This window comes from Schistocerca serialis, chromosome 11 (genome assembly GCF_023864345.2).
Source record: "Schistocerca serialis cubense isolate TAMUIC-IGC-003099 chromosome 11, iqSchSeri2.2, whole genome shotgun sequence".
Classification (NCBI taxonomy): Eukaryota; Metazoa; Arthropoda; class Insecta; order Orthoptera; family Acrididae; genus Schistocerca; species Schistocerca serialis.
The window spans coordinates 125292828-125437006 of NC_064648.1; the positions used below are offsets into that span (position 1 = coordinate 125292828).

The following is a 144179-nucleotide window of genomic DNA, read 5'->3' on the forward strand; positions in this document are numbered from 1 at the left end:
CCTGCATTACCCCTATTTGATTTTGTGTTTATAACCCTGTAGTCACCTGACCAGAAGTCTTGTTCCTCCTGCCACCGAACTTCACTAATTCCCACTATATCTAACTTCAACCTATCCATTTCCCTTTTTAAATTTTCTAACCTACCTGCCCGATTAAGGGATCTGACATTCCACGCTCCGATCCGTAGAACGCCAGTTATCTTTTTCCTGATAACGACGTCCTCCTGAGTAGTCCCCGCCTGGAGATCCAAATGGGGGACTATTTTACCTCCGGAATATTTTACCCAAGAGGACGCCATCATCATTTAACCATACATTAAATCTGCATGCCCTCGGGAAAAATTACGGCTGTAGTTTCCCCTTGCTTTCAGCCGTTCGCAGTACCACAACAGCAAGGCCGTTTTGGTTAGTGTTACAAGGCCAGATCAGTCAATCATCCAGACTGTTGCCCCTGCAACTACTGAAAAGGCTGCTGCCCCTCTTCAGGAATCACATGTTTGTCTGGCCTCTCAAGAGATACCCCTCCGTTGGGGTTGAACCTACAGTACGGCTATCTGTATCGTTGAGACACGCAAGCCTCCCCACCAACGGCAAGGTCCATGGTCCTTATAGTGTTGTTATTTATTATAGTGCTATTACTTATTAATGTAAAAATCATTGTAATTGTTTTATAAATTTTTGACATGTCTCCTGTACGCAAACCAAATGGATTGCAAATGTACATCATGAGATGAATAAAATACAATTCACAACTCACACTGTAAGCTGTGTGACATGTTGCAGTTATTACACTAACATGCCATGAAACATGCTAATGTTACCTTCTGAGAGGATTTAAAAGTTCGACCATGCACGTGTTTAATGGAAAAGGGTATTGGACTATAATTTCAAATTTTGCTAAGCTAACAGAAAAACCAAACTTCCTTTAAACTCGGGAGTTAACAGAAGTGGTAAAATCATAAATGAATGAAAAAAAAAAAAATAAACCGTTGCCAGCCTAATTAGGCACAGTAATTTGGAAATATATATTTGAGAAAATTGGATATTAGTTGTTGAAGTTACTTTAGTTGAGATTTCCCTTTGAATAGCAAACAGGATACAAACTGACACAGTGCACTTTGTACTGTGTGTAGCAGCAGTTACCAGTAACTCACGCTCACCAGTAAATTATGGGGAGAAAAATTGCACTGAGCTCATACTAATGACAGCCACACTCAAGAGCATTACTTTATCAAATACTGAAGCATCAGTGCATGAAGTGAAGAACTAATTTTGGATATGAGGGGCTTCTATGTTGATTGACATGAAAAACACTAATAAAGATGAATTATATCTTACGTACACTGTTTAAGCTCGTCTGCATATAGCAGTTTTCCTTAATAACATCAATATTTCAATTTTTTCTTAATAGGTGGAGAGTATGATGGGGATCCACAAACTTGTATAGTTTCAGTAGCCAACGATCTTTGATTATTGCAATAGTAAAAACTAAGTCTAAAAGCTGATCATTCACTTAAATTATTTTGCAAGGTAATAAAATACAACACTGGGCTTAATTAACTTAAAAAGGAACCACTCATGATGGATACCAAAACTACGCCATCCTTGAAAATGTGTATAACTTCACTTCTAACAGTACTACCGGAAATCTGTTCGTTATATGTACTTGAACTTTACTCGCCTGTGAAGCAGGTATTCTTGGCAACAATATTTACACAATCTTGCACTGTAATCCTACAAAACTATGTTTTATAATAAACTAAGGATATTTTAGCAAAAGCGTATCCAACATCACTTTTGTGGTTTTAGCTTTTAAATAATTAAGGTTTTCACTTTCCTATTAATTGATCTTTGAATTTATGCACTTAAACTTCCTACCTTAACAATTTCACTTGGAGTAGCTCATTAATAAAGCATCAAAATGTTACTTTTACTTTAACTTTTGCTACTCCTTTTACTTTAGACAAAAAATCACTTTTAAACACATTAGATGAGGACCCTGTGTAGGCTCGTGATCAGGACTGAAGTTACGATTTTGAATGCAAATTGACGTTTTATGTGACATTAAAGTGCGACCCATCTTTCTGCCATAGAACCAGCACCCAGCATTATGCTACTACCAGTAATGACGTAACTTCCCAGATCCTCCCGAAACCATCTGAAGATGAACCTGAAAAGGTTCGAAAACCGGTTCATGGAATAAAACATTATTATAAAAAAAATGTGTGGTTGCAGTTGTGTATAACTTATTTACATACTAACTGTCATAGTACCTGCACAGGATTCTGATACAGTTCGGAATTCCTGTGTAATGGTCTGGAGAGATGTCTGCCTATTACACATTATGACCTTATTCAACTGTCGGCAGTCTCTGTCAGTCAACAGACGAGGTCGGCCTGTACGCTTTTGTGCTGTACGTGTCCCTTCACGTTTCCACTTCGCTATCACATCAGAAACAGGGGAGCTAGGGATGTTTACGAGCGTGGACATCTCCCATACAGACATGTGACACAAGTGACATCCAATCTCCTGACCATGTTTGAAGTCCGTTAGTTCTGCAGAGCACCCCATTCCACTCTCACACTATGTCTAATGTCTATTGAGGTTGTTGATATGGAGTACCTGGCAGCACAACGTATGGTTTTGGTGGTGTCCAGATACTGTTGATCACATAGTGTATCTCCACTCCACAGTTTACTCATCATCTATGGCCCTTGGTGCACCACTGTTGCTTTGGCACTAGTTTTGGATACTGCTGTTTTGCCCTGCACAGTATACTTTAATCACAGCAGCATTCAAACTAGTTTGCATTTCAGAAATCCTTACACATTTGGCCCAAAATCCAATGATCACGCTCTTTTGGTCATCAGATAAATCGCTCCATTTCCACATTACTACAACGACTGTACTGTTCTCTATGTTTTCCCGACAAACTTTACATTCCTTCCTCTTCTAGTGCTGCCACCTGCCGTCTGCAAGTGGTTATTGCATGTAGACATCAAACGTAAGTAGTGGTCACATTACTGTGAGTGAACTGTGTATATTCTACCACAGAGAGCTGATAGCCATCAGGCAGGGCATATAGAATGCTTATATACTCAAAAACAATGTAAAAGAATACCACATTACCCATGCTTCTTATAATTCATCAGAATATTTTGACTCATGGATGGAAGTTAACTCTAAATGTCTGTATTAAACAGGTTCTAACTTTGCCAGTATACAGACAGTTGCTAGTGTTCTGTGTAAAGTTACATAATTGCTAGTGTAAAGATAAAACCAGTCTCTGAGTACGGTGAGGTGAGGAGCAGTGGCTTTTTAACCCTTAATTCGTGAGGTGTGGTCTCTCAGACCGCACAAAAATTTCCGAACTTGCTCCCCGAGGCCAGCATTGGTGAATGCTTCTATAATCCCCTTACCCACCTTAATTGCCAATCCTACAATGTTTTTCTGTCGGTTGCATCATCACCTTCTGTGTTTATTGTTGACACGTGTTATTGATAGGTGTTAGAGTCTCCTAGACCGCACCTCATGAACTACGTACTGTTTTCTCCAGTACGGTACCGTATAGCTCAAAATGTGTTTGCACGAATGTCATTTTTAACTTTCCCAAGTTTGATAAAATTGTTAGTCAGTCTCTGGAGGAAGGTGTCAGTGATATAGATCAAGAAATAAGCAGAAAAGATGACGATTTTACATTAGCCAGTGATGACAGTTCTGTTTCTTCAATGAAATACTTAAAGTGTCTGTGAAAATTGAAAGTGTTCTGAGTGGTGCTAAAAGTGTAGTTCGCAGCAATGAATGTCAATTTGACAGACTTTATTTTTGTACCTATGGGGTGGAATTTTTTTGCACAAATTTAAACCCTGGAATTTAGTTTTATTTGGAAATTTATTTGCTGCAGAGATTGTATAATTTTTTGGAATGTAAAATTTAGTACTCTAAACAGTCCATTTTTGTGTATTATTTAAAAGGACCACACAAAATTGTGTGTGTTACGTGATGAATAGTAAAATGCTGCAGGCTTTGTTTAGTGCAATAAAATGAATTATAAGCATTTAAGCAGCATTTAAATAATTGTAAAAATAAATGTTATATAAAAAAGCACTCCGTCTTCAGGCCACGAGTGGCCTACCGGTACCATCTGACTGCCGTGTCATCCTCAGTGGAGGATGCAGATAGGAGGGGCGTTGGGTCAGCAAACCGCTCTCCTGGTCGTTACGATGGTTTTCTTGATTGGAGCCGCTACTATTCGGTTGAGTAGCTCCTCAGTTGGCATCACGAGGCTGAGTGCACCCTGAAAAATGGCAACAGCGCATAGCAGCTGGATGGTCACCCATCCAAGTGCCGGCCACGCCTGACAGTGCTTAACTTCGGTGATCTCACGGGAACCGGTGTATCCACTGCGTTGCCAAAATGTTATATAGCATAAATTAAAAATTTTAAATAAGTTTTGCCTTAAATCTCGGTTTTAACATAGGGGTCCCAGAGATCCCACCTTGTGGTATATGTTACAGAAATGTCATCTTGTGAGTTAAGGGTTAAAAGTAGGCGCCACCACAATGGTAAAATAAGGTTATGTAACTCTTCTTATGGGGCACAGACCTGCAGTCCAGGTACACATTGTGACCCCTGCATCACAGTATTGTGCTGAGTCTGGCCAATACAGACAACTTCATTAGCTGTCTGGATTCCCTTTATGCAATACAATATGTGGGGCAGGGGTTGCAATGTGTACCAGGACTGCAGACCTGTGCTTCAAGGGGGGAAAAAAAACATAACTTATTTTTTCAGGGTGATAATGAAAACCTTGTGACTGCCTCTTGTGTATCACCAGGCTGTCCCACTCGTCCTGGCCACCACAAGTATGTTTTGGTCCAGAAGCAAAATAAAAAGTGTATCAAGTACATGTTTAGCTACCAGGGGGACATTACCCAGTATTGCAGTGTTTCTTGTAACTCTGCTACAAAGAAATCAACAGCAGTACTTCTTTTTTTTTATAAATAGGACCCTATACAGCATGTTTATAAATGAATGGTTGTGGTTTTAAAAATCAATAATATGCTGATTTACAAATTATATGGGCAAACCTTACAGCATAGGCAGCAGCAACTGTCAAAGAAATCAACAGCAGTACTTTTTTTAAAAAAAATAGGACCCTATATAGGATGTTTATAAATGAATGGTTGTGGTTTTAAAAATCAATAATTGCTGATTTACAAATTATATGGGCAAACCTTACAGCATAGGCAGCAGCAACTGTCAAAGTTTTGATGTGCTACCTGCTGAAATGAGAACAGTGAGAGACTTAACATCAGAACTGGTGATCCCGAAATATATTAACTTAAGGAGTATTGCTATCTTAGAAGCAAAATAACCCATAACAGGTGGTATAAGGACATTAAGAGCAGACTAGCACTGGCGAAAACAGCATCCCTAGCTGAGAGAAACATGGGTGTTAACTTGAGGAAGAAATTTCTGAGAATGTACGTTTGGAGCAGTAGTGAAACATGGACTGTGAGGAAAACTGGAACAGAAGAGAATCAAAGCATTTGAGATGTGGTGCTACAGATGAATGTTGAAAATTAAGTGAACTGATAAAGTAAGATATGAGGAGGTACTCTGCAGAATAACTTCCATGGTACTAGAGAGCTGCAGAGGGTAAAAAGTGTAGAAATTGGAATATATTGTGGTGTCACCGCCAGACACCACACTTGCTAGGTGGTAGCCTTTAAATCGGCTGCGGTCCGTTAGCATACGTCGAACCCGCGTGTCGCCACTGTCAGTGATTGCAGACCGAGCGCCACCACACGGCAGGTCTAGAGAGACTTCCTAGCACTTGCCCCAGTTGTACAGCCGACTTTGCTAGCGATGCTACACTGACAAATATGCTCTCATTTGCCGAGACGATAGTTAGCATAGCCTTCAGCTACGTCATTTGCTACGACCTAGCAAGGCGCCATTACCAGTTTATATTGAGATAATTATTAATGTACCGTCAAGAGCGATGTACACCGATTATGGATTAAAGTTAAGTATTCTAGCAACAGCGTACCTTATTGGCTATATTAATTACAGTTAACTGTTCCAGACCTCACGCCAGTCTGCGTGTAATTAAACGCGTGCATTTCGGCCTCCTCTAGCTACATAGCATATATTTAGCAAATAATTGAGGATGTAGGTTGCAAGTGCTACTCTGAGATGGCGAAGGAGAAGAATTTATGACAGGTCACATTAGTCATGAGACTGATAACTCAAAAGAAGCATGCGCTCGTCACGGTTATTGCACAGGCAGTGTGTATGTTTCCAAAATGGCATCGCAACAAAGAAAGTATTGTGTGTGCTCCATTTCGGGGTGTCCAGATGTATGGTCACAGTGCAGTGTGAGTTTTGGGCACAGTTCATGAAAATGAGATGCCTTTGTAAGGTTAAGAGTCCTGATCGACCTCGTGTATTTGATGGAAATGTTCAAAAAGGCCTCATAAATCACTTAATAAAGCAAGCAGGTAACTGTTTGTGCCCACGGTTATGATGTTGGTGGTATGTAAGTGGTTGTGTTTTAAATTGGAAAAAGTAGGTGTAGTGCAGGTCCTTACACCAGCAGACAAAGTGAAAAGGCATGACTTTTTTGAAGAGTTGCAGTTAGAAATGGGGGACACTGTTTTTGTTGAAAGACTTGTCTTCTGCCATGAAGCCATTTTCCATGTAAGAGGCAAGGTAAACACACACAAGGTTTGTAACTGAGGGTGTGAAATACCATCACAGTATCAGCATGACTCTCCAAAAGTGAATGTTTTGTGTGCAGTGTCACACGAGAACTTTTTCTTTGAGGAACAAGCGGTGAAGGGTAACTCATTTCGAGACATGTTGGAAGCCTAGTTCATAACCCCAGCTGAACACCAATTATGATGATTACATTTTACAAATGGACAGTGCTCTGCCCAATTTTCACAGGAATGCACATGAGCTTCTTAACTGTGATCTTTACCACGCTGGATTGGATGTGCTGCAACACAATCTTCTCCCCTGGGCACCCCATTTGCTGGATTTAACACCGTGTGATTTCTTTCTCTGATGTTTTGTGAAAGACCAAGTTTATGTACTGCCAATGACCGCGTCCCTCGAGGAAGTGTACGATCGCATAAACGGTGCGCTTCAGACCGTCACTGAGAACGTGCTACAATGAGTATGGGACGAATTTGATTACTGTGTAGGTGTGTGTTGTGTGAGGGAGGGCGCACATATTGAAGGATTGTGATTAATGCATCAAAAAATTGGACAGTTGCCACTTCTTTAAACAACCCGTATTAGTTTTATTTGGTGATCCGCCTGCTCTTCTCAAGACCTTTCACAAACATGTCACAGTGTACAATTCATGTACGCATGATGTTTTTAATAAACATAACATAAAACTAACTCGGACTGTTCTGTGCTAGAACACAGTGCACATGCCTAGAATAAAGTAACATGTACACTTGCTGGAGATGACAGTAAACAAATGGAAAGTTATGCAAGTGACACCAAAATCCAAGAAAGGGAATAGGAGTAATCCACTGAATTATGGACCCACATCACTAATGTCAATTTGCTATAGAGATTTGGAAAATACACTGTGCTAGGATATTACCAATCACCTTGAAGAGAACAACTTATTGACAAATAACCAACATGTATTCAGAAACTATCGTTCTTGTGAAACACAGCTAGCTTTTTATTCTCACAATGTAATAGGTGCTGTTGACACGGACTTCAAATTGAGTCAATATATTTAGATTTCCAGAAGGCTTTTGACACCATTCCGCACAACTAAATTGCGTGCCTATGGAGTGTCATCTCAATTGTGTGGAAGGACTCATTATTTTCTGTCAGAAAGGTCACAGTTCGTAGCAACTGACAGAAAGTCATTGAGTAAAACAGAAGTAATATCTGGCACTCTCCAAGGGAGTGTTGTTACAGGCCCTCTGTTGTTCCTGATCTACATAAACTATTTAGGAGACAATCTGAACAGTCCTCTTAGGTTGTTTGCCTATGATGCTGTCATTTACTATCATGTAATGTCATCAGATAATCAAAACTAATTGCAAAAAGATTTAGACAACATGTCTGTATGGTACAGAAAGTGGCAGTTTACTCTAAATTATGAAAAGTTGAAATCATTCACATAAAGTGAAGACATGAGAAGAGATACTGGTGGATGTAAAGCTGTGAGCGCAGGTTGTGAACCTTGCTCGAATAGCTTACTTGCACTTGCCTGCGAAAGGCAAATGCCGCCGGTTTGAGCGCTATCCCGGCACACAGTTTCAATCTGCCAGGAAGTTTCATGTTTCTCGTGTGAGACAAATTCGCAATTTAGTAAATTTATCAGTGACATATAAGCCTAACATTCATGTAATTTCAAGAAATGAGTTTCACAAATATGTGAAATACATAAAACGCGAAATTCTAGCGTCTCGCATGTGGTCCATATGAGATGATTTTTTTAACCGTCAAAATCGCTTACTATATGGGACGGTTGTCAACCAGATATCACACTGAAAGTCATTCAACAAACATTTTCACATTCAATTACCCTATAAAAAAGCAGCCAAAGATCTTGGCACAATCTTGGACCAACATCTAAATTGGGAAGAACAAACTGTTTTGGCATGCAGGAAATTTCTCTCTTGTATGCATATAGCCCAAAAAAATTAAAAAATATTTCCATCTCAAATTAAAGAAACATTAGTCTGTCTTTACTCCCATCACATATTTACTATTATGATGTCCAACGCGACTCGAAGGAAACTCCAGATGACTAGAAGTAGCCATCATTATCTGTCTACTGTATGTGATTAACATTCGGTTCTTTGACCACGTCAGCGTTTCCGGTGCTGATTTCGGGTGGATGCTATCACACGATTGGTTTTCTTCATCAGTTCCTAGTGACTGGGGTCCTCAAAATCTCCCTTCAATTATCAAACACCTGTTCTCATTCCATAATTGCAATCGCTTGTGTCCACCATTTTGGCTGTGCCTTTGCTTAACACTAACTATATCTCTGTCTGCCTCTCCATTCCGGCACTACAACTGTTAACAAACTACCCTACAACCTGCATCTTGTCCAAAGCCACTCTGTATTAAGAGAGCTTCATCTGTTGGCATCATCGTAGTTTCTCTCTTGGGACACACTACGATTTTTCCTTTCTGCCAACAGTGAATCAGTGACTGTCACAGTGTCAACACTATCCATACTTTTCTCGTCCCTTTGTATTTCTATTTTCTTTCTTCCTTCTCGTCTGCTAAACTTATACTGTAATTTCTCGCTCTTCCTCTGACCAGTCACCTAATTACAGTTACACGATAAATCACACAATTCTAAAGGTTGTAAATTCAACTATATACTTAAGGATTACAATTACAAATAACTTCAATTGCAACGATCACATAGATAATGTAGTGAGGAAAGCGAACCAATGACTGTGATTTAGTGGCAGAATATTTAGAAGATGCAACAGGTCTACTGAAGAGACTGCTTACACTATGCTTGTCTGCCCTCTTGTGGAGTATTGCTGTGTGTGGCATCTGCATCAGATAGGACTGCTTGTTTTGTACTGTATCGAAATAGAGGAGAGATTGCCACAGATGTGATATGTCATACGGGATAGCAATTATTAAAACAAAGGGATTTTTCATTGCGGCGGGACTCTCTCATGAAATTTCAATCACCAACTTTCTCCACCAAGTGTGAAAATATTTTGTTGGTGCTCACCTACATATGAAAAAACAATCATCGTATTGAAATAAGAGAAATCAGAGCTTGCATGGAAAGACTTAACTGCTCATTTTTCCCAGTCGCTGTTTGAGAGCGGAACTGTAAAGAAGTAGCTTAAAGGTAGTTTGATCAACACTCCGCCAGGCACTTAATTGTGAATTGTGGAGTAATCATGTAGATGTAGAAAATGTACACCAGACAATCAGTCAACCATCTTCAGTTGAAGATTTGTGCGAGTAAAGGTGAAAAGAAGGTAGAAATGCTACTCCCCTATGGAGAATGTAATTTTGCATTTCCCTAATGTTTCCACTTGTTTAATTTCAACTTCAGCAAGTGGAGAAGTTAACGTTAGCCCAAATATATGTACTGTGTGCTAGTGCAGCAGAGTCAAAGTAAATTTTGTGTTGTTTTTAATAACATCATGTTTGTAAATGAGGTCTATACAATTAGTAAGGTGACTTTTCAAATTGCACAGGCAAAGTATATTTGATTATTGATCTTTTTTTTTTTTTGTTATGTTGGTTCACATGTCCCGAACATATCTTCACAGGTTCAAGTGTACAGCATACTTTGTTTGCTTTTGACAGATAGAAAGATTAGATGTGTTTCAGTGTGCTCAGCAATTTTCAATCCTTATAAAAAAATGGAGCAAAGAATTTGCATCAAATTTTGTGTGAAAAATGGAATCAAGTGCTCTAAAACACTTGAAATGTTGAGAGTGGCATAAGGTGAGTCTGTTCTAAGTAAAGAAAATGTTTACAAGTGGTACAAGCTCTTCCAAGATGGCAGAGAAGATACCAACAATGTACCTCGGTCTAGAGGCCCCAGCACATCAACAACAGATGATAACTTTGAAGCTGTGAAGAAAATTATTTTGGTAAATCATCAAATTACCGTAAGAGAAGTTGCAGAGGATGTTGGATTATCAGTCGACTTGTGTCATGCAATTTTTTCACGTTTTGGGCACGAGATGTGTTTCAGCGAAGTTTGTTCCAAAACTTCTCAAGTTTGATCAGAAGAACCATGTATGAGCATCGTTCAGGAGCTCTTGAATGATGTCAAAGATGATCCTGATTTGCTCAAAAGGGTCATAACTGGCGATGAAACGTGGGTTTACAGTTATGATGTCAAAATGAAAGCCCAATCGTCCCAATGGAAGCAACCCGGAGAGCCAAGGCTGGAAAAAGCACGTCAAGTTCGATCAAATGTCAAAGTTCTGCTCACTGTTCTTTTCAATTACCGTGGCGTAGCGTACCGTGAATTTTTGCCTCAATGTCATAAGGTCAATAAGGCATATTACCTTGACGTTATGGGCCATTTACAAGAAGCAACACGCAAAAAAGTCCAGAATTGTGGAAAAACAATTCATGGCTTTTGCATCACGACAATGCACCTGCTCATTCATCGTTGCTTGAGAGAGATTTTTTGCTCAAAAGCAACAAGACAATCATGCCTCAGCCACCATATTCACCGAATTTGGCCCCCTGCGCCTTATCCTGTTCCCAAAACTGAAAAGACCTATGAAAGGACGAAGATTTTCAGCGACTGAGGAAATAAAAACTGCATCGCTGGAAGTACTCAAGGCTGTATCAAAAAGTGCTTATGAGAACTGCTTCGAGGATTGGAAGAAGCATTGGCACAAGTGTATTGTATCTGGAGGAATTAATTTGAAGGGGAAAACATGAATATTGATGAACAAATAAATATTTTTTCGTACAAATATTAAGTCACCTTACTTTTTGAACACACCTCGTAAATGTTAGCATGATACATTTTTGAACAGATTTTGATCAGAGCACTGGGATAACAATAAAAAACGCAGGGTGCTATTTAAAAAGCTGTTCATATCTTTATAATGTAGAAAGTTAAAAGGGAGATGGTTGTGCAGGTTAATTTCACCCTGGTGGTTAAGCATGTGCTTGAAACATTTTTTAATTTTTTTTCTGGGCGAAAAGTTATTTGAGGCGGTCAGCACCTGCTGCAATTTTTTGTTAGTACAGTTTACACAATTAGCCAGCTGTGATTGTTTCTGCCTCTTAATGTATAACTTTACTGATTCCACATACAAAAAGATTCTCCTTCATGATGAGATTTATTGAATATGATATGTAAATGAATAATCACAAGATTTTCAGGCCATGGCTGTGAATTTTTCCAATGAATGGGAAAGTTCGAGGATAAAACTCTCGTATGCATATGCTGTCCAGAAACAGGAAAAAATTCTAAGCTGTTGGCACTTCTTTCAAAACTTCATTAAAAATTTACCTGAAAAGTGGTTCTAAAATTACAGCACACTTCTGGCTGTTATATTGCAGTACGTTTAAGATGTTTCACCTGCTCACTCTCAGAAATACTGTTTAGTTTTATATCAAGCTGAAGGCTTGGAAACACCTCATTTGTCCAAAACAGTTCATACCTTCTTGCAAGGCTGTTATTCCCCCAATACAAGCTAGCTGACTACACGCCTTAAACGTGAAGCTAGCAAATAAATTTCAGTCACTGTTTCCACGTGTCTCTGTCTCGCACTATCCTCTCTCTACCTGTTGAAGCCTGCAACTTTCCTCAGTCCTTTACCCCCACAGTCGATTGGTATGCCTTGTGGTCTTCGTCTTTCTCTGGACTTCGCTCTGGTATGGTCTTTGTCCATTTTCAGTTATTTTCAGCACACTGTGTTATGTCCATTTCCATTTTACAGCCTTCATCATTTCCACATCATCCTCAACTACTGCTATTGCACTTATGACTTTGTAACACCCTACCCTCCTTAATTAATTAATTAGGGTGAGATATGGATTGTTCCTGCCACTACTCTTTACTGTGTCAGACACACTAATGACAAGTTGTTCCTTATGAATTATCGTGTCTGGAGGGTTTTGATGACCAGCTCATAAAGAGAAGTTCCACCACACCTACAAGTTACTGATTCACCATTTAGGGGAGCATGTCCGACACACCAGACACCACACATAAACAGTGTGTCTGTTCTGGCTATGAGCAGTACATCTGTAAGCTTGACTGCTATATTTTCAAGGCGTGTGTACAATAGGGTCCAAATCTCTTATGGGAATGCAGGCAACTGTGCAATAATCAAATGAGAATTAGAATCAGTGATGAACCACGCACGGAAAGTCAAGGCGGTTAAGACGACTGCTCATGCAAAGCACAAAGTCCGGGATCGAGTCCCAGTCCGGTAAAGTTTTTTCATCTTTCTCTACTGAAATATTTCAATGCCCAATTGCAGCTAATGTTAGTATTTCACCTGAAATATTTAGAGCTTTACTTACATCACGTCTTGTGAAGCCGTCTCGATGACCCAAGTGTTCTTCTAATCCAAAAGTTATAGCTCTGCACAAGCTATCAATTGACTGTGAATAATGGAATGGAAAGTGCAAAAACCTCAATGCTACTTTAAATGAAAAGTATCAAGATAGTGGGATGCCCCCCGTTTCAATGAAAAAGCAAGGGGAAAAAAAAAGAAGATATTTAGATCTTTTAATGTGTTGTTGTTGTGGTCTTCAGTCCAGAGATTGGTTTGATGCAGCTCTCCATGCTACTCTATCCTGTGAAAGCTTCTTCATCTCCCAGTACCTACTGCAACCTACATCCTTCTGAATCTGCTTAGTGTATTCATCTCTTGGTCTCCCTCTACGATTTTTACCCTCCACGCTGCCCTCCAATGCTAAATTTGTGATCCCTTGATGCCTCAGAACATGTCCTCCCAACCAGTCCCTTCTTCTTGTCAAGTTGTGCCACAACCTCCTCTTCTCCCTCCAATTCTATACAATACCTCCTCATTAGTTATGTGATCAACCCATCTACAGGAGAAAGAAAACTGGCATTCTACGGATCGGAGCGTGGAATGTCAGATCCCTTAATCGGGCAGGTAGGTTAGAAAATTTGAAAAGGGAAATGGATAGGTTAAAGTTAGATATAGTGGGAATTAGTGAAGTTCGGTGGCAGCAGGAACAAGACTTTTGGTCCGGTGATTACAGGGTTATAAATACAAAATCAAATAAGGGTAATGCAGGAGTAGGTTTAATAATGAATAAAAAAATAGGAGTGCGGGTTAGCTACTACAAACAGCATAGTGAACGCATTATTGTGGCCAAGATAGACACAAAGCCCATGCCTACTACAGTAGTACAAGTTTATATGCCAACTAGCTCTGCAGATGATGAAGAAATTGATGAAATGTATGACGAGATAAAAGAAATTATTCAGGTAGTGAAGGGAGATGAAAATATAATAGTCATGGGTGACTGGAATTCGTCAGTAGGAAAAGGGAGAGAAGGAAACATAGTAGGTGAATATGGATTGGGGGGAAGAAATGAAAGAGGAAGCCGCCTTGTAGAATTTTGCACATAGCATAACTTAATCATAGCTAACACTTGGTTCAAGAATCATGAAAGAAGGTTGTATACCTGGAAGAATCCTGGAGATACTAAAAGGTATCAGATAGATTATATAATGGTAAGGCAGAGATTTAGGAACCAGGTTTTAAATTGTAAGACATTTCCAGGGGCAGATGTGGATTCTGACCACAATCTACTGGTTATGAACTGCAGATTGAAACTGAAGAAACTGCAAAAAGGTGGGAATTTAAGGAGATGGGACCTGGATAAACTGAAAGAACCAGAGGTTGTAGAGAGTTTGAGGGAGAGCATAAGGGAACAATTGACAGGAATGGGGGAAAGAAATACAGTAGAATACGAATGGGTAGCTCTGAGGGATGAAGTAGTGAAGGCAGCAGAGCATCAAGTAGGTAAAAAGACGAGGGCTAATAGAAATCCTTGGGTAACAGAAGAAATATTGAATTTAATTGATGAAAGGAGAAAATATAAAAATGCAGTAAATGAAGCAGGCAAAAAGGAATACAAACGTCTCAAAAATGAGATTGACAGGAAGTGGAAAATGGCTAAGCAGGGATGGCTAGAGGACAAATGTAAGGATGTAGAGGCTTGTCTCACTAGGGGTAAGATAGATACTGCCTACAGGAAAATTAAAGAGACCTTTGGAGAGAAAAGAACCACTTGTATGAATATCAAGAGCTCAGATGGCAACCCAGTTCTAAGCAAAGAAGGGAAGGCAGAAAGGTGGAAGGAGTATATAGAGGGTTTACACAAGGGCGATGTACTTGAGGACAATATTATGGAAACGGAAGAGGATGTAGATGAAGACGAAATGGGAGATAAGATACTGCGTGAAGAGTTTGACAGAGCACTGAAAGACCTGAGTCGAAACAAGGCCCCGGGAGTAGACAACATTGCATTAGAACTACTGATGGCCTTGGGAGAGCCAGTCATGACAAAACTCTACCATCTGGTGAGCAAGATGTATGAGACAGGCGAAATACCCTCAGACTTCAAGAAGAATATAATAATTCCAATCCCAAAGAAAGCAGGTGTTGACAGATGTGAAAATTAGCGAACTATCAGTTTAATAAGTCACAGCTGCAAAATACTAACGCGAATTCTTTACAGATGAATGGAAAAACTGGTAGAAGTGGACCTCGGGGAAGATCAGTTTGGATTCCGTAGAAATGTTGGAACACGTGAGGCAATACTAACCTTACGACTTATCTTAGAAGAAAGATTAAGAAAAGGCAAACCTACGTTTCTAGCATTTGTAGACTTAGAGAAAGCTTTTGACAACGTTAACTGGAATACTCTCTTTCAAATTATGAAGGTGGCAGGGGTGAAATACATGGAGCGAAAGGCTATTTACAATTTGTACAGAAACCAGATGGCATTTATAAGAGTAGAGGGACATGGAAGGGAAGCAGTGGTTGGGAAGGGAGTGAGACAGGGTTGTAGCCTCTCCCCGATGTTATTCAATCTGTATATTGAGCAAGCAGTAAAGGAAACAAAAGAAAAATTCGGAGTAGGTATTAAAATTCATGGAGAAGAAGTAAAAACTTTGAGGTTCGCCAATGACATTGTAATTCTGTCAGAGACAGCAAAGGACTTGGAAGAGCAGTTGAACGGAATGGACAGTGTCTTGAAAGGAGGATATAAGATGAACATCAACAAAAGCAAAACGAGGATAATGGAATGAAGTCAAATTAAATCGGGTGATGCTGAGGGGATTAGATTAGGAAATGAGACACTTAAAGTAGTAAAGGAGTTTTGCTATTTAGGGAGTAAAATAACTGATGATGGTCGAAGTAGAGAGGATATAAAATGTAGACTGGCAATGGCATGGAAATTGTTTCTGAAGAAGAGAAATTTGTTAACATTGAGTAATGATTTAAGTGTCAGGAAGTCGTTTCTGAAAGTATTTGTATGGAGTGTAGCCATGTATGGAAGTGAAACATGGACGATAACTAGTTTGGACAAGAAGAGAATAGAAGCTTTCGAAATGTGGTGCTAAAGAAGAATGCTGAAGATAAGGTGCGTAGATCACGTAACGAATGAGGAGGTATTGAATATGATTGGGGAGAAGAGAAGTTTGTGGCACAACTTGACTAGAAGAAGGGATCGGTTGGTAGGACATGTTTTGAGGCATCAAGGGATTACAAATTTAGCATTGGAGGGCACCGTGGAGGGTAAGAATCGTAGAGGGAGACCAAGAGATGAATACACTAAGCAGATTCAGAAGGATGTAGGTTGCAGTAGGTACTGGGAGATGAAGAAGCTTGCACAGGATAGAGTACCATGGAGAGCTGCATCAAACCAGTCTCAGGACTGAAGACCACAACAACAACAACAACAACATATATATATATAAAAACAAAGATGATGTGACTTACCAAATGAAAGTGCTGGCAGGTCGACAGACACACAAACAAACACAAACATACACACAAAATTCAAGCTTTCGCAACAAACTGTTGTCTCATCAGGAAAGAGGGAAGGAGAGGGAAAGACGAAAGGATGTGGGTTTTAAGGGAGAGGGTAAGGAGTCATTCCAATCCCGGGAGCGGAAAGACTTACCTTAGGGGGGAAAAAAGGAAAAAAGGATGGGTATACACTCGCACACACACACACACATATCCATCCGCACATATACAGACACAAGCAGACATATTTGGTCTTTAAATACGTCTGGTTGTGTCTGTATATGTGTGGATGGATATGTGTGTGTGTGTGTGTGTGTGTGTGTGTGTGTGTGTGTGTGTGCGCGCGAGTGTATACCCGTCCTTTTTTCCCCCCTAAGGTAAGTCTTTCCGCTCCCGGGATTGGAATGACTCCTTACCCTCTCCCTTAAAACCCACATCCTTTCGTCTTTCCCTCTCCTTCCCTCTTTCCTGATGAGGCAACAGTTTGTTGCGAAAGCTTGAATTTTGTGTGTATGTATGTGTCTGTTTGTGTTTCTATCGACCTGCCAGCGCTTTCGTATGGTAAGTCACATCATCTTTGTTTTTAAATATATTTTTCCCGCGTGGAATGTTTCCCTCTATTATATATATATCTGTGTGTGTGTGTGTGTGTGTGTGTGTGTGTGTGTGTGTGTTTGCTTTCTATTCTGGAAGGATGACTTTGTTCTAAAGCATAATATTCTTGCAAACTTTTTCATTATGCCTGTCTACAACTCAATGCCTCCTCTACGTGGATCTATCCTGTGCATACTGTTGTTATATGGCTGTGTGTGTGTGTGTGTGTGTGTGTGTGTGTGTGTGTGTGTGTGTGTGTGCGTGTGTGTGTTAGAGACAGAGAGAGAGAGAGAGAGAGAGAGAGAGAGAGAGAGAGAGAATGCATATGTGGGCGTGCATGCAACTGTATCCAAGTTTACCTGTTGCAGCATTTCATTCACTAACTTCAAAATTGGGCACAGAATTAACTATGAAAGAAATATGTGTAGTACAACAAAGCTAAGAATTATGATTATTAAGCAAGTTACACAAATAATGTAGCAAAGGATAGGGTGTTGTATAATTTTTTTTACTTTATTTTTTAAAAACAGCTGACAATTTATCACCACCCTATCATGACATATATTCTAAAACATCAATATCCTACACATATATGGACACAGAGAGCCAATTATTGTAAACTGACATACACAAAATTCAATAAATGGAACACCATCACAAATTATACTTGTATGTAGCTTTTGTGCAGATAACTTTTTTGGTTTTGCCTTTAGCTACCAGTGTTCAAGCATTTTATGGTTTTTACAATAACAGAGTTATTCCTCTGAATTAACAGTGTACACAAACACTGAAGTACACAAATACAAAGGAGATACAAATGTACACGGGACATGACGAGAAGAATACTGCTGCAAATAAATATCACATAGTAAATGCTCCATTTATATGGCACAAATTACTCGTCCCACCGACGTGCCTGGTGACGAAACTTAAAAAACTAAGAACAGAAGCCTTTGGACTAGATATCATTGGGGAGTTGTGTGTACTGACAGCTACACAGTCAAATAACAAATATTTTCCAGGTCACAGCCAAGCAACGTTTCCCTATACTGAACGCGCACTTATGATAAGTTGCCATTTTGTTCGCCTATTCACAATTTTGCATACATCAGGCATTTCACATACCAATACTGACTAGTTATCACATCAAGTGTGGCAGTTACATAACTGTTCATTACTGTAAACAGATATTAAGACTAACAGATGAGAGTGAACATTGTTAAAGACTCTGAAATAGCCTCAAATTAATCAGACTAGTTAAAATGTATATTGAAGAAACCTCGTGCTGAATAAGACATCAGTACGAGAAACTGAAATTAAAGTTGTATAGTGGGCTGAGACACCCGTATTACTTAAACCCGTCTTACAGAATACTGACAAAGAATTTGCTAAAACTGACCCCTCACCCAAGAGACTCCAACTGCTGAGGGAAAACATTATTACATTTCATATGTGTTTGGTTGGTTGTTTTGGGGAAGGAGACCAGACAGCGAGGTCATCGGTCTCATGGGATTAGGGAAGGAAGTCGGCCGTGCCCTTTGAAAGGAACCACCCCGGCATTTGCCTGGAGCGATTTAGGGAAATCACGGGAAACCTAAATCAGGACGGCCGGACGAAGGGATTGAACCGTCGTCCTCCGGAATGCGAGTCCAGTGTCTAACCACTGCACCACCTCGCTCGGTTTCATATGTGGTTGATATGGAATTAATAAAAAATAAGGACACAAATACTTAAAATGAAGTAATTATTACAAAATCTGGGAGAAAAGAGAACACTGAATATCTAGGGATAAGTGCAGCCCCACACACACTGAGTCTGCAACATGCCTGCTGAATGGCCTACGTTTGCAACACATTGCTGTCTGTGATAGTGTCAGAACACATCAAAGGAAATAATGTTTCTGCCAGCTATCCACATCATCGCCACACGGCACTAGCTTTTTTTACAATCTGAGTTGTGATTTTGTCTGCCAGGTGCCGAGTTTGTTTCACAAACTGTTTAATAAAGGAGTGGACGAGGCAGCAGACTACGGGGGTGGTGTCACTGCGGAGAAGTGCGCCCGTGGAATGTTTGGAACGAGGACTGCGAGAACAATAAGGGGAAACTAGACTGCAGAAAATTTGTGTTGTTTTAAACATCCATAGCAACTGCATTGAGAAGAAGATTCCACAACTTGTTGTACAGTACCAATAAAAAGGAGCATGGTGGAGAACCGTGAGGCACTTGACAGTGGCGTTGAGTCTGTAGACGAGCCTACACAGTTTGGATTTTCGTCCTTGCAGCTTCTGGATGGGATACGTTAACCAAAAGGTGTCGTGGACAAAGAAGTACTAAAAATTATGCTTGCACATCTTTATTTGCTTTTTATACTGTCTACTAACACTCATCCACACACACCACCATAATAAAGCATTTGATAACTTATGGGGAACAGTACGCTGGAATAAAGCAGAACAGAAAATTACTATTAAGGAAAGTAATAATGAAGTAAGGATGGGTCTGCCTTTTTGCAAGTAAACAAATTATTGTTTTGTCTTATAGCCCAAACAAGTTTCAGCACAGTTGTGGGACCTTTAGTGGTTTTTTATTACTATTTTTCTCTTATTTTACATTTTGTGTGTCCTGTGGCTGCCAACCAAAATCAGGCACAGGTCTAAATTAATACAGCATATCATAATTGTAGTATTTTGCTGGTCCTTAGCTGTGATAAGTTTTTATGTAACAAGAGTGTTTTGTATAGTCAAGTTGAATGTTTCCCATGATCGTTTGTAAATACGTCATATTGCTGTGACTTGGACACGTTTTACTGCACAAATGTATGTCTCTGATCAGAGCTACGGCAACATAATAACACAGTATTTACAAACAAACAGAAGAAAACATTCAAATCAGCTACACAAAACACATCTGGCACAGAAAAACAAATTGTCACATCTAAGTACTAGCAAAATGCTACAATGATGATATGGTGTACTAATTTAGACCTGTGGCTGATTTTGGTTGGCAGGCATAGGACACACACAATGTAAAATAAGAAGAAAATAATAATTAAAGAAAAGCACTGAGGGTGCCACAAATGTGTGAAGCATTTTTGAGTAATAAAATAAAACAATAATTTGTGTACTTGCAAAAAGTTAGACCCCTCTTTAATTCACTATTATTTTTCTGCAAGCACAGGAACTGATCTCAAAACTCCAATAAGACTACTAAGAAGTTTGTGAAGGCCTTCCAAGCCATAATGGTGAAACTAGCAGTACTCCTATTGCTAGGTTGCAGACTAGGAGCAGCAATCTGCAACTGGTTGCTGACGACACAGTAGTATAGGGCAAAGTATTGCCACCAAAGCCGAGTGGTTCTAGGCACTTCAGTCTGAAACCGCGTGACCGCTACAGTCGCAGGTTCGAATCCTACCTCGAGCATGGATGTGTGTGACACCCTTATGTTGGGTAGCCTTAAGTAGTTCTAAGTTCTAGGGGACTGATGACCTCAGATGTTAAGTCCCATAGTGCTCAGAGCCATTTGAACCAATCTATTTTGTGTTATGAATGGCAGCATGCTCTAAATGTACAAAAATGTAAGTTAATGCAAATTAGGAATCATCATCCCATAACATTCAAGCACAGTATTTGCAGTGTGCTGCTCAACACAGTTGCATCAGTTAAATAGCTAGGTGTAACATTGCAAATTGAACGAGCACATAAGGATGCTAGTAGGAAAGGTGAATGGCTTTGGATTACTGGGAGAGTTTTAGAAAAGTGCAGCTCATCTACAACGGACAGTGCACACAAAACACTTGTGCAACCCCCCTGAGTACTGCTCGAGTGTTTGGGATCCCCACCAGGTAACATTAAAGCAGACATGGGCAACCTTTGGTGACCCACGGACCTGATTCATATACTTACTTGAGTATGGGAACAGGCTCATCACATAACTCGACAGCAGTGCTCCTAGCACATAAAGTCAAAATCATTGTGACACTAATGTTTACAATGTAATGCACCAATATCAATGGCACCGCCTCCCTGACACACCACGAAAACAAATTGTGCCTCGAAACATACATTTTTGAAAGTACATTAACTTTATGTTCACCCCATCCTTGGATGTAAATTTACATATGCATCATGAAGATTGTTTCTTTACTTACGTTGCGTTCACAGTTTGGTCAGAGTACAAATAGAGAGTGACAAAATCTGCACTCTATATTTGATGATAACAATTAAAGGATGGAATATGACAACTTCACTTCAAACACGGGCACTCAAAAACTGTAGAGAATGTACTACTGCAGTGATTAGTCATGTCATGTAAAGAGTGGAAAACTTAACAATAAACTCTCAAATAATTAGTAAAACTAAATAGCTGACCAAGGAAAGCAGTGTTATGATGTTGTCAAATTACATGCAACTGGAGCAACCAACTAAATCAGTTGTCACTAAACACTGCTGCAAATTGAGCATGAAATGTAATTAGCATCAACAATGTAAGCACTGGACTTCATAATCTTGTAATGAAGAAGACAATCAAGCAGTGGTGGATAACACAGCTAAGAGAAGCATCAGCTTCAGTTTAGGATCTGGGGTTCGAATTGCTTAATATGTGAAACTTCCTGGCAGATTAAAACTGTGTGCAGACCGAGACTGTAACTCGGGACCTTTGCCTTTCACGGGCAAGTACTCTACCAACTGAGCTACCCCAGCACGACTCACGCCCCCATCCTCACAGCTTTACTTCTGCCAGTATCTCGTCTCCTACCTTCCAAACTTTACAGAAGCTCACCTGCAAGGTTTGCACTCCTGAAAGAAAGGATATTGCGGAGACATGGCTTAGCCACAGCCTGGGGAATGTTTCAAGAAAGCTGTGGGGACAAGGTGTGAGTCGTGCTTGGGTAGCTCAGTTGGTAAAGCACTTGCCCGCGAAAGACAAAGGTCCCGAGTTCAAGTCTTGGTCCGGCACACAGTTTTAATCTGCCAAGAAGTTTCATATCAGTGCACACTCTGTTGCATAGTGAAAATCTCATTCTGCTTAGTATGTGTCAGGATACATAACAAAACTCTCACTCACTCTCTCTGTGCCTGTTCATAAACAAGTGCCCATTAAGGCATCCCTTACAGTATTGACATATGCAGTTGGATAGAAAGTTTTCTGACAGACAGAGAGCAGTATGTCATCCTGAATGGGGAGACTTCAACAGAAACAAGTGTAACATCCGGTGTGCCCCGGAGCAGCGTAATAGGTCTGCGGCTTTTTACAATTTACACAAACGATCTGGTTGATGGTACTGACAGTGGCATTAGACTGTTTGCCAATAATACTGTAGTCCACAGGACAGTAGTATCATACGAAAGTTGTGAACAAATCAGTGAGGATTTGCAGAAAATAAATGCATGGTGTAATGACTGGCAGTTATCTCTCAATATTAATAAGTGTAACCTACTGGGTATAACAAAGTGAAAATACCCATTAATGTACGAGCACAAAATGAATGGCTAGTCTTTGGGAGCGGTAACATCCATCAAGAATCTGGGTGTGACTATTCGAAATGACCTCAAATGGAATGATCAGGGTACACAAGTAACGGGCAAGGCCAACTCTAGATTGCGGTTTATTGGTAGAATCCTGAAGCGCAAGGCTTATTGGTAGAATCCTGAAGCGATGCAGTCCTTCAACAAAGGAAATTGCTTACAATATGTTACTTCATCCAGTCTTAGAGTATTGTTCGTCTGTATGGGTCCCTTACCAGTTGGGTCTGATTCAAGAGATTGAGAAGGTCCAAAGAAGAGCGTCAAGATTCGTGACTGGTACATTTAGCCATCGTGAGAGTGTTACAAATATCACAGAAAGTTTGAAGTGGGACACACTTGCAGACAGATGATGCGCTAAATGGAAGGGGCTGCTCACTAAACTCCAAAATCCGATCTTCGTCAAGTACATAGAGCATATATTATTACCACCAACTTTCAAATCACGCAATGATCACCGTTCAAAGATCAGGGAAATTAGAGCTCGTACTGAGGCGTTCAGACAGTTGTTTTTCTCTCATGCGGTCTGCGCGTGGAACAGAGGGGGGGATATGACTTTGGTGCAAATAGTGCCCTCTGTCACACACCGCTTGGTGGCTAGCAGAGTACTGGGTGATCAAAAAGTCAGTATAAATTTGAAAACTTAATAAACCATGGAATAATGTAGATAGAGAGGTAAAAATTGACACACATGCTTGGAATGACACGGGGTTTTATGAGGAAGAAAAAAAAAAAAAGTTCACAAAATGATCGACAGATGGCACTGGACAGCAAAACGTCAGTGACTGCTACCGTGACGGGTGAGAGGTATGCCGATATGTTACAGAATCGCATCATCCACAGCCTGGCTGATAAACACCTGCTGGAACGTACGGTGTTTATGTAGGATGCGCTCCAATCCATATTGCTAGATGCGTGAAAGATCTCTTGTGCACGTCGTTTAGTGACGATCATGTGCTCAGCCGCCACTTTCGTCATGCTCAGCCTCCCAGGTCCCAGACTTCAGTCTGTGCGATTATTGGCTTTGGGGTTACCTGAAGTCACAAGTGTATCGTGATCGACCGACATCTCTAGGGTTGCTGAAAGACAACATCCGATGCCAATACCTCACCATAACTCCGGACATGCTTTACAGTGCTGTTCACAACGTTATTCCTCGACTACAGCTATTGTCGAGGAATGATGGTGGACATATTGAGCATTTCCTGTAAAGAACATCATCTTTGCTTTGTCTTACTTTGTTATGCTAATTATTGCTATTCTCATCAGATGAAGTGCCATCTGTCGGGCATTTTTTGAACCTTTGTATTTTTTTGTTTGTAATAAAACCCCATGTCATTCCAAGCATGTGTGTCAATTTGTACCTCTCTATCTACATTATTCTGTGATTTATTCAGTTTTCAAATTTATACTGATTTTTTGATCACCCGGTATATATGTAGATGTCGATGTTCTCATAAGAAGTTTTCCTTTGAACAGTTTGACACAGCCTTTTGTTCAGCTTTAGAATTTTACGAGACTTTTTTATTCTTCAGGGTGCCTGGAAACATTTGTTAGGATGGTGTGCAGAGTCCCATTCTGAACGGTGAGTGATGAAATCTGCATACCACACGTGACAAAGACAATTAGGGAAGCTGTTGGAAACACTGTGGAATGTGACTACAGTAATTCGGGTGTGAACCCAGATCACACGACAGTATCAAGTTTTCAGTAGTAATCAGAATAGGAAATTATGCGCACAAACTGTCAAACGATAAGGGGGAATACGAAGACGACGGAGGAGAAGAGGGGAACAGTGGTGCAGTGCCGACGCCGGGCCTCACGGGATGGAGGGGTCGTGCCGGCGGCAGCAGAGCGAGGGCGGCGCCAGCCAGTCGTAGCGGTAGGACAGCCGCAGGCGCGTCTCCTGCCCCCCGGGGCACAGCCGGTCCGAGCCCCAGCGCAACTGCTCCCACATGGCCGCCATCTCCGCGGCGCTCTTCTTGTGCGTCACCAGGTAGCTGTTGTGGCAGCCCCGCGACTTGTACTCCGTGTCGAACCGCGGGTCGTGCACGCGCCGCACGTCCTTCAGGGGGGCCAGCCACGTCCCCACCGACACGTCCTCGTTGTAGAACAGCCTGCCGACACATTTCGCTGATTGCAAATGGGTACTGTAAATGTACTCAGATATTATTCGTCTGGTCAGTTTGAAATTAAACTACATTTCGTGCGCATCTCTCTATAGCGTAAAGTGCACCGTCCAAAAAGTAGCACATTGGTGGATTCGCGAGCTTAAAGAATGAAACAGATGTGGGCACAATCTTCTCGATACCTTAAAAGTAGAGGATGGAATGGCATAACAAAACTGATATCAGATAACTACAGAAAATTTCAAAACACTTCTACAGATGGCTGGGGGACACATTTAGAAAAATTGGCCAAGTGCAATTAGGACTCGCACACTGAGTGTTCTGTACAGACTTACTTATGTTAATACAGGGTGTATATAAAGTCTGGGAACACTTTCCATTATTTATTGCACAAGAACTAAACATTGACCTAGTAGATAGTGTCGGAAGTTCCGTGCGGTTTTCGCGGATGATGCTGTTCAAATGGTTCAAATGGCTCTGAGCACTATGGGACTCAACTGCTGAGGTCATTAGTCCCCTAGAACTTAGAACTAGTTAAACCTAACTAACCTAAGGACATCACAAACATCCATGCCCGAGGCAAGATTCGAACCTGCGACAGTAGCGGTCTTGCGGTTCCAGACTGCAGCGCCTTTAACCGCACGGCCACTTCGGCCGGCAGATGATGCTGTAGTATACAGAGAAGTTGCGGCATTAGAAAAGTGCAGCAAAATGCAGGAAGGTCTGCAGCAGATAGGTACTTGGTGCAGGGAGTGGCAACTGACCCTTAACACAGACAAATGTAATGTATTGCAGATACATAGAAACAAGGATCCTTTATTGTATGATTATATGATAGCGGAACAAACACTGGTAGCGGTTACTTCTGTAAAATATCTGGGAGTATGCGTGCGGAACGATTTGAAGTGGAATGATCACATAAAATTAACTGTTGGTAAGGCGAGTGCCAGGTTGAGATTCATTGGGAGAGTCCTTAGAGAATGTAGTCCATCAACAAAGTAGGTGGCTTACAAAACACTCGTTCAACCTATACTTGAGTATTGCTCATCCGTGTGGAATGGTTTGCAGAGGAGATAGAGAAAATCCAAAAAAGAGCGGCGCGTTTCGTCACAGAGTTATTGGGTAAGCATGATAGCGTTACGGAGATGTTTAGCAAACTCAAGTGGCAGACTCTGCAAGAGAGGCGCTCTGCATCACCGTGTAGCTTGCTGTCCAGGTTTCGAGAGGGTGTGTTTCTGGATGAGGTATCGAATATATTGCTTCCCCGTACTTATACCTCCCGAGGAGATCACGAATGTAAAATTAGAGAGATTCGAGTGTGCATGGAGGCTTCCTGGCAGTCGTTCTTCCCACGAACCGTACGCGACTGGAACAGGAAAGGGAGGTAATGACAGTGACATGTGAAGTGCCCTCCACTACATGTGGCTTGCGGAGTATAAATGTAGATGTAGATTGTACAGATGTCATACATATTGCATTTTGAAGAGGAACTCTGAAAGTTTTTTTTTACGAACCACAACTGACCTGGCAGACGGCAATACAGTAATCAAATTCTTGCCACACCCATCTCAGCATGGCACCATTGACTGTGGCAGTCGCTTCCCGTATTCTCTCCCGGAGCTCTGCTACATCACGTGGTAGAGGCAGACCTTTAATGTGTCCCCACAGAAAAAAGTCACACAGAGTGAGATCTGGTGACCGGAGAGGCCATTTCGTGAAACAGCTCACTCCGCACATGAACTCGCTATGTTTGCAACTAGTGCAACTTGGCAAATCACCAAACTACACTGTGGCGATATACGTGAAAAAAACTTTCAGGGTTTCTCTTCAAAATGACATATGTATGATATCTGTACAATGTTTGGTTCTCGTACAATAAATAAATGAATGTAAGTGTTCCTGAATTTTATGTACGTCCTGTAGATAATTCCACGAGTCTGGGAATCAAGAATCTTGGCCATTTTCGCCTGTTATCGACATTGGTACTGGCAAGACACCAATCCCAGTGATTCACAGATTTCTGAGAATCTTTTAATTTCAATAATATAAATGTGACACAAAATAAAGCAGGAAGCAGGCAACCATTATTATAACGAACAGCAGTTCTGCATTCAGGCTGACTGGGTTGCAATGGCAAAAGTAAAACATGAGGCATCAGACTATTCTGCAAATATCTGTTTCACATACAACTTGAAACACAATATCTACACGCAATAATCACTCCTGGATATCTAATAATGCATAAATTCCTAAAAGAGTAATATCAGCCTGATGTTTGATTTTTACCATTGTAAACTAGTCCGCCTGAATGAAGAACTAATGATTGTTTTAATTTCAAGTTTTACATTGGATAACAAATACAATATACAATTAAAAATTAACAATTTTTGAACGTTTTCCTTTGCTTGTAATGTAATATCTTTCTTCTTGCCAACAAGAAGTACCCTATAGGTTTTGAGGAGTGGGTTTGCAAGTACCAAAATATGTTACCTAAATGGCTGTAGCTTTTGGTTGCACTGATTTAAAAGCTTACATTTATTAGATGGCCAAGGGCCTATAGAACTTGTTATGTGACATAAATTTCAACTTGATACAGCTACCCATTCCCAAGAAAAAATGTTCTTAGCAGATGGATGAACAGACAGAGTCAGATTTAAAAAAAATAATTAAAAAAAAAGTTCTCATGCAATACAGTTTTCAGGTTTTTGCCTTTGGTTGTACTGTGAAATTCTTCTTTTTGCCAAATTTCATTGTCCCCTACAGGTTTTCACGAGTGGGTTTGTGAGTATCAAAATATGTGACATAGATGGCATTGACTTAGAAACTTTTGTAGGATATGATTATTAATTTATAGTTTTCAGATTTTTTCCTTTGCTTGTAGTGTGAAACCTTCCTTTTTGACACATTTCATGAATCTAGGCCTACGGGAAGTACCCTACAGGGCTTGATAAGTGAATATGAGAGTATTAAAATATGAAATAACTGGTGGTATCTTTTGATTGCATTGACTTAGGAGCTTCAATGTTTTACACTGCCAAGAGACCACATTTATGTTACATAAATTTCTATGTGGTAAGTCCAACTTTTCCTGAGACTAAAGGTTTTTGACAGACAGACAGATTAACAAAGCGATCCTATTAATGGCTTCATTTTTACTGACTGAGGCACGAAACCCTAAAAAAGAAGACCATTTCAGACTGTCCATTTCTGCTTCCCTCTCAGTTGCAACCACAATACGCACAATTTACTTCACATTCTTCAAACAATGGACAGTGAGTTATTTAACTTCCAAGTATTGTAAGCAATCATTTGAGAACAAATACATAGGGGGTTCTTAATATTTTATGCAAAAAGTAAAACATTTCCAAAATAACTGCTTCAGCAAAGGATGCATCTTTAATTTGTTTACGTAAAGATGATTTTTTTCAGCAACGAAGTAGATGACTCATCTTTCAGCTTTCTGCTTCCCTTAAAACAAACCTAGATGTGAACACAATTCTTTGCATGGCAGGGTAAATTAGTCTGCCACAAAGTATTGGGGCACTGAGTCTGAATACTGAATCAGTGTGTGCTAAGCTTTACAAGAGGAGTCCTGTCACGAGGTATACATTTGGATCAGGTACATTTCTTTCTGTATCAGTTTCTACTATTTGTGGCCTTCTGCCATGCTCTGATCAGCCAGCCTTTGATACATAATATGCTATAAATTCAAAAACATATCCACCCTTACACATTCATACAAGCATGATTCACACAGAATCTTTACACTGGTTGTAAACATATTAATTAAACCATGATGTGTTCCCATCATGGCCACGAAATGTCACTCCCAACACCAATTACATATGGAACAGATAACAATGACAACCCCTAAGAAGTTTCCCGGCTTGTGCTGTATAAATCATTCAAGTATATGAAATTTATGATATTTAATTATCTGCCACTGTTCTCAGAATTTTATGTGTAACTCTGTGCAGTGGCCCATAAACAGATTTTCTGTTATGCCAGACAAGATCTCCAGTCATAGACACTTAGTGGTACATGTTCAGAGCCTAGGCAAGTTGATAGTATATACACTACTGGCCATTAAAATTGCTACACCATGAAGATGACGTGCTACAGACACAAAATTTACACGACAGGAAGAAGATGCTGTGATATGCAAATGATTAGCTTTTCAGAGCATTCACACAAGGTTGGCGCCGGTAGCAAAACCTACAACGTGCTGGCATGAGAAAAGTTTCCAACCGATTTCTCATACACAAACAGCAGTTGACCAGCGTTGCCTGGTGAAATGTTGTTGTGATGCCTCGTGTAAGGAGGAGAAATGCGTACCATCACGTTTCAGACTTCGATAAAGGTCGGATTGTAGCCAATTGCGATTGCGGTTTATCATATCACGTTATTGCTGCTCGCGGCGGTCGAGATCCAATGACTGTTAGCAGAATATGGAATCGGTGGGTTCAGGAGGGTAATACGGAATGCTGTGCTGGATCCCAATGGCCTCGTGTCACTAGCATTCGAGATGACAGGCATCTTATCCGCACGGCTGTAATGGATCGTGCAGCCACGTCTCGATCCCTGAGTCAACAGATGGGGACGTTTGCAAGACAACAACCATCCGCACGAACAGTTCGACGACGTTTGCAGCAGCACGGACTATCAGCTCGGAGACCGTGGCTGCGGTTACCCTTGGCGCTGCATCACAGACAGGAGCGCTTGCGATGGTGTACTCGATGACGAACCTGGGTGCACGAATAGCAAAACATCATTTTTTGGATGAATCCAGGTTCTGTTTACAGCATCGCGATGGTCGCACCCGTGTTTGGTGACATCGCGGTGAACGCACATTGGAAGCGTGTATTCGTCACCGCCATACTGGTGTATCACCTGGCGTGATGGTATGGGGTGCCACTCGTTACACGTCTCAGTCACCTCTTGTTCGCACTGACGGCACTTTGAACAGTGGATGTTACATTTCAGACGTGTTATGACTCGTGGCTCTACCCTTCATTCGATCCCTGCGAAACCCTACATTTCAGCAGGATATTGCACGACCGCATGTTGCAGGTTCTGTACGGGCCTTTCTGGATAAAGAAAATGTTTGACTGCTGCCCTGGCCAGCACATTCTCCAGATCTCTCGCCAACTGAAAACGTCTGGTCAATGGTGGCCGAGCAACTGACTCGTCACAATACGCTAGTCACTACTCTTTATGAACTCTGGTATCGTGTTGACGCTGCATTGTCAGCTGTACCTGTACACACCATCCGAGCTCTGTTTGACTCAATGCCCAGGCATATCAAGGCCTTTATTATGGCCAGAGGTGGTTGTTCGGGGTACTGACTTCTCAGGATCTACGCACCCAAATTGCGTGAAAATGTAATCACACGTCAGTTCTAGTATAATATATTTATCCAATGAATACCCATTTATCATCTGCATTTCTTCTTGGTGTAGCAATTTTAATGACCAGTAGTGTACATATATGGACAGCAACTCTGTTGAGAAAGTGAAATAGTGGTGAAATAGAGGAACTATGTCTGAGGAAAGAGGTGTGTGATAGTGGTAAACAGTGGAAATACTGGGTGGTCATAATTGAAGTGCAACTACTCACAGAGGTTCAATGTTGGCTGCAATTATCATATGGCAGCACAAAACCTGGTAATTACTCTAGTGCATTACTGCAGAACTGATTTACACTGCAAAAAAAGCTAGTTCCAATTCTGGCCACCAGGTGCAAATCTGGTGCTGTGAATGCAAGAAAGATATACAGAAAAATTTCTATACGTAATAGATTAGGAACGGGACGCGGGCAGAACACGTCAAACAAGTGAGAAAGGCATAATGCTTTATTATTAACAGCAGCTTACATAATTTGTTCAATATGAGCACTGAACATGTCAACTAGATGTTGCATCTGCAAAACAACATAATCAACAGTTGGTTGCAGCAGTTCCAGGGGATCAATGCAACATGTTCCTGCATACTGGCCTTCAGATCAGATAGAGATCAAACATGTACATGGTAAACGTGTTCTTTTAGACAGCCCCAGAAGTCACATGGATTCATATCATGTGGTCTTGCAGCCCTTGCATCTGGGACACCTCTGCAGATAACATGTTCGTGGAGGTTGCATCTTTCACTGGGTGAGCAACATGAGCTTTTGCCCATACTGGATGAAACCAGTGGTTTCTACACAGTTGTGCTCTTCCAAAGCAGGAATTACATGTCGTAAAACGAGGTCTCGTGCAAAGTCATGATAAACCCGACAGGTCCTACGGGTGTGTTCTCTTCCAGGAAGAAAGGACCGAGAACAGAGGTACTTGTGAATCCACACCATAGAGTCACATACGAGGGGGGGACCCAAAAATAACTGGAATTTCTTTCTAGAAAGCATATGCTTTATTGTTTTCAAATACAACCTTAATCTCCTTCGAAGTACTCTCCATTAGCATTAATACACTTGTCCAAACATTCATTCCAGTGTTTGGAGCACCTTTCAAATTCGTCCTCTTTGATACTAGCACTTTCATGACATTGCGTTTTACGTCTTCCACATCCACAAAATCCTTCCTTCTCAAGTCTCTTTTCATCCTCGGGAATAGGGAGAAGACCGAGGGTGCTAAATCTGGCAAATAGGGCGCGTGGGTCAAGGTCTTCTTTGAGGCCAAAAACTGGCGAACGCTGAGAGCCGTGTGCGCGGGAGCGTTGTCGTGATGCAGGAACCACACGCCAGAATCCCACAAAGCCGGACGTTTTCGTGACAAACTTCTGTGAAGCCGTTTCATAACCTCCAAATAGAACTGTTGGTTTACTGTCTGGTTTTCAGGGACAAATTCAAAGTTTACGATCCCTTTGATGTCAAAAAAACAGATCAACATCGCTTTCATATTCGATTTCACTTGTCGAGCTTTTTTTGGTCGAGGTGAGCCAGGTGACTTCCATTGTGATGACTGTTGTTTGCTTTCTGGGTCGTACCCATAGCACCGTGACTCATCACCTGTAATGATTTTGTTGAAAAATGTGGATCATCTTTGAACGCGTCCATTTCGAGACAGGCTTGAACACGACGATACCTTTGATCTCCGGTAAGAAGCTTCGGCACGAATTTTGCTGTCACTCTTCGCATCCCCAAATCGACAGTCAAGATGCGCTGAATTGAGCTCCAGGACAACCCGGACAAGTTCTCGAGTTGTTCGATTGTCCTGCATCGATCTTCACTGATGAGATCACAGATTTTGTTGATGTCGTCTTCGCTTCGAGCTGTTGAAGGTCGACCGGAACGGGGCTCATCTTCAACCACCATTTCTCCCTTTTTAAACCGAGAAAACCATTCGTACACTTGCGTTTTACTAACAGCGCGGTCTTTGTATGCTGTCTGAACCATCGCAACAGTTTATGCTGCGTTCTTGCCGAGCAAGAAACAAAACTTCACTGCCGCACGTCATTCGTAGAAACTAGCCACTTCCTCGTGTCACGTCTGCACGCACACTCAAAGAACTGCCAAAGAAACCACAATTCTCACTGTTGGGTGACGCTGCATGGCAGAATGACTCAGCAGAGCTCCTACTACAACCCACTGTCGGTGCAACCTGCTACTATAAGTACATGATGTGCAGCATTACGATTCCGGTTACTGTTGGGTCCCCCTTCGTATGGTGAATGCAATGGCTCTTTATGCACAACACGTAGCTTAACGGTAACCCAAATCTGACTGAACTGTGTATTCCCTGCACCCTGTAGTGTAAGATGTCTCTCATCATTCCACAGAATATTGCCCAGCCACATGTCATAAACTTTGATATATGCCAGAAACCAAACAGCAAGTACAGAACATTGTTGCAGATCACGAGATTTCAGCTGTTGCACTGTCTAGATCTTGCATTGGTGCCAGTGTAAAATAGACCACAGAAACTTCCTGTACTGTTGACCATGGGATGGACAACACTAGCACTACCCAGAGGACACACTGTGTGGTCAGTTACAGCAACAGCAATCTCACCAAGAACTTCCATCAGGATACACTGCCTTCCTCTTCCACGTGCCGCACCACACTCACTGAAGTTTTCGAATTTCGCTGTCATCTTCTTTAAACCATTTAATGACATCGGGCCAGGCCAGTCGTCAGAATTTTCAGTCGGCAATACTCAATGCAGCACTTTAAATGCTGCCGTTCACATGAAACAGTTTCACCTCTAGTATACACTCTCTCTTCTCAATAGCCACACTGCAGACTCACATTATGGGTTGTCAAATGACAGCACGGGTTTCATACCATCATACAAACAGTGTACAGTGTCAGCTGTGCACCTGGTGGTCACAATTGGAATTTTTTTTATTTTTCTCGGTGTACAACAGTTCTGCATTAATGCGTTAGCATATCTACCAAGGTTTGCTACCATACAATAATTCTAGCCCACACTGGACCTCTGTGAAGCAGCTAATCCAAAAATAGAGAGTCAGTTGCAATATCTTTTTCATTGCTACTACAATAATTCAAATTTTTTCGTTTGTTCATGTATAATATATTTTGGAAAAACTGACATTACATTTTGCTCAATGGAGATAATTAACAAATATTATTACTTTTGTGACACCTTTCTCCAATCAATAAAGGAAAACAATTAACTATAACTGTTTAAAAAGAACAGTATCTGCAGCACAAGGAGGTTAGAATAGGGTAACCACCTTGATGCAATGTTATAGAGTTGGTCCTCTCAGCATCTTTGGCCTGCATGGCAGCTGCAGCATTGGCCAGTCTATGTCACAGGGCTAGTCAGCAACAGTGTTCACTCGTCTCACACAAAATTAAATAAAGAAATAAATCCTTGTGAAAGAAATGATTAAATATATTAAATAATGACCCATTAAAGCAAATTGCTAGTGTCAGCAATTTCTTGACACTACACAAACTGTCTGAATGCTTTAAAATAAATCTTCACATGACCTCAACTGCCAAAGCTTTTATCTGTAAATGTAAGATGACACCTATATTAATCTGTTCCACAACATAAAAACATTGACCTCAGGAGTAGTATTTTTTGAATGATGAATTTGGGAAAAACACCTTGTCTTATAATTGGAAAAATACAGTACTTTAATAGGAAACTATTAAAGATATGAAGAGTTTTACCATAAAATTGATAGATGTCTAAAAGAAAAAGGTGTTATGAGGTAATCATAGGAAAGTTTAAGATTTTTAAGCACTCTGAATGTTGTTTGCCTGTACTATTATTAAGACAAAACTTTAAAACTATTATGAATGAAAGTAAGTTGTTATGGATGGGTAAGGCAACCTGAATCTCATACAAACAACATGCTTACAAAATTCTTTCTTGTAAACTAGGCCTTAAAAAAAACATTATTACAACTGCATTGTACTACCAAGAAGGGGCACATATAATAATGATAAAACAGTATTAATTAAAACAAGTGCAGGCACTTTAAAACAGATATATTGTAGTGGGCATCTAGGTTTGAATATTTATCATATTAAGAAAATGTTATGTGCAGAAGTAAAGACACATTCCACTAATTAAAACAGAGCCATCATTACTACCGTATTGTTGGTTAACCTGAAACAATGAAATGTTCAAACAAGAGGCACCTTATTCTCACTATTTGGTAAGTGTGGTTAACTTAATAATATCTCAGTAATTTGAGAGATTTATCAAAAGATTTTATTGGTAACACAAAAATATAGTAAAATGATAAAAGCTTGTAAATTAAGAAAAATAGCTGTATACACCATGAGATCAATTGTCTAGGTGTGGGATATGTAGTGTTAGATAAAATTCCATAGAACTGAATGAAAGTAATAAAATGTGTCGTCATAGAGGAGAGCACAAATATTGTGTGATCTGTTATTTTATTTGCATGTGGGAATCATGTTAAGGGATGATGATGCATGCCTTCAATATGGGACAACTTGGCATAAGGAAGTAGCTGTCCAGACATGAATACTGGAATTCCTGACAACATTGGCCTGCTTTGGAGAAGTACCAAGCCCTCAAAGCATATACATTTTTGACTGTTAATGAAATATAAATAATTCTTTGGCCATACTTTTATTTAGAGGTTTCATGCTGGATGTTATGCTTTGACAGAAGTTTGGTGTCATCCAGTTGATGATGTATATGTTGATGGACAATACATGGATTATAAATTCCAAAGGTTTTCGTACATTTTTCAAGGAAAGTTAAGCTGCCTGTCACAGTTTTACACAAGGTAAGGGAAAGCAGCTAAAAGATACCAAGAAAACAATTTGTTAAATTGTCATTAATTAAATCACATCCAACACAATGGAACACAATAGGAGTTAAAACATCTCGGTACCGGGACAAGTGAGGTGTTCACTTTGAAAGGAGGTAGTCCATAAGTGTGTGGAACCATTTGTCAAAAACCAAAACAGATGGACAAAGAAAAATGTTAACTCATGTAATATAAAATGGGAAAGGGTGTCAAAACCCGTGACATATGTTGCCAGCCTACATTTTATATCCTCTCTACTTCGACCATCGTCAGTTATTTTGCTCCCCAAATAGCAAAACTCCTTTACTACTTTAAGTGTCTCATTTCCTAATCTAATTCCCTCAGCATCACCCGACTTAATTAGACTACATTCCATTATCGTCGATTTGCTTTTGTTGATGTTCATCTTATATCCTCCTTTCAAGACACTGTCCATTCCGTTCAACTGCTCTTCCAAGTCCTTTGCTGTCTCTGACAGAATTACAATGTCATCGGCGAACCTCAAAGTTTTTATTTCTTCTCCATGGATTTTAATGCCTACTGCGAATTTTTCTTTTGTTTCCTTTACTGCTTGCTCAATATACAGATTGAATAACATCGGGGAGAAGCTACAACCCTGCCTCACTCCCTTCCCAACCACTGCTTCCCTTTCATGTCCCTCGACTCTTATAACTGCCTTCTGGTTTCTGTACAAATTGTAAATAGCCTTTCGCTCCCTGTATTTTACACCTGCCACCTTCAGAATTTGAAAGAGAATATTCCAGTCAACATTGTCAAAAGCTTTCTCGGAGTCTACAAATGCTAGAAACATAGGTTTGCCTAGCAGTGCAGTTCCGGACTGAAGCGCATAGAACCGCTCGGTCACAGCAGCCGGCCACACGATCTGTACAGTCCACGAATCACCAGCCCATGTTGGGGTAGCATATTGTCCCAACAGTAAAATAAGGCAAACAGGACAATGACAAAGATAAACAAACACTGTACTGTAATTTTATTAAAATCTGTCATACTGAACTGTCAATTCACATTCTCAAATCCGAGTTTGTTAGTAGTGTTCTTGACTGCGAGATGAAGAGTGGAGTACTTGTTACATGAGGATTCCTACATCGGGTTTGAAGGGTACATGACACATATTTCTGAGAATATCAGCATACTTGTTAAAGAAAAGTAGAGTTTGTTCTATATCATTGTCTTCCAGCACATACTGCATAATCAAGTGAAGAAGTCTGTAACTGCTGCATCCATGGTGAACTAAGCAATACTTATGATGGGCAGTCAAAAGAAAACAAGACAGATGGGAAAATGTAAGTATACTGTTTATTATTTCAAAAGTGATCACCATGACTGTTAATACACTGTGAGACAAGTTGGTGAATGCCTTCATGGGAAAATGTTTGCAGTTGTCTACGGGACGATGATTGTACAGAGGCGTGCACTATAACGACTCCTTTTCTTACTAGGCTAATTACTGTTTAGCTCTACAGGGCCATTATACTGAAATGTTTCCCCACACCACCTAGTATTGTCTTTCTATTTGTGTGAGTAACTGTATGTTCACTGTTGTGGGTAAATACATACAGCGTACACAGGGCAGTGTGTGAAACTGATGGCGATTACACGCTTCCGCTGTTGTAGAAATCTGCTCCAGATGCTGCAGATACCGTGTTGAGCTGAAAGTGGTAACCAAAATACGGAGAAATATTCTTCGGGGCTCTGTTGCATAGCAATCAGATTGCTTTCAGTTCTGAGAAATGTCCAGTTACTATTGTGGATTTGAATGATCCATGAAGTGACTTCTTTTCCGAAGAAAACATCGAACTATTTCACTAGAACTGAACGCTCCCGTCGGAACTGTTCTCAACTGGTGTTTATTAGTAAATCACAATAGCAGTACATCACTGGGTGTATAATAAGACGTACCTTCTTGAAATGAACAATATTTTATTGTTCTATTAACTGATTTCCTTCCATATGCACTTATATTTTACAATGTGAATCAAAAACTCGCAATGGCGTCGATTTTTTACATCACAAGCATGGCTCTCCTCCCCTAAAAAATTACTCTTAACAAGAACAAAAGAACTCTATCTCCTAAGAATAATTATGTGAGCGCTGACCGCCACAGAGTGATAAACAATATCTTTGTCTCTCTCTCGCAGTGTCACAGCATGTTACGCTGCATGATACATCATAGCACCTCTTTGTCTGAAGCAAATTGATGGCCGCAAATGTCTTTCTTTAGGGATCCAAAAATGTGGAAATCATCACAAGGAGAGAGACTGGGACTGCACAGAGGATGTATATGGATTTCCCAATGAAACTTCTGCTGCATACTTGAAACAATCTTGGCAACACATGGGTGGGCATTTTATTGGCAAATCCCTACACATTCCCTAAATTAAATTTTTTGAATGCAAACCTTTCAGAAACCCAGCGTTGTTCTCTTGTAGCCCTAATTCTTCTGCCTCAAAATATTGTTACTTCTATTATGAAAACATGTTGCGTGGTAAAATATGTGAAATATAACATTCGGGTTTTTGGAAATTTCTTGGTATTCACAATAACAAATGGCCAAAAACCAACTCATAAAAATATAACCTAACACAAAAGCCATTTAATGAATATACGGTCACTGGTTAATCAAAATAACTTCATCATAATGTGTCGAAGTATTCCTAATAGTTCCAGTCTTTTACATTGTTACTGAACACGTAATAGTTCTGCATTTTAACACCTTCCCACTCAAGTCTTGCAATAGGCACAGAGAACAGTGCCGTACTAAGTCTTTAAGTTTCCAAATACTGCTGACAATGTTAAAGTCGTGCAGAAAATTTGTGAAAACTATCGAGCAATCTGTGCGACTTGCATGTTTGCAAACTGATAGCCAGACAAATAGAAAGAAAAGCTGAAGAAATTATAAAAGGACAGGAAATGGAGGAGATGGCACCCGATTAGGCTGAAACCCAAACATCGTTGATAGTTGCCAAGAGAATGTTACACAAAGACTAACTCAAATAGGAAAGGAATACAAGTAGGGAGGAATGAGTAGCTCTGAGAAACAAATTGTTGCAGGCAGCAGAGGGGGAACTACAGGTGATTATAATTAAAGTTAAACTTTCAAAACGCTGTAGAAATAACACCACTGGCCAGAATGACATCAAACTGCAACGGAATATTATTGGAGAAGGTAGAAAACGTATGGCAGAAGAAAAAAAATACTGTGAAAATTGATCAATAGGTGGCGCTGTATGTGTCAGAATATGTAAATGAAAACACCTGTCATGCGCACGGCCCACTGAAGTTTGTTATAAACACACCGGCTACACGGCTTTTCCTCCTATTGCTTCTGCAAAGTTCGCCATGACCATCTCAATGCAGGATTGTGCTCGGCTTGCAAAGCTGTATTACAATAATGATGACAGTGCACATGTCGCTCTCAAGAAGTTCCTGACACTGAAGGGTTTGAAAAAAGGTATTGGTCCGATGACTGCCATGGATCTGAAGAAAATGATTCGAAAATACGGGTTCTTCTGGTGTGCAACCTGGTAGAGGGAGGAAACGAATTTATTCCAAGTCAGTGGAAGTAGTGGCCACAGCAATGCAGAAGACGAGTGGGGGTGGGCAAATGTGTACTGCACGGATAATTGCCCGAACATTGGACATAACAATGAGCACGGTGCGAAAAATCCTACGAAACATCCCTCTTTGCTATCCATTTAAAATTACCCATGTGCACGAGTTGCTTCCTGTTGACCTGCCAGCAAGAGAGACCTTTGCTTTAGAATTTCTTGCTCACAGGGAAGTGGACAATGATTGGCCGTGGAAGATTTTGTGGATAGACGGAGCCCACTTCCATCTGACAAGATATGTCAATACACAGACTTGTCAAACATGGGCAATGGAAAATCCGTTTGCAAATCAACCAGAACCACTTCATCCTGAAAAGGTCACTGTGTGGTGAAGGTTTACAGCATCATTTATCGTAGGGCTATATTTTTTCGAAGAGACAGGTGCTTCCGGTCCTGTTACCTGTACAGTCACTGGTAAGCGTTATGAATGTCTTTTGTGCAACCAGCTCTCCAACAGCACGGATGTGTGGATGGGATCATTTTTATGTAAGATGGCGCACCTCCATGCATTGAAAATCCAGTTAAGTAGCTGCTGAAGCACCATTTTGGAAATGCTAGAATTACCAGCCGCCACCATTTCCCTACAGCCTTGCTGTCCCGATCACCTGATCTTAATCTGTGTGGCATCTGGTGGTGGTAGTGGTTAGTGTTTAACGTCCCGTCGATAACGAAGTCATTAGAGACGGAGCGCAAGCTCGGGTTAGGATTGGGAAGGAAATCGGCCGTGCCCTTTCAAAGGAACCATCCCGGCATTTGCCTGAAACGATTTAGGGAAATCACGGAAAACCTAAATCAGGATGGCTGGAGACGGGATTGAACCGTCGTCCTCCCGAAAGCGAGTCCAGTGTGCTAACCACTGCGCCACCTCGCTCGGTGTGACATCTGGCTGTGGGGATAGCTGAAAGATGTTGTGTTCAGTGTTCTGATTGCAAGCTTGGCTGCATTGAAGTCACACATTGTGCACCACATTCTGAACGTGACCCCAGAAACACTTCGATCAGTTGTGGAACGTGCTGTTTCTCGATTTCATTTGTTGCAGAAAATGGTGGACAGCATATTGACCATGTTCTGCACCAGTCACATGGGAATCAATAATCCAATATGATTTCGATTGGTGCTTTTTATATGGTTTTTGGCCTTAGAACAATTAAAAACGGATATGATTGATGCTTTTTATGTGATTTTTGGCCTCAGGACAATTAAAAACAGGCGTGAGTAATGCTTTTTATGCCGTTTTTGGCCTCAGGACAATTAAAAACCGATTTTTCCCATCAATGTGATATGACCTTGCTGTGGTGGATGGGCTTATGTAACTAACACTATCACACCTGTACACCCATGCACACTGAGTAGTACAGTTTGTTTAATGTCAAAAGTACACCTCAGGCATTGTTGTATGAGTCATTTGTCATTTGTAGTTATTGTTATAACGTCAAGTTTAACACATACATTTCAGAATGACACAAACGTATAAGTCACAGAGTAAGTTGACAAGCAAGACACGTGTACACATTAGCATTCGAATGAGCACCGAGTCCCAGTCTAGCGGCCGCTGCTCGGCTGGCCGCTTAGGTGGCGCAGCTGCTGCATGGCTGGCAGGCAGCGCCGCACGTAGAAGACGGGTGTAATTGTGCGGCGGTGCTTTGAATGATCGGCGAGTCACTACAGTTATGATACTTACAGCATCATCTATTGGTATATTTTGTAACTATATATTTTTCTTCTGTCATACGTTTTCCCCCTTCTCCAATAATATCTCGTCACAATTTGATGTAATTCTGATCAGTGGTGCTACTTCTACAGCAGTTTGAAAGTTTCACTTTAATTATAATCATCCTGTAAGCAAAAAAGCAAGGCTCAAAAGAAAACTTCGTCTAACAAACAAGATAAATCTGCGTTATGAAAACAGAAAACAGAAAAATGTGGCAAATGAAACAGGTAGCATGGAATATAGATGCCTGTGACAAAACAGGAGTGACAAGTGAATATTTGCACAGCAGAAGCAGTGTGCATGTCTATGGAAAATACAGACACTGCTTTCAGGAAAATTATAAAATCTTTAGAGAAAAGGCAACTAGCTTATGAGCTCAAACGACAAGAAGGGAAGACAGAAGCAACATATGGAAGGGATGTATACAGGGTGTTACAAAAAGGTACGGCCAAACTTTCTGGAAACATTCCTCACACACAAAGAAAGAAAATATGTTATGTGGACATGTGTCCGGAAATGCTTACTTTCCATGTTAGAGCTCATTTTATTACTTCTCTTCAAATCACATTAATCATGGAATGGAAACAAGCAACAGAACGTACCAGCGTGACTTCAAACACTTTGTTACAGGAAATGTTCAAAATTTCCTCCGTTAGCGAGGATACGTGCATCCACCCTCCGTCGCATGGAATCCCTGATGCGCTGATGCAGCCCTGGAGAAAGGCGTACTGTATCACAGCCGTCCACAATACGAGCACTAAGAGTCTCTACATTTGGTACCAGGGTTGCGTAGACAAGAGCTTTCAAATGCCCCCATAAATGAAAGTCAAGAGGGTTGAGGTCAGGAGAGCGTGGAGGCCACGGAATTGGTCCGCCTCTACCAATCCATCGGTCACCAAATCTGTTGTCGAGAAGCGTACGAACATTTCGACTGAAATGTGCAGGAGCTTCATTGTGCATGAACTACATGTTGTGTCGTACTTGTAAAGGCACACGTTCTAGCAGCACAGGTAGAGTATCCCGTATGAAATCATGATAACGTGCTCCATTGAGCATAGGTGGAAGAACATGGGGCGCAATCGAGACATCACCAACAATGCCTGCCCAAACGTTCACAGAAAATCTGTGTCGATGACATGATTGCACAATTGCGTGCGGATTCTCGTCAGCCCACACATGTTGATTGTGAAAATTTACAATTTGATCACGCTGGAATGAAGCCTCACCCGTAAAGAGAACATTTGCACTGAAATGAGGATTGACACATTGTTGGGTGAACCATTCGCAGAAGTGTATAAATGGAGGCCAATCAGCTGCTGATAGTGCCTGCACACGCTGTACACGGTACGGAAACAACTGGTTCTCCCGTAGCACTCTCCATACAGTGACGTGGTCAACGTTACCTTGTACAGCAGCAACTTCTCTGACGCTGACATTAGGGTTATCGTCAATTGCACAAAGAATTGCCTCATCCATTGCAGGTGTCCTCATCGTTCTAGGTCTTCCCCAGTCGCGAGTCATAGGCTGGAATGTTCCGTGCTCCCTAAGATGCCAACCAATTGCTTCGAACGTCTTCCTGTCGGGACACCTTCGTTCTCGAAATCTGTCCCGATACAAACGTACCGCGCCACGGCTATTGCCCCTTGCTAATCCGTACATCAAATGGGCATCTGCCAACTCCGCATTTGTAAACATTGCACTGACTGCAAAACCACGTTCGTGATGAACACTAACCTGTTGATGCTACGTACTGATGAGCTTGGTGCTAGTACCGAAGTGAACATTACCTTCCTTCAATTGGGCCAACTGGCGGTGAATCGAGGAAGTACAGTACATACTGACGAAACTAAAATGAGCTCTAACATGGAAATTAAGCATTTCCGGGCACATGTCCACATAACATCTTTTCTATATTTGTGTGTGAGGAATGTTTCCTGAAAGTTTGGCCGTACCTTTTTGTAACACCCTGTAAAGGAAGGAAAGTAGATGACAATACAGTGGAAAGAGAAAAGGTAAGTGGATGAAAAGATGGGAGATCCGATAGTGTGACAAGAATTTAACGGAGCACTGGAAGCCAAAGTCAAAACAGGGCCACTTCAGTAGACAACATTTCATCAAAATTATTAAGATCTTTGCTAAAAATCAATAGTTAAAAAACTGTTCCATCTGGTATGTGGGATATATGATGCAAGTAGAATACCTTCTGACTTCAAAATTAATTTAGCAATCCCAGTTCCAAAGAAGGTACGTACTGACAAGTGTGAACATAACTAAACCATAAGTTTAATACATTATGGCTGCAAAATATGAGGGAGAAACAGAAAGTAACACACAGTAACTTTTCCCCTCTGGTACTGCAGCTGGAATGTTTTAATTTCACTGGTACCATTGTGGGAGAAATGGGTTAAGAATGATGGTGACTATGTATGAAAGTAGGTAAAAGATACAAGATCATTTGTGTTTTTTTTTTTGTTTTTGTTTTGTTACTTATTAAACTTTCTGGTAATAAAACTATTGTGCATTACTTTCTGACCTTCCGTCAGACTAACGTGAAATAATATGTAAAATATGGAGGAAGGAAGATTGGGGTTTAAGTTTCAAGGATGAGCAATGAAACTGGCCGTCTCCTTTCACAAGAACCATCTGTGCATTTGCCTGAGTGATTTTGGAAAATCTGGATGTCCAGATGCAGACTTGAACCATTGTCCTCCAGTAAATTATGGGAAAGGCAAACACTCACATATAGTGGACTGATGTGTGGTCCATATAAACATGCAACAGAAACAGCATTCACACCAGCCTTTGGAGCTCTTGCTCTTTCTCTGGTAAAACTTCACACATTCACTCACACACACACAAATGTACACTCTTGTCAGTGAAACTGATTACTGATTTTCAATTATTACCAGCATTTGTCTGGGTTGCTGGAGATGGGGATGGAGTAGGGAAGGATGAACAGGGAAAGGAGGGTGAAGACGGATAGTGTGAGGCACATCTTTTGATACATGACTTGATGGCTGCACAATAAGATGATAGCAGTTCAGAGGGTAGAGCATACAAGAGGTAGGGAGAGGAGGAGGAGGAGGAGGAGAGGAAGGTGGAACTGAAAAGAGGAAATTGTTGGGAAGGAGAGGGGGTGAGAGGGAGTGGGGGTGAGGGGGAGAGGGAGTGAGGGTGAGGGGGAGAGCGGATGAGGGGGAGAGGGTGGAGGGGGCGAGGGGGCGATGGGACGAGGGGGAGAGGGGGCGAGGGGGTGAGGGTGGAGGGTGTAATGGGGTGAGGGGGTGAGGGTGTGAGGGGGTGAGGGGGAGAGGGGGTGAGGGGGAGAGGGGGAGAGGGGGAGAGGGGGAGAGGTGGGTGAGAGGGAGAGGTGGGAGAGGGAGAGGTGGGAGAGGGAGAGAGGGAGAGAGGGGGAGAGGGGGATGAGGGGGAGGGGGGATGAGGGGGAGGGGGGATGAGGGGGAGAGGTGGGGGAGAGGTGGGGGAGAGGTGGGGGAGAGGTGGGTGAGAGGTGGGTGAGAGGTGGGTGAGAGGTGGGTGAGAGGTGGGTGAGAGGTGGGTGAGAGGGGGAGAGGGGGCGAGAGGGAGAGGGGGCGAGAGGGAGAGGGGGCGAGAGGGAGAGGGGGCGAGAGGGAGAGGGGGCGAGAGGGAGAGGGGGCGAGAGGGAGAGGGGGCGAGAGGGAGAGGGGGCGAGAGGGAGAGGGGGCGAGAGGGAGAGGGGGCGGGAGGGAGAGGGGGCGGGAGGGAGAGGGGGCGGGAGGGAGAGGGGGCGGGAGGGAGAGGGGGCGAGAGGGAGAGGGGGCGAGAGGGAGAGGGGGCGAGAGGGAGAGGGGGCGAGAGGGAGAGGGGGCGAGAGGGAGAGGGGGCGAGAGGGAGAGGGGGCGAGAGGGAGAGGGGGCGAGAGGGAGAGGGGGCGAGAGGGAGAGGGGGCGAGAGGGAGAGGGGGCGAGAGGGAGAGGAGGCGAGAGGGAGAGGAGGCGAGAGGGAGAGGAGGCGAGAGGGAGAGGAGGCGAGAGGGAGAGGAGGCGAGAGGGAGAGGAGGCGAGAGGGAGAGGAGGCGAGAGGGAGAGGAGGCGAGAGGGAGAGGAGGCGAGAGGGAGAGGAGGCGAGAGGGAGAGGGAGAGGGGGAGAGGGGGAGAGGGGGTGAGGGGGAGAGGGGGTGAGGGGGTGAGAGAATGCCAATATGTGGGGGGGGGGGGGTGTAAGAGGAAGAGTGGTGGAAGGAGGTAGAGCACGATCTGAATGGGGTGGGAGTAATGTTGACAGAAAAGAGAAGGGAAGATTATTTATAGAAGAACAGACTGACTGGTAGAACCTAATATGGAGAAAGATCAATTTGGGTGCTAAAGAAATGTAGAAACATATAAGGCAATACTAACACTACAATATACTTTAGAAGAAGGAAGGGAAACCTTCATTTAGAATTACAGTATTTGCATCTACAGAATGAACCTTTGACAGTGTTAACTATACTTGCTGTTATTCACACTTACTGATATTCTGAAGATAGCTGGCACAAAATTTGGAGGTGGTACGTTATCTCAAACTTGTTCGGAAATCAGACTGTAGTGATACGAGCCGATGGACGTGAAAGAGAAGCAATAGTTCAGAAGGGAGTGAGACATGGTTCTAACTGATCCCCAGCATTATTCAATCTGTACATTGAGCATGCTGTGAAGGAATCGAAGAAGAGACTTGGAAAGGTAATTGAAGTTCAAGGAGATGAAATAAAACATTGACGTTTGCCATCGATGATGTAATTCTGTCAGAGACAGCAAAGTACTTAGGTAACTAGTTGAACAAAATTGATATTGATCTGAAAACAGGTTATAAGATGATCATAAAAAGAAGTAAAGCAATGCTAATGAAGTGTAGTGGAATGTGATCTGACAATATGTAAGGGATGACATTACGATATCAGATGTTGAAAGCAGTAAATGAATTCTGGTATTTAGGCAGCAGAATAACTAGAGGTGGCAGAAACCATGAGCATATAAAGTGCCAACTGCCAATAGCAAGAAAAATATTTCTGAATAAATAAATAAACCTGAAAGTTCAAGAAGTCTTTTCTGAAAGTACGAGGGAAGATCAGAAGGAATTGCACAATATTTTTTTTGCCAAAAAGTTTAACATGTAACAAAACCAAAAAAATTACAAATTAACTTATGCCATTTACCTATTTTTCTACACAGTCACCAACATTCTCGACACATTTCTCTCATCACGGTACCATATGCCCTGCTTAGAGACATCTGTTTGGTTGGACTAAGCCATCTGCAGACTGCTGATTTCTCTTCTGCAATTGTTACAAAGAATTAGTTGGCCAGGAATTTCTTCATGGGACCAAAGAGATGAAAGTTCAACGGTGCAAAGTCTGAACTGTATGGCGGATGCTGGAGCACCTCTTGCACAAATCTGGTGATTTTCTCACGAACAGAAGCAGCAACATGGGGCATGACGATGTTTGACACTGTCATCATTAATGCTGTGTGTGTCACGAAGGGCACGACACAACTTCACCAACGTGTTAATATTGGCTGCAGCATTCACAGTGGGACCTGCGTTCAGCAGAGTCCACCAGTAACACAACATGCATGTCCCAGAGCATGGTCTCAACCACTTTCCCACCAGACTGACTCACTTTGATTTTTTTTTTTTTGATACTGGGGAAACAGCACGTTTCCACTCCATAAAGGACTGCTCAGTTTCGAGCATGTCGTGGTACACCCACAACTCATCACCGGTCACGATCCCTTTCAGAAAGTCACACCCACCTGCAGTGTTAACTGATCCAAGCTTGCTTGTCATCATTTGCTGGCCCTTGTGGTTGTCTGTCAGGTTCTTAGGCACCCAGTGAGTGCTAACTTTACAAAGTCTCAACCTGCCATGAACAGTATGAGACACTGCTCTATAGGAAATGTTGCGATAAGGTTCACAGTTGTACACCCTGGGTGTTCAAAATTGCTGCGTCAGTGGCACCAACATTCTGCAGGGTTGGAGCTGTTACAGGCTGCCCGGAGCATGGTGGTTCACCAAGTTTCACAGGGCCCTCTTGGAAGAATGCACATCACCTGGAGACATTGCTATGGTCCATACAGTCATCCCCATACATTCCATGCACGTCCCTTGACTTTTGCTCAGTTTGTGCCTTTTGGCCCACAAATATCTAACAACACTTTGCTACTTTTTACAAGTTCAGGTCAGTAACATGTGTGCCTGAACTATTGAACAGTTGATAGTTCAGCCTTCTCTCGCTACAGCTGCACATGAAAATAAAATACCCTCTGTAGCACAAACTTCAAACTACACTGAAGAGTCAAAGAAACTGGTACACCTGCATAATATCGTGTAGGGCATCTATAAGAGTGTAGAAGTGCCACAACATGATGTGGCATGGACTCGACTAATGTCAGAAGTAGTGCCAGAAGGAACTGACACCATTAATCTTGCAGGGCTGTCCATAAATCTGTAAGAGTACGAGGTGGAGATCTCTTCTGAACCACACATCGCATCCTAGATATGCTCAATAATGTTCATGCCTGGGGAGTTTGGTGGCCAGCAGAAGTGTTTATCTCAGAAGTGTTTTCCTGGAAGCCCTCTGTAGCAATTTTGGACATGTGGGGCATCACACTGTCCTGCTGGAATTGCCCAAGTTCATCAGAATGCACAATGGACACGAATGGATGCAGGTGATCAGACAGGGTGCTTACGTATGAGTCACCTGTCACAGTGATATCTAGACATATCAGCGGTCCCATATCACTCCAAGGGTCCCACATCACTCCAACTGCACATGCCCCACACAATTACACAGCCTCCACCAGCTTGAACAGTCCCCTGCTGACATGCACATTCCATGGATGCTTGAGGTTGTCTCCATACCTGTACACGTCCATCCGCTCGATACAACTTGAAACAAGACTCGTCCAACCAGGCAACATGCTTTCAGTCATCAACAGTCCAATGTCAGTGTTGATGGGCCCAGGCGAGGCATAAAGCTTTATGTCATACACTCATCATGAGTACACAAGTCGGCCTTCAGCTCCCAAAACCCATATCGAAGATGTTTCTATGAATTGTTAATATGCTTACACTTTTGGTGGCTCACACCGAAATCTGCAACAATTTGTGGAAGGGATGCATTTCTGTCACACTGAATGTATCTTTTCAATCGTTGTTGGTTCTTTCCTTGCAGGATCTTTTTCTGGCCGCAGCGATGTCGGAGATTCGATGTTTTACCGGATTCCTGATATTCACGGTACACTTATGAGATGGTCATACAGAAAAAATCCCCACTTCATTGCTACTTCGGAGATGCTGTATCCCATCACTCGTGCGCTGACTATAACACCATGGTCAGACTCACTTAAATCTTGATAACCTGCCATTTGAGCATAAGTAACCAATCTAAAAACTGTGCCGCACATTTGTTGTCTTGTATAGGTGCCATATTCTGCCTGTTTACGTGTCTCTGTATTTGAATATGCATGCCTATACCAGTATCTTTAGTGCTTCAGAGTATTTTCTCACAGAATTTCAACATTCCAGCTGCAATACCAGGGGAGAAAAAAATTACTGTGTGTTACTTTTTGATCCTCCCTCGCACACACGTGGGATAGAAAAACAATTAAAATCACTCAAACGAGGAAAGGCCATTGGACCTGATGGGATACCATTTCGATCTTACACAGAGTACGCGAAGGAACTTGCCCACCCTTCTCGCAGCGGTGTACCGTAGGTCTCTAGAAGAGCGTAGCGTTCCAAAGGATTGGAAGGGGGCACAGGTCATTCCCATTTTTAAGAAGGGACGTCGAACAGATGTGCAGAACTATAGACCTATATATCTAATGTTGATTAGTTGTAGAATTTTGGAACACGTATTTTGTTCAAGTATAATGACTTTTCAGGAGACTAGAAATCTACTCTGTAAGAATCAGCACAGGTTTCGAAAAAGACGATCGTGTGAACCCAGGTCGGCTATTCGTCCACAAGACTCAGAGGGCTATAGACACAGGTTCCCAGGTAGATGCCATGTTTCTTGACTTCCGCAAGGCGTTTGATACAGTTCCTCCCAGTCGTTTCATGAACAAAGTAAGAGCATATGGACTATCAGACCAATTGTGTGATTGGATTGAAGAGTTCCTAGATAACAGAACCCAGCATGTCATTCTCAATGGAGAGAAGTCTTCCGAAGTAAGAGTGATTTCAAGTGTGCCGCAGGGGAGTGTCATAGGACCGTTGCTATTCACAATATACACAAATGACCTTGTGGATAACGTCGGAAGTTCACTGAGGCTTTTTGCAGATGATGATGTGGTATATCGAGAGGTTGTAACAATGGAAAATTTTACTGAAATGCAGGAGGACCTGCAATGAATTGACGTATGGTGCAGGGAATGGCAATTGAATCTCAATGTAGATAAGTGTAATGTGCTGCGAATACATAGAAAGAAAGATCCTTTATCATTTAGCTACAATATAGCAGGTCAGCAACTAGAAGCAGTAAATTCCATAAATTATCTGGGAGTGGGCATTAGGAGTGATTTAAAATGGAATGATCATATAAAGTTGATCGTCAGTAAAGCAGATGCCAGATTGAGATTCATTGGAAGAATCCTAAGGAAATGCAATATGAAAACAAAGAAGTAGGTTACAGTACGCTTGTTCACCCACTGCTTGAATACTGCTCAGCAGTGTGGGATCCGTACCAGATAGGGTTGATGGAGAGATAGAGAAGACCCAACAGAGAGCAGCACACTTCATTGAGGATCATTTAGTAATTGCGAAAGCATTACGGAGATGATAGATAAACTCCAGTGGAAGACTCTGCAGGAGAGACGCTCAGTAGCTCGGTACGGGCTTTTGTTGAAGTTTGGAGAACATACCTTCACCGAAGAGTCAAGCAGTATATCGCTCCCTCCTACGTATATCTCGCGAAGAGACCACGAGGATAAAATCAGAGAGATTAGAGCCCACACAGAGGCATACCGACAATCTTTCTTTCCATGAACAACAGGAGACTGGAAGAGAACCGATAGAGGTACTCAAAGTACCCTCCGCCACACACCGTCAGGTGGCTTGCAGAGTATGGATGTAGATGTAGATAACATGGAAGTGAAACTTTCATGAGAGACAGTTCAGTTGTGAAGATAACAGAAACGTTCCAAATATGATGCTATAGAAGAATTCAGAGGGTTGGTGGGGTAGATAGTGCAGCTCATAAAGAGGTGCTGGATCAAACTGGGAAGAAAAGAGCTTTACAGCACAATTTGTCTAAAATAAGAGAGGAGTTGGTAAGGCAAATCCTAAGGAATCATCAATTTGATAATGTAGGGAAGTGTGGGTGGTAAAAGTTGTAGAGGGAGACCAAGGCTCAAATAGAGTAAGCAGGTGCAAATGGGTGTGGCCTACAGGTGCGGTGTAATGAGATACCACACAAGACGAGTTTGCAAAAGTTGCTACCAGAAGCACCACGGATGCCCACCCGCAGCAGGAACATCACTGTGTGCAGACCAATCATACTGAACACAAGAATCACGCCCCGTGGAGTGACAGCGCTATCAGCAAGAGAGACGCACACTTAAGTAACCGTGTACGAGCAGGAGTGGCAAGTTGTAGTCAGTCTGAGCCCTGCTGGGGAGTTCCTGTAGAATGTTCATCATGTCTTCAAGCCGTCAAGAAAGATAGAGACAGTGGTTGATAGGCAGACAGTGGCCAGTCTTCAGTAGAAACGGAACAGAGAATAGTATTATTGTGTACGGACAGAGACTGCCTACCTAGAGATTTTAAACTGAGTACTGTTAGTTTGGATCTGTTCTTCAAGTAGTATGTCAAGACAGAACATTGGCTTTCTTCTGACTTCAGTTCAGAGAACGTTTTTTAGTTTGTGTTTGTGGAACTGTAGTCAATACAGGACAGATGCACTAAACAGCATTCTACAATTGCTGTAACTAGCATTACCAAAGTTACCGTATTAACTGAAATCTAAGCCGCACTCGAATCTAAGCAGCACCTGAAAAATGAGACTCGAAATCGAGGAAAAAAAAAAATTCCCGAATCTAAGCCGCTCCTGAAATTTGAGACTCGAAATTCAAGGTGAGAGAAAAGTTTTCGACCGCCCCTCCAAATTGAAGCAAAGTCGGTCCGTTGTAACATCGAACACAACTGCGGTCGAATGGATGAAGACACAGCTACCACGACGACCGGCTGCAAGCCCGAAATCTTTTTGAATACAGCTACAGTAGTTTGGTTTGAGTTGTAAGCTTAACAGTTAAGCTTTATCAAGTAGTCATTGCCATGTGTCAGGTGCTCCGTCCGTATCTATACGGGTACCCTTCCTTTTTCACGTGCTTCATCTGGTTTGAATCGATTGCTTATTTTGCTATGATCTGATAAGTGCCATTCTCTTTGTTATAGGTGTTTACGACACTCTAAGCTGAAAATGCATTATTGTACTGTGTCGTGCATTGTTTGTCGCATTCTGATACTGAGTGTTCACGACCTGTCGCCGCTAGCGGCATGGCTTGCTTTTGTGCATGATACCGTGGCTTACAATAAAAAAAAGGGAGCAATTGTCTCATAAGCGAAACAATGGCAAAAGACTGCTACTTGCTGTTACTTACACTGTTGCTTTCTTTAATAATGATCAACAAGAACCGAATAATAGACTGTAGAAGATGTTCTGAACGAGAGTTTAGCGAAAATTTATCTCTGTTTCAAAATATTTGCAGACGCTTCTTTAGCACATTACATTCTGCACAGAAATTAGAGTCATCTTAAATTTAAAAATCTTGTCAGTTGCCATGCTTCATTTCTGAATGTATCACTATTCATCATAAGAATAATACGGATATAAACATGACATGATACGAGGGTCGGTCAAAAAGTAATGCCTCCCATTTTTTTTCTACTTAAAGAAATTAAGTTAAGTGAAAAATTTGAATTTGGCGCCATTCCTCAAACCTTCTTCTGATATCCACTGCAGTAGTAACTTTCTGTGTCAACAGGTGGCAGCACAGCAGAAGTTTGTAAGATGGCCGACATCGATGTTCGTTTGAGACAGCGTTGTGTGATTGAATTCTTGAATGCAGAAGGTGAAACGCCCATACGCATTCATGAAAGACTGAAGAAGGTGTATGGTGTTGTGACAGTGGATGTCAGCACTGTTAGACGATGGGTTCGTCGTTGTAAGGAAGCTGAAGGGCAAACACCGTTGACTGACGAAAAGCGGAGCGGCAGGCCGGTGAGTGCAGTGACTCCACACAACATTCAGCAAGTTGATGACATCATTCGTGGTGACCGTCGGGTGACTGCATATGAAGTGTGTCGCATTATTTCTCTTAGTAAAGGCAGTGTGATCACGATTATTAAACAATTGGGGTACTCAAAAGTTTGTGCACGGTGGGTTCCAAGAATGTTAACCGATCAGAATAAAGAGGCAAGGAAAACAATAGCCTCCCAACACTTGCAGCGCTTCCGTTTGGAGGGAGATGAGTTTCTGAAAAAAATTGTGACCGGGGACGAAACATGGGTGCATTTTTTTGAACCCGAATCAAAGAGGCAGTCAATGGAGTGGCGTCACACAAGCTCGCCGAGGAAGAAAAAATTCAAAACTGTGCGATCGGCAGGGAAAGTTATGGCAACAGTTTTCTGGGATACAGAGGGTGTGATTCTGGTTGATTTTTTGGAGCAGGGATGCACAATAAATTCTGTTCAATACGTCACAACCCTCAACAAACTTAAAGCACGTCTTCAGCGAGTTCGCCCAACAAAATCAATGGCAGATGTTCTTCTTTTGCATGACAATGCAAGACCACACACCAGTCGTCACACCTCTGACGAGATTGTCAAAATTGGATGGGAAGTTTTGCCTCATCCCCCATACAGCCCTGACCTGGCACCATCAGACTTCCATCTGTTCGGGCCACTAAAAGAAGCTCATCGTGGGATTCATTTTGAAGATGAGGAGGCCGTCAAAACATCCGTGCGTCAATGGCTTAGGAAGCAGAGCTGTGATTTTTACCGTGCTGGGATACATGCCCTTGTTCAAAGATGGACCAAAACTGTAGAGATGGGCGGAGATTACATTGAAAAATGACAAAATGATCCTCAATGTTGTGGTTTTCAACCTATGTAATTGCATTTAAATTTCCTGACAATTAACCGTAGAAAAAAAAATAGGAGGCATTACTTTTTGACTGACCCTCGTATTTATATTCTTCTGCATTTGCTGTTGTCTCACTCTAGTTTCGTAGTTTATTAGGCAGACAAGATTTGAATGAGATAGCAGCAAACACGAAAGAATACATGGCATAATGTTTACATTTTTCTCTATTTTTTTTTTAAATTTATTTACTGATGCAGAGGTTTTGGTGCCAGTATTTATCTTTGTGCCTGCAAAGTACGCCTACATATATTCAATGGCAGAAGTTAGTTGTGGCTGCACCTACCAACATTTTTCAGAATTTCTCCTTACTTTGTACTCGATTCTAAGCTGCAGGCGGTTTTTTGGATTACAAAAACCAGAAAAAAAGTGTGGCTTAGATTCAAGTAAATACGGTATTCACTATTCTGTGTCACTGTGTGCCTGCTGCCCCAGATCCCGTGCATCCTTCCTACCAGGACACCTTTATTGGTCTTTTTCAGCATCAGCGAGATTTTCATCAAAGTTGACACCCCCAGACCACAACGTGGAAGGTCAGCAGAGGTGAAGAGGCTGGTGCATGATAGAGTAGCATAGAAAGCTGCATCAAATCAGACTTCACACTTCTGACTACAACAAAAACACAATACGTGTTTTCACATGCTATAAAAACAGGTGTTGTTTTCCTTCTCTGTAGAGATTTAAATCTAAAACTTGAACTGCACAATCGTTGGTGACTTAAAAGAAATGGGAAATCCCACAATCAGGCCCTGCACACTGGTCACTTTAGTAATGTCTTTATTGAGTTTGCTTTCCTAGTACACTTTACATTTCATTTGAAAAAGTGTGTGCAATGTGGTAATCCCATATAAATTTTACAGTTACTATACAGTGCACTTTGGATGGAAAAAGCAAAATAATAATTGTCAACAAATGGAATTTTGACCAAAGCTGTGATGCAAGGACTGAATCTGAACACAATGTGCTTTTCTGTGCTTCAAAATTTACCATAGGCACTAATGAAGCAGTAAAAGATCTGTACTTCGAGAGGATACAAATGTATGACCTCTGTAAAAATGTCAATATGCTTGCAAATGATCCAATAACAATAGGAATATCTTTAAAAGTATGAGGGTTACTCAAAGTTTTCACTATCACATAAAAAATAAAGTTATGTAATTAACTTTTTTGGCTATATACTGGGCAAACACGGCATAAAGACAAATTACAAACTTGCGAAGAAAATCAAAGAGTGTCTCAGATCAGCAAAGGAGAAAAGACCCACTTTCAATGTTGGGAATATATTGCATTCCGTGTACAACTGGAAAAGTCTATGTCGGAAAGAGTGAACAATCAATCAACACCAGGAACACTGAACATGAGGAGCATCGCAGGTTGGGGCAGGTGGAGAAATCACCCATGGTGGAGGACATGCTGTGTGAGACAGACCACATAGCGAAATTTGCTGACAGAAGTTCTTGATGTAGAGAACAGCTATGACACCCACTTGTTCAGGGACACTATAGAAATATGAGGGTTACCCAGAAAGTAATGCAATGCATTTTTTTTTCTTCAACAATTCTTCACTAAACATAATTAGAATTACATGTACAATAGGACAGTGTTTTATCAACACATCCTACACATCATATATTAGTAGTAGCTGAGGTTCTAGTTAAACTGAAAAGAACCTGGAAAGGACAGAAGAGAGAACACATTAACTTTGAGAAACTGAAAGACAAAGGCAATTGTGAAAAATTAGAGAATGCATATTGTGAAATCATGATGCAATGACAGGAAGCGGAATGCACAGAAGGAAGATGGGATCGTTTAAAAAATGGGATCAAAAAGGCAGCTAAGAAGACGCTTGGAGTCAAGGAGAGGAAATAAGGAAAGAAAGAATGGGCAACACCAGATATGATAACCAAGATGGATGATCGCAGGAAATGGAAAACCGTAAACACAGAAGAAGGGAAGTGCAACTACAGGAGGTTGGATAATGAATTAAGAAGAGAGACAGAAAAAGCAAAGGAGAAATGGCTGACAGAAAAGTGTGAATAGATAGAGAATTAGAGAAAGAAGGAAAATATCATTTGGTGTACAAAGAAGCAATGGATTTGACATTCAGGGAAAAGAGAAACAACAATGGACTAAAGGAAGTAGAGGCAGCAGATGGTGAAATGGTGAATGAACACCAAGAAATGAGAAGATGAGAAGAATGTATAGAATGGCTATACGCTGCAGACAGCCGACCTTGGGATAGAAGAAGAAGATAAAGTTGCAGATGGTGACAAAGGAAATGCAATACTAACTAGTGAGATTGAAGAATCTATGAAGGAGATGAAAAATTGAAAGGCCATGGGAATTGATGAGATTCCTGCAGAACTGTTTAAGTCACTGGAGAAAGAAGGGAAAAGGGAGTTGATTGAACTGTTTAATCAAATATACATGACAAGAAAATGGCCAAAGGACTTTACAGAAAGTATCTTAATACCTACAGAAAAGAAAAAGAACAGCAAAAAGTGTGAGGAACATAGAACAGTGAGCCAGATATCACATGCAGCCACGGTCCTGCTGAGGACGCTCAACAGAAGGCTATGTGGAAAGCTGAACTGTGTAATAGGAGATGAACAATTTAATATATTGAAAAATCCGCCTAAGTTGCGAAAATTTTCTGGACTTTACCCAGGTTTTGGCTAGAATAATCTAACCTTCTTCAGAAGCATAAAATGTAGTTGCCACTGCCAACTGACCACGTGGTGAAGTGATGCTGGGGCTGGACTTCAGTTAAGTAGTTTTCAATTCGACATGATACCACGGTACTACAGGTTTAAATCTTTAATGCTGAATGTGCCTTAAGCTGGCATGTTATAGTAATTTTATGCTTCTGAAGAAGGCTAATTCATTCTAGCCGAAACCTGGGTAAAGACCAGAAAATTTTCGCAACTGAGGTGGGTTTTTCAATATATTAGTCTATCACAGTTGCTGATGGGGCTGCAATATGCTAAAAATTCTTAGATTTATGAACAATTTGGTCTCAGGCAAGGAGTGGGAACTAGAGATGCCATTGGGCTACTGAGAGTGATAGGGAAGAGGTACATGGAGAAGAAAAGGAAGGTGCATGTTGTGTTCAATGATCCTGAAAAGGCTTTTGACTGTGTCAGATGGGACAAACTGATGGAAATCGTAAGGAAACATGGAGTTGACTGGAGGGATAGACGGCTAATTAGAAAGTTATGTTTGAACCAGAGAGCAAGAGTAAGAATAAACAAAGATCTGAGGAAAAAACTTGCCAAATGTTACATCTGGAGTGTTGCACTATATGGTGCGGAGACCTGGACATTGAGGAAGGAAGATGAAAGAAGATTGGAGGCACTAGAGATGTGGTATGGAGAAGAATGGAAAAAGCGAAATGGGAAGTGAGTAAGGACTGAAGAATTATTAAGAAGAGTTGCAGAAGAAAGAAACATGCTGAAAGTTATCGGAAAGAGAAAACGGAACTGGATTGGACACTGTTTGAGGAGGGACTGTTTATTGAAGGAAGGAATAGAAAGGATGGTGTAGGGAAAAAGGAGAAGAGGAAAAGGAAGATATCAAATGCTGGACAATATAAAAGGAGACAGATTTCCAGAAATGAAAAGACTGGCTATGGACAAACAAAAGTGGAAGAGGCTTAACCCATGACAAGACCTGCCATAAGACAGTATACCATACTATTACTACCTATTTTCCCACACAATCCCCATCCCGTTCTGTGGTCTTCCTCCAGCGCGAAATGAGGGCGTGTGTACCCTGTCAGTACCAATACTTGTCCGGTGGCGGAGCCAGTGCTTCACTGTGTGAATCAGCTCCTCATTGTACTCAAAGTGTCTTCCACGAATGGCATCCATTAAATGACAAAAGTGGAAGTCCAAGGGGGTTAGGTCAGCGCTGTAGGGTGGATGGGGTAACACTGTCCAACCCCGTTTTGCGATGTGTTCAGCAGTCCTCAGACTTGTGTGAGGCCGGGTGTTATCGTGTCGCAGCAAAACATCTCTCGGGTTGCTGTGGCGCGAAGTCACCAGAAGCGCGTCTCGAGTTTTGTTAATGTGTTGACATATGCTTCTGAACTAATGGTACCACTTCTCAGGATCACGTCAATGAGAATCACACCTCCACAGTCCCAGAACACGGTGATCATGTCCTTACTGGCAGAAGCAGTTGCTTTGAATTTTTTCTTCCGTGAGGAGTGGGAATGGCGCCATTCAATCGACTGTTATTTTGTTTCTCACTCAAAATGGTGAACCCAGGTTTCATCACAATCCGGGACAAGAAGGCCTCCCCCTCAGTTTCAAAACATTGCAGCAAATCGAGACAAACGTTTTTTCTGTGCAATTTGTGATCCACCATTAGACACTGCGAGACCCATCTTCCACACACTTCTGAATATCCGAGAGTGCACATAAATGCATCCACACTTTCTCTGCCAATTGACAGATGCAGTGCCAACTGCTGAGTTGTAATGCGTTGGCGCTCACGAATGACAACATCAGCTCGCTGCAACGTGTCAGGTGTAACAGCTGTGGATGGTCTCCCCAAACACTACAAGTCGTGGAGCTCTGCTGAACTGCTTTCTGATGACCTCACCCTCTGTGCCCAGTGCCTAACTGTACTTCTGTTGACAGCAGATCCTCCACAGACTTTGCACAAGCATTTGTGAATATTCCCCACAGTTTCTTTCTCTGCAGTGAGAAATTCAATGACGGCATTTTGCTTGTAATGTACATAACCTAGAGACACCATTTTGAAACTGTCCTGCAGCTACATTATCTGTCGGAAGTGACAGAAACTTGGTGCACTCACTCAGGAGACTTCCAATAATACATACATAATGTTTCGATTCATAACATTGTTTTCAGCAGAAAAAAAATGTGGTGCATTACTTTCTGAGCATCACGACAGTAGCTTGAACAGGAAAAGAGATTGGCTCCAGGTGAACGGATTCTGGACTTATATGCTGCAGCAAACAACTGTTACAGGTAGCAAGGGGAGAACCACACTGGAAATGAGCACACAAAAAAGACCTCGGATGTTAGCGTGCCAGTACATATAATCTGTGGCCCCTAGCTCGACTATAGTCCACAACCAGCAATGGATGAGTAAACTTTGACAGTTTATTTGTGCTGGCAAAGGATCGGAAAAACTGTCAAACAAACGTTGGACAAAGAACCTGTGACAGAAGCCAACAGGTAATTTGTCAAGTAACTTTTTGTTTGTTTGTTTGCTTGCAGGTACAGGTCTGCAGTCCTCATACACACTGAATTTCCTGCACCACAGAACTGTGGCAAATTACTAGAAGAGGCAAAACAAAATGATAATATGATGTACTGTGCAGCAATTCTTTTCTGCAATTGAAGGGAAAGGATGGTGTAACAGTCCCTACAAAGTCTGTGGAAGTGTAAGGCAGTGGTGCAGCATTGAGTGACACAGTGGTAAGGTGTAGCAGACATTTCATTTTAAGTGTTGTCATGCAAGTGCCACAGGGGATTTTTATGGGACCATTGCTTTTCACAATATATATAAATGACCTAGTAGACAGTGTCGGAAGTTCCGTGCAGATTTTCGCAGATGATGCTGTAGTATATAGGGAAGTTGCAGCATTAGAAAATTGTAGCAAAATGCAGGAAGATCTGCAGCGGATAGGCACTTGGTGCAGGGAGTGGCAACTGACCATTAACGTAGACAAATGTAATGTATTGCGAATACATAGAAAGAAGGATCCTTTATTGTACGATTATACGATAGCGGAACAAACACTGGTAGCAGTTACTTCTGTAAAATATCTGGGAGTATGCGTGCGGAGCGATTTGAGGTGGAATGATCATATAGAATTAATTGTTGGTAGAGCGGGTACCAGGTTGAGATTCATTGGGAGAGTCCTTAGAAAATGTAGTCGATCAACAAAGGTGGTGGCTTACAAAACACTCGTTTGACCTATGCTTGAGTATTGCTCATCAGTGTGGGAACCGTACCAGATCAGGTTGACGGAGGAGATAGAGAAGATCCAAAGAAGAGCGGCGCATTTCGTCACAGGGTTATTTGGTAACTGTGATAGCGTTACGGAGATGCTTAGCAAACTCAAGTGGCAGACTCTGCAAGAGAGGTGCTCTGCATCGCGGTGTAGCTTGCTCGCCAGGTTTCGAGAGGGTGTGTTTCTGGATGAGGTATCGAATATATTGCTTCCCCCTACTTATACTAAATTAGAGAGATTCAAGCACTCACGGAGGCTTTCAGACAGTCGTTCTTCCCGCGAACCGTACGCAACTGGAACAGGAAAGGGAGGTAATGACAGTGTCACATAAAGTGCCCTCCACCACACACTGTTGGGTGGCTTGTGGAGTATAAATGTAGATGTAGATGTAGATGTAGAAGTCTTAATGAGCAATAACGAAATAGCAGACAATCTCTCTGTGAAGAACTGGAAATTGCAAGATAATTGCTGGCCCTGTTGCTTAAAGACTGGCATTTCACAATCGAGGCAACAGTGGTAAAGGTAAAAATCAGCTACAGATCAGTTTAAACATCTTGCACAATATTTTCAAGATGACAAAGGCTGTTTTCTGGCTTCTGCAACAGCTTGTCCCCGTTCAGAAAGCCATCCAAACTGAGGCAGCTGCGGAAAGTTACAGCTCTGTCATGCCAAACCAGATGACCTGCCTAGCCATCTAATCGCTGTGGATGAGTGCTACTTATACCACTATCATCCTGGAGCAAAGTAGCAAAGCAAGCAGTGGAAACACATTGATTAACACTGCCTAAAATGCACAAGATACAACCACCTTCAGGCAAGGAGGTGCTAAGTGTTTTTCTTGCAATTGCCAGTGTGTGATGCCAATACATTATGTCTGTAAGAGACAAACTGTAACAAGAGCATACTACTATAACAGTGCATTACATTGGACATGAATATTTCTCACTTGTCAGGATGTGCTCGAGTCTTCTGGGAGAGTCATAGGCTCGGTGGATGACTTGATGGGTGTAGGGAGGCTGCAGACAAACGAGCATGATCATATAACAGTTCTCTATACACTGACGAGCCAAAGAAATTGGTACACCTGCCTACTATCGTGCACAACCCACAAGTAGGCAGAAGTGCTACAACATGACATGGCACAGACTTGACTAATGTCTGAAGTAGAGCTGGAAGGAATTGACACCGTGAATCCTGCAGGGCTATCCATAAATTGGTAAAAGTATGAGTGGGTGGAGATCTCTTCTGAATAGCATGTTGCAAGGCACCCCAGATATGCTCAATATCTTCATGTCTGGGAATTTTGGTGACCAGCGGAAGTGTTTAAACTCAGAAGTGTGTTCCTGGAGCCACTCTGTAGTAATTCTGGATATGTGGGGTGTCACACTGTCCTAGCCTGTCAGAATGCACGATGGACACGAATGGATGCAGGTGATCTGGCAGGATGCTTATGTATGTGTCACCTGTCAGAGTTGTATCTAGACTTACCAGGGGTCCCGTATCACTCCAACCGCACACGCCCCACTTCATTACAGAGTCTTCACCAGCTCGAACAGTCTCCTCCTGACATGCAGCGTCCATGGATTCATGAGGTTGTCTCCATACCCATACACGTCCATCTGCTCGATATAATTTGAAATGAGACTCATCAGACCAGGCAACATGTTTCCAGTCATCAAAAGTCCAATGTTGGTGTTGACAGGCCCAGGTGAGGTGTAAGGTTTGTGTCGTGCAGTCATCAAGGGTACACAAGAGGGCCTTCAGCTGCCCACATCGATGATGTTTTGTTGAATGGTTTAGATGCTGACACTTGTTGATGGCCCAGCATTGATATCTGTAGCAATTTGCGGAAGGATTGCACTTCTGTCACACTGAACAATTCTCTTCTACATCTACATCTACATACAGACTCCACAATCCACCATACGGTACGTGGCGGAGGGTACCTCATACCACAACTAGCATCTTCTCTCCCTGTTCCACTCCGAAACAGAATGAGGGAAAAATGACTGCCTATATGCCTCTGTACGAGCCCTAATCTCTCTTACCTTATCTTTGTGGTCTTTCAGCGAAATATAAGTTGGCGGCAGTAAAATTGTACTGCAGTCAGCCCCAAATGCTGGTTCTCTAAATTTCCTCAGTAGCGATTCACGAAAAAAACGCCTCCTTTCCTCCAGAGACTTCCACCCAAGTTCCTGAAACATTTCCGTAACACTCGCGTGATGATCAAACCTACCAGTAACAAATCTAGCAGCCTGCCCCTGAATTGCTTCTATGTCCTCCCTCAATCTGACCTGATAGGGATCCTAAACACTCGAGCAGTACTCAAGAATAGGTCGTATTAGTGTTTTATAAGTGGTCTCCTTTACAGATGAACCACATCTTCTCAAAATTCTACCAATGAACCGAAGAGGACTATCCGCCTTCCCCACAACTGCCATTACATGCTTGCCCCACTTCATATGGCTCTGCAATGTTACGCCCAAATATTTAATTGATGTGACTGTGTCGAGCGCTACACTACTAATGGAGTATTCAAACATTATGGGATTCTTTTTCTTATTCATCTGCATTAATTTACAATTATCTATATATAGAGTTAGCTGCCATTCTTTACACCAATCACAAATACTGTCCAAGTCATCTCGTATCCTGCTACAGTCACTCATCGACGACACCTTCCCGTACACCACACCATCATCAGCAAACAGCCGCACATTGCTATCCACCCTATCCAAAACATCATTTATGTAGACAGAAAACAACAGCGGACCTACCACACTTCCCTGGGGCACTCCAGATGATACCCTCACCTCCTATGAACACTCACCACCGAGGACAACGTACTGGGTTCTATTGCTAAGAAGTCGTCATTGGTCCCATTCTAGCAGGTTCTTTTTCCAGCCACAGCAATGTCAGAGATTTGAAATTTTACCAGATTCCTGATATTCATGGTACACTCATGAAATGGTCGTTCAGGAAAATTCCCACTTCATTGCTACCTCGGAGACGCTGCGTCCCATCACTCGTGTGCTGACTAAAGTGTGCGTCATTTACAACGGTGGCCGAGTTTAGGTTCATTCTGTGCATCTGACGTCACAAAACACAGTCAGCCAATGAACAGAGAACGACGTTGCCAGAGCTCAACTGAAGTGTCTTCAGTTTTAGAAACGTTCAGTCATAAATAAAGTAACTGAACAAAAGCAATGTCTTGATAGCAGACTTTCTTGTATAGAAAGTTTGGAAAAAGCATTCTTTATACCAATTGCTTCATATTCTATTAACTAATTAAATCAAACAAGCAATAAGCCTCCTAATTCAGGCGATAGCAAGCAAAGGTGTTTGTATCATTCTCACTAACAGCTTTTTCGCAATAAGGAACAGCGGTAATTATTTATTTCCTATTGTACTTCGATGAAAGGTGAGCAATACATTGTCATACGAACAGTGTTTGTCAGTATTTTGTGTGATGTTTTAAAGTCCTCCAGGAAGTCTGTTGAATGACGAGCTGCGTTAGCGTAATGGTTAAAGAGTTTGGCTGCTAAGTGTAAAGTTCTGAGTTCAAACCTTATTCATGAATTTTATTTGTTTGAATAAAATTTTTGGAAATTTGTAGTACCAACTAAAATCGACCACACGGAAAGTATATGCTATGGACTTCTAACTCTGCAAACTCTTCAAAATTTCGTGCAATGGTTTACTACATTTAATGCTGCACAATAACTGTGTTGAACATCGAAACAAAATTAAGTTATTTATGGAGGGAAGGTATCAGTCATGAAGACATGTAAAAATCAAATTTTTGTGCCAAATAGTTTTTGTAAAATTGAATGATAAATGTGTGAAAGCAGTCGGAACACCACATGTCTGTACAGGCGAGCAGTGCAGTGATGACAAAAGCGCAGAATGCGGGGAGCACGTCTCCGTAGCAGCGAAAGGGTTAATGCGGCCGTGGTGGCTTTACTTCATAAACTGCGCGCTCCCCCCTAAACGTAAGTTTGCAAACTATACTATATTATGGCGCTGCTTCTCTTGGCGCGTGCAACTGGCAACGCAGCAATCTCCCGCGTCTGGGCGGGCACGCGCGAGCCGCCTAGATAAAAGAATTGAACTATAGGACACCACGGTCAGACTGACTTAAATCTTGATAATCTGCCATTGTAGCAGCAGTAACCGAGCTAACAAGTGCACCAGACACTTGTCTTATATAGGCGTTGCCAATCGCAGCACCATATTCTGCCCGTTTGCATATCTCATGGCATTACCAGTGTTTTTGTTATCTTATATAGGCGTTGCCAACCGCAGCACCATATTCTGTCCGTCTGCATATCTGATGCCTACACCATTTTCTTTGGCGTCTTATATAGGCGTTGCCAACCGCAGCACCATATTCTGCCCATTTGCATATCTCATGGCTATACCAGTTTCTTTGGCGTCATATAGGCGTTGCCAATCACAGCACTATATTCTGCCTGTTTGCATATCTCATGGCTATACCAATTTCTTTGGCGTCTTATATAGGCGTTGCCAATTGCAGCACCATATTCTGCCCGTTTGCATATTTCATGCCTCTACCAGTTTCTTTGGCACTTCAGTGTAGATTCACTGTGCTCGGAATGTCTTCTGATTCCACTCTATTCCCTGGAAGGGCTCGGTGTTCCCTCGTAATATTCCAGCACCGCAGCAGCTGGCAACGGTGTACAGCAGATGGTGTGCTCGCACTGCTCAACAGGCAGAGTGCTAAACTGTCATCTCTAGTAAGCTGGCACTTTATGGACAGCAGTGAGCAAGCACCTTTTGTGGCCTTCTGCGGCTCAGGGCAGCGGTGGTCGATGTGGGGACATCAAGCTGTGCCATGCTACAGGGCCTACGGTTCGTCAGCCTCCTGTCGACAGCCCGGTGCGTGCAGAGACGGCCGGGCCTCGTGTTGTACTTCTGGGAAGGCAGCAAAGTGCAGGGTTGCTGAGGTACCTCACTGCTTAGGGGGCAGAAAGCAGTTCGTGTCCCGGCAGTGGTAGATGCCTCTGTGTCATCGGTGCGGTGCCGAACGGCACGTGGTCGTCGTCACGTAACTGCCCGACTGTTCGCCCGATAACGAGTTGGTTAGCGCAAGCTTCGATACTGCTTCTCCCTGCCGACTTCACAGTAATGGTAGTGTTAGTATGTCACAGAAAAATAGTCTGGAACGGATGACGACCCAGACATAATAATCGGGGGAGGCAATTCCTTGCCGAGGACTGGCCTGGCGTCAGCACGTGTGGTGTGTCGACACAGACGGCACTGCGAAGCTGGTGGGCACACAGTACAAAGGCTAGTGGGCACGCAGTACAGAGGCTAGCAGCTTTGTCGAACTGTGGCTTGATTCTGTCCTGGTGCTGCACTGCTGGCACTATGTCTCATTTATAACTTTACCCTTTACACTACTGAAACAGGGTGTATACATGGACAAGGAAAAAAAATTCCCGAATTTTTCCCAGATTTCCTGGTTGAAAATACACATTCTTCCAGGTAAAAATACACTTTTTCCATGTAAAGTGACAGTACACTTTTCCTCAGCACTGTAAAACTTATCAAATCTTTGGGAAAAATATATTTAAAAAAAGATGCTGTGACTTACCAAACGAGAAAGTGCTGGTAGATAGAAACCGAAAGCTTGAAATTTGTGTGTGTTTGTGTGTGTTTTTTATTGTGTCTATCTAACAGCGCTTTCTCGTTTGGTAAGTCACAGCATCTTTTTTTAAATATATTTTTCCAGTGTGGAATGTTTCTTTCTATTATATTCTTATCAATCCTTTGAATGTTTATGGGTTTATACACTGACATAGAATTTCCTGGCACTTTAGGAAACGAAACTCAGAGGGAAAAAAAACACGTTTTAGAAAAATCTTGGATGTGCAGCGACATGTATGCTGCATATTTTCATGTTGCGAAGGTATAAAGTCGAATTCCACCAAACACCGCACGTTACTTTCCGAAGCATTGAAATCGAGATTGCGACGCGCTTTTGTAAGCCAGTCGTAGCTCGTGTCACGTGATCTCACCAGCCGATGACAGCATAGCACACACGATGTAGTCAGCCAGTAGCAAGATCACTGTTAAGTAGTGTGAACACACAAATAACAAAAGTTAATGGTTTAAATTAATACACATAGTGTTGCTACAAGGAAAACAAGGCCTTTGCATATAATATTGGTCTAGAAGATTAATAAGCTGCAAGAGAAGCTAAGCTTCCACATATAATGTTGCTCTTTTTTGTGCGTGTTACACTTTAAGATACACCACACAAATGTGCCAGTAAAATTTTTAATAATGACGTAAATGTCTGACGATCTGGGCTCGAAATTCTTCTAGATGGTCATCCTCAAAGAGTTGATTTGTAAATGAGAGTCAAACGCTTTGCGATTTAAGAAATTCATCGTACATTCTCACACTCAGCTTGGTTAAAAGGAAATTTACTTCGAAAGTAACACTTTTCAAGCCACCATTCGCAATATTTTCCTGTGACCTGTTAGAAACTGGTTCATTTGAGCAGTTGCCAGAGAGTGCCAGATAACAGGTGTCACTGCGCTTGCGCAGCTACGATGACGGAAGCTTAAAGTGCACAATCCTGTGTCCAGATTCGGATGTAAATTTTCTTGAGTACCAGTACTGTATTTTCTCATCTTTGATTCTTTATTATGGCATAATGCCATACGAGCTAGAAGATGGAAAATGTGCACTTTAAATGCACCAAATGCACCAAACAGTTGAAACTAGCCAACAGTGTGAAATTAAGCACCTTGTTTCAAATAAAGTGACTTCCTCCGCACAAAAGATTAATAAAAGCAAAATCTCTTTAGCAAACCGACAAAAATGACTTCATTGTTCTGCAAGGTGATTAATGCTCGAGTGTCAGAAAGGTGGAAATAAAACATGAAACTAATAACATATTTTAGCCTTCTGTAATTATGCAAACGTATTTTAATTCATTTTGTAGCTCCCAGCCACAGAAATCCATTTTGTTTTCATTTAATGTGAGAGCAATAAATGAAGGGAAAAAAGCAAAATCACTAAATGCAAACACAAGTCATGTGGAGACTACCCACCTCCCCACTACAACTCAGGCTGCTCTTTGCATCAGCCCCAGATCTACGATATTTCAGAACCAGGGCAATATTAGATAGTGGTGCCCAGCCACACATCTGTAGCCAGAAGTGGGAGAAGGTACTACTCATACACGACTCAACTGCGAGTGCACAAGAGCCCACCTGCAACTGTTCAGTCGAATCTAATGCAAACAGCTGTCATGCCGTTGTATATGGCACATTTCCTTTGCGACTTAAGTTCCCCCCCCCCCCCCCCTCTCGTCCATGTTTTGTTGCTCCAGTATTATTCTGCAGAAGCGGGACACAGTAACATCCTTTGTTAGAGTTTTGGTTCTTACCAGTCAAAATGACAAAAATTAAACTGAAAACTAAAACAATGAAATATCCCCAGAATCCTAAAAAATTGTTGGGTTTTTCACAGTTTTCTCCCGGATGAAAAAATTCCTGCGTTTTTCCCAGATCTCCCGGTTAGCCCAGGTTGTATACACCCTGTGAACTATCATGATGAGGTTACGAGAGGCTGTCAAGCTAAAGCAATCGCAGAAAGTTCATCATATTCAATTCTACAGGATGATTGTGCCCCATGACCATTATGTAATTCATGACAGGAAGAAGGTCAGCACCAGTTGTAATGTCCTCTTTCTTTTTTACTGCATTGCAGATCTAGGTTTCAACTGACAGTGCAGCCATCATCAGTGTGTTATAAGCAGTCATGGAAACTGACCGTAATTATAACACCACATGTTCCAGTCTAACTCAGGAATGTACAAGCATTACTCCATGTTTTTATATGCCTGAGTTAGATTAGAATGTGTGTCATTATAATTACATTCAGTCTACATGATGATGGCCACTCTGTCAATTGAAATCTACAATTTGCAATGCAATAAGAAGAAGACAGATTACGTTACAACTGAAGCTAATCTCCTTTCTGTCCTGGATCACAGGAAGTTGTTTGAGGGGATGTTTTGCTGCATGACAATGCCCCAGCTATTTATGCACAGGACACAGTTAACTTGGTGCTTCTTTCAGCTATCAAATTATGCCTCACCTCCTATATCCTGCTGACATGGCACCCAGAGACTTCCTAGTCTTGGCTCAGATAAAGAAAACATTGCACGGCAGGCATTTCCAGAACGGTAATGTGATTTTCAACTCTGAACATTTACTGAACAGCAAAATACAGACTTGTACGACAGAGGTCTCCACTGAGTCATCCAATTTGAATAAATGTAACACAGTGAGGGGCAAACATGTAGAGCAGAACTGACACAATCATCAAATGTCTAGTTTGTAGCTTTATTTTCTCAAAACTTTATGAGAACCATTATACTTTCAATGTCTCCAAAATCACTGTAAATGTGAAACTTATAACCATACTATGCAACTTTCAATACTTGATGGTTGTAGCTCACTATATTACTGAACAACAAGATCACACTTCCTGAAAGTACACATATCTGTCAACCCGTGTAGGGGAAACACTTTTGGCAGGACATGAACCACCCTCCTGCCCCCCCCCCCTTTCCCCCCTCCTGACAGATCAGTTACAAAAGACAATGCATAACTAAAAAGTAGCAATATGGATGTATTTCACTCTCTTACTTAGTTGTCATCTTTATTTCTTCTTTATGCAACATCACGTAAGCAGATGTTACCAATTTTCATCACTAGATGGCGTGACACCTCATGTCCACATCACAGTATAACCGGCCACCTGTTTCAGTATACACAAGCAGCCCTTAGCGGCAATCTTTAATTTTTAACTAGAAATGACAGTAAAACTTTTACGTAGGATGTTTTATTATGTGACGTGGCCTTTTTGGTGTTAAAATTGTATGACGAGAGCTGTAATGCTCAACTTTTTACATATGTAAGTACATCTTTATATACAAATATTAATTATTACTGTCTTGTATTTTTCTTATTGACTAACTTTGTATCCCCCTTATTTAGGTAATATAAATTCTGATGAAGACTCCCTTAGTTTAGGAGTCGAAACCATTGTCAATTTGACTATAAAATCCATTCAACCAGTGGGCTGTCTTTACTACAAAAAATATTTTTACGGTTGCTGCACACAGCTATGTTTAAAGTTGTAACTGTAAAAGTGTTCATACTCCCAACAGAAACTGATTACACATGAATGTTAGTGGTGTATATATTGTACATAAAAATCTATAGCTCCCCCTATAGGATAATGAGAAATATCAGAAGTAATCAATACTAAGGCGGCAGTGCACGGCAAGAGAAGAAAATGCATGAGACAAGTCTTCTGAATCTCAGCCAACAGGTTTATAGATGAAGTATCATTTTCTTTGACTTCTCTCCCCATCCCTCATTAACAGTGCTCCATATTGATTTGATTTTATGTGTGTCCAGCCTTCAGCACAGCAAAACTTGAAATCATTATGATGATTCACAGAATAGTTATATACTACAGGTAACCACAACACCTTAAGGTAAAAATTGATTTCAAAAAAATCAAATAGATGGCATCAAATGGAAGTACCTACTGAGAAAATATTACATTACACAGATAATGGATACTCACTGGAGGTCATGACGGTTACGAGTAATGTAATGCAGCAGTCTGGAACCCAGGACGTAACCACCTCCGAGGGCATACGGGAGGTAATGGTCGCACAAAATCCAGTCGTTTTCCTGCCACCTGCAAGGACAAACAGTACTTTAGCTAAATAATGTTAGTGAATTTAAAGATTAATGAATTACTATATTTACTTTTAACAGCACAGTAACGAGATTTATGGAGCAGGCACATTCATCAGAGGTGTACCATAATTAATAACGACAACTGATGTGGGTGAAAGTATATAATGAGAGAAGCAATAACTTTACAGTGAACATGGATCCACAAAGTAGCTGTATTGTGAGTTATTACAAACATGTTACTGCATAACAACCAGCTCAGATTTCAGCATGAAATGTCCTTGTTAATCCAAATTTATTTGAAATGTAATCTTTTAAATCAGGCTCAAATTTCACCCATCACCCACTTTAACAAGAATTACAATACAACTGCAGCATGTTACATGTTACCTGTTAAAGTACATATTCTACATGTCATCACATATCAAGGCTATACTGCATTTCATAAAACTTGACAGAACTTTAGAATTTGCTGTTGCAGTTCAACTGTATCAATGGAAGTACTGCACACTTTTGAGATGGCCCCAGATGGAAAAATTCAGAGGACTGAGGTCAGGTTGAAGCAAACCAAGCGCTGTATCATGTGTGAGATACAGAGGCAAACGAGTGCGCCGGGACTTACCCCGGTTCACTGCTAGTAGCGTCACGTTACCTTCACGCGTCTGCATGTAGCGCACAAGTATTGCACCAAAATTTAGTATGAAATTAAAAATCAAAATTTATGTTTAAAACTTTGTTAAATTATAGTTTAGTGTAATAATGTTCCAAATACCACGTCTTGATGTTCTAAACTTAATAGTTTACGGAAAAATGCCGTTTTAAGAGAAAAATCAGAGGCACTAAATAATGACGCTAGGAAGCCAAAATTTGGTCAGAAGGTGCAGTTAGAAGTTATAAATAAGTGATGCTGGTTTCCAAAACCATAAAACAAAAATTAACGCCAGAATCCACATTTTTCGGAAAAATCAAAAGTGCTAAATAATGGACTTAGAAACTTGAAAATTTGTTTTATGCTTCAGTACACCCCAAAAATAATAACAGAGAGTCCACGTTAATCTACCTCTTATAGTTTTTGAGTAATTAAATAAAAACTAATTTTGTAACTAAAATGTACCTAAGTGTTGTAGATTAAGTACTTGAAATTTTAATGATAGAGGATTTTGGTTAAACCAGATGGTCAAATATATCAAATAATAGAGCCACACCAAGTTTAAGGCTTGTCCAGCATCAGCACGTGTGGTCTGCTGACGCAGAGGCAGTTGCTGAGCTGCTGACCTTGCAGTCCACTGGTAAGCACCGACTAACATTGTCTGAGCCTCGATTCCATCCTGGTGCTCCATTGTAGGCTCAGACTTCCATTATAGCTTTGTAACTAAAATGCAACTGATATAAGTCTTAGCAAAGGTATGGTTCAGAGGTAACAATCTACCATTAGTTCCACTAAATAAATTCTATTAAGCAAAGTTTTTGTTCTAGAGAGCTGAAACTTTCTACATGCTTTCAAACTGCTTATATGCATACAAGCATAAAATTAAGAAGTTTCTGAAGTAATTGGTAACTACATTATTAAAAATTATGTGCCCGAGATAGCAGTCGTTTGTAGACTGCCGCCATATGCAAATGGACAGAGACAACAGATGCTGTCTCGGCAGTCCGCACCGGCACCTTATAAATACAGCCCCTGAAGCAGTAGGAAGGTTCACTTCGCTCTCAGACACTGTGAGGTCCACGCCAATTAAATGTCTGGTCGCGCTCTGCCTCGGATGATGTCATAACCGAGCTGTGACAAGGGCGTATTTGGCAGTGAAAACGGAGAGTGAACTCGCGAGGACTGTACACCGTCCTGGATCGTTTAGAATTCGGTAAAATAACTGTTAGTGTGCTGTCCGTGTGGAATTCAATTTCGCGTGGCAAGTGGTGAATTTATTTCCACTTTTATGGCAAGCATTAATTTTTGAACATTTATTGTGAACTTTCAATTGAGTGATGTCAGTCAGGGCGAAAAACGATCTGGTAGGAAGTTACCGTAGAGGTCGCCTCTGAACTGCTAAAGGTGCTGTTAGATTAGAAAGACTTGTTTTCAATTGAACATAACGGAATTTTAAGCGTTGTTTGTGAGAAACTTTAATTAAATTAAATCTTGTTGGAACTTTAAACTTTTACTGAAGTCATAGTCCTGATCCCGCAAAGAAATGGGAAATAGACACTTTTCTTTCAGTGGGCTGGACTGGAATGTGGCCGTGCAGACTGGAAACTAAGGTCAGTATGTCTCCCTTCGCTTTCTGGCTGACCACCAAATTAGTTGCCAGGCTCACGTGATTAAAGACGGCATCAAAACTTTAAACCAGTGAAGTAACTTATTCGACGCCCCACAAGGTGACCTCAGAATCCCAGATACAGACCCTGCTCAACCTACTCACCTTGAACGGTATCGGCCATTTGATATTATCTTACATCAGCAGCAACATGTGGTAGTGTCCCATCATGCATGTGTCATGTTTTCCAAATACTGACCACAGCTCATATTTGTGCTCTCTCTCTCTCTCTCTCTCTCTCTCTCTCTCTCTCTCTCTCTCTCTCTCCCCCCCCCCCCCATAAAACACACACACACACACACACACACACACACACACACACACACACACACGTGCATGTATGATTGGCAACCATTATAGCTGTCAACATCGTGATTCACATGGCATACAGTAATCATTACATCTTGGTCTTCTTAGGAAAAAATAAGTATCTTAAAGTAGTGAGAAGGACATAACTTTGGAAATCAGCTTGCTCACTGCACATGCTAATCAAAAAGCCACAGTTTCTTCAATAATTAGTCACCCTTTTCATTGTGGTTTCCCATCGGTGGGGATGCCGATGTTCTCAGAGTATTATCTAACGCACGGTTTCTTAATTTGAAATAGCGCACAATTTGTCAATGCTTATGGTTCTCAAGTGTTCTGAATTTTCTACAGCAGTCACATCTATCCTGGCATCTCTAAACACTTTTTCGAAATGCAGAAATGCCCCAGACTTTAATCATGCATTGCATTCCACCATTTCCCTTCTATTTAAAACAATCACCTGACTTTACAGAATTCTGAGAGTTATGTAACCTTGTTCTCTGGCTACACTACAAATCACGGTTACCACATCATGCACAGTCAGTACTGTTTATAGCAACATTACTTTTAATGACATATTGGTTAAAAAAGCAAAATCTAAAGGTCCCATTTGAATCCTATTAAATACTATATTTAACAATATGTAGTACGACATCGCTTTATCGTACAAAACGACGTATTTTTTATTGCATTTTTGGAGAAATACACTACTGGCCACTAACATTGCTACACCACAAAGATGACGTGCTACAGACGCAAAATTTAACCGACAGGAAGAACATGCTGTGATATGCAAATGATTAGCTTTTCAGAGCATTCACACAAGGTTGGCGCCGGTGGCGACACCTACAACGTGCTGACATGAGGAAAGTTTCCAACCGATTTCTCATACACAAACAGCAGTTGACCGGCGTTGCCTGGTGAAACGTTGTAGTGATGACTCGTGTAAGGAGGAGGAATGCGTACCATCATGCTTCCGACTTTGATAAAGGTCGGATTGTAGCCTATCGCGATTCCGGTTTATCGTATCATGACACTGCTGCTCGCATCGGTCGAGATCCAATGACTGTTACCAGAATATGGAATCAGTGGGTTCAGGAGCGTAATATGGAATGCTGTGCTGGATCCCAACGGCCTCTTATCACTAGCAGTCGAGATGGCAGGCATCTTATCCGCACGGCTGTAACGGATCGAGCAGCTATGTCTCGATCCCTGAGTCAACAGATGGGGACGTTTGCAAGACAACAACCATCTGCACGAACAGTTCAACGACGTTTGCAGCACGGACTATCAGCTCAGAGACCGTGGCTGCGGTTACAACTTGACGCTGCATCACAGACAGGAGCGCCTGTGATGGTGTACTCGACAACGAACCTGGGTGCACGAATGGCAAAAAGTCATTTTTTGGACGAATCCAGGTTCTATTTACAGCATCATGATGGTTGCATCCGTGTTTGGCGACATTGCGGTGAAAGCACATTGGAAGCGTGTATTCGTCATCGCCATACTGGCTTATCACCTGGCGTGATGGTATGGGGTGCCATTTGTTACACGTCTCGGTCACCTCTTGTTCGCATTGATGGCACTTTGAACAGTGGACGTTACATTTCTGATGTGTTACGACCCGTGGCTCTACCCTTCATTCGATCCCTGCGAAACCCTACATTTCAGCAGGATAATGCATGACCGCATGTTGCAGGTCCTGTACCGGCCTTTCTGGATACAAAAAATGTTCAACTGCTGCCCTGGCCAGCACATCCTCCAGATCTCTCACCAATTGAAAACGTCTGGTCAATGGTAGCTGAGCAACTGGCTCGTCACAATACGCCAGTCACTACTCTTGATGAAATGTGGTATCGCATTGAAGCTGCCTGGGCAGCTGTACCTGTACATGCCATCCGAGCTCTGTTTGACTCAATGCCCAGGCGTATCAAGGCCGATATTATGGCCAGAGGTGGTTGTTCTGGGTACTGATTTCTCAGGATCTATGCACCCAATTTGCGTGAAAATGTAATCACATGTCAGTTCTAGTACAATATATTTGTCCAATGAATACCCGTTTATCATCTGTATTTCTTCTTGGTGTAGCAATTTTAATGGCCAGTAGTGTACATTGGCTGTAACATCTAGAATTCATTTTTGTTTGTAACATATTTGGGGATTACTAACTACAATGTAACACTTGTTTCCAAACCTTACTTTACTTTTCTGCAGATTGTTGGTTTCCAATAAGACATTAAAATGAATGCATTGTCAATTATTCTAATCGTATCCTCACAATCCCTATGTGACTGATACACAGGGGGTTGCAGTATATCCCTAGAGTAATCATTTAAAGATGGTTCTTGAAACTTTGTTAACAGACTTTCTTGGGACAGTTTACATCTGTCTTCAAGAATGTGCCAGTTCAGTTCCTTCAGTATCTCTCTGACACTCGCCTATGGCTCAAACAAACCTGTTACAATTTGTGCTGCCCTTCTCTGTATACTTTCAATATCCCCTGTTAGTCCTACTTGGTACAGGTCCCACATACTTGAGCAATATTCTAGAACTGGTCAAAGGGGTGATTTGTAAACAATCGGCTTTGCAAACTGATTGTTATTCCCAGTGTTCTACCAATAAACTGAAGTCTACCATCTGCTTTACCTATAACTGAACCTATGTGATCATTACATTTCATATCCCTACAAAGTGTTACACTGAGGTATTTGTATGAGTTGGCCGATTCCAACAGCGACTTACCGATATTATAGTCATATTTGTGTGTGTGTGTGTGTGTGTGTGTGTGTGTGTGTGTGTGTGTGTGTGTGTGTGTGAAGTGCACAATTTTACATTTCTGAACATTTAAACCAAATTGCCAATCTTTGCTCCACTTGAAATCTTATCAAGATCTGACTGAATATTTATGCAGCTTCTTTCAGGCGTGAAAGTACATCACAGATAACTGCACCATCAGCAAAAAGTGTGAGGTTACTATTGATATTGTCTGCAAGGTCATTAATATACAACACAAACAGCAAGGGTCCAAAAACGCTTCCCTGGGGCACACCCGAAGTTACTTCTACATCTGATGATGACCATCCATCCAGCTGCAATTAAGACCTCCTTTACCCCATACACACACAGACTCTGACTCATTTATTTTGCAATGATTCCTTGTCCCAAGAACCAAAGGCATTGTGGACATATAATAAGGTGTACCCCTATCTCTGTTGTACACCTCACAAATCTGAACTGTCAGATAAGCAATAATTTCTCAACTGTTAAAAGCCTCCAGGCCTGCTACAGTCTCCTTACCAAAAAGTCCTCAATCCAGTCACAAACTTCACTTGAGACCCCATATTACTGTAAACTATGTGATCAACAGTATGCGGACACCTGACTGAAAATGACTTACAAGTTTGTGGTGCCCTCCATCGATAATGCTGGAATTCAGTATGGTATTGGCCCACCCGTAGCCTTGATGACAGCTTCCACTCTCGCAGGCATACTTTCAATCATGTGCTGGAAGGTTTCTTGGGGAATGTCAGCCCATTCTTCACAGAGTGCTGCACTGAGGAGAGGTATCTATCTCGGTCGGTGAGGCCTAGCATGAAGTCAGCGTTCCAAAACATCCCAAAGGTGTTGTATAAGATTCAGCTCAGGACTATGTGCAGGTCAGTCCATTATAGGGATGTTATTGTCGTGTAACTACGCCACCACAGGCCGTGCATTATGAACAGGTGCTCGATCGTGTTTGAAGATGCAACAGGGTGTATACGTAGACAAGGAAAAAAAATTCCAGGATTATTCCCAGATATCCTGTTTAAAAAATATACTTTTTCCTGGGCAAAAACACACTTATTCGATGCTAAGCGACATTAGGTTTTCCATAGATTTTTCCTTTGGAACTGCAACACTTATCCTTTGAATGGTTAACATTTTATACACTAGCATAGAACTTCCTTTAGGGGGCGAGGGGGGGGGGGACTGAGGAAGAGAAGATTTGGAAAGACTTTTGATGAAAAACAAAAGGAGAGAAGTTTTGGAAAGACCTTTAATGCGCAGCAACATATAAGCTGCATATTTTCGTATTATGAAAGTATAAATTCGAACTGCACCAAACACAGCATGTTAGTTTCCAGGGTGTTGAAATCAAGATTGCGATGTCCTTTTGTAAGCCGGTCAGATCACATGCCACGTGATCTCGCCAGCCGATGACAGCACATATTCAGAGCACAGGACACGTGTTATAGTCAGCCAGTAGCCACATCACTGTTACGTAGTGCGAACACACAAACAGGAAAAGTTAACAGTTTACATTAATATACATAGTATAGCTACAAGAAAAGCTAAGCTTTCGCATATAATATTGATCTCTAAGATTAATAAGCTACAAGAGAAGCTAAACTTACACATGTAATATTGATCCATTTTGTGTGTGTTATACTTTAAGATACATCACACAAATGTGCCAGTAAATTTAAAATGAAGACATAAATGTCTGGTCTTTTGGGCTCGAAATTCTTGTAAGTGGCTGGTTTTCAGTGTTCAATTTTAAATGCTCTGTGATTCAAGAAGTTCATCACACTTTCTGACATGTAACATAATTCATCTGTCATAAAAAGAAATTTAATCTGAAAGTAACACTTTTTGAACCACTGCTCGCAATACTATCCTGAGACTGTTAGAAATAGATTCGATTTAGCAATTGGCAGAGAGCGGCAGAAAACAGGCATTATTGCACAGGAGCAGCTGCAGTGGTGTAGGAAGCCCGCATCTTCGTATGTCCGGTCATTAAAATTGCTACACCAAGAAGAAATGCGGATGATAAACGGGTATTCATTGGACAAATATATTATACTAGAACTGACATTTGATTACATTTTCACGCAATTTGGGTGCATACATCCTAAGAAATCAGTACCCAGAACAACCACCTCTGGCCGTAATAACGGCCTTGATACTTAATATGCCTAGGCATTGAGTCAAACAGAGCTAGGATGGTGTGTACAGATACAGTTGCCCATGCAGCTTCAACATGATACCACAGTTGATCAAGAGTAGTGACAGGCGTATGGTGACGAGCCAGTTGCTCGGCCACCATTGACCAGACGTTTTCAATTGGTGAGAGATCTGGAGAATGTGCTGGCCAGGGCAGCAGTCAAACATTTTCTGTATCCAGAAAGGCCCGTACAGGACCTGCAGCATGCTGTTGTGCATTATCCTGCTGAAATGTAGGGTTTCGCAGGGATCGTAACACATCTGAAATGTAATGTCCACTGTTGAAAGTGCCGTCAATGGGAACAAGAGGTGACCGAGATGTGTAACCGATGGCACCCCATACCATCATGCTGGGTGATATGCCAGTATGGCGATGACGAATACACGCTTCCAATGTGCGTTAATCGCAATGTCGCCAAACACAGATGCAACCATCATGATGCTATAAACAGAACCTGGATTCATCCAAAAAGCGACATATTGCCATTCGTGCACCCAGGTTTGTCGTAGAGTACACACCATTGCAGGCACTCCTGTCAGTGATGCAGCATCAACGGTAACCACAGCCATGGTCTCCTAGCTGATAGTCCATGCTGCTGCAAACATCATCGAACTGTTCGTCCAGATGGTTGTTGTCTTGCAAACGTCTCCATCTATTGACTCAGGGGTCGAGACGTGGCTGCACGATCTGTTACAGCCATGCGGATAAGATGCCTTTCATCTCGACTGCTAGTGATACGAAGCCATTGGGATCCAGCACAGTGTTCCTTATTACCCTCCTGAACCCACCGATTCCATATACTGCTAACAGTCATTGGATCTCGACCAACGCGAGCAGCAATGTCGCGATACAATAAACCACAATCGCGATAGGCTACAATCCGACCTTTATCAATGTTGGAAACGAGATGGTATGCATTTCTCCTCTTTACACGAGGCATCACAACAACGTTTCACCAGGCATCGCCGTTCAACTGCTGTTTGTGTATGAGAAATGGGTTGGAAACTTCCTCATGTCAGCACGTTGTAGGTGTCGCCACCGGCGCCAACCTTGTGTGAATGCTCTGAAAAGCTGATCATTTGCATATCATAGCATCTTCTTCCTGTTGGTTAAATTTCGTGTCTGTAGCACGTCATCTTTGTGGTGTAGCAATTTTACTGGCCAGTAGTGTATAAAGCACAAAGAGAGGTTACATTACTCCATGAACGAAGCAGGACATCAGAGGATATTCCAAAAGCATCGGAATTTCGTAAACCATACTAATATGCATACTTTGGCATGTTGGTTTTTTCCAGATTTACAACGAAGTATGTCCCATCTGATATTAATCTTTTCAGTGTGGTTTTTTGGGGTGTAAACTTTCTTGGAGTACCAGTACTGTACTCTCTCATATTTGGTTCTTTATTATGACATAATGCCATACATGGCAGAAGATGAAAAAGTGGTGCACTTGAAATTCCATGAATAGTTGGAACTAGCCAGTACTGTGGAACGAAACACTTCTTTTCAAATAAATTGATTGCTTCAGCAGAAAGATTAATAAAGCCAAATTTCTTTAGCAAATTGACAAAAAATAACTTCATTGTTCTGCTAGGCAATTAATGCTTGACTGTTAATAATTTGTAAGTAAAATAAAATCAGAAAACTGAAACTAATAATATATTTTTGCCCTCCGTAATTACGTGAATGTATTTTATTCACTTGATAGCTCCCGGCCGCAGAAATCTGTTTTGTTTTCATTTGACGTGGGAGCTGTAAACGAAGAAGAAACAGTGAAATCACTTAACTTGCGTATGGGACACATGGAGACTAACCCCTTCCCCACTACACCTCAGACAACTCTGCGCATGCGCAAATCTGGCAGCTAGGGCGCGCGAGAAAAAATTTTCTCATTAGCATCTGGCTGCTTGCTGCTGATACAACTAACAGCCACACATCAAGTAGCGGGAAGCGGGAGAAGGTACTGCTCATATGCGAGTCAACTGCACATGCGCATGAGCCCAACTGGTCAAACGAACCTAATGTAAACAGTTATGACGCTCATAGGAAACAGTTTATTGCTACTAAATATTACATGATCTTCGCCCTAAGGCCTTTGACATATTCTTGCTGTTTGCAGACTCTTGTGCATGCACGGTGTTCTGTTGCTGTAAATGGTGCATTTCCTTTGCCACTAAAGTTTTATTTTTTTTCTCATTTATATTTTATTGTTGCAGTATCATTCTCCAGTAGTAGGATGCAGTAACATTCTTTGCCACAGAATCAATTCTTACCAGTCAAAATTACAAAAATTTAACTGAAAGCTAAAACAATGAAAAATTCCCAGGTTTTTCCTGGTTTTCTCCTGGATGAAAAGATTCCCAGGTTTTTCCTGGATTTCCCGGTTGTCCCGGGTCGTATACACCATGTGCAACCGCCATCCCCGAACTTCTCTTCAACAGTGGGAAGCAAGAAGGTGCTTAGAACATCAATGTAGGCCTGTGCTGTGATAGCGCCACGCAAAACAATGGGTGCAAACCCCCTCCATGAAAAACACGACCACAGCACATCAATCCACCCTATCCACATTCCTCCGGAACCCCTTCTCTCCCTTTCGCTCCACCTGGTCCTACTCAACCCAACAAGCCACCTTCCTAGGTATTGACCTCCACCTCATTAATGGCTACAGCAGTACCTCCATCCATATAAAACCTTCTAACCAGTAGCAATACCTCCACTTGGCAGCTGCCACCCTTTCCAGACCAAGAAGTCCCTTCGATACAGCTTAGCCACCCGTGGCCGTCACATCTGTAGTGACGAGCGGCCCCTCACGAAATATTCTGAGAAACTCACTGAAGCCTTTACAGATCGTAATTATCCTCCCGACCTTGTACAAAAACAAACCTCCCCTGCCTTATCTCCCCAGTGCCAAAGTCTCACTGTCTAGCCACAGAGGAGCATTCTTCTCGTATCTTAGTAGCATCCAAGACCGGAGCAACTGAATTACATTCTCCACCTGGGTTTCCACTACCTCTCATCGTGCCCTGAAATGAGAAATGTCCTGCCCACTATCCTTCTCACCCCTTCCACAGTGGTATTTCACCGTCACTGAACGTACACAATATACTCGTCCATCCCTGCACAACCCCTGCTCCCAACCTCTTACCTCCTGACTCATACCCCTGTAATAGGGTGTATACATGGACAAGGAAAAAAAATTCCCCGATTTTCCCAGATTTTGCGGTTCAAAATACACTTTCTCCCAGGTGGAAATACACTTTTTCCATGTTAGGTGACAGTATACTCTTATTCGGCACTGTAAAACTCATCAATCCTTTGAATGTTAATGGTTTTATATACCAGAGTAGAATTTCCCAGCACTTTAGAAAACTTAACTCAGGGGGGAAAAACACGTTTTGAAAGACCTTTGATGTGCAGCAACATGTATGCTGCATATTTTCGTATTATGAAGGTGTTGTTGTTGTTGTTGTTGTTGTTGTGGTCTTCAGTCCTGAGACTGGTTTGATACAGCTCTCCATGCTACTCTATCCTGTGCAAACTTCATCTCCCAGTACCTACTATGAAGGTATAAATTTGAATTCCACCAAACATTGCATGTCACTTTCCGAAGCATTGAAATTGAGATTGGGATGCACTTTTGTAAGCCAGTCATAGTTTATGTCACGTGATCTCGCCAGCTGATGACAGCATTGGACACGTGATGTAGTCAGCCAATAGCAACATCACTCTTAAGTTGTGCGAACACACAAATAAGAAAAGTTAATGGTTTAAATTAATATATATACCATTCATCTATAATATTGGTCTCGAAGATTAATAAGCTGGAAGAGAAGTTTGTTACACTTTAAGATACATCACACAAATGTGCCAGTAAAATTTTTAATAGCGACGTAAATGTCTGATCTTCTGGGCCCGAAATTATTCTAAATGGTCATCCTCAAAGAGTTGATTTTTAAATGAGAGTCAAACACTTTGTGATTTAAGAAATTCATCGTACATTCTCACACATAGCTCATCTTACGTAAAAGGAAATCTGCTTTGAATGTAACGCTTTTCAAAGCACCATTCACAATATTTTCCCGCGACCTGTTAGAAATAGGGTCGTTTCAGCAGTTGCCAGAGAGCGCCAGATAACAAGCGTCACCGTGCTTGCGCAGCTGCGATGATGCAGGAAGCCCATATGTTCGTACGTGTAAAACATTAAAAGATCTTACATTATGTCATAAAAGAAACATGACATCAGAGGATACTTCAAGAGCCTTGGAATTTCGTGAACCATACTAAAATGCATAATTAAATGCACATTCGTATGCAAATTTTCTTGGAGTACCAGTACTGTATTATCTCATGTTTGGTTCTTTATTATGGCATAATGCCATACGTGCACTTGAAATGCAGCGAACAGTTGAAACTAGCCAATAGTGTGAAATTAAACACTTTGTTTCAAATAAATTGACTGCCTCAACAGAAAAGATTAATAAAAGCAAAATCTCTTTAGCAAACCGGCCAAAATAACTTCATTGTTCTGTAAGACGGTTAATATTTGACAGTCAGAAAGGTGGAAATAAAATCTACAACTAATAACATATTTTAGCCTTCCGTAATGACGCGAACGTATTTTAATTCATTTGATAGCTCCCAGCCACAAAAATCCATTTTGTTATCATTTAACATGAGAGCAATAAATGAAGAGGAAACAACAAAATCACTAAACGTAAACACAGGTCACGTGGAGACGACCCACCTCCCCACCATAACTCAGACTGCTCTGTGCATCAGCCACAGGCTTACTAAGTTCGAAACCGGGGCAATATGAAGTAGTGGCGTCCAGCCACACTTCTGTAACCAGAAGCAAGAGAAGGTACTACTCATATGCGACTCGACTGCGCACGCACAAGAGTCCACCTGCAACTGCTCAAATGAATCTAATTTAAACAGTTGTCACGCCATGCTCATCAGAGGCAATCTGTTGTTACAAAGCATTGCATAGTCTTCCTAAAGCCTTTGACACACTTTACAGTTGGCAAACGCTTGTATGAACACTGTTTTGTTGTTGTATATGGCGCATTTCCTTTGCAACTTAAGTTTCATTTTCTTTCTTTTTTTTTCTCCTGTTCATGTTTTGTTGCTGCAGTATTATTCTGCAGTAGCAGGATACAGTAATATCTTTTGTTAGAGTGTTGGTTCTCACCAGTCAAAATCACAAAAATTTAACTCATAACTAAAACAATGAAAAATTCCCGGAATTCTAAACAATTCCTGGGTTTTTCCCGGTTTTCTCCCGGATGAAAAAATTCCCGGGTTTTTCCTGCATCTCCCGGTTGTCCCGGGTCGTATACACCCTGTGTAATAGACCTAGATACAAGACCTGTCCCATACACTCTCCCACCACTACATACTCCAGTCCGGTCACAAGCATCACCTATCCCATTAAAGGCAGGGCTACCTGCGAAACCTGTCATGTGATCTACAAGCTAAGTTACAACCACTGTGCTGCATTCTACGTGGGCTTGACAACCGACAACTGTCTGTCCACATGAATGGGCACTAATATACTGGTAGAGTGACAAAATTGTTCATATGTATATGGAATATACTGGGTGATCAAAAAGTCAGTATAAATTTGAAAACTTAACAAACCACGGAATAATGTAGATAGAGACATAAAAATTGACACACGTGCTTGGAATGACATGGGGTTTTATTAGAACAAAAAAAAGTATTGCTAGACGCGTGAAAGATCTCTTGTGCACGTCGTTTGGTGATGATTGTGTGCTCAGCTTCCACTTTCGTCACGCTCGGCCTCCCAGGTCCCCAGACCTCAGTCCGTGCTATTATTGGCTTTGGGGTTACCTGAAGTCGCAAGTGTATCGTGATCGACCGACATCTCTAGGAATGCTGAAAGACAACATCCGACGCCAATGCCTCACTGTAACTCCATACATTCTTTACAGTGCTGTTCACAACATTATTCCTTGACTACAGCTATTGTTGAGGAATGATGGTGGACATATTGAGCATTTCCTGTAAAGATCATCATCTTTGCTTTGTCTTACTATGTTATGCTAATTATTGCTATTCTGATCAGATGAAGCGCCATCTGTCGGACATTTTTTGAACGTTTCTATTTTTTTGGTTCTAATAAAACCCTATGTCATTCCAAGCACGTGTGTCAATTTGTACCTCTCTATCTACATTATTCCGTGATTTATTCTGTTTTCAAATTTATACTGACTTTTTGATCAGCCGGTACTTCATATCATGGTGAAAGAAACACCACGAGTGAGAGAGAAAGATGGGTTTCCAGGGAAATAAATTTGATTAGTGATTTAATTAATTGTGATGATGGTTTCAACCCCGTCAATATGTTGAATCCGGCAAAGGCAATAATTAGCACTGACAGACAACTATATTACCTCAGTATTGTCAAGAATTTGTAACATAACATCCTCCACGGAGTATGTCACAGTAGTACATATCTCTGCTGTGTGGTACTTTTTTTCACTACAATTTACCGTGTATAGAAGCACATCTGGCTTGCCCTAATGGCCCCCAAGGTAGACAGAAGCACTTTACCACAAGTCTCTACAGCCAGCTCCCAAGATAGTGGAAAAGTTTGCAGCAGAAATATTAGCAGAAGTCGAAGTTTGGTTAGAGCTCGTAATGTGACAATGTGCCGTCTAGTGAATGCCAGGCATAGTCAAGGCGCAACGGTAGAGAAAGTGGACACTTACGCCATCTGTGGGCCAGAATTGAAGGCAAAGCACAAGTACTTCCACCTGGTGGCAGCTAAATTAAAGAATGCTATGCGGCTGGCTTGTGCTGCACTCTGACAGCGAAATAACAAAAGAATTAAACTAAATAATATTGTTACGTGTAGTAAAAATATAAATGTAATATAACTTAAATATATGAAAATGACTGTCATTGAATATGGACCTTGCCGTTGGTGGGGAGGCTTGCGTGCCTCAGCGATACAGATAGCCGTACTGTAGGTGCAACCACAACGGAGGGGTATCTGTTGAGAGGCCAGACAAATGCATGGTTCCTGAAGAGGGACAGCAGCCTTTTCAGTAGTTGCAGGGGCAGCAGTCTGGATAATTGACTGATCTAGCGTTGCAACATTAACCAAAACGACCTTGCTGTGCTGGTACTGCGAACGGTTGAAAGCAAGGGGAAACTACAGCCGTAATTTTTGCCGAGGGCATGCAGCTTTACTGTATGGTTAATGAAAGTGGAAGCCGCCTGGTAGAATTTTGTGCAGAGCATAACTTAATCATAGCTAACACTTGGTTCAAGAATCATGAAAGAAGGTTGTATACATGGAAGAACCCTGGAGATACTAAAAGGTATCAGATACATTATATAATGGTAAGACAGAGATTTAGGAACCAGGTTTTAAATTGTAAGACATTTCCACGGGCAGATGTGGACTCTGACCACAATCTATTGGTTATGAACTGTAGATTAAAACTGAAGAAACTGCAAAAAGATGGGAATTTAAGGAGATGGGACCTGGATAAACTGAAAGAACCAGAGGTTGTACAGAGTTTCAGGGAGAGCGTAAGGGAACAAATGGCAGGAATGGGAGAAAGAAATACAGTAGAAGAAGAATGGGTAGCTTTGAGGGATGAAGTAGTGAAGGCAGCAGAGGATCAAGTAGGTAAAAAGACGAGGGCTAGTAGAAATCCTTGGGTAACAGAAGAAATATTGAATTTAATTGATGAAAGGAGAAAATATAAAAATGCAGTAAATGAAGCACGCAAAAAGGAATACAAACGTCTCAAAAATGAGATCGACAGGGAGAGCAAAATGGCTAAGCAGGGATGGCTAGAGGATAAATGTAATGATGTAGAAGCTTATCTCACTAGGGGTAAGATAGGTACTGCCTACAGGAAAATTAAAGAGACCTTTGGAGAAAGGAGAACCACTTGCATGAATATCAAGAGCTCAGATGGAAACCCAGTTCTAAGCAAAGAAGGGAAAGCAGAAAGGTGGAAGGAGTATATAGAGGGTCTATACAACGGCGATGTACTTGAGGACAATATTATGGAAATGGAAGAGGAGGTAGATGAAGATGAAATGGGAGATATGATACTGTGTGAAGAGTTTGACAGAGCACTGAAAGACCTGAGGTGAAACAAGGCCCCGGGAGTAGACAACATTCCATTAGAACTACTGACGGCCTTGGGAGAGTCAGTCCTGACAAAACTCTACCATCTGGTGAGCAAGATGTATGAGACAGGCGAAATACCCTCAGACTTCAAGAAGAATATAATAATTCCAATCCCAAAGAAAGCAGGTGTTGACAGATGTGAAAATTACCGAACTATCAGTTTAGTAAGTCACGGCTGCAAAATACTACCGCAAATTCTTTACAGACGAATGGAAAAATTAGTAGAAGCTGACCTTGGGGAAGAACAGTTTGGATTCCGTAGAAATATTGGAACATGTGAGGCAATACTGACCCTACAGCTTATCTTAGAAGCTAGATTAAGGAAAGGCAAACGTACGTTTCTCGCATTTGTAAACTTAGAGAAAGCTGTTGACAATGTTCACTGGAATACTCTCTTTCAAATTCTGAAGGTGGCAGGGGTAAAATATAGGGAGCAAAAGGCTATTTGCAATTTGTATAGAAACTAAATGGCAGTTATAAGAGTTGAGGGGCATGAAAGGGAAGCAGTGGTTGGGAAGGGAGTGAGACAGGGTTGTAGCCTCTCCCCGATGTTATTCAATCTGTATATTGAGCAAGCACTGAAGGAAACAAAAGAAAAATTGGGAGTAGGTATTAAAATCCATGGAGAAGAAATAAAAACTTTGAGGTTCGCCGATGACATTGTAATTCTGTCAGAGACAGCAAAGGACTTTGGAAGAGCAGTTGAACAGAATGGATGGTGTCTTGAAGGGAGGATATAAGATGAACATCAACAAAAGCAAAACGAGGATAATGGAATGTAGTCGAATTAAGTCGGGTGATGCTGAGGGAATTAGATTAGGAAATGAGACACTTAAAGTAGTAAAGGAGTTTTGCTATTTGGGGAGCAAAATAACTGATGATGGTCGAAGTAGAGAGGACATAAAATGTAGACTGGCAATGGGAAGGAAAGCGTTTCTGAAGAAGAGAAATTTGTTAACATCGAGTATAGATTTAAGCGTCAGGAGGTCATTTCTGAAAGTATTTGTATGTAGTGTAGTCACGTATGGAAGTGAAACATGGACAATAAATAGTTTAGACAAGAAGAGAATAGAAGCTTTCGAAATGTGGTGCTACAGAAGAATGTTGAAGATTAGGTGGGTAGATCACGCAACTAATGAGGAGGTATTGAATAGGATTGGGGAGAAGAGAAGTTTGTGGCCCAACTTGACTAGAAGAAGGGATCGGTTGGTAGGACATGTCCTGCGGCATCAAGGGATCACAAATTTAGCATTGGAGGGAAGCGTGGAGGGTAAAAATCGTAGAGGGAGACCAAGAGATGAATACACCAAGCAGATTCAGAAGGACGTAGGTTGCAGTAGGTACTGGGAGATGAAGAAGCTTGCACAGGATAGAGTAGCATGGAGAGCTGCATCAAACCAGTCTCAGGACTGAAGACCACAACAACAACAAATGCTATGGTATGTTTAATTGTAAATAGAGAACTTGGTGTAATGTAAAATAATGTTTAGGTGTGGGAGGAAGCCGCGAGAAAGAGAACAGTGTACAGGCTGGCACGTAATATTGGCAGTAGAAGTAAGTTGGCATAGCTCTGAGGCAGAACAAGTGTTAAGTGGCATAAAAGTGACTGCCGGTGTGTGCTACAGTAACGTCGCTAACAGACCATTTAGAAGTGAGCTGAAAACAGATATGGACTTCGTTTATCATATGGCTACAAGCTAAATGGGCACTAAGGCTTGTAAGATGCGGTATTTTGACGGAGATGGGCTGTGAGCAGCAAAATAGTACGGTTTCCCGCTCTGGGGTACATGGCACTGCATGGTGCAATGCTGTGTTAATTGCGGCGAGTTGCTCGTGCCAACGGCGAGGTGTGAAGGGACCAGTGGCTGCATCCAACAGCATATTGTGATCTCAATAATTGATGAGGTCCATCGGTAGCAATGAACTACAAGTTATCTTACAAGAGTGTTATTATGAACAGCGGTTGTTATACAGACGCCATTACCAGTACATTTATATTTTGTAAATCAGTTTGTGTAATAGTCAAACCAAGTTCTCTACAGTGTGTAAAGTTTGGGGGCAATAATAATTTTGTGGTTTAAATTGCACTCCCTGAGTGTAATCAATTATTTAAAGGAAATAGCTCATTATTACCCCATATCCAGTGATTTCTATGTGCTGCCATATCAGTGAAAAGTTATGGTGCAAGAGTATCAGCATAGCTATATTACAAGAGAAAATAGTCGGAATTAATGCTGAAATTGCCAGCAGACGCCGCTTCATGCAACGGATGGAAGATGCCAGGTACTGTGCCACCTTAATTACTATCCAGCTCAATGTGGTGGCTTTTCAGTACATTGCCATAGTCAAAAATTACTCAGTTCCGTCCGAGCAATGTGATTCTCAATTAGTGTTTCAGTAACTATATTGAGAAGCATATCTATATTGTGCTTTAATTAAGCATTCAAGGAAATTGCTGCCACCATGGTACACATTGTGCCTTCAGCAATGAAAGCTGAATATTAAATTCAGTAATTACACTTTGTACAGTTTACATTAACGTAAAACAAGTTCAAGTGGTTATCATGTTTGTTTATGTATTGTGAAACGATTTCAGGCTGTGGTACTGTTTTAAATGAATAATGACCTCCTGCTAGGCAATATCAAACATACAGAATTAACTGCTCCCTGTTCAGTCACTTCAAAGAGATTATCAATGCTACTAATAATCAAATATAGACGTAAAAATAAGTTTGTTACATGCCATTATCATTATTTATTCCAAAAATTCCGTATAGTAGTTGGATCACTATAAGGTGTCTATTCAAACCTATTACACGCGAGAGCCGCTTTCCGGAAGTCCGATGCCACACAGTGTAATAATAATACAGTAAATTCAGGTAGTGGCATCGCAAGCTGAATCCTTACAATTTAATGGACCACGTAGTGCACTGTGAGAACATGTAAATTTGCTCACTAATTTGCTTTCTGCTTTCAAAGCATCAAATACCGATCAGTAACAGACATCTCAAACTGGAACTGAGACATTCACTGAATTAAGTTGAGACTTATAATTTTGAATGAGTATTGGAGGTGGAGTTAGATGGGCGGTCAGGGAGTTTTTGCAACAGAGTGGGAGGGACGGGGGATGGTGCAGCAGCACTCACTTGCCCTTCTTCTGCACAGCAGCACGTCCGTCAAAGAACCCCCAGTAGAGCGACGCGGACGACGGTGCCGTCTCGCCCTCCTTCAGCTCGTTGACAATCTTCGGCAGCCGGACGAACGTGTCGTCGTCACACTTGAGCACGTACTGTGCCCCTGCCTTCTCGTCCGCCCACACGAGAGCCGTCAGCACCTGTCAAATGGGCACTGGCTGATTACACTTGCCTGACTTGAAACATAGCAGTTCATTTTTCATACGATTTTGAAGCTGGCTCGGATTGCACGATTAACTGTTATGTCATTAGGTATGGCCCAGATAAGTAATTTCACCTTTTGAGCTCTGTAACATAATTTTCAACAATTTTGTGAGGAACATGTATTGCCAATGTGTTCAAATGCAATTAGGGCTTTTCACTTACTATCAAGTAACAACAGAGATAGCAAAAATGCTGTACTACAATGTTCGAAACCTACAACTGTTTATCATACCGTCAGCTTGCTACGCTATTGGTTAACATAACAACATCTAGTTACCTTTCAATTACTGCACTTCATAAAATGAAACCAGATCCAGAAAGTAAACAAATTGTTTATTTTGGCTGCTGTATTATATATTGTACTCATATGGAATAGAACAGGGGAGAAGAGGAGTTTGTGGCACAACTTGACAAGAAGAAGGGACCGGTTGGTAGGGCATGTTCTGAGGCATCAAGGGATCACAAATTTAGCATTGGAGGGCAGTGTGGAGGGTAAAAATCGTAGAGGGATCCCAAGAGATGAATACACTAAGCAGATTCAGAAGGATGTAGGTTGCAGTAAGTACTGAGAGATGAAGAAGCTTGCACAGGATAGAGTAGCATGGAGAGCTGCATCAAACCAGTCTCAGGACTGAAGACCACAACAACAACAACAACTCATATTTGAAACAAGAAACATGGTAGGAATGCTTAGGATAAAGTAGTTTCAGTATAATATACAAAAATGTAACTACATTGTTTACTCATATCATTTCACCTTTTTTTTTCTAAAAACAAGAGGTATGTAATCGTTTTTGTATCATATTCCATGCATTTCAATTGCAACCACTGGATAACATTTTCTGTAGTTATCAGCAACTTCAGCAATTGTAATCAGCAAATTTGCTACACACAACAATACATCAATTGTGAATAGGAGTATATAAGATCCACAAGAAACTGTGTGAGAGACGCAGTACAACGTAAGATCTTGAGCAGGAATCTGTGATGTAATAAACTGTACACCTAAAACAATAACTAACCTTTCACCTCATTTGAGAACCATAGTATTCTCTAATCTTATTTTACTTAAGAAACTTACAGGAAACATCAACTGCAGTGAAGGATCGAAAGACAGACAATTTCTGATCAATGTTTATTATTCTGAATAAACTGGGTTACACCAACCAAATTTCAAGAAATACCCAGGCTTTATTTGTCCAGAATCAGAAAGAACACTTGGCGGCTTCCAGCAAACTTTACACATAATTTCAAACCTTTATGAAACTTTTTGTCAGTGACACCTTCCACATCACGATGAAAGTAAAATAGTTTATCGCTTATTACAGTTTCACTGTTTACACAGCAAACCTATGGCATCAGGCTCAATGTTTTAATTTATTTCTTCTTTACTACTAACTGTATTAGCAACAAAATTCCCATATAGTGCCCACATATAGCACTGAATGCAAAATTATATCGCTGAATGACATGCTCATGAGATACAATGTTGCAAACATTGAAATGTGTGAAATACTTGCTTTTGCTTAAAATGGAGAACAAATTACTCAGACTACAGTACCCTCCATGAGTGTGGAAACACCAAACAACAGTGCAAAATGGAAGTGATCTATGTGAGTTACTGGTTAGAATACAGAATAGTATGCTCAAATAACAATTAATAATGACACTTACAGTATTTTACAAATAATTTTTGTACTTATACATACATATTGGTACATACCAGTATTGCTCATTTTCATATAAACTGACTTTTCCTGTCTAAACAGTTCTACTAAACACACCAGTGGCACCAATAAACAGCATGACTGTGTAGAGGTATGTTGTTCACAGTTTTGTTCACTTGTAGTTATTTTTGTACGAAGGGAGAACACACTGCCGAAGAAGGTAGTACACACAGCAAAAGTAACTGAAAATGGCCACAAGAGGTCAGATTCCTTATGATGTGTGAGTAAAGATAATCACTTTGCACCAAGAAGGCAATAGTGTCCGACAACCATCACAGAAATTGAAAATTTCCATTAGCAGAGTTGTCAAGACCGTACACCAGCAATCAGATAGATTCTCCTACGATGATCGTCCCCACTCAGGAGTACCTGGGAAAATATCAGAATGCCAGGAAAAGTACTTGGTAATGACCAGTAAATGTAGCAGATTCAAAAGTGTCCATAAATTGATTGCTGAACTAAACACAATGAGCATACACCAGTGGGTGAGTCAACAGTGAGACGACACGTGGCAGAAAACAACCTCCAGTGTTACGTTAGCAGGAAGAAAAACATTTTTACATCCTGTTAATAAGAATAAAAGAGTAAATGGCTTCAATGGGCTACAGCACACCAACACTGGACATCCAAGGATTGGGAAAGAAACTTATTCACTGACGAATCCAAGTTCAAAACATTTGGAAGTAAACACCATTGATTCGTACACTGTTTACCTGACGAATGATTGATTCCTCAGTGTGTAATTCCAACTGTGATGGTATGGGGATCTTTTGGAGGGAATAAAGTTGGATATTTGGTGAAAGTAGATGGAAAAATGAACCAAAAGGTTTATCGTGCTATTTCAGCAGCATGGCAAGGCATGCGTCTGATTGGGAAAGGGTTTGTCTTGCAGCAAGGCAACGACCCAAAACATACATCCCCACCTGTGTCGGAACTATGTGAAGTCTTAAGAGGCTCAGAAAATTTTGAAAAACATGCAATGGCCACCCCAGTCCCCTGATTGTAACCCAATTGAGCTACTATGGTATGAGTTAGCCAGGGCGATCCAAAAACTGGGAATCTGTGAGGGACACACCTATGGGAAGTCCTGCAGCAAGAATGGAAACTAATTCCAACTGAGAGCCTGCCAAAACTGACCCATCACATGCCGAGAGTATGCAAGACAGTGACTGAAGAAATGTGTGGCTATTCTGAGGAATGGAAATTGAATGGGGATCACTGTTATCAGTTGCAGTGGGATATAAGAGGAATCACTGGCAACCGGTACACATTTTCGCTAAGCCTTATAAGCCTGGCTGGATGATGGATCCACTTTCTTCAGTGCGAATGCATAAATACACCCGACCTTCTGTGGGAATCTCTAAGTAGCGAACAGGAGTATAATGGACTAGGACTGCGGGTAGGTGGCACCTAATGGGAGTGTCGATTGGCCGTAAGGCATACTGAGATAGTTTGTGCAGTTGTGATAATGCGGAGTTCCGGGTGGTGCACTGGTTACCACACCTGCCTAGAAAGCAGGAGATCCCAGGTTCGAATCCCGGCCTGGTACAATTTCAAATAACATTCTGAGGGATCTAAAATATAATAGCTGCATTTACCTATGTGTTGCTTGGGCTTAATAAACATTTAAAAAACAATAAAATGCAATTTTATAATGTATTTTGTTTCCAGTGTCCATAATTGCCTGGTGTTCCTAAACTTATGGAGGGTAGTGTATATTCATCCATTGCTTCATAATGGGAGTACTTAGTAACTTCCAACAAACTTTAAGCACAATTTCAAGCCTTTTATAAACTATTCTCACTTATATGCTTGATATCATGCATTTAACACATTCACTCATTTTTCAGTTGGTTTTGATCTTCTGTTGATTTTACTAGACACTAAGCAACAGGTTTATATGCAAACAATGTAATAAGACTGCTTAGATTGCCTTCTAAATTGTTTACATAGACTAGGAATAGGAAGGAGCCTACAAAACTTCCTCGGCAGGAAATCACGAATCCAGTTACATAACTTCAACAATACTCCGTGGGCACACATTCTGACTAGAAGCCACTTGTGAGCAACAGTATCAGAAGCCTTCCGAGAATCTATAAATATGGAATCAGCTCAAGATCCCCTGTTCATTGCTGTCCTTACTTTATGTGAAAGAGAGGTTCACAAGAAAGATATTTTCTGGAACTGTGTTGACCCTGTGGCAACGAGTCATTTTCTCCGAGGTAATTCATAATTTTAAAATACAGCTGTTAGTGCTGTTGTTGAACTTTATAGAAATGATGCTCAGACTGTGTGCTGCACGATTTGCGTTGTCAGTAGTGTTAGTGTCATGATTTGCCATTAGGCACCGGTACTGATACTGGTATGATGATATACGGTTGAAACACAGGCATCAGTGTGGACTGCAGTTTAGACAGTTAACATATGTCTGTATATCAAAACAACAGCAAGACTGCTGTTGCTCTTCACAAGTACAGATACATTACACGAATACAGAGAGTTCCTCTTTTTGAAAAGTGGGTTGAAGAACACAATTTAGAATTTCACATTAACTGGCGATTCGGGAACTGCTCCTGATAGAGACTGACGCCCAATTGCTCTACAAATTGTTGAAGAAGTTACCGTTACCACAGCTGAGAATGTTGGACTCAATCTATAATCTTCGAGCAGTGCACGAGCTGTGTTCGATAACTGAAGATTCCGTGGCTCACCATTCGAGAAGTACTGCGAACAATTGTGAAATGGTATCTCTTACGCGACTGCAGGCTACTGGAGATGCAGATAGTCATCACAGTACAAAGTCTGTACCCCTTCATGTAAACATTGCACACAAGTAACAAATATTACCATCTCGTATGGAAATTACAAGGGTTGACTGAAAAGTAAAGCCTCCACCTTCATAGCTCTTCAACAGTTGGCAGCATTGGTATGTGGCAGGTACTGGCTTGTTCCGTAACCTCTTGTCTACAGCTCCAATTGGCGGGAAGCCTTAGCATTGAACCGTTGTGTTGTTACAGTGAACTGTACGGAACCCTGCGCAGATGGTCGGTCAATGCGATTTAAGGGGGTCCGGAACGCCCTATACTTGCAATGTAAAAATAACGCTTATAAATTACATCTTTCCTCACAAAGTATTTGAGGTAGGAAGTTGAACTTTTTACAGATTATTTATTGGAATATGGGCTACAACTTAACACAGGGATTTTACAAAATTTTAGTTCAGTTATTAACGATGATTTTTTTTCAATTGTAATGAAAATTCACAACATTTTTTTGCAATTTTTTATTCATATATTCAAAAATATACAGTTTTTTGGAAAAAGACTGTGTTAAATTATGCAGAAGGTACTGTGTAACATTTACGGAAAGTTTGAAACAAACATGTTTGGAAGATCCTTAGAAAACATGTAATTAGTGTGAGAAAATAAAAGTTTTGGGAATCGAGCGACAAAGATTGGATTAACTTTTTAGTGCATTCCAGGTCCATAGGATGGATTATCTTCATCCTCTGCAAACTCCTCCTCCAGCTTCCTCTTGTTCCTCCTCCTGTTTCTAGACTCTTTACAGCCCTGTCTGCAGCCCGAAGGCGTTCCTTGTCTAAAGCAAGCATCGCTTGTACCATGTTAGAACCTATCTTCATTCCCATTTTCATCAGTTGCAGTTACTGCAACACTGTTCCAAAAGGTGGTCATGTATGAACACTTATCACATTTCAGTTGTATTTCACTAGCAAGTCCTACGTGCTTTATTATGGAGAGTTCCAGACCAACTTCACTACAGTGAATACATCTTACACAGTTTGAAAAAAATCCTTTGAGAACCGACATATCAAATATTTCATTCACATCCGATTCGCCCATAAAACATTCATAGTTTTCACTCATTGAACCAAGCTTCTTCTGTGAAGTATTTTCTTTCCCACTTTGACTGCTATGGGCAGGTGTACTTGAGAGGTTAGGTTCACTCACTTGGTTATCGTCTTTATTGTTTACAGTAATAACACATACGTTTGGCTTTCCAACATTTCTCCTTTTCTTAAAAGCCTTCAGAGGATTTCTAATAACTTTACTTTTACTCATTATTATACTTCAACAAAACAGAGACTCAAGAAACAGAATTAATTACGAATATTTTCGAGATAACGACAGAGTAAATAAACATGAAACAATCGGCAATCACACCAGCGATATATATTGAACCATCACAGGTTAAGCACAACACATACTTTATCTCACATCACTAAAATGTACCTGATGAACACGGACGTTAATAATAACACCATTTGACAGCAGTTTTTACAACGCCACAGTGGGTCACGCCCATGTAGAACACATTTCCAAAAAAATTTAAAAATAGTTGTAGTCTTTGGAATTGAATAAATTATATATCTATTAAAAGGTAATAGTCTGCAGATTCAGAAAATGTGAAAAAGTAAAAATTGAACTTTTCATGATTTTGAGCCTTTCCGGAGCCCCTTAAGCAACATGCAGTCATTGAATTCCTGACAGCAGAAGGTGTTACCCCAAAGGAGATTCATCAGAGAATGAAAGCAGTTTATGGTGATTGTGACGACGTGAGTACTGTGTGCCATTGGGTAAGTTTAAAGATGCTGAGGCGGGAATAACTGACCTGCATGGCTAAGAAAGGGTTGGACATCCTGTGACAGCAACCACCGAGTTTCACAAGCAAAATGTTGACAGATCGATTCAGGACGATCGTCGTATCACTCGGAGAGAAATTGCAAGCACGATCGGCATTTCACAAGAACGTGTGGGTCACATTATTGCTTTGCTTGGCTATCGGAAGATCTGTTCACGATAGGTACCCGGATGCCGACTCCTGAAATGAAAGCGCACGGACTTGAAATTTGCCAGGAACTCCTCTCGCGTTACGAGAATGAAGGTGATGCCTTAACCCATTCCACTGTGACAGGAGACGGAACGTGGGTACACCATTACGACCTGTAGATGAAACATCAGTCTACTGAATATCGACACAAACACTCACCCCAGAAAAAGAAATTCAAGATGCAGCCCTCAGCTGGAAAAATCATGGTCACAGTGTTCTGGGACGCAGATGGTGTTATCCGTGTCGATTTCCTTGATCACAGAACAGCAATAAATTCAGAGCGTTATACCACAATGCTGCAAATTCTGAAACGGTGACTAACAAGGGTCCCAAAGGAAAAGGGAAATGTTTTCCTGCAGCAAGACAATGCCAAACCACACACTTCACGTGCCACCACAGCAGAACGTCAGAGACTGAATCTCACCACCGTATGGCATCCTCCGTATAGTCGAGATTTAGCGCCGTCTGACTTCCATCTGTTCCCGATAATGAAAGTCGATCTGCGGGGACTTCATAACGCTTCTGATGAACAAATTGAAAGAACTGTGAGACTGTGGTTGTGGAAACAGAGTGTCAACTTCTTCTGTGACGGCTTCACAAAACTTGTTCATCATTAGCAGAAATGTATCCAATTGACTGGTGATTATGTGGAAAAGCGTATATTGGTAATTAGAGATCACATTCTAAGGATTATTTCTGCATTTGATTTATTAAAATATTCCCATCCAAACCCAATTAACGAAGGTGGTGGCATTACTTTTCATTCAACCATTGTACTGTGTGTTTCTCTGAATGGTTTATTTGTTATTTCTCTTCCACGTGTCCTTACAAATGTTTCCACCAAGTTTCACTGTCCTACAATCACTCATTTTTCGAGGGGGGGGGGGGGGGGGGGTTGGAAGTTGTTTCCAAATGGCGAACGTTTACTTATCTATATATGACCAAGAATCCTGTCTTCTTATGCATACAGAATAACCTGCATATGCATATGAAATAAACACTTGTGACATGGGAGTGGTGTACACATAAAAGGAATGATTAGGCACTGACGCACACACTCCACAGTGGGCTGTCACTGGAGATGGGCAGAATGGCCACTATTGTGGCTGTGAATACATGCATTTAATAAGAGTGCTGGCTGGAAAATGTTATTTTTAAAAGACTGCAGCAGTGTGGACGCAATGAAATAGAAAATAATAATAGTGTTTAATATTGTTAAACTACAGGGTGTTCAAAAAGCCTCTCCACAGCGCCATATGATTGTTAGCCGTGTGTGCCGTATGCTGCAGTAAATATACCGAAACAAGAGTCAGTGAAATACAAGTTATTCATTTATTGAATATTCATTTTTACTTACAAATTTTCACATTAAATGTTAAAAGTGTCCCCCCTGTTGTTGAATATACAATTCAATTATACACAATTCAATTCGTCTAATCATGTTTCCAAACACAAGCTGTAACATTTCTTCTGTAAGAGAAGCAGACAAAGTCGATATTGCAGTTTTCAATCCATCGATGGATTTTGGACGGTTTTTATAGACAGTTGCTTTCACTGCGCCCCAGAAGAAAAAGTCAGGTGATGTTAGGTCAGGCGATCGTGGAGGCCAAAGTCTCTCTGAAATTATGCCATCACCAAAAACATCAGCAAGCAGTGACATTGAAACGCGAGCTGTATGCGCGGTTGCACCATCTTGTTGAAAATAACCGTTCAGTATTTCACTTAACACAAGTTCTCCTATGAATGGGTACAGAATATCACTGCAGTATCATTGTGTGTTTATTGTTTCATTGAAAAATATGGGACCCACAATCCAATGTCTAGAAATAGCAATCCAAACTCCTATTTTCACAGAATGAAGTGGTTTCTCATGAGTACACAATGGATTTTCAGTGCTCCACATATGAGAATTTTGCAAGTTCTTGTACCTGAGTATATGAAACCACGCCTCCTCAGTGAAAAACGTTTCATTAAGAAAAACCCTTCCATTTTGTTGAACGAAATTTTTGAACCATTGACAATAATGCAGTCTCTTGCCATGATTATCATTTTTCAGTTCTTGCACGACTGTCACTTTGTATGGGAAAAGTTCTAATTTTTTCCTAATAGCTGTGTGGGCCGTTCCGACACTAACATCGATTTCCTAGGCGAGTTTTCTTACTGACTTGTTCAAACTTGTGGACATTTTATCAGAAATATCGAGTAGTTTACCCTCAGACAAAACACTAGAACGACCACTTCTCGGTGCATCTGTCACTAAACCCGTTCTTCAAAATTTGTTAATCAAATCTCGCACAGTATCACGATGTGGGAGTGTTGTCTCCAGGAAAACTGAATTAAATGTTTGATGAACTGAAACTGTGTATTTAAAACCATCTTTGAACACTTGTTCGACTAAAAACACATGTTCTTCAATGGTTAGCATTTTAACAGTGACAAAAATGAAACAAACGAACAAAGGAACTAAGCTTAAACATTCACGTCAAACACACACCAACAATAATACTGATGCTGGCTGATATAAAAAGAACAGTGGAATGTTGGGAGAGTCCACTTGGAGGGAAGTAACCCAGGCAGTCGAACATCAAACGGCACGCGCGGCTAACAATCATATGGCACTGCGGAGACACTTTTTGAACATCCCGTATACCACTGGATTGAACTAAAATTAATTTAAAGGTAGCTGCTCGACTACTTTTCACATTTCAGATATCTCTAATTGCAGGATCCACGGTATATACAGGGTGTTTCAAAAATGACCGGTATATTTGAAACGGCAATAAAAACTAAACGAGCAGCGATAGAAATACACCGTTTGTTGCAATATGCTTGGGACAACAGTACATTTTCAGGCAGACAAACTTTCGAAGCCCGCATCTCGTGGTCGTGCGGTAGCGTTCTCGCTTCCCACGCCCGGGTTCCCGGGTTCGATTCCCGGCGGGGTCAGGGATTTTCTCTGCCTCGTGATGGCTGGGTGTTGTGTGCTGTCCTTAGGTTAGTTAGGTTTAAGTAGTTCTAAGTTCTAGGGGACTGATGACCACAGATGTTAAGTCCCATAGTGCTCAGAGCCATTTGAACAAACTTTCGAAATTACAGTAGTTACAATTTTCAACAACAGATGGCGCTGCGGTCTGGGAAACTCTATAGTACGATATTTTCCACATATCCAGCATGCGTAGCAATAATATGGCGTAGTCTCTGAATGAAATTACCCGAAACCTTTGACAACGTGTCTGGCGGAATGGCTTCACATGCAGATGAGATGTACTGCTTCAGCTGTTCAATTGTTTCTGGATTCTGGCAGTACACCTGGTCTTTCAAGTGTCCCCACAGAAAGAAGTCACAGGGGTTCATGTCTGGCGAATAGGGAGGCCAATCCACGCCGCCTCCTGTATGTTTCGGATAGCCCAAAGCAATCACACGATCATCGAAATATTCATTCAGGAAATTAAAGACGTCGGCCGTGCGATGTGGCCGGGCACCATCTTGCATAAATCACGAGGTGTTCGCCGTGTCGTCTAAGGCAGTTTGTACCGCCACAAATTCACGAAGAATGTCCAGATAGCGTGATGCAGTAATCGTTTCGGATCTGAAAAATGGGCCAATGATTCCTTTGGAAGAAATGGCGGCCCAGACCAGTACTTTTTGAGGATGCAGGAACGATGGGACTGCAACATGGGGCTTTTCGGTTCCCCATATGCGCCAGTTCTGTTTATTGACGAAGCCGTCCAGATAAAAATAAGCTTCGTCAGTAAACCAAATGCTGCCCACATGCATATCGCCGTCATCAATCCTGTGCACTATATCGTTAGCGAATGTCTCTCGTGCAGCAATGGTAGCGGCGCTGAGGGGTTGCCGCGTTTGAATTTTGTACGGATAGAGATGTAAACTCTGGCGCATGAGACGATACGTGGACGTTGGCGTCATTTGGACCGCAGCTGCAACACGGCGAACGGAAACCCGAGGCCGCTGTTGGATCACCTGCTGCACTAGCTGCGCGTTGCCCTCTGTGGTTGCCGTACGCGGTCGCCCTACCTTTCCAGCACGTTCATCCGTCACGTTCCCAGTCCGTTGAAATTTTTCAAACAGATCCTTTATTGTATCGCTTTTCGGTCCTTTGGGTACATTAAACCTCCGTTGAAAACTTCGTCTTGTTGCAACAACACTGTGTTCTAGGCGGTGGAATTCCAACACCAGAAAAATCCTCTGTTCTAAGGAATAAACCATGTTGTCTACAGCACACTTGCACGTTGTGAACAGCACACGCTTACAGCAGAAAGACGACGTACAGAATGGCGCACCCACAGACTGCGTTGTCTTCTATATCTTTCACATCACTTGCAGCGCCATCTGTTGTTGCAAATTGTAACTACTGTAATTTCGAAAGTTTGTCCGCCTGAAAATGTACTGTTGTCCCAAGCATATTGCAACAAACGGTGTATTTCTATTGCTGCTCGTTTAGTTTTTATTGCCGTTTCAAAAATACCGGTCATTTTTGAAACACCCTGTAAGTAATGTAATGCAAAAGGAACTGTTAACCGACACCACAATCAGATCACTCTCGTGCGAACAAAATGGGAGAGAACCGTACAGGGCAGGGCGGTCCACGCACCTTGAGCGTGAGATTGGCGAACGTGTCTGTGACTTCGGGCAGCAGCAGCAGATCGTGGTGGCGGTCACGCTCGTCCTCCAGCTCGCGCACCGTGTCCTTCGGGAGACCGGCGGTCCCCAACACGAAGTAGCACCGCACGTCGCCGTCCTGCGGGCAGGAGCGGAACCACGTGTCGCGCAGCGTGTCGCGGGCGCCCTCGTTGGCCGGCGCCGACACCACCAGCACTACCAGGAAGTGGCCGGCCGGCTGCTCCGGCGGAGGTCCCCGCTCCGGGCACGCCGGCCACGGCGAGGGCAGCCCGCCGCTCGTCACTGCCAGCAGCAGGAAGCTGCCGGCCAGGACGAGCGCCACCGCCACGTACGCGACGGAGAAGAAGCGCCGCACCAGCACGTGCAGCAGCACCCGCGTCAACATGGCGCCCGCCCGGCTGTGGGGCAAAACACGAATCCGTGGCATAGGGTTTGCTACGGCAAACTCAATACACTGTATGCTGGTATCGCAGTGGTGGGCATATGATGTGGAAAATGTGCACATTTTCTGAGAAGCTAATTCAGATTCTGACCATTCTCTAGTAGACAGAAACTTGCTGTGTCTCCCAAAGGAAATAGCACTAGAGCAAAGAAATGGAATACATAAAAACTGAAAGATAGGTCTACTGTTCAAGAGTATCAGAACAGATTGAGACATGAGCTCCAAACTAAAGGTGGAGACCGTGTAGACAAAGAATGGAACTCTATTAAAAATGCCATTCTGACAACAGCTTGTTAGATACTGGGGGAAACAAGGAGAATTAGAAATGAAGACTGGTATCAAATTGAATGCAGGCAGCAGAACAGAAAAAGGAAGTGAGGATGGAATGCTTACAGCAAAATACGAGACCAGATCAGGCATTATACAGGGTGTTTATAAATGAATATTGGGGTTTTAACACTTCATAATATTTATTATACTAAACTTACAGTTGTAAATGATATGTCAAATGAAAGAGCAACTCAAATAGTTTTGCCAAGAACCTTATAAATGTTCAATGTGAGCACCATTTGTCACACGGCACACATCAAGTCTATAGCCGAGTTCTTCCCAAACGTTGATAAGTGTGTCTTCAGTGATTGTAACAACAGCTGCTTCAATCCAGTTTCTTGATTCAGGGAGGTCTGCTGGTAGCGGAAGCACGTACACACGATCCTTGATGAAGCCCCAAAGGAAAAAATTGCACGGTGTTAAGTCGGATGAATGTGGAGGCGATGCAAAGCGCGCCCTGTCATTGGGCCCCTTGCGGGCTATCCAGCGCTCGGCTATAGACTTGATACGTGCTGTGTGACAAATGGTGCTCATATTGAACATTTATAAGGTTCTTGGTAGAACTGTTTGAGTTGCTCTTTCATTTGACATATCATTTATAACTGTAAGTTTTATGTAATAAATATTACAAAGTGTTAAAACCCCGATATTCATTTATAAACACCCTGTATAATGAAAAGAGATAGAGGCAGCAAGGGTGTGTAGGAGAGAAAAAAAAGGGAAGTCATAAGGAGAAAGATAGAGGAATAGAAGAGCACCGTCAAAGGAATGAGAGCAGATAGTTTTGTAAGAAAATTAAAGAAAAAACTCAAGAATATAGACAGAAAACAGCAGCACGTAAGGGAAAAGAGAGAAATTTGCTGACAAATAAACAAGATGTTCTGGATAGATGGAAAGAATGCGTCAAGGAAATTCTGGAGGGCTATTCAAGCAGAAATGTGCAACCACTCTATTACACTGCTGATCCACAGATGGAAGAACCCACCTTACAGGAGCTACAGAAGATATTGCACTGTCTGAAAAAACTACAAGAGACCAGGTCTGATGACATAACAGCAGAACTGTTGAAAAATGGGGAACTGGTCTCCATAAGCAAATCCATACACTTATGAAGTTGATACAGAATTAGGAAAGAACCCCAGAATAGTGGACCCTACGGATAATCCAGCCAAGCCATAAGAAAGTAGACAAGACTTGTTCAAATTATCGAGGCAGTACCCTGCTGAATGTAACCTGTAAGATCCTCCCTAGTATTATTTATAACAGACAAGTTCCATATGCAGAGGAGACTTTTGGAGAATATCAGTGTCTATTTTGGCCCAATAGACCAACAACAGATCAGAATTTTGTGCTGAGGCTAGTATATGAAAAGGTATATGACTACAATATTGTGCTTCATAACTTCTATGTAGACTTCAAGAAAGCTTTCAATAGTCTTAATAGTGCAGAAATACTAAATGATTTGCTTGGCATACCACCTGAGTATGTTTCACTTATCCGAATAACACTGGATGGTTCCAAGGCTGCAGTGTGAGTGGATGGAAAAGCCAGTGAATGGTTTAGCATCAGTAAAACATCAGACAAAGGAATGCCCTTTCTAAAATGCTTTTTAATCAGACTCTTGCAGCATCCATTCAAAAGCTCCAAACATCTGGTTACATAGGCATGAAGCCAACTCAGATTTGTGCATATGCTGATGATGTAGCAATTATTAGTGGAAAAAGTGTTCCACGAGAGAGAACAATAGGCGATTTGAAAGAAGCCACACTACCTATGGGTCTTACTTTATTCAGCACTTGCACATACAAGAGCGCGGAGCGAACTGCCTCCGGCCAGAACACACGCAGTATACGAGGGGCATTTGAAAGATCCGTGCAAAAATAAAAACTACTTACGTGTTTGGGATAAACCTTTTTTTATTTTTCGACATAAGTCTCCTTTTAGACTTATACACTTTGTCCAACACTATTCTAATTTGTTGATCCCTTCTGAATAATAGGAAGTGCCCAAGTCTGCAATATAGCTATTAGTTGCTACAATCACCTCCTAGACCGAATAAAATCTTTGTCCTGCCAGCCATTTCTTCAAATTGGAGAACAAATACTAGTCTGAGGGAGCCAAGTCTGGAGAATAGGGGGGATGTGAAATGAGTTGGAATCATATTTCCTTTAATTTTGTGACCACAATTGCTGAGGCGTGCGCTGGTGAGTTGTCGTGATGGAAAAGGACTTTTTTGTGGTCCAATCGCTGGCGTTTTTCTTGCAGCTCGGTTTTCAAACAGTCCAATAATGATGAATAATATGCACCTGTAATAGTTTTATCCTTTTCCAGATAGTCGAGGAGGATTATCCCTTGCTAATCCCAAAAGACAGTAGCCATAACCTTTCCAGCTGCAGGAATGGTCTTCACCTTTTTTGGTGCAGATTCTCCCTCGGTAACCCATTGTTTAGATCGTTGTTTGGTCTCAGTAGTATAGTAATGTATCCATGCTTCATCCACTGCGATGAAACAATGCTTAAAGTCCTGCGGATTCTTCCTGAACAGCTGCAAACAATCTCTGCAACACTTCACACGATTCCATTTTTGGTCAAGTGTGAGCAATCACGGAACCCATCTTGCTGATAGATTTCTCATGAACAAATGTTTATGCAAAATATTATGTATCCATTCATTCGAGATGGCCACAGCACTAGCAATCTCATGCACCTTAACTCTTCTGTCATCCATCACCATATCACGGATTTTATCAATGATTTCTGGAGTTGAAACCTCCACAGGCCGTCCAGAACGTTCAGCATCACTTGTGCCCATATGGCCCCTCTGAAAATTTTGAAACAACTTATAAACTGTTCTAATCGAAGGTGCAGAGTCACCATAATGTTTATCAAGCTTCTCTTTAGTCTCCTGCGGCATTTTGCCTTTCATAAAGTAATGTTTAATCACCACACGAAATTCTTTTTCGTCCATTTTTTGACAATCACTCGACTTCCTCGATTCACACGAATGCCAAACACAAAGAAATACACCAATATGGCTGAAACTTGGTGTGTGTTCTTTCCAAAGATGCTACTAACTAAACATGACCTCAATATGTGCCGCTGGTGCCATCTCTCGGACTTTGCACAGACTTTTGAAACGCCCCTCATAGGTGCTGTGGTGGACAGAATAATGGTGGGACTGATAACTGATCTATCCTAAACAAAGTGTGGGGTTTCTACAACAGATGTCAACTCTGTGACATCCACCGAGGCAACAGATGCAAGCATACACAGTGCGTAATCATTAGTCGGATCAGTGAGGAGTCATGAGGCCGTGTGCAAGTCATGCTTGGTGTTGTTTAATTATGCAAATCCATTGTATCCATAAATACTGATACGCTACATACCCATGCAGAATATGCAGACATGTTTGTATACAGCTACTGTGATGGCACTACCCGTATGGCTCTGAAAGAATACCAGAGACTTTTTCTTGAGAGACTAACTACCTACGTCAGGTTATTTCCCACAGTTTTTCAGACGTTATGTGAACCCAGAACACCATCCAGTGTACAAGTAAAAGCAGACTGTGAGGCCATCCAGTCAGCTGAGGAAAGGGAAGGGAAGGCATTATCGCAATGGTACAACAGAATTCCACAACCAGTACATGGCGCATTAGTTGTTGCCTTGATATTCTGCAGATGTGAGTGTGGCATCTGTTACATTCCGAAGGCCTGTACCCATTCTATGTGCAGCCTGTGCAACATCCCAATGACTCAGTAAGCATATAACAGTTTTGGGGTCAACGGAGGCGTCCGATCCCACCTATCGGCTTTGACCCGTGACGTAAGGGTGTTGTGTTGTACGACGTCATGACGGTGCGGAGTTTAGTTTATGAGTGTGTTGTGTTTGTAGACGTCATCTTGTTGTGGTTGGTGGTATCCTCTTGTGGTGTATTGGGTTCATTTGGGTGTCGCTGCTTGGAGTGTGCATTTATCGGTCGTAACTGTTATAGAAGAATGGCAATTAGTTTTGGCAAGTTAAGAATTAAGTTTCCGGTGTGTTTATGTTATTGCGGTGTCATTTGATGTTATTGGTTTGCTGTCTGTTGCGCGGTAAATCATTTGATTCAATTTGTGGCTTCTTTTGTTAGGTATGGATATGACTTCTAAGTTTAATAGTGCGTGTCTGGGGGCTGAAACGGGGACAACATGTTGTCTGTCATTAAGTTTCTGCAACTTTTTGGGCCTGCGACGGAGATCGTGAAATGCGGCGTACGCAAGCAGAATATGCAAATTGGGGGTTATTGTGTAGTGCCGGAACTTTTTTATGGTAAGTAGTCGTTTTTTTGGGCCTATTATTTGTGTGTTATGATGTTCGGTGAGGTTCTTATGTGTTGTTGGGTTGTTGTTACTAACTGCACGTGTTGGTGGTTTACGTTTTGATATCGGCAGTTGTGGTTGATTTATGTATATTAGGGGGAAGTACTCTATTTCAATTTTTTTGGTATCGTCAGTTGTATTTGAGATGCTTAGGTCATGGGAAGTGACCGATTGCCATTTGTCGTCATAGCTATGTGTGTTTTGGTATCATGAGCTGTTTACCTATTTAACGTCAAGGGAAGAGTCCGATTCCAATTTTTGTTGTTTTAGGTGTTGGTTTTGTGGTATCGATAGTTGTGGTGTGATTATAATTTTTGGAGAAGTTGGTTTTCATTTTGTGGCCTCATAAATTGTGTTGAGCTATGTAGGTGACGGGAAGTGACCAATTCCCGTCGATATTGTAAGTGTAGCAGAACTTGGGAATTTTGTGCGTTTTTATGTCGTCGTCTTGTGCGGTTTCGGATAATAGAGTGTGTCCGTATGTGTTTATATTTAGTTTGTCCCCACCCAAAAATCCCCAATTTCCGACGCTGGTCCCGTGAGTTTGATTATATTCTTGGAGAGAGATGTGTGTGTTGGTTTTATATGTATTTTCGAGTTTGTTGTTATTTATGTAATGATGTCATATGTGCCATATTGGAGACGTTGAGAATGGACGTTTCCGCCATATTGCTGACATCATGGGTCAAAGCAGATGGGTGGAATCGGACGCTTCTGTATTCCCCAATTTTGTCAATGATTGACTGTACAGACATATGTCATGCTTCACACTTTATTTACAGACAAGGCTACACTTTTACATGTAATGGTATTGTGAACACCTGCAATTCTCATACATGGGCGATGTGGAACTCGCATGACACTAGGGAAATAATATCCCAAGTTAGGTTCTCAGTGGACGTCTGGTGAGGTATGATTGGTGAGCTCCGACTCGCGAAGCGTCAGTTGTCGAGTGCGTTCTTGGTGCACAGCTGCTAGTGCAGGGTTCCATGACGAACTTAGCCGATAGCCCTTGTCCCTGCTAACAAGGTTACACGGAGTCTTATCTCAATAGATTCTTTGATGATACTCTCCCAACAGTCACTAGCTCGGCACAACATTTTGGTTTCCTAAAATTCGAATGTATGTCCCTCATTGAAGCTATGTTCTGCCACTGCTGGTTTATCTTTATGCTCCTGATGTATGCATCTAATGTGTTCTATGCAGTCTTGTAAGATGTAGTACTGTGTTTCCCCTATGTACTGCTGGCCAGTACATTGTATGTAATGGGCATTTGCTGTGAATTAGATGGGAAACATACAAGATCATCAACAAATACCAACTTCGGAAACCAAATATGACAACAGTAGAACAGAGAGCACTAAGACTGCTGAAAGAAGATGAAAACGCAATAGCCCTACCTGCTGACAAAGGAAATGCTACACTTTCATTACGTGCTGACGATTACCACTAGAAAATAACAGCTCTGCAACAGGATCTGGTCTGCAGGAAGCTGAAGAACAATCTAACACCAAAGATGAGAAGTTTACAGATTTGATTTTGATAGCCAAGTACTGTCACCACAGCCGTTCTATTGATCAATTTACAAAAGAAATGGGGCAATGAACCAACTATAGCGTTGCTGGAAAAACCAGCAAGCACTGAACTGCAACATCACACAGAAACAATTCAAATTCTAAATTGTCACTACCACATCACAACATAAAACTTATGAAACATAAGAATCCTAAAAAAAACTGAAGATATACTAAAAGTCAAGGTAAACACTAACAAAACACAAATAAACTTAATCATGTACCATATTAACAATAAACTATCACTATATTGCTTCATGCTATTTGTGCTTGGGACTGCTAAATTCAACCTAGAATATAAGAAAGAAAGTGGATGCTTTTTCAGTCAAATCAAATAGCTGCTTTGTCTGCTGTTTGTATCTTAAATTTTAGGTGTACTTGACTGCATTAGTATTTTTCAAAGAAAATGTTTATCTACATTGCAAATACAGGGATCTGATTTCAGTACATTAGCAAGCATTTAAAATGAACACTTCATCTTCCCCTCTAACTAAAAGAAATTTTGAATCTTTGACTCTTGCTAATCATATAACTTGTCAAAGAGGCAGGTAAAGAGGTATGTTACAATTTTCTTTCGAGCACTGGGGATTCCAAATTTATTGCTTCTATGTCCCATCTATACACTGCAAACCACTGTGAAATGCACGACAGAGGGTATATCGTACTGTACCAGCTATTGGGTCTTTGTCACATTTCATTCAAGTATGGAGTGCGGGAAAAATGATTGTTTAAACAGCTCTGTGGGTGCTGTAATTAATCTAATCCCATCTCCATGATCCCTACTGGTTTGTGTATATTCTTAGAGTCATCACTTAAAGCCAATTCTTTCTCAGTATAGTTTAAAGAGTCTGCCAGTTCAGTTTTTTCAACATTCAGTGACACTCTCCCGCAGGTCAAACAAAATTGTGACCATTCGTGCTGCCCTTCTCTGTATACAGGGTGTTTCAAAAATGACCGGTATATTTGAAACTGCAATAAAAACTAAACGAGCAGCGATAGAAATACACCGTTTGTTGCAATATGCTTGGGACAACAGTACGTTTTCAGGCAGACAAACTTTCGAAATTACAGTAGTTACAATTTTCAACAACAGATGGCGCTGCGGTCTGGGAAACTCTATAGTACGATATTTTCCACATATCCACCATGCGTAGCAATAATATGGCGTAGTCTCTGAATGAAATTACCCGAAACCTTTGACAACGTGTCTGGCGGAATGGCTTCACATGCAGATGAGATGTACTGCTTCAACTGTTCAATTGTTTCTGGATTCTGGCGGTACACCTGGTCTTTCAAGTGTCCCCACAGAAAGAAGTCACAGGGGTTCATGTCTGGCGAATAGGGAGGCCAATCCACGCCGCCTCCTGTATGTTTCGGATAGCCCAAAGCAATCACACGATCATCGAAATATTCATTCAGGAAATTAAAGACATCGGCCGTACGATGTGGCTGGGCACCATCTTGCATAAACCACGAGGTGTTCGCAGTGTCGTCTAAGGCAGTTTGTACCGCCACAAATTCACGAAGAATGTCCAGATAGCGTGATGCAGTAATCGTTTCGGATCTGAAAAATGGGCCAATGATTCCTTTGGAAGAAATGGCAGCCCAGACCAGTACTTTTTGAGGATGCAGGGACGATGGGACTGCAACATGGGGCTTTTCGGTTCCCCATATGCTCCAGTTCTGTTTATTGACGAAGCCATCCAGGTAAAAATAAGCTTTGTCAGTAAACCAAATGCTGCCCACATGCATATCGCCGTCATCAATCCTGTGCACTATATCGTTAGCGAATGTCTCTCGTGCAGCAATGGTAGCGGCGCTGAGGGGTTGCCGCGTTTGAATTTTGTATGGATAGAGGTGTAAACTCTGGCGCATGAGACGATACGTGGACGTTGGCGTCATTTGGACCGCAGCTGCAACACGGCGAATGGAAACCCGAGGCCGCTGTTGGATCACCTGCTGCACTAGCTGCGCATTGCCCTCTGTGGTTGCCGTACGCGGTCGCCCTACCTTTCCAGCACGTTCATCTGTCACGTTCCCAGTCCGTTGAAATTTTTCAAACAGATCCTTTATTGTATCGCTTTTCGGTCCTTTGGTTACATTAAACCTCCGTTGAAAACTTCGTCTTGTTGCAACAACACTGTGTTCTAGGCGGTGGAATTCCAACACCAGAAAAATCCTCTGTTCTAAGGAATAAACCATGTTGTCTACAGCACACTTGCACGTTGTGAACAGCACACGCTTACAGCAGAAAGACGACGTACAGAATGGCGCACCCACAGACTGCGTTGTCTTCTATATCTTTCACATCACTTGCAGCCCCATCTGTTGTTGAAAATTGTAACTACTGTAATTTCGAAAGTTTGTCCGCCTGAAAATGTACTGTTGTCCCAAGCATATTGCAACAAACGGTGTATTTCTATCGCTGCTCGTTTAGTTTTTATTGCCGTTTCAAATATACCGGTCATTTTTGAAACACCCTGTATGTTCAATACCCTTTGCCAGTCCCGTTTAATATGGCTGGCCGTGGTGGCCGAGCGGTTCTGGGCGCTTAAGTCTGGAACCGCGCGACTGCTACGGTCGCAGGTTCGAATCCTCCCTCAGGCATGGATCTGTGTGATGTCCTTAGGTTAGTTAGGTTTAAGTAGTTCTAAGTTCTAGGGGACTGATGACCTCAGATGTTAAGTCCCATAGTGCTCAGAGCCACTTGTTTCGTGTGGATCCCACACACTTGAGCAATATCCCAGGATGGATCAAATGAGTGACTTTTTAGTGATCTCCTTTGTAGACCAATTGCTTTTCTCTAGCATCCTACCAATAAACTGAAAAGCCTACTACCTGCTTTGCCCACAACAGAACATATGCAATTGTTCCAGTTCATGTGCTTAACAAGTGTTACAGCACTGTATTTGAACGAGTTTACCAATTCTGACTGTGACTCATTTATATTATAGTCACAGGATACTATGTTTTTATTAATTTATTTTGTGAAGTGCACAATTTTACATTTCTCAACATTTAAAGCTAGGCGTCAATCTCTGCACTACTTCAAAATGTTATAACAGTCTGATTGGATATTTGTGCAGCTACATTCAGATTGTACTTCCTTGTAGATAACTGCATCATCTGTAAAAAGCCTGACATTACTTTTAATATCGTCCACAGGGTTGTTAATATACAATATGAACAGCAAGGGACCCAACACATCTCCCTGTGGTATACTTGAAGTTACTTTTACACCTGTCAGTGACTCTCCATTCAAGATAACTTGCTGCATTCTTCTTGCCAAGACATCCTCGAAGCTGTCACATATTTCACCAGATGCCCCATACAATTGTACTTTTCATATTAAGCATAGGTGGGGTACTGACTCTGACACTTTTTGGAAATCAAGAAATATTGCATCCACTTGACTGTCTTGATCCATGGATTTTTAGGATGTCATGAGAGAACAGTGTGAGTTGGGTTTTACATGATCTATGTTTTCAAAATCCATGCAGGCTGTAATGGAGGAGATTGTACCCCAAATAGTTGACAGGGATAGTGGGCAGTAGTTTTGTGGATCATATCTACTAACCTTGTTGTAGACATGTGCCACCTGTGCTTTTTCCAACTACTGTGCACAGACTGTTGTTTGGCGGATCTATCACAGACTGTAGCTAACAGAAGGGCTAACCCAACTGTGAAATGGGTACAGAATCTGATAGGGATTCCATCAGACCCTGAGGCTTGTTCAGTTTCAATGATATCAACTGCTTCTCAATGACACTTACACAAATATCTATTTCACTCGTCTTTCCAGAGGTATGAGAAATAAGTTGGGGCAATACTCCTAGGTTTTCCTTTCTAAAGGAATATTTGAAAACAGTTCAGCACTTCTACTTTTGCTTTGCTACACTCTATTTCAGTTGCTGTCTCTTCCATGAGGGACAGTAACTGATTCTACATATGACCAGAATTTATTTGGGTTTTGTCAAAGGTAAATTAACAACATTCTGCATCAGTCAAACATGTCCCATTCAGTATCTCTCTAACTATAGCCGTATGTTTTGTTTTATACTGTTATTTAGTAGTATCTGTTTTTTAAAGAAGTATTTTATAGTGTCCGTATACCATGGAGGATCTCTTCCATTATAAACTGTCTGATTGGGTATATTGAATCTTCTCATGCTGAGAAATTAGGAGGAGTGATCTGTATTACTTTGTAAAAGCTTTCTAAAACCAAGATTGCACAAAAATCTCTTTATTTACAAACAACTGGTTTCGACAGACTTTGTTGTCAACTTCAGGCCTTCAAAAATTTTTGCTATAAAATGTGTTCGTTTTGGATTCGACTTCATGCCAAGTTGTCATGTAGATGAATGTGCTACACTTTATCTACTCGACTACACGATGTGAGGTCATACTCAAAATGAACACATCTTTAAACAAAAATAAAATGTGTTCGTTTTGGATTCGACTTCATGCCAAGTTGTCATGTAGATGAATGTGCTACACTTCATCTACTCGACTACACGATGTGTGGTCATACTCAAAATGAACACATCTTTAAACAAAAATTTTTGAAAACCTGAAGATGACAGCAAAGTCTGCCAAAACTGGCTATTTACGATCCTATACGTCTCCCGCAAACTGGATCCCAGCCCCATCCTTTGGTTTCCCCCATCCTCTCCCACCCTAGCCCGCTGTCGCACCTGTACCAGTGTCCCGCCTGGTCTCCATCTCCACACCCTCGCCCAATGTGGATGATGTCCTCGTGCCTTCCATCTACTCCTCCTACCAGCTTTAATCCCCCCTTCTTCCCCCCTCCTCAGGTCTCTCTCTCTCTCCCCCCCCCCCTCCCTCTCTCTCCCCCTTCTCTTCTTCCTCCTTTTCCCCGGCCGACCACCTTCTTTCTCCTTTTCACCTCCCTCCCCGGGCTTCTGGCACCTTGCTTCTCCCCCCCTCCTGGTTTCCCCCTACCGTCTCTCCCCACTCCCTTTTCTCCCCCCTCCCCCACCCCTAACCTTCACCCAGTGGTAGGTCCCCTTCGGTGCAGTGGTTTTTAACAATTTCGTTGTGGTGTCAGTGTTTCTCCAGTGCTGTGTGCAGTGCTACATTCCACCAGCACCAACAGTGTCGCCAGCATCATTCATTTGTGTTCCCACTGTGGTGTTTCTTTGTTTTCGTGTCGACTCACAGAGCTCATTCTCTGTGTGTGTGTGTGTGTGTGTGTGTGTGTGTGTGTGTGGCTTTTGTCTATGTTGTTTTTAAATCTACCATTTATACTCATCTATTGTTGTTCTTGTTTATTCAGCAATTTATACCATTCTATATTATGTGTTCTTTTCTCTTTTGACTATGTTTTTCTGTTGGCTGAAGAGCGGCGAATTGGGCCGCTGCCAGCCCGCCCCATTTTGGAAAGTGAAAAAGTGCTCTAAGTAGTTTTCAGAGAATACATTTAGCCTAGTATTGTTTTGCAGGGTGTCTTGTCATGGCGACCACTAACAGAACAAAAAATATCCCGTTTGATTGTTGGATGGTTAAAACCTTCTCCAGTGATTGCATTCCCATTAGGGAACTCAAGTATAAGTAAAGTGAGATTTTCTCTTAAGTTTTTGGTTGTGTCAGGAAGAGAATTTGGTGGCTGACAGGAGAGCGCTATTATAATTTTTTGCCCACCCATGATACTGAGTCTTGCCCAATCAGTTTCACATGCAGTTTAAACTTCTGTCTTGGTGGATTTGAGTTTCTTCTCTACTGCAACAAATACATCATTTCCCTATACTGTCAGTATACACTTAAGTTTTCTCCAATTATCTCACTACTGTAACTGCAGATTTTACCAGCTTTCCGTGCCTAATATTACATGAGTGTCATTGTTTTTAACATCACTTCAAACTCTGGCAGTTGGTTGCAAATACTTCGGCAGTTAATCACTAAGACACATTTCCATGGATCTTACACTGATACTTCTGGGTTTCCCACAGCTATCATTATCTAGATTGAACAGAGTCGCCTAATCTACAAAAACCTTATGTTAGGCACAAACTTGTTGAGCATCCTAGCAACAGAGTACATAACTCCACACTGAACCCTAGGAAAGGAGACAGTCTACATAATAATCATTTTCATTTCTACTTTTATGATTCTGCAACTCACACTTCAGTTGAAATTTATTTTTATTATTATCAACATATCATGTTGAAAGAATATAGACTGGGAGCTACCACAGAAGCACATGGTGAATAGGTACACATCTGAATACGTTGTTACAGAAAGGGTCAAAAAGCCCAACTATTAGACTTTCTTAAGTAATAATTGTGAGAAAACATATGCAGATTCTTCGACCATTTGTTGTTAAGTATTCTCTATAAGGGCAATATATTTCATACTGGTAGACTAAATCGATAAAACTGTAAAGGTATTCATTACGTTCAGCCTACATGTTGTTAGGTATGACACACGAAAACCTGGACGTGTCATTTGGGCAGCGAGAATAAGAAAATTATAGCGTGTGTCATTCCACCTGCCACTGGGTTCAGCTTTTAAGAGGTCACTTCAGAATTCGCGGATAATGTACATTTGAACCACTTTTGGCAACGATCGAATTGCCCACGAGGTCGGTAGTTTATTTATTCGTCCTAAGACCACTCAGTACAACAGTACTGAACACACCAGATACATTACAGAAAAAATACATAGGCCCCTACTTATGTAAAACGTTTACAACGTAGAGTAGGATTAAGCGAGGGCACGACTGGAAATCGACCAAAACATTATAAATGCAACCATCCACGCATTCACCTTAGTAACAACTGTGGAAAACAACGGAAACCCCACGTCAGGATGACTGGACAGGGTACGGAGTTTCCATCTCAACGAATCTGCATAACGCTGCATTCATTTCATGAGTATCAGCGTATGCTAAAAGAGTTGTGAGTATGTGCGTCATTTCTCAATATGCGGTGTGACTTGACTGGCTACCTGTGAATGTTTCTATTAACGGGTATTGACTCCAATCCAAGTCCAGTGAATTATATGTACATGTTCGACGAAACTAAAAAACATCAAGAAACTGAACGATTTTCTTACGTCCAGTATATGACATTCGCCGACTTCCTACAACACGTTGTCTTCTAAATTAATGTTTGTTATTATTATTATTATCTGGAACTCACTCTTACTTTGTAATGCTGTTACTTTGTAGTAATTACACTTAATGAAAATATCAAAACTTCTCAGCAAACTGCCGTGGATTCTGCGTTCCGTCTACAGTTCCGTATTTGATATCTTCTACGAAAACCCAGTGTTTTTGTTTATTTGTATCGCCTTCGGTTTGTTTACAATACAATAAATCTATCACTCACATGGGTGTTCCACAGACGACAAAAACAGTTTTCTCACATGTTTCTACGTTTATTAAAAATTACACTCAAGGAGATAAACCTCCTAGATTAAACTTTCACGCGGCTTAAGAATCAAGTCGTTTCAAGTACCACTTGTTTTCGCAACATAAGCATTCATTTCATTCGCATCTCAGTTCTGATTTGTGACAATATCGATTATTAGCATCAGCCATTTCCATCCATTGCAAAATGTCGACTTCCGTCAGGAACCGCGAAGACAACTGAGATATGTACAAGTGATTATTTCCGTGGCAATTGGTTTCAGTATGCTCATCCTCCTAAGCAGAAAACATAACTTAAACTATTGAAGATAGTGATTTTGTCCTCGTTTTTTCTGTTTGCTCTGCGACAACAGCTGCACTATGCGATCTTTGATTTAGTGTATCTTTCTCATCTATGGTTAGATTTAATCAGATGTACTGTAGGATCGTATGTTCTATGTTGTTATTTTGGGGTAACAATTTCTATGCATGGTAGATTTTGAGTGAAGCAGTTTACTAATCTACCTGATGTGTTTCGAAATATTTAAATTTGTAACTCCAGAGAACAAAGAAGTGTCGCTGCATCCCTCCACAACATACGTTAAAGTCGATATTCAAGTTAAACATTCGATCGAATGATAACGAAAGCTATCGGGGAACGAAGAAAGATTTTACAGAAAATAAGAAATAGCTTTCATCACAGTTTTCATTTCCATCGTTACTGTCAATCTGCCACTTCCAATTACATCTGTAATGCGTATCCGATTCCCATATAAGTATTAAAGCACAGGTGTACAAAAAGAATTACCCACAGCGGATCATGTTAGACAAACTAACATCCATCTACGGCAATAACGTATTATAGTTTCATTTTGGTTGTCAATGACAGAGTTAATTTGTGCCTTAGTTATAATGGGTCCCAGGTATCCTAAGAGCCCGGTGTACCGCTAAAATGTATATGAAATCAACTGAAACTGAATGAATGGCCACATAGGGATGAAATCAGTGAAGATGCAATTAAGTCGTTTTAAAATGCAGACCATTCAAAAATTATGTATCTGCAATGTACTGAATATCTTGTGACAGTTGAAAACTTGTCAGATTGAGCCTCAAACCTGGATTTGCTGCTTTTGGTGAGCAGTCCTGGCATGGCTTAAATGTTCTGTTGTCACTACATATTCATTACATTTATGATAAACAAGATTCTTTTGGCGTAGAAAGAAAATAAAATTCTTATTTCGACTCATTTGGTGGTGGTAGTGTGATCCTTTCTTGGTCTGGCAAGTTAAATTCTGCATCATGATTATACTAAAAGTCAAAAAAACAAAATATTGCATACAGAAAAAGAGAACAAAAAACTGGAAATTACATACATACAAGGTGTACAATATTACACATACCACACATGATATAATATTACTGTACCATATATAATATGATACATCATTTACATAACTTACATCTCTAGAAATTCATTTAAATTATATATATCATGGTTTGTATGTCTGTTGTTGATGTGATCTTCAGTCCTGATACTGGTTTGATGCAGCTCTCCATGCTTCTCTATCCTGTGCAAGCTTCTTCATCTCCCAGTACCTCCTGCAGCCTACATCCTTCTGAATCTGCTTAGTGTATTCATCTCTTGGTCTCCCTCTATAATTTTTACCCTCCACGCTGCCCTCCAATACCAAATTGTTGATCCCTCGATGTCTCAGAACATGTCCTAACAACGGATCCCTTCTTCTAGTTAAATTGTGCCACAAGCTCCTCTTCTCCCCAATTCTATTCAATACCTGCTCATTAGTTATGTGATCTACCCATCTAATCTTCAGCATTCTTCTGTAGCACCACGTTTCGAATGCTTCTATCCTCTCTTTGCTAAACTATTTATCGTCCACGTTTCACTTCCATACATGGCTACACTCCATACAAATACTTTCAAAAATGACTTCCTGACTCTTAAATCTACACTCGATGTTAACAAATTTTTCTTCTTAAGAAACGCTTTCCTTGCCATTGCCAGTCTACATTTTATACTCTCTCTACTTCGACCATCATCAGTTATTTTGCTCCCCAAATAGCAAAACTCCTTCACTACTTTAAGTGTCTCATTTCCTAATCTAATTCCCTCAGCATCACCCGACTTAATTCGACCACATTCCATTATCCTCATTTTGCTTTTGTTGATGTTCATCTTATACCCTCCTTTCAAGACACTATCCATTCCGTTCAACCACTCTTCCAAGTCCTTTGCTGTCTCTGACAGAATTACAATGTCATTGGCGAACCTCAAAGTTTTTATTTCTTCTCCATGGATTTTAATACCTACTCCGAAGTTTTCTTTTGTTGCCTTTATTGCTTGTTCATTATACAGATTGAATAACACCGGGGGTAGGCAACAACCCTGTCTCACTCCCTTCCCAACCACTGCTTCCCTTTCATACCCCTCGACTCTTACAATTGCCATTTGCTTTCTGTACAAACCGTAAATAGCCTTTCGCTTCCTAAATTTTACCCCTGCCACCTTCAGAATTTGAAAGAGAGTATTCCAATCAACATTGTCAAAAGCTTTCTCTAAGTCTACAAATGCTAGAAACGTAGGTTTGCCTTTCCTTAATCTTGCTTCTAAGATAAGTTGTAGGGTCAGTATTGCCTCACGTGTTCCAACATTTCTACGGAATCCAAACTGACCTTCCCCGAGGTCGACTTCTATCAGTTTTTCCATTCGTCTGTAAAAAATTCGCGTTAGTATTTTGCAGCTGTGACTTATTAAACTGATAGTTCCGTAGTTTTCACATCCGTCAACACCTGCTTTATTTGGGATTGGAATTATTATATTCTTCTTGAAGTTTGAGGGTATATCACCTGTCTCATACATCTTGCTCACCAGATGGTAGAGTTTTGTCAGGACTGGCTCTCCCAAGGCTATCAGTAGTCCTAATGGAATGTTGTCTACTCCTGGGGCCTTGTTTCGACTGAGGTCTTTCAGTGCTCTGTCAAACTCTTGACGCAGTATCATATCTCCCATTTCATCTTCATCTACATCCTCTTCCATTTCCATAATATTGTCCTCAAGTACATCACCCTTGTAAAGACCCTCTATATACTCCTTCCATCTTTCTGCTTTCCTTTCTTTGCATAGAACTGGGTTTCCATCTGAGCTCTTGATATTCATGCAAGTGGTTCTCCTTTCTCCAAAGGTCTCTTTAATTTTCCTGTAGACAGTATCTATCTTACCCCTAGTGAGATAAGCGTCTACACCCTTACATTTGTCCTCTAGCCATCCCTGCTTAGCCATTTTGCACTTCCAGTCGATATCATTTTTGAAACGTTTGTACTCCTTTTTGCCTGCTTCATTTACTGCATTTTTATATTTTCTCCTTTCATCAATTAAATTCAATATATCTTCTGTTACCCAAGGGTTTCTACTAGCCCTCGTCTTTTTACCTATTTGATCCTCTGCTGCCTTCTCTATTTCATCCCTCAAAGTTACCCATTCTTTTTCTACTGTATTTCTTTCCCCCATTCCTGTCAATTGTTCCCTTATGCTCTCCCTGAAACTCTGTACAACCTCTGGTTTAGTCAGTTTATCCAGGTCCCATCTCCTTAAATTTCCACCTTTTTGCAGTTTCTTCAGTTTTAATCTACAGTTCATAACCAATAGATTGTGGTCAGAGTCCACATCTGCCCCTAGAAACGTCTTACAATTTAAAACCTGGTTCCTAAATCTCTGTCTTACCATTATATAATCTATCTGATACCTTTTAGTATCTCCAGGGTTCTTCTATGTATACAACCTTCTTTCATGATTCTTAAACCAAGTGTTAACTACGATTAAGTTATGCTCTGCACAAAATTCTACCAGGCGGCTTCCTCTTTCATTTCTTAGCCCCAATCCATATTCACCTACTATATTTTCTTCTCTCCCTTTTGCTACGCTTGAATTCCAGTCACCCATTACTATTAAATTTTTGTCTCCCTTCACTACCTGAATAATTTCTTTTATCTCATCATACATTTCATAAATTTCTTCGTCATCTGCAGAGCTAGTTGGCATATAAACTTGTACTACTGTAGTAGGCGTGGGCTTCGTGTCTATCTTGGCCACAATAATGCATTCACTATGCTGTTTGTAGTAGCTTACCCGCACTCCTATTTTTTTATGCATTATTAAACCTACTCCTGCATTACCCCTATTTGATTTTGTATTTATAACCCTGTATTCACCTGACCAAAAGTCTTGTTCCTCCTGCCACCGAACTTCACTAATTCCCACTATATCCAACTTTAACCTATCCATTTCCCTTTTTAAATTTTCTAACCTACCTGCCCGATTAAGGGATCTGACATTCCACGCTCCGATCCGTAGAACGCCAGTTTTCTTTCTCCTGATAATGACGTCCTCTTGAGTAGTCCCCGCCCGGAGATCCGAATGGGGGACTATTTTACCTTTGGAATATTTTACCCGAGAGTACGCCATCATCATTTAATCATACAGTAAAGCTGCATGCCCTCGGGAAAAATTACGGCCGTAGTTTCCTCTTGCTTTCAGCCGTTTGCAGTACCAGAACATCAAGGCTGTTTTGGTTAGTGTTACAAGGCCAGATCAGTCAATCATCCAGACTGTTGCCCCTGCAACTACTGAAAAGGCTGCTGCCCCTCTTCAGGAACCACACGTTTGTCTGGCCTCTCAACAGATACCCCTCCGTTGTGGTTGAACCTACGATATGGCTATCTGTATCATTGAGGCACGCAAGTCTCCCTACCAACGCCAAGGTCCATGGTTCATGGTTGGGGGATTTGTATGTCTATACTCTGGTAACCACCGTGAGGCGCATACCAGAGGTTACTTTTATTTTTATTTATTATCTGGTGACTTCTGCGAATGCCATAGCATTTTTTTTTACAATTTTTGTACAAACAGTTTTAATTTGCAATTCACATGTACAAGAAGCCACTTACGAATGATGCACTTGGCAATATATGATACAGTACTTCATAATGCAACATACAGTTGTTACATAGTATAGGTATTTGAAATTACAGCATGTTGTCACAAAAATAATATATATTACAATCACATCAGAATAGTACATCGTATAGATAGAAGAGTTAGGCCTACATTTAAGAATAGCTACATTTTAATATCAATATTCATTCAGTGAGTACAAACATTTGAGAGTTATGAATGATTTTAATTCCCTTTTGAATACTTTACCTCTGTGGCATCTTATAGCACTTGGCAGCTGGTTAAACCATATCTGACCATTAATCCAAGGACTATGATATGTTGTCTTTAGTTTAGTTCTGTTTCTGAAGAAGCAATCTTTTTGTCTCATGTTATTGGTGTGCACATCAGAGCACTTGGTTTCGTTATTTTTATGGTCCACAATGAATGTTATTAATTTGTACAGATACAAGGAATATACTGTTATTTATGTTGTACAACGGTTTCCCTACATGAAACTCTGTATCCTAGTCGATGCATGGTCCTGATTGCTCTTTTCTGTAGTGTTAGGATTCTGTTCATGTGTCTGTCAGCAGCACATCCCCATACCTCTATTCCATAATTAATGTATGCAAATATTGTCCCATAATAAGCAGTTTTTAATGTTTGTTCAGAGACTAATTTTGATAGTTTGCTAATTAAGTGCAGTGAACTGCCAATTTTATTGCATACAAAATTGATATGGTCTACCCATCTATGATTTTCATCTAGGTATATCCCCAAAAATTTACATTTGTCAGTCTAGTTTTTTGATGCCATTTATATTATCAATACAGGTTTGGTATGAATTACCAAGTTTAAATGGTAATAGCTGGGATTTGCCAATATTGACTTTTAGACCTTGATCATGGAAGTAAGTAGTAATTTGACTGAAGCCATCAGTTGCAGCCAATCTCAAGTCATTAGTTTGTTTGCAAAAGAACAGAAGTGAGGTATCATCTGCATAACTTACTAATTGGGAGTACAGAGATGCCTCTAAATCATTAATGAAGACCAGGGAAAGGAAAGGGCCCAGTACAGAGCCCTGAGGTACTCCTTGTTTTACTGTTTCATAGCTGGATTGGAAATGTTTGATCTGTTCATTAATTTCATAACCTAGCTTTGTATACTGCTTACGATTGGTTAGATAAGTGATCAGTAGTTGTATGGATGTGGCATTTATATTGTAAGTTTCCAGTTTGCTTAGTAGTAGCTCATGGTTCACTGAATCAAATGCTTTAGTAAAGTCTAGAAATATCCCTGCTGTCTGCATTCCATCATCCAGGGCATCATACATCTTGTGGAGAAATTCGGTAATTGCGTTAATGGTACTGTGATGCTTTCTGAAGCCATGCTGTGTTTCTGCTAGTAAATTATTATTTGTGAAATAATCAATAAGTTGTGTCAACAAAAAAATTTCAAAATTGTACCAAACGTTGGTATTAGTGATATGGGTCTGAAGTTTGATAGCTTTTCTTTTGATCCTTTTTTATGCACAGATTTAACTGTACTTTTCTTCAATATATTTGGAAATGTGTGCTCCCTGATACTACTGTTGATCATATGGGTAATTATTCCAACTAATTCCTTATTGCGTTTTTCAATTATAATGCTATACAGTCCATCCCAGCCAGATGAGGTCTTATTCTGTAAGTTGTTTATTATTTTTCCTATTTCCTCCACACTCACTTCCTTAAATTCAAAAGCAGTTTCCAGCCTAGGGTAAGGCGTGATCATTCGAGTCAGACCTTTGTTATTAACTGGATTCACAGCTGAAGATATAAAATATTCATTAAATATATTGCAGGTTTTATCTGGATCATTAGTAAGGTTTCCTTCATGTTGGATTCTGTCAGTTTGAACACCTAACTACTGAGCGAGGTGGCGCAGTGGTTAGACACTGGACTCGCATTCGGGAGGACGATGGTTCAATCCCGCGTCCGGCCATCCTGATTTAGGTTTTCCGTGATTTCCCTAAATCGCTCCAGGCAAATGCCGGGATGGTTCCTTTCAAAGGGCACGGCCGACTTCCTTCCCCGTCCTTCCCTAATCTGATGAGACCGATGACCTTGCTGTCTGGTCTCCTTCCCCAAAACAACCAACCAACCAACACCTAACTTAGGGGTGGGCTTGCGATATCTCTTTATTATATTCCACGAAGTCTTCCCTATATTTGTTGACTGAGCTATTTCCTTATCTAGGATCTGTTTTCTTAAATTTGAGATCTGTTCCTGAAATTGGTTTTTTAGCTTGATTGTACTTATCCTTAAATATTTGTAATTTAGTTGATTTATGTAGCACACGTAGATCCTCGATATTTTGCCTGAGTTTAATCATGTAAGCTTGAAGAGTCAGTCTGGTGTTTTGTACATTTTGGTTGTGAGTTACTATTTTTTTTAATTTCTTTCACTGTGCAGCAAAAATTAAGAGACTGTAAAGTAATGTCATAGAATTTGGCCAATTTGTATTCAGACCCTTTTTGCAGAGTAACTAGTTGCCATTCCTCAGATGCTAGTTTACTTTTAAAAGCATTAATGTTTATCTCTTTAAGCATTCTTTTATGTTCTACAACCTGAGTCCTTTCTTGGGTGCTTGTGTGTTCATAGTCTACAAATTGACATTTGTGGTCTGAGTAGTGGAAGTCCACATTCCAGCATCTAATAATATCTTTTACCTCTTTACTTAGTATTATGTAGTCCATTCTACTAGAAGTAGACTGAGTTACTCTTCTATCTGAATTTACAGCTTTCATAAGATTATAGGAGTTAAGGGTATCTATTTGCCAGCTGTTATGGTTATTACAAGATGTTGCCTCCATATTCAAGTCACTAAGTATTGTTACCTCGTTTCAGTCAAAGTGCCCCACTATTCTACTAAAAATATCTATGAAACGCCCTACCTCTGATTTTGGTGGACGATAAAGCTCAATAATTTTATGTTTCACCGTGCCCTTTCTACAACCTTTGATATGGAGTTCAACAACTGTCACTTCAGTCAAGCCTTCATTATTATACGGATCTAGACGGTTTAATTTATTTACTTTGAGTTGCTCTCTAACAAATACTGCTACAACCTCCATCTTTATGATGCTATCTACTTTACCTATTTCCTAGGAAATAGCCATCTAGTTTAAAGTAAGTAATTTCCTCAGATTTCAGTCCATGCTCGGTTAACACAACTATATGAAGTGAATGATCATTTACAAAGGTCTGCAAAACATTGAGCTTATTTCTAAGATATTGTATATTTAAGTGCATGAGTCTTGATGGTAGTTTTAGTTTGTCACTTTGAATTTCCTCCTGTTCTGGATTGTTTATATTGGGCCAAATCTGGTTGGAGTTGGCTCTTTCCACTAGTTTCCCTGCATGTTGGGATTTAGGGTGATAGCCCGTCTGTTTTCATGAATTATTACGTCAACAGCTTTGTTTATGTCTGATGCAAGTCTCTTTTTACCAGATAGATTTAAATGTTGACCATGCGTAGTAAAACTAGTGTTTTCGTAGCTGTTGATGTCAAGAAGTTTTTCATTTTTAAACTTGGAGCAGAAATGTTGTAATTTTTTATTTGTTCATCGAATTTCACTATTTACACAAGACCAGTCCACCAGGTCAGATCTCAGAGGTAAATTTGCTACTATCACATTTGTAGTCGATAGCAACTGTAAGATAATGATCAGATTTCTTATAAATGCACTGGCCTCATTGCAGTAAACATCGTTTGATCCTGCTATGATAACAACACAGTCGCTTTTAGTGGAACTGGCACATTCTTTTTGTATACTGCTGGTTACATTTCCGAATTTTGCTCCAGGCTTAACAACAGCTGACAGACTCACGTACATGCCATTGTACCACTTATTAGTGTTTCTTACTGTTCTATTCATGTATAGAGCATCGGAAGAGTGATTGTTTAAATGCCTCTGTGTGTGCAATAATTATTCTAATTTTATTCTCATGATCTGTAGGTGAGTATACTTACGGAATTTTAGCATATTCCTTGAGTCGCCATTTAATGCTGGTTCTTGAAACTTTATTAATAGACTTTATGGGTATAGTTTATGTCTACCTTCAAGAGTCTTCCAGTTCAGTCCCTTCAGTATCTCAGTGACTCTCTCCTATGGATCAAACAGACTAGGAGGAATTGCCTCAGTTTTTTCTTGAATAACTGAGGATTATCAATATCCTTTTTATATTCAGTGGATCCTTATCCAGACTAGGTAACTCCTTTTTGTAATGTGTTGAGTTATTGAGTCTTTGCAAGGGCTTTGATTCTGCATTGGGTCATGAGTGTGAATGTCACAGATATTGGGAAAGTGTTTTGTTGATGAGTACAAATAGTCTCAGTGAGTAGATATACTGAATTGTGTCAATATCCTAAGGGTAGGTGCCTCCAGGGTGTCCAGTCTGTGACGTCACAGATCAACATAAAAGCTCATTTTTGTAGTTTAAAAACTTTTTCCACTTTTGCAGCATTTCCTCATAATATTATACCTTAGAAGATCCAAGAGTGGAAGCACACGGAATATGACAAAATTATTATTTTCCTGTCAGCGGAGGATGAAATGTGTCTTTGTGCAAAGCATATTGAGCTTATTAACTTCTCATAGTTTGGGTTCACAGTCATGTATAATTTTTTAAAGGACGTCATATTCACCATTGACTGTGGAAATTATTTATTTCAGTATTGCAATTTCGGCCATTGGGCCATTTTCAAGCGGTACAGCAAAGGATTTTGCTTCAGTACATGTCAGACTTTAAAATTCTCTGACATGCATACATGTCATTGTCAAAAAGAGGTATTTTCATCATAGATATACAGTAATATCAGACGAGTGTGAAGCTCTGTACGCCGTGAAATGATGTAAATTACATGAAATGTTACCAATATTAACATCATTCATGTGAATCATTACAAATCAATGTTCTAGCAAACCATTTACATGTAAACTAAGGCCTTAGTTAAAGACTGACATGTGCTGAAGCAAAATCTTTTGCAGTACCACTTGAAAATGGCCCAAAGGCTGAAATTGCATTAGTGAAATAAATCATTTCTGCAGTCAGCAAGAAATCCAACACCTACATCTATACTCTCCAAAGCATTGTGAAGTGCATGACAGAGGGTGCATCCCATTGCACCAGCTATTAGGACTTTCTCCCAATCCATTCACATACAGAGTGTGGGAAGAATGACTATTTAAATGTGTCCTTGTTTGCTGTAATTAGTCTAATCTTATCATCACTACACCTGCAGGAGCAATTTGTAGGAGTTGCAGTATGAGGAGCATTCAATAAGTAATGCAACACTTTTTTTTTAAAACCAAGTTGATTTAATTCAAGGTTCCAGTACGCCATATTGTTCACCACCCTTTTGACTACAAAATCCTATTTTTCAAAATAATCTCCGTTAAATGCAATGGCCTAACGCCACCCTACTCAAAGGGCCTTTATGTCCACGTGGTACCACTCTATTGATCGATGTTGGAGTGAACGTCTTGTTGCATCAATAAACTCTCCATCGTCCATATACTGCTTCTCGTGGAGTGTATCTTTCATTGGGCCAAACAGATGGAAGTCAGAAGATGCGAGATCTGGGGTGTAGGGTGAGTGAGGAAGAACAGTTGTGATGATAATGAACATGTCGCACAACTGCTTTCCATGCTTTTGTTCACTGCCAGATCTCTGGAGACATCCTACAAGCACCTATGAATATCTGTGATGCTCTCATTTTCTGGCTAAAGAAGAGATCACAACTCTCTGGTTGGATTGCATCTCCATTATAGACACAATTTTGAAGGCTACATTTAGGCCGCCACTTATTGGAACATTGTGAAACAATAGAGGTTCAAGCAGGAATACTCCACAATGTCCCATACAAATTCTACATTTTTGCCAGCCGAAATTTGCCAAAAAAAAAACAAATAGAGTTTTGGATTACTTATTGAACAATCCTTCTATATTCCTAGAGTCGTCGTTTAAATCCAGTTCCTGAAACTTAGTGAGTAGGCTTTCTCAGGATATTTTACATCTATCTTTAAGAGTCTGCCGTTTCAGTGTATTGAGTAGCTCTTGTGTCACTCTCCCATGGACTAAACAAACCTGTGACCATTCGTGCTGTCCTTCTCTGTATATGTTCAATATCCACTGTTAGTGCTATTTGGTATGTGTTCCACACACTTGAGCAATACTCTAGAAGCCAGCACATGAGTGACTTGTAAGCAAACTGATGTGCTGTGCCCACTTACAAGAAGTAGCATATTGAAGTTAGATTTTTCTGCCACATTTCTACAATCTAATGCAATATGTTTGTTGATCCTAGCTTTCAGCTGTCTACTGGTTTGTCCCACATAGCAAGAATTGCAGTCATGACATTCAGTTCTATAGACACCTGACTTATGGAAAAGATTAATTTTTTTAACTCTATTTTTTTGAAATTCTTCTCAAAATTAAGTTGACGACATGTATAACAGCATACGGAATGAAAGGTAGAAAGATAATAGTTTCAGTGTATGTGACAATGGCATTAATAAGTACATTTGTTTGCCGTACTATGGTAAAATTAATGACATGGTGGCCCCACTTTTTAGAAAACAAAAAGTAAATGTGTCATTTTTCCTCCAGGCAACTTGGGTAGAATTTTAAAAAATAGTGCTAAAAGCCAAAATATTTTACATAGGTCGGGAGTCTATAGAATTGAATGTCGTGACTGCAGTGCTTGCTAAAACCTTTTCCATAGGTCAGATGTCTGTAGAATTGTATGTCCTGACTGCAGTGGTTCCTATGTGGTACAAACTGTTAGACAACTGCAAGCCATGTTCAGCAAACATATCACATTAGATCATTTTAAAAAGTATAAAATACTAAATAGAATGTTTCCCAACTTCCAGGCTTGGACAACATACCACAATCCCAACTGAGTATACCAATCACAGCACATGACATAAAACAAGTATTTCATAGAAAATGCAACACATTATGACTGCATCACTACACCTATTGACACATGGAAGACTCTCCCCTATCCTTTCTAGTCACATGTGAAACCCATTATACCACTATCTTCTCCACAGGTTATTATCATGAGCTGTGGTAAACCTGCAAAATCTTACTTTTCCTCAAACTGCACAAACCTACTACGGTTACCTCCTCCTGCCACCAGATCTGCCTCACCTCAGTATTCAGCAAAGTCCTCGAACCCATCCCCTCTCGACGCATCGATCATCACCTGAACCAATAACATCTTCTCATCGACCAGTGTGACTTTCATCCCTATATCTCCTCTGGTGACCAGCTCCTGCACATAACCCATCTCCTATACCATGAAACAATTCCCATAAATTTTCTACTTCTATCTCCCTCAACATAGAGAAAGCCTGTGATGTATGGCATTCCAGTCTCCTTTTCAAACTCCAGACATACACACTTGCCATTAACTATGTCTACTGTATAGATTCCTTCCTATCTAATTGCCCATTTTTTGTCAATATTAACAATACCGATTCCTGTACCTTCCATCCCACTACAATAGTGCTCCAGCGCTCCTTCCTCTTGCCTCTCCTCTTTCTCCTCTACACTGCTGATATTCCCAGACCCCCACTCACCCCTCTAGTCCATCTCCTTCATTATGCTGACGGCACCGCTTTCCTCTCCATCTGTCTTACAATCCAGAATTCTGTGCAAATCCATCTCAGTCAGTTTACCTCCTGGTGTAACCAATGACTCCTCAAGATCAACACCTCCAAAACCTAGTCAATAATTATAGGACAAACCACCCGCACCTTCCGCCTCCACGATTGCAACCTTACTATTGATGACTGTCCTATCCTCACTAAAATACCTTGGACTAACCCTCAATCAGAAACTAACAGGGAAATCTCACCTACCTACATTGGACTCACTTCCAGGAAGACAAAAACCTGCATCCAGCCATCCTGATTTAAGTTTTACTAACAGGCCAGACTTGGGGATTACATCCCTCCGCTATTCCCCACACCTACAAAACATCAGTCCAACCCATCCTCTGCTATGTAAATGAATGCATGAATCTCCACTCCACAGAAGTTCTGCTAAGTCCCTCTAAATTCTCGAATGCTGTGGACTCTGTCCTGCATCCTGCATCCCTTTACCTTCCCCCACATGGTTCCTCTACCATCTCATCAAAACTCCCCCCCCCCCCCCCCCCCCACACACACACACACACCCACATCAAACACTTCTGTATCTCCTGTAGTGTCTGCAAACCAGTTTCCAATAACCCCAGTATCTCGCCTCTGATCACCAACCCTAGTATGCTGCCACACCTTCACAAAAGTGTCCCTCCATCCCTACACCTTCACACGCTCCATATACTATCCCAACACAGATTCAACCAACTCCCTCTCCCTGACAATGAGGCTGACCCCGATATTTATCCCTCTTACCAACTTTAACTCTCCCCACCTATGTCACTGCTCCTCTCTCCTTTCCTCTCTCCATCCATATCCCTTGCCTTTTGTAACCACTACCATACCCACACAGCACACTACTCCTCACCCTCTGTCTTTCCCACAAAGAGTATTTCCCACCATTCACCTCAACTCCTATCTGTCTTCTCCATAGTTTTCCTGCCTAGTAGACCCCTATCTGTTTACACACACCCCTCAACAGTATGGAACAAGTCTCACCTCCCACAATACTTCTGACCCAGTGCAGGCTCTTCAGATTTTAAGTGAAAGCACAGTGCTTCAGTGTTTTTTTATGAGAAGAATTTCACCATTCTGCACTGTATTTTGAAATGTATATATTTTGTTTTTTAGCTGTCCATCTTTGACTGTTAATATAAAATAGAAAAATAGCCTTACTGTTTGTTTCTCATTCTCATTAAGTATTTTTTAATTCGCTTGGCTGAAGAGTGCACTATTCTCCTGCTGACAGCCCCCATGCCCCCTCCCCCACCCACCCATCTCACCCATATGGGGCCAAGGGGATGAAATAGCAACAAAGGAAAAGAAAGAAAGAAATAAAATGATAAAACGTACAAACTGTGAAGGGAACGTAAAATTAACACATGTTGTTAATGCATCATACATGTAAGGAGAGTGCTCTAATTGGTATAGCGTAAAATGAAGCCAGTCGCATTGTAATTGTAAATAGATGCCTCAGTGTGAACTTAATCTCAGACTTGAATAGTCCACTTGGGAGTCTGTGCATAGTTGTGGTCTTCAGTCCTGAGACTGGTTTGATGCAGCTCTCCATGCTACTCTATCCTGTGCAAGCTTCTTCATCTCCCAGTACCCACTGCAGCCTACATCCTTCTCAATCTGCTTAGTGTATTCATCTCCTGGTCTCCCTCTACGATTTTTACCCTCCATGCTGCCCTCCAATACTAAACTGGTGATCCATGATGCCTCAGAACATGTCCAAGTAGTGAGTTAGTTAACTGGATAGGACAGTCATCAATAGTAAGGTTGAAATCATAGAGGCAGTAGGTGCGGGTGGTTTGTCCTATAATTATTGCCTAGGTTTTGGAGGAGTTGACCTTGAGGAGCCATTGGTTACACCAGGAGGTAAACTGATTGAGATGGATTTGCACGGGATTTCTGGATTGTAAGACAGATGGAGAGGAAAGCGGTGCCGTCAGAATAATGAAGGAGAGGGACTAGAGGGGTGAGTGGCGGTCTGGGAATATCAGCAGTGTACAGGAGAAAAAGGAGAGGCAAGAGTAAGGAGAGCTGGAGCACTATTGTAGTGGGATGGAAGGTACAGGAGTCGGTATTGTTAATATTGTCACCAGAGGAGATATAGGGATGAAAGTCACACTGGTTGATGAGAAGGTGTTATTGGTTTAGGTGATGATCGATGCGTTGAGAGAGGGTGGGTTCGAGGACTTTGGTGAATACTGAGGTGAGGCAGATCTGGTGGCAGGAGGTGGTACCCATAGGAGGTTTGCACAGTTTGAGGAAAAGTAAGATTTTGCAGGTTTACTACAGCTCATGATAGTGAGAAGATAGTGGTATAATGGGTTTCACATGTGACTAGAAAGGATAGGGGACAGTCTTCCATGTGTCAATTGGTGTAGTGATGCAGTCGTGACCAGGGGATGTGTTGCATTTTCTATGAAATACTTGTTTTATGTCATGTGCTGTGATTGGTATACTTAATTGGGCTTATGGTATGTTGTCCAAGCAATGGAAGCTGGGAATCATTCTATTTAGTATTTTATACTTTTTAAAATGATCTAATGTGATATGTTTGCTGAACATGGCTTGCAGTTGTCTAACAGTTTGTTCCACATCGGAAGCACTGTAGTCAGGACATTCAATCCTATAGACATCCGACCTATGGAAAATATTTTGGTTTTTCAACACTGTTTTTTTAAAATTCTACCCAAGTTACCTGTAGGAAAAAATGACACATTTACATTTTGTTTTCTAAAAAGTGAGGCCACCAAGTCATTAATTTTACCATTGTATGGCTTAACAAATGTACTTATTAATGCTATTGTCACCTACACTGAAACTATTCTCTTTCTACCTTTCGTTCCGTATGCTGTTATACATGACGTCAACGTAATTTTGAGTAGAATTTTAAAAAATAGAGTTTAAAAAATTAATATTTTCCGTAAGTCAGGTGTCTATAGAATTGAATGTCATGACTGCAATTCTTGCTATGTGGGACAAACCGGTAGACAGCTGGAAGCCAGGGTCAACAAACATATTGCATTAGATTGTAGAAATGTGGCAGAAGAATCTAACTTCACTATGCTGCTTCTTGTAAGTGGACACAGCACATCAGTTTGCTTACAAATCACTCATGACGAGGCTTCTAGAGTATTGCTCAAGTGTGTGGAACACATACCAGGTAGGACTAACAGGGGATATTGAACGTATACAGAGCACGAATGGTCACAGGTTTGTTTAGTCCATGGGAAAGTGACACGAGAGATACTGAAGGAACTGAAATGGCAGAATCTTGAAGATAGATGTAAATTATCCTGAGAAAGCCTACTTACTAAGTTTCAGGAACTGGATTTAAATGACGACTCTAGGAATATAGAAGGGGTGTTGAATAAGTAATCCAAAACACTTCTTTTGTTTTTTCTTGGTCAATTTCGGCTGATAAAAATGCGGAATTTGTGTGGGATATAGTGGAATATTCTTGCTTCAGCCTCTATTGTTTCATGATGTTGCGATGGGTGGTGCCCTAGGTGTAGCCTTCAACATCGTGTCTGTAATGGAATTGCATTCCAAGCAGAGTGTTGTCACCCCTTCTTTTGTCAGAAAACCAGAGCATCACAGATATTCACAGGTGCTTGTAGGATGTCTCCAGAGATCTGGCAGTGAACAAAAGCATGGAAAGTCATTGGGTGACATGTTCATTATCATCACAACTGTCCTTCCTCACTCAAACTACACCCCAGTTCTCGCATCTCTGACTTCCATCTGTTTGGCCCAATGATAGATACACTCCACGAGAAGCAGTACATGGACGATGGGGAGTTTATTGATGGAACAAGATGTTCACTCCAATGTCAATCAATAGAGTGGTACCATGTGGACATAAAGGCCTTTGAGTAGGGTGGTGTAAGGCCATTGCATTTAACGGAGATTATTTTGAAAAAGGATTTTGTAGTCAAAAGAGTGGGGAATAATATGGTGTACTGGATCCCTGAATAAAACCAACTTGGTTTTAAAAAAATGTGTTGCATTACTTATTGAATGCTCCTCATACTGCAACTCCTGCAAATTGCTCCTGCAGGTGTAGTGATGACAAGATTAGACTAATTACAGCAAACAATGACACATTTAAATAGTCATACTTCCCACACTCTGTATGTGAATGGAATGGGAGAAAGTCCTAATAGCTGGTGCAATGGGATGCACCCTCTGTCATGCACTTCACAATGCATTGGAGAGTATAGATGTAGGTGTTGGATTTCTTGCTGACTGCAGAAATGTTTTATTTCACTAATGCAATTTCAGCCTTTGGGCCATTTTCAAGTGGTACTGCAAAAGATTTTGCTTCAGCACAAGTCAGACTTTAACTAAGGCCTTAGTTTACATGTAAACAGTGTGCTAGAACATTGATTTGTAATGATTCACATGAATGATGTTAATATTGGTAACATTTCATGTAATTTACATCATTTCACGGCGTACAGAGCTTCACACTCGTCTGATATTACTGTATATCTATGATGAAAATACCTCTTTTTGACAATGACATGTATGCATGTCAGAGAATTTTAAAGTCTGACATATACTGAAGCAAAATCCTTTGCTGTACCGCTTGAAAATGGCCCAATGGCCGAAATTGCAGTACTGAAATAAATAATTTCCACAGTCAATGGTGAATATGATGTCCTTTAAAAAATTATACATGACTGTGAACCCAAACTATGAGAAGTTAATAAGCTCAATATGCTTTGCACAAAGACACATTTCATCCTCTGCTGACAGGAAAATAATAATCTTGTCTTATTCCCTTTGCTTCCACTCTTGGATCTTCTATGGTATAGTATTATGAGGAAATGCTGCAGAGGTGGAAAAAGTTTTTAAACTACAAAAATGAGCTTTGATGTTGATCTGTGATGTTACAGACTGCACACCCTGGAGGCACCTACTCAATACCCTTTGGATATCAACACAATTCAGTATATCTACTCACTGAGACTATTTGTACTCATCAACAAAACACTTTCCCAATATCTGTGACATTCACACTCATGACCCAATGCAGAAGCAAAGCCCTTGCAAAGACTCAATAACTCAACACATTACAAAAAGGAGTTACCCAGTTTGGATAAGGATCTATTGAATATAAAAAGGATATTGATAATCCTCAGGTATTCAAGAAAAAACTGAGGCAATTTCTCATAGTCTGTTTGATCCATAAGAGAGAGTCACTGAGATACTGAAGGGACTGAACTGGAAGACTCTTGAAGGTAGACATAAACTATACCCATAAAGTCTATTAATAAAGTTTCAAGAACCAGCATTAAATGGCGACTCAAGGAATATGCTAAAATTCCGTAAGTATACTCACCTACAGATCATGAGAATAAAATAAGAATAATTACTGCACACACAGAGGCATTTAAACAATCACACTTCCCATGCTCAATTCATGAATAGAACAGGAAGAAACACTAAAATGTGGTACAATGGTATGTACGTGAGTCTGTCAGCTGTTGTTAAGCCTGGAGCAAAATTCGGAAATGTAACCAGCAGTATACAAAAGAATGTGCCAGTTCCACTAAAAGTGACTGTGTTGTTCTCATAGTGGGACCAAATGATGTTTACTGCAATGAGGCCAGTGCATTTATAAGAAATCTAATCATTATCTTGCTGTTGCTATCAACTTCAAATGTGATAGTAGCAAATTTACCTCTGAGATCTGATCTGGTTGTCAGGTCTTGTGTAAATAGTGAAATTCGACGAAGAAATAAAAAATTATAACATTTCTGCTCCAAGTTTAAAAACATAAAACTTTTTGACGTCAACAGCTATGAAAACACTAGTTTCACAATGCACGGTCAACATTTAAATCTATCTGGTAAAAAGAGACTTGCATCAGAAATAAACAAAGCTGTTGACGTAATAATTCGTGAAAGCAGCAGTGAAAACAGACGGGCTATCGCCCTAAATCCTGACATGCAAGGAAACTAGTGGAAAGGGCCAACTCCAACTGGATTTGGCGCAATATAAACAATCCAGAACAGGAGGAAATTCAAAGTGACAAACTAAAAGTACCATCAAGACTCACGCGCTTAAATATACAATATCTTGCTCAATGTTTTGCAGACTTTTGTAAATGATCATTCACCTCATGTAGTTGTGTTAACCGAGCATGGACTGAAATCTGAGGAAATTATTTACTTTAAACAAGATGGCTATTTCCTAGGAAATAGGTACTGTAGACAGCGTCATAAAGGTGGAGGTTGTAGCAGTATTTGTTAGAGAGCAACTCAAAGTAAATAAATTAAACCATCTAGATCTGTATAATAATGAAGGCTTGACTGAAGTGACAGGTGTTGAACTCCATATCAAAGGTTGCAGAAAGGGCACGGTGAAACAGAAAATTATTGAGATTTATCGTCCACCAAAATCAGAGGTAGGGCATTTCATAGATATTTTTAGTAGAATAGTGGGGCACTGTGACCAAAACAAGGTAACAATACTCGGTGACTTGAATATGGAGCCAACATCTTGTAATAACCATAACAGCTGGCAAATAGGTACCGTTAACTCCTATAATCTTATGAAAGCAGTAAATTCAGATACAAGAGTAACTCAGTGTACTTATAGTAGAATAGACTACATAATACTAAGTAAAGAGGTAAAAGATATTATTAGGTGTTGGAATGTGGACTTCCACTACTCGGACCACAAATGTCAATTTGTAGACTATGAACACACAAGCAGAGAGGACTCAGGTCGTCAGAATAGGCCTAAGACCTAATCAGTGTTTGGCATTTGTATTTACATAACTGAAAATATATAGCCATCAAAGAAATGTAAAGCATGACATACTTGTAAAAAGAAAAACATATTTGTATCAAAAGAATATTAGAATGATAAAAGATTGTAATATTACTGGGTACACAAAAATGGAAAAACCTAGTATGTAAGAAACTTTTTACAACAATTTCATAGTAATGAAATTAATTGCAACTGTTTTCTAATAATGCAATATTTTCACTTGATTGTTTAAAATTGAAAATAAAAATGCGGTTGTGATCACAGGGTCTTGGTTTTAGTCTTAGTTTTTGTCTTCATCAGTGTTATACAGGGTGTTTCTGTAATAGCGTACAAAAATTTAACGGGACATAGAGGATACTCCACTGAACAATTTGAAGTAAGGAACCTGGGGTTGGCGAAGAGAGCTTAAGGAGATAATAGGAATAAAAACACATTACTGTGTACTTTTGTTTATTTACATTAGTTACAGTTAACTGCAAATACACCAATAGATGCAATGAGTGTACCATTTGTACTGTATCTTACAAAATGTGCTGAAACTTATGGCCATTGACCTGAATGCAAACAAGATTCTGACACATCTGGACAAATACCCTAGTGTGTTTCGAATCACGTCACAGGCAGCTACAGTTCTGGCATTTAATTCCATCTCTGTATCCACTGGGATCTCATACATAAATAACTTTAGATATTCATATAGGAAATACAATGTGTACAGCTTTGCTTCCGCCGTTTTTTCCCCAACATTTGAGGCTTTAATGAAACGATTTAGTTACACATGTATCATTCAAAGTATTTTCCATTGCTTGCCACTACTTTATCCCATCTTTTGGGCAACGTGTGAATCCCACGTTGACAAAATTGTTCATCTTCTGAAGTGATCCATGAATCAATCCAATTTGTGGCTTCTTCATGAGATCAGAAGTGATGGCCAGCCAGGCCATGCACCATCGATCTAAATAGGTGATTGCCAGAGGGAGCAATGTCTGTAGAATGTGGTAGGTGGGGTAGGACTTCCCATTTTAACATTTCCAAGTACGTTTTGACCTGTTTTGTAATGTGGGGTCAAGTGTCGTCAAGCTGCAAAATCACTTTATCGTGCCTCTCGCTATATTGCGGCCATTTGTCTTTTAATGCTCTGCTCAAACACATTAGTTGCATTCGATAACGAGCACCTGTGATTGTTTCACTTGGTTTTAACACCTCATAGCACATGAGGCTGAGCTGGTCCCACCAAATGCAGAGCGTGATCTTGGAGCTGTGTATATTCAGTTAGGCCGTCAATGTGGAAGCATGGCCGAGATATCCCCATGATTTTTTTCATTTAGGGTTATCGTAATAAACTCATTTTTCATCCCCGTTCACAATGTGATGCTGAAATCCCTTCCATTTTTGCCTCTGAAGCAACTGTTCACAAACACACAAATGCCGTCCAATGTCTCTTGGTTTCAGGTCACAAGGGACCCAAGTTACTTCTTTCTGAATCATGTCCATAGCCTTGAGACATTTTGAAATGGCTTGCTGTGTCAGTTCCACTAATTGTGCCAATTCTTCTCGAGTTTGACATGATTCTTCTCTCAGCAATGTCTCCAATTCTGCATCTTCGAAAACATTCTCTCTTCCAGCACTATGCCGATCTATGACATTAAAATCGCTGTTCTTGAAGCGTTGAAACCACTCACGACAGGTTCTTTCAGTAATAGCGTCCTTACCATATGTACTTGAGAGCATTTGATGAGGCTCAGCCGCTGTTTTCTTCGTATTGAAACAAAACAGTAACACCTCCCACAAATGACGAGTATTAGGCTTGTAAACATTTTCAATCAAGAACAACTTTATGATGCAGACACAAATTGACTAATGTTTACGTATGTTTAAATGAGGTTATGTTGACCGAGGTCCAAGCTAACTGCCTGATGTCTGCGATCTGTTTCTTTCGAATGCTACTTACCGTTGTCACCACCTATCAGCAAATGGCGGAAGCAAGGTTGTACACCTTGTAATCAAGGGGATTCAGGTCAGGTGACCTTGCACACCATGGAATAGGACTACCCTTCCAATCCAGCAACCACAAAATACAGCACTGATGTGGTTGTGGACGTCCCCACTAAAGTGAGGCAGTGCACTCTCATGTTGTATACTTTTCCTATCACGAACAGCCAAGGGTACATCCTCCAACAGCTCAGGTAGAACTCTGCATGAAGCTCAAGTACAAATGGCCATTCAGATGGCCAGGTAGAAGATATGGCCCAATGAGATAGTCGCTTACAGTGCCGGCCCAGATATTCACAGCAAAACATACTTGATGGTACGATTCTACTACAGTGTGAGGGTTTTCCTCATCCCAAACATGGCTATTCCTGCTGTTAGAAATACTTATGGACAAGTAAAGTAAACAGAACCTGCATCATGACTTCCTAGCAATCAGGCGCATCCTCATTGTTTCCTTGCTGGGAATAAAGAATGCACGAGTAAATAAACAGCACAGTACTTGTAAATTTAAACGCATGTTCGTTGTAAATATGCTGGAAAACAGTAATGCTAGACAAAGCAGTAGAAAAGTTTACTTCCGTATCTCCTTAAACTGGCTTCTCCGACCCCAGGTTCCCTACCTCGAATTGTTCGATGGAGCATTCTCTACGTCATATTATATTTTTGCACACTCTTACAGAATCAGCCTGTAGAGATTGATGGTCTCTTTGTTATAGTCTGGCTGCTCTTTTCTTCATGTGAAATAAAATTAGTGTGATGTTCCAGGGATCGTTAGTGCAGTCAATTGTAATAATGTGGAATGAGTCATTTTACATTTGCATTACAATTTTTTTTAATATAGCTGTGAGTTCGAAATTCCTACCCACCATCTGTCAAACTTTACCAAAACATGAATTCTTCCACAGAACAGAAGGAGCTGTCACAGACAAGCTTCTTCAGTTTGCTTTCATGTTTAATTTTGCTGTATGTCGGACACTGCATAAGTGTTAAAAATTTTTGGTTGCATCAGTGTGCAAGACAAGCTTATGTGGAGCAATGAACGTCATTATTCCTTTTGGTATTGTAATTATATACATTATTGTTCTTTTAAAACTGCAATGGATTATGTACAACAAACTTGACAAGGAAATAAATTTACTGTGAGGCAGCAGTGAAATACATCCAACTCCTTGGACAGATGTCTACAATCTTGAGTGAGCACAGGATGATAATTTTACAGTATATTTGTAAGTTATCAACAATTTCTTTCTTAAAGATGAGTTACCCCAGAACCAAGACACAAAGGAATTAAAGGCCTTGATTTATATCAATGGGGGAAATCGAAAAGTTGCTCGGACCGGGATTCGAGTCCGAGTCTCCTGCTCGCTAGGCAGCTGTGCTGGCTGTTCTGCCATCTGGACACAGTGGTCACCACAACTGCATGGAATCCCCTGGCGCTCCACCTGTCAGACCCAAATTCTCAATTTACACCACACACTACCAATGTAGTGTACTCTTTTGAGTGACGGGGGAAAACAGATGCCACTATGGATGGTCCAGTAGATAGTGCTGCCATAGATCAAATTGATAGAAACTGCATTTTTAAAAATAGGTACCCGCATTTTTATTACATATTGATATAGTACATAAATAATAAATATTGATTTGGAACATTTATTTTGTCTTGTGATGGATGGTGCTGAAATATTCTCACAAATGTAGCAACGCACCCCGTAGCACTGCGCGCAATTCATTACTTAAATTAGGTATGATAAGACTCTTGTCCAGTCATAATAATTATGTGGAAAACATGATCTGGTTAAAATGGAATGTTTAACAGTCGCAGAAAAGTAGATATGGTGTTTGTTTATGGCTATTGTGATCAAAATGCCCAACAAGCTGGTGCTATGTATGTTGATAATTATCCTGACAGACAGCATCAAAGTGTCTCGACCTACTGTCAGGTAGTTAATGTACTTAAAGAAACCAGAAGTGTTCAACCAAAGAAGAAGACACAAGCAAGAACTGCAACAAATGAAGGTGCGCAGATGAGTGTTTTAGCGGCAATTGAGGCTAATCTGCTCATCAGTAGGAGACAAATTGAGGGGAAATTGGGAATTTCAAAAATGTCAGTTTTGTCAATTCAACATCATCATACTTTTCACCCTTACCATATTTCTATGCACCAGGAATTGCATGGTGGTGATTTTGAACATTACATAAATTTTTGCCACTATGCACAAAATAAATTACGAGACGATAACAGGTTTTTTTCAAGAGTGACGAAGCATCATTCACAAACAGAGGTAATGTAAACCGGCATAATATGCACTATTGGGCAACGGAAAATCCATGATGGCTGTGACAAGTGGAACACCAGTGACCGTGGTGTGTTAATGTATGTGGTGGAATTATGGGAGGACATCTAATTGGTCCTTATTTTATCAATGGCAATTTAAATGGTGCAATGTAAGCCGATTTCTTAATTAATGTTTTACTGATTCTACTATAAGATTTTTCACTTCATGGCAGAATGGCGATGTGCTTTCAACATGATGGATGTCTGGCACATAGCACATGTGCAGTTGAAGCTGTATTAAATAGAATATTTAATGACAGGTGGATTGGTCATAGAAGCACTATACCACGGTGTGCATTCACTGGAAGTTACATCTCCGGACTTCTTTTTTTGAGGAAAATTGAAAGATATTTGTCATCGTAATCCACTGAAAATGCCTGAAAACATGCGTCAGCGCATTGTCAATGCATGTGTGACAATTACTGAAGGCGATCTACTCGCTGTTGAGAGGAATTTTGTTATGCATATTACCAGATATATTGAAATTGAAAGACATCATTTTGAGCATTTATTACATTGATGAGGTTATTACAGTTGCTCATGGAGTAACAGCATGTGTTTCCATAATTTATGATAAGGTCGTAAAAGTAAATGTATCACATTGGAGCAACAGAATTAAAGTCCAAATGTAACTACTTTTTGTGTTTTAGTTAAAAAAAAACCACCTTGTTACCAACTGTTCATCTAAATGGGTGATGCATATTATAAGCGTTGGAATATTACAGCACCATCCATCACAAATTGAAACAAATATTCCAAATCCAACATTCATATTCATTTATGTACTATACAAATATGTAATAAAAATGGGGGTACCTATTTAAAAAAAATTGTAGTTTTTATCAGTTTGACCTATAGTAGTGCCGTCTACTGGGCCATGTGTTTTCCTCTGTCATGCTTGAACAGATTTGTTCTTCTTATTTTTTTGTCTGATGCTAATTTTGTGAGATGTTTGGTGCAGTCACAATCAAGACACAAAAGAATTAAAGAGATTAGCTCTCAGTTGGCACTGATTTATGTCAATGGGGCAAGCTGAAAATTTGCACCATTGATATAAATCTATGGCCACTGGCATCTACTGTCTTCAATTCCTTTGTGTCTTGAAAATTTTCAACTTGCTCGTTGATATAAACCAATGACCAATGGTAGCTAATGTCTAATGAAAAGCTTTCACTGATGTCACATATGGTGTACAAATGTATCTACCCCAGAGAGAAACAACTGAAGTGTTTGATAACCTGAATTGGTACCACAGTGCTAGATGCTGATCTTTTTGAGCATTTGGCATTTTGATATGCATTTGAGTAAACAGTTAACATTTGATAACCTAACAAAAGGTTTTTGCATTTTCTTGGTCATTTTTTATTGTTTGTGTATACACAAGTTAATAACATCAGATAAAAATATGTAAATGTGAGATACTTCATTGTTTATAAAAATTGGCAATATCTGCATAAATGGTAGCTTCTCTATGAAAACACAGATTGTTTGCAAATTTAGTTCTATGTTAAATTTCCAAATTCACATGGGTGCATGTTGACACCTGGTGTGAAACACCAAAAATCAAAGATGAAATTTTAAATTGAGACTAGTGTAGCAGTTTTAAACATGGCTGTTACTCAGCAACCATATACTAGTTTCAACATAGGATTGTACAACCAACTGGTTGAAAATAACTGTTTGGTGCATTGGCCTACGTTTCAACACCTACTGAGGAGGTCTTCATCACAATGAAATTTTGGTAAATCCTATAAAATAATACATGGAAAATTGAGTATGACAAAAAACACATTAACCAAGATGACAATTGTCATGATGTACAAAGGTTACTTATGCAAAACTACATTGCCAAAAAGTAATGGTCAGAATTTAGAGCAGCTATGCTCAAATCAAAAATAAAATAAAATGTTCCAGCCTTTGTCATATGTGCCTAGCAAGGAACATCAAACTGATCAGCCCAGTAGCTGACATTGCTGCCATGAAAACAATACATGTTGTGCCACCTATTGGGCATGTACAGTGACGTGTGTCCATTTGAAACACCATAACAGAAATAATTTTAAAAAAAGACAGTTAATTTTAAAAACAAAAGTTAGAGGAAGAGAATTTAATGTATTTTTAAAAATACTCAATACTCAAGCAGATTAAGTGTAACCAAGAGTCATCTGTTAGGCTATATGGAAATTACTAGTATGTAAAGAAAGAAATTCTTCCAGTCCATATGTGGCATAACAGCAAACCAGTGCTTAACAGTATTGGTTAAAAACAGTCTTGGTTGCAATTTTAGTTTTTTTTATTTTTCAACAACGCGTTTCGCCTTGTTTAGGCATCTTCAGGTTATCTTTTCTAGATGTATGGGAGAGGCACCAAGGTCTGCATAATGCGTTCCCATTCACAGGAATCCTGTGAACGGGAACGCGTTATGCAGATCTTGGTGCCTCTAGCGTCCATCTAGAAAAGATAACCTGAAGATGCCTAAATAAGGTGAAATGCGTCGTTGAAAAATTAAAAAAAAAAATGAAATTGCAACCAAGACTGTTTTTAAACAATAATGTAAAGAAAGGACAGAATAATATAGAAAAATTTTACAAACATCTGTACACTCCAGAAAATATTTGCATGAAGGTAAGTTTAGTAGCACATATCTATATGACATCTGAAGAAAATGACATTGCAGATACAGAGGCAGGAAAACATAGTAAAAATAGAGGAATCAAAAATCTGTGGAATGGAGGACCAGGTTCCGTGCTGGTCGCAATCTGACACACGAGACGCTGGTCGATCTGGGTGACCAGCTTCATCTGTTATGGACAAGAAGCAGACGGCTGATGATGTGATTAGGGTGGACCAACGCAGACCATTTTTGCACTAAAGTGCGCATCATTTACGACGGCAGCCGAGTTTAGGTTCGTTCTGCGCATCTGACGTCACAAAACACAATCAGCCAATGAACAGAGAACGACGTTGCCAGAGCTCGACTGCAGTGCAGAGCACGGACGAGTGTCTTCAGTTTTAGAAACGTTCAGTCATAACTAAAGTAATTGAACAAAAGCAATTTCTTGATAGCAGACTTATTTTATAGAAAGTTTGGAAAAAGCATTCTTTATACCGATTGCTTCATATTCTATTAATTAATTAAGCCCAACAAGCAATAAGCCTCCTAATTCAGGCGATAGCAAGGAAAGGTGTTTGTATCATTCTCATTAACTGCTTTTTCGCAATAAAGAACAGCGATAATTGTTTATTTCCTATTGCACTTCGATGAAATATGAGTAATTCATAGTCATACCAACAGTGTTTGTCGATATTTTGCATAATATTTTAAAGTCCTCCAGGAGGTCTATTGAACGACAAGCTGCGTTAGCGTAATGGTTAAAGTGTTTGGCTGATAAGTGAAAGGTTCTGAGTTCAAACTGTGTTCGGTGCTTAATATTTTCTTTATTTAAAAACAATATTTGAAGTGTCTTACTTCATGAATTTTATTAGTTTGAATGTAATTTTTTGAAATTTCTAGTGGCAAATAAAATTGACCATACAGAAAGTATACGTTATGGACTTTTACCTCTGCAAACTCTTCAAAATTTCGTGCAGTGTTTTACTACATTTAATGCTGCACAATAACTGTGTTGAACATGGAAACAAAATTAAGTCATTTATGGGGGGAAGGTATCAGTCAAGAAGACGTGTAAAAATCAAATTTTTGGGCCAAATAGTTTTTGTGAAGTAGAACGATAAGTGTATCGGAACACCACATGTCTGTACAGGCGAGCAGTGCAGTGATGACAAAAGCGCGGAATGCGGGGAGCACGTCTCTGTAGCAGCGAAAGGGTTAATGCGGCCGTGGTGGCTTTACTTCATAAACTGCGCGCTCCACCCTCCCTAAACGTAAGTTTATGAACTATACTACGAACAAAAAGTAAACCGGATGGCTGTTTGCATGAGGCACCTGATGCATTTCAATATTGGAGCCAACTCATACCTCAAGTGCATTGTAGCGGAGGACGAAAACTGGCACTCCCACTGGTAACCGGTGTCAAAAGTATTGATGATGCAGTTGTGTTGTCAGTCACACCCTCATCCCAGGAAGTTCAAGAATTGGAAGGAAAATCAGCATTGGCCGTATTTTGTTGTTTTATTGTCAGCAAAATCGATTTTCGGTCACTTAGTGACCATCCTAAGTGCTAGAAGTTAAAAATTCTCACATAACGATCAGAGAGTATAAAACCGAAAATCACAACTACACCTACTCCCGCAAACTCGATCCTCCTCATCCGCTTGTCTCACCCATCCTCTCCCACCCCCACCCACTGCCGCGCCTGTATTCCCACGTCCCACCCGGTCTCCATCTCTCCACCCTCCTCACCCTCTCCCAAGGTGGCTTCCGCCAGCTCCCCCTCCCTGATGATGTCCTCCTCCCCTCCATCTACCCCTCCTATCAACTTTGATCCTCCGCCCCACTTCCTGTGTCCTTTCCTTTAGGCACCCTGCCTCCCTTCTCTTTCCTTTTCCCCCGTACCGGAGATCATCGCCATCAGTGTCTTGTGTGTGTGCCTTCATCTGCGGTTAGTGTTCTTTCGTCGTCACGCCTCCACTGTTCACGTGTGCCGTCGCAGTCGTCCGTATTCTGTGCTCTGTGTCAACAAGTGTTAGTGTTTTTTTTTTTTTCATCCAGCGTGAACGGCTTCATGTTTATTGTTTTTGTATCTACATTTTTTGCCCGCCGTTTTTCTTGTATTGTTTGTGTCACCTCTATGTCATATTATTGTACCCCTTAAGGCTGAAGAGTGGCGTAATGTGCTGCTGACAGCCCGCCTTGTATGAGGTGCTTAAAATTACAATAAAGAAAAAAAAAAACTACACCTGCGTATGAACATAACAATTGGTAGGAACATACCTGTAATATACAATTAAAGTTAGTAGGCACTGGTATCAAGCTACAACCACAAGCTTAGGGCGACCACATAAACTGAGGCTGCTGTTTACATGCCCCTGTACAGCAGACCTTGGTGTGACAGGGCTTGGAACGCCCTCTGTGTGACATGTGTCACGTGAAGACTTAATATTACTGATTCTAACTTCCCATGCGAAATTGTGGGTGCTATGTTTTACATTACGCAACTGTGTGTGTTTGATGTCATGTATGTATGGGTTCTGACCCAGTGCTTATGCGGAAGCATATAACCATTGTTATAAAAATGTTAGCTTGTCCAAAGGGACAAATGAGATGTACATCATCATGTCAGTTAAATATAATAGCAAAATTGTTTGTCTACACCTTTAAAACTTTATTGTAATGAATATTGTGTTTCATGGAATTTGAAATATTACGTAATGGCATTTTTATACTATAACTATTTTTGTATTTGACTCCTTAGTCTTAACGTAACAGTTTACGTAAATCACGAATGTTGTACTTCTAACTTCCCACGCCAGATGGAGCTGTGTTATACCTCATTTCATGTTATTCATATATTATTCTTTTTCCTTTTCTTTTTCTCTTTTACTTGTCCTCCACTCTGACAACTTATTATCGATCTGTTTTATGTTTTGTAAGTTGGTTTTTTTAAGAAAACAATACGCCAGTGTATTTTAGATGTTTCCTTCCCCCTTTGTCTGCTATGTTTTTTACATACATTTTAAATTTGAATTACTTCATGATTCACAAATGCACAGGAGGTATTTTGTGTTAATATCTTGCAAAACCAGTAATATTAAGTCTTCACGTGACACATGTCACACACAGGGTGTTCCAAGCCCTGTCACAGCGAGATCTGCTGTACAGCTGCATGTAAACAGCGGCCTCAGTTCATGTGGTCGCTCTAAGCTTGTGGTTGTAGCTTGATACCAGTGCCTACTAATTTTAATTGTATATTACAGGTATGTTCCTACCAACTGTTATGTTCATACGCAGTTGTAGTTGTGATTTTCGGTTTTATACTCTCTGATCGTTATGTGAAAATTTTTAACTTCTAGCACTGAGGATTATCACTAAGTGACCGAAAATCGATTTTGCTGACAATAAGACAACAAAATTCTATCCACTATTTGGTCGTGGTGCACACAATATGCCATGGAGTCGCCAAACAATCTGCTGAAAAGGAGATGCTCACTCAGTTGTTCGATCACCGGAGCCTATTGCTTAGTGATTTCAAGGAATCTGAGATCTCCACCACTGGAGAATAGTACTGCAAAACACTGGAGAAATTACAGCCTGCAATCAAGGCAAAATGTCCAGGAAAACTCAACAATGGGTTCTGCTGCTTTGTGATAATGTATGCCCCCATAATGCAAATGCCTTAATCCAGAAGTTACGCCACCTCAAGTTGGAGACACTTGAGCACTCGCCCTATAGTTCTAATGTCTCCCCATGTGATTATCGTGCCTTCAGTCCCTTAAAAATGCCTTGCAGAGTTGACGAGTCCATTCGGACAAGGATGTGCAGCAGGCATTAAGGGACTTCCTCATACAGCAGGACACAGTGTTTTGCCAAATGGGTATTTTCAATGTAGTGCATCAGTGGGATCATTACCCGAGTGCTCACAGGAATTCTGGCTGATTGGCATACTGATTCTAGGCTGTACAGCCTTCAAGTGGAAACTTTGTGATCACTATTGTACAGCAGAGTCCCACTAATCCAAACCCCAATAATCCGAACGTGAAAAATGTTAGTCTAACAAGGGAACCTCCCCATTGCACCCCCCCTCAGATTTAGTTATGTGTTGGCGCAGTGGACAGGCCTTGAAAAACTGAACACAGATCAATCGAGAAAACTGGAAGAAGTTGTGTGGAACTATGAAAAAAATAAACAAAATATACAAACTGAGTAGCCCACGTGCAAGATAGGCCACATGAAGGACAGTCTGAACACAGGAGTGCCGTGGTCCTGTGGTTAGCGTGAGCAGCTGCAGAACGAGAGGTCCTTGGTTCAAGTCTTCACTCGAGTGAAAAATTTTAATTTTTATTTTCAGACAATTGTCACATCCACAAGAAAACCTAAATCGGGCAAGGTAGAAGAATCTTTTTACCCATTCGCCAAGTGTACAAGTTAGGTGAGTCGACAACTTATTCCTGTCATGTGACGCACATGCCATCACCAGTGTTGTGTAGAATATATCAGGCGTGTTTTCCTGCAGAGGAATCGGTTGACCTATGACTTTGTGATCAAATGTTTTCGGTTCCCATTGGAGAGGCACGTCCTTTCATCTACTAATCGCACGGTTTTGCGGTGCGGTCGCAAAACAGACACTAAACTTATTACAGTGAACAGAGACGTCAATGAACGAACGGACAGATCATAACTTTGCGAAAATAAAGAAAGTATACTTTTCGCCTGGGGGAAGACTTGAACCAAGGCCCTCTCGTTCTGCAGCTGCTCATGCTATCCACGTGACTTCGGCGCTCCTGAGCTCAATTCATCCTTCATGTTGCCTATCTTGCACATGGACTACTCAGATTGTATATTATGCTTATTTTTTTCATAGTTCCACACAACTTCTTCCTGTTTTCTTGATTGATCTGTGTTCAGTTTTTCAAGGCCTATCAACTGTGCCAACTTATAACTAAATCTGAGGGGGGTGCGATGGGGAGGTTCCCTTGTAAGTAGGGAAAACTGTGTGGTAAACTGCTGTAGATACACACTATTTTAATTTACACAGTAAAGATG

The 144179-nt window shown here is 41.0% G+C and overlaps 1 protein-coding gene across 1 annotated transcript; it reads right to left on the reverse strand.

Moving 5' to 3' along the window:
- Positions 1–23403: 23403 nt before the first annotated feature.
- Positions 23404–112880, reverse strand: LOC126426953 (beta-1,3-galactosyltransferase 6-like). The gene is made up of 5 exons (XM_050089067.1): positions 112725–112880; positions 98641–99067; positions 87202–87389; positions 68159–68275; positions 23404–24762 (listed from the first exon to the last, which is right to left on the reverse strand). The coding sequence occupies exons 2-5, from the start codon at positions 99052–99054 to the stop codon at positions 24465–24467; spliced, it is 1017 nt and encodes a 338-aa protein (XP_049945024.1). The 5' UTR covers positions 99055–99067; positions 112725–112880; the 3' UTR covers positions 23404–24464.
- Positions 112881–144179: the final 31299 nt, after the last annotated feature.

Excerpts from the sequence above, each read along its gene's own strand:
- LOC126426953 (XM_050089067.1), bottom strand. The coding sequence starts at position 99,054 with ATGTTGACGCGGGTGCTGCTGCACGTGCTGGTGCGGCGCTTCTTCTCC. Across the intron at positions 87,390-98,640 it reads TCGCCAATCTCACGCTCAAG|GTGCTGACGGCTCTCGTGTG; the intron begins GTGCGTGGACCG and ends CCCATTTGACAG. Across the intron at positions 24,763-68,158 it reads CGTAACCGTCATGACCTCCA|GCTGTTCTACAACGAGGACG; the intron begins GTGAGTATCCAT and ends ATGTGTCGGCAG.